The 143,228-nt window shown below is 45.2% G+C and overlaps 3 protein-coding genes and 1 long non-coding RNA gene across 6 annotated transcripts; 2 read left to right on the forward strand and 2 right to left on the reverse strand.

The window, feature by feature from the left end:
* The first annotated feature begins 9,665 nt into the window (after positions 1–9,665).
* LOC148112303 (uncharacterized) lies at positions 9,666–15,834 on the forward strand. Its single transcript, XR_015729570.1, has 3 exons — positions 9,666–10,826; positions 13,419–13,453; positions 15,160–15,834. It is a non-coding gene; the product is annotated as an uncharacterized LOC148112303 (long non-coding RNA).
* Positions 15,835–20,976: 5,142 nt separating this feature from the next.
* On the forward strand, positions 20,977–89,321 carry PHAF1 (phagophore assembly factor 1). Of its 2 annotated transcripts, none has more exons than XM_034425480.3 (17): positions 20,977–21,053; positions 23,569–23,689; positions 45,023–45,105; positions 53,501–53,584; positions 56,480–56,523; positions 60,981–61,060; positions 66,323–66,417; positions 69,207–69,304; positions 71,104–71,216; positions 73,400–73,533; positions 75,032–75,115; positions 78,311–78,393; positions 79,845–79,888; positions 82,224–82,267; positions 83,295–83,353; positions 85,737–85,809; positions 88,822–89,321. In XM_034425480.3, exons 1-17 carry the CDS (start codon positions 21,027–21,029, stop codon positions 88,909–88,911), a joined length of 1,356 nt encoding a protein of 451 aa, XP_034281371.2. In that variant the 5' UTR covers positions 20,977–21,026; the 3' UTR covers positions 88,912–89,321. The 2 variants fall into 2 exon arrangements, with proteins under 2 accessions (XP_034281371.2, XP_034281372.2); XM_034425481.3 differs by lacking the exon at positions 20,977–21,053 and adding an exon at positions 22,613–22,630 and having other exon boundaries at positions 88,822–89,205.
* Positions 89,322–96,460: 7,139 nt separating this feature from the next.
* On the reverse strand, positions 96,461–115,393 carry B3GNT9 (UDP-GlcNAc:betaGal beta-1,3-N-acetylglucosaminyltransferase 9). Its single transcript, XM_087876998.1, has 2 exons — positions 114,842–115,393; positions 96,461–98,637 (listed from the first exon to the last, which is right to left on the reverse strand). Exon 2 carries the CDS (start codon positions 98,571–98,573, stop codon positions 97,326–97,328), a length of 1,248 nt encoding a protein of 415 aa, XP_087733124.1. The 5' UTR covers positions 98,574–98,637; positions 114,842–115,393; the 3' UTR covers positions 96,461–97,325.
* A 6,592-nt stretch (positions 115,394–121,985) lies between these two features.
* TRADD (TNFRSF1A associated via death domain) lies at positions 121,986–139,675 on the reverse strand. 2 transcript variants are annotated; one of them, XM_034425483.3, is made up of 5 exons: positions 139,293–139,675; positions 134,140–134,295; positions 127,086–127,366; positions 126,120–126,333; positions 121,986–122,331 (listed from the first exon to the last, which is right to left on the reverse strand). In XM_034425483.3, the coding sequence occupies exons 2-5, from the start codon at positions 134,279–134,281 to the stop codon at positions 122,024–122,026; spliced, it is 945 nt and encodes a 314-aa protein (XP_034281374.2). In that variant the 5' UTR covers positions 134,282–134,295; positions 139,293–139,675; the 3' UTR covers positions 121,986–122,023. The 2 variants fall into 2 exon arrangements, with proteins under 2 accessions (XP_034281374.2, XP_034281375.2); XM_034425484.3 differs by having other exon boundaries at positions 139,317–139,440.
* Positions 139,676–143,228: the final 3,553 nt, after the last annotated feature.

Consider the following 143,228-nt stretch of genomic DNA (forward strand, 5'->3'; position numbering starts at 1 on the left):
AGCACAGCTGATTTTCCCCCCCCCCCTCACTATTCTACTTACCGTTGCTGACTTGAAAGGTAAGCAGCTGAACTTCTAAGTGCTCCATTTTTAGCGCTGCATGCAAGCGCCATAGGCACGCATGCACACGCTCATCGAAGCAGTTGTTAAACCGGCAGCAATCCTTCCACAGGGGGTTCAAAGGCTACCTGATGAGTACCCGGCTAAACTAACAACGATGGAACTGCAGGTAGTCCTCGACTTACTATCACGACTGAGCCCAGAATTTATGTTGCTATGTGAGACATTCGTTAAGTGAGTTTTGCCCCCATTTTACGACTTTTCGACATCCGAACGTAAATCACGTGGCCATGGGGATGCCGCAACGGTCACAAGTGTGAAAAATGGTCATGGGTCACTTTTTTCAGTGCCGTTATAACTTCGGATGGTCACTAAGTGAGCTGCTGTAAGTTGAGGACGACCAGTGTCCCACTGTCTGCTTTTGTCAAGTGTAATTGCAGCTGTGGTACACGCCAAGAGCAGCCCACAGCTACACCTGTGATTTTCTTCTGGGTTTGGGATCCAAATGCTGAGATGCGTCGGTTCTACAGCGCAGCAAAAGGTGCCAATTTTGCATTTCTTGCTTGAGATTGGGATGCTCTCAATGCCTTCAGCTTTCAAGCAGGTCCCACTGACGCCCCTTTCATCCCAAAACAGCTGGGCTAAAATCCGTGATCCATCGGGAACAATAAAACCAGGTGGGGTGGATTGCAGAAAAGAAGCAGGTGCAGAGTTTTTAAAGCTCTCGGAAAGGGTTTGAATGGGCAGAAACGTTCTTGGAGAGTTGTACACACAGCTGCCTTTTTTCCCCCCCTTATTTCCTTGCAATATAATACAGTTCTAATTCCAACATAATGTAATTCTAATGTAATATTATAATACAATATAATAGTTCTACTATTCATGTCCTCTCCTCTTCTTTTTTTTTTTTTATGGCAGTAACTGTCAAAACCAGCCGAGAGCAGGCAGGCGAGTATTTAAAAATGCATTTAGCGAGAGCAAAGGACCAAACTTTTATTAATCTGCACAGAACTGCAGGGGGAAAAAATGTTCTAGGGCCAATCCTCGAGTTACAGCCATTTGTTTACTGACCATTCAAACTTAAAACTGCACTGAAAGAAAGGTGATTTACGATCATTTTTTCACACTTGACAACCGTTGCAGCAACTGCCATGTGTTTGTGACAATTGCAGTATCCCGGGGTTAAATGATCACCTGATCATCAGATTCACTGAACAATCGAGTTACTAACTTAACTTCTGTGATTCACTTAACTCTGACAAGAAACATCATAAAATGGGGCAAAGCTCACTTAACAACTATCAGTGGAATTTTTTTTTATAAACACTTTTATTAAACTTTTATTACATTTAAAACAAAAAATTATTTCACTCAACAACAGCTAATTGTGTTTTTCTTGTGACAATTTATGCATTATTTACAAAAATTAAATTGCGCGTATTTACATTCTTATTTTATCTATTACTTGTACTTAATAACTATCTTCAATCTATCTCCGTTCTATCCAGTTATACCACTGTAAAATATCGATGTCTCTTTATCTTTTAAACTCCACGTTAATTTGTCCATTTCTGCACAATTCATGATCTTTTGTATGACCAGTTTCTCTGTGGGTGTACATGGCTGTTTCCAACATTGAGCGTAGGCAATCCTGGCAGCGGTTAATATGTGTAGTACTAGATATTTTCTGCCCTTCACACACACACAAACACACACACACACACATATATATATACATATACATACATACATAAACATATATAGACAGACAGACAGACAGATAGATAGATAGATATTTTGAAATCCCCAGTTCCGGTTCTAAGTCTAATTGTTTGTTAGTAATTTCCTGTAGCCAATCTTTAATTTTTAACCAATATTTTCGAGCCTCAGGACAGGACCACCACATATGGTAGTAGGTTCCCTCTTTCTTTTTACATTTCCAACATATGGGGCTCATTTTAGGGTACATTTTCGCTAATCTCGGAGGGGGAAAGTGCCTATCAGTGGAAATTTTAAGGGCCAATTATGGTCATAATTGTGGACTACTTGTAATGCTCGCAATGTTTCAGGGCTGACAGGAGTCACAGCTCCCTGCAACTTAATGAATTTCCCTCTTTTGTTTTAAAACATGCTTAAAAACATTAACTGGCAATCTGTAATTTATTTTCCTTCTCTCTACACATCAAAACTATTGTTTGCATCTTCTACCACCCTACTCTCTGTCAAGTCTTACTTACCAAAAAAAAAACAAAAACCCAACAACACATACAGGCTAAAAGAATATCAGCAATCTTAAGCCATTAAAAGATCATAGAAATTACGCAGAGGTAAGGGAGGCGGTGGCTCAGTGGCTGAGATGCTGAGCTTGTCAATTGAAAGGTCGGCAGTTCAGCGGTTCGAATCCTTAGTGCCGCGCAACGGAGTGAGCTCCCGTGACTTGTCCCAGCTTCCACCAACCTAGCAGTTCGAAAGCAGGTGAAAAATGCAAGTGGAAAAATAGGGACCACCTTTGGTGGGAAGGTAACAGTGTTCTGTGCGCCTTTGGCATTGAGTCATGCCAGCCACATGACCACAGAGACGTCTTCGGACAGCGCTGGCTCTTCAGCTTTGAAATGGAGATGAGCACCGCCCCCTAAAGTCAGGAACAACTAGCACATATGTGCGAGAGGAACCTTTACCTTTAGGGGAAAGATAATGGTGGCCTTCCAATATGAAGTGAATGAACTGAAAAACATCATTGGACCTGCTGTGCCATCTTCTCCTGGAAAAAGTCGGAGACAACCAAAGATTTGATGATGGGTACGGACAAAAGGGGGTGAATTGGCCACTATACAAGTCAAGATGGTCTTATAAGTAACCCAGCATGGAAAACAGCTATTCACTTCACTTCTTCCCAGTTGGAAACCCCAAGAATGCCTGGAGAGAGGAATGGTCCAATCCAAGGAACCTTCTTGTGATCATGAGTGATCCCTCTACCCAACCACCTGGCTTTAACCTGCCTCTTTTCGGGACAAAATTGAACAAAATTAGCTGTGATACTGGAAGAAGTGCCTCTGTCCTCTATTGGTGGGGATGGAAAGATTCACCTTGTGATTGTGGTGCTGATATGCAAACGGTTAAGCATTGTGCAAAATTGCCAAGGATGTGTGTTCTCTGGTTCCTTAAAGCAGTGTTTCTCAACCTTGGAAGCTTGAAGATGGGTGGACTTCAACTCCCAGAATCCCCCAGCCAGCAGCGCTGGCTGGGGGATTCTGGAAGTTGAAGTCCACCCATCTTCAAGCTTCCAAGGTTGAGAAACATTGCCTTAAAGGATCTGCATGAAGCAACTTCAGAGGTATTCACCTCGATAGCTGAACTGGACATACCACTAGGAAGCGGCTGCCTATCACCAAAGAAGTTTTGTTTTATAATTATGTGGATTGTGTGTATGTGTTTATTTCTCTTCTGTCATGTTCTCATCGTATGCCAAATAATAAAATATACAGTAGCAGCCAAAATTGTGGAAACCTTTTGGGAAAAGTGTATTTTTGAGGTTTGATGGCTAATATCACCACTTTTTTGGGAGGAGTTTCAAGATAATTCTATTCTGCTGCTGGAATGACCTGGGAATAGCTCAGACCTTCACCCAATTGAAAATCTATGGAGTCGACTAAAGAAACTTCTTAGTCAGAAGCAACCCAGCAATAAAACCCAATTAATAGAAGCCATCATTCAATCTTGGTTTCACATTAGAACTACTGCAGAACTAAAAGACTTGGTTCACTCCATGGGAAGACATTGTAAGGCCGTCATTCATACTAAAGATTACCCAACTAAATATTAACTGACATGGGGCTCATTTTTGTATATCTCGTTTCACTTTTCTTCTTTATAACTGCTATTCTAATAGCAAATCCTTCATAAAAGTGATTGCATTACATTCTTGATTAAATTATCTTTCCATTGATATATAATATTATGGTACTACTCCCCCCCAAAAAAGAAGTGGTGTTATTAGCTAGTTTTAGAAAATATACTTTCCCCAAAAGGTTTCCACAATTTTGGCCACCACTGTAAGTAGTCCTTGTTTAGCAACTGCCTTATTTAGCAACTGTTGAGAGCTCATCCCAACAACCTCTTCCAATATTTTGTAGCCACTTGCCCTTTTGTGAAGTCTCCCATGGACTCTTAATAGCAATAGCACTTAAGACTTATATACCACATCACAGTGCTTTCCAGCCCTCTCTAAGCAGTTTACAGAGTCAGCCTATCGCCCCCAATAATCTGGGTCCTCATTTTACCAACCTCAGAAAGTTAGAAGACTGAGTCAACCTTGAGCCAGTCAGACCAGTCAAAAGAGAAAACCCATATTCCCTACATTGCTTTTGGGGAGGGCTTCCACACCATCACACCCAGCTTCAAAGACATTGTTGATTCCCACCACCCTACCAAATCTGTGTAGAATTTTGAAAATACTTTTGAAAACGTTCTTGCTCTCTACAAATGCCTTTTCCTCTAACCCTGAGGTTTTTTTCCCATAAAATTTGGAAGCTTTTCCTCCAAAACTAGCAAAAGGCAAATCAAATTGTATTCCGCGAAACCAAGGCCTTCATGCTAAAAACGCCCCAAGGAGTTCCCACAAAGCTTCGTTCCTTCGACTTTAAAGTCAGGATAGCTTCGGGGGTTGGTCAGATGACCGTCTGAGGCTGGATGTGGCCCCGAGATCGTTCCAGGAATAAACGATGCTATGTGGGAAAAATGCATTCTTCACACGCAGTCCTGCAGGAGCATTTCCTGAAGGATTCCTTTGATGCCCCACAGAAGGACGCTTGCGTTTGTATTAAGCTGACGTCGTTCGCTGAGAATATCTCCAGGCAGCAGAAGACCTCAATCCTAGAAGTATTTTAGTCTGGCCATGAGCTACCAATGAGGCTGCAAACTATGTATAAGGCAAGGAACAGCCCCTGAAACCTAGGACAGTTTCAGGAATTACCATCAAATTATCAATGCATCTCAAAGACTCTTGAGTTGGAGAAAGCTGAGCTCGGAGGTGGTATTCAGCCGGCCAGTAGTGGAAATCACAGGTGGGCCCACCCACTCACCCCGGCTCTATGTCATCCTATTTAGGCACGTTTTTGAGGCCGGGCGCATGCATGCGCGTAAGACCAGGCGCATACATAGACGAGGGCGCGCGCTTACATTTGCAAACCGGTAGGGAAAGTAAGTGAATGCCATCCCTGGCCGAGCCGATGGATTTATTTTATCAAGCTGTGCCCAAATCTTTTGTAATCGGAAGTTCTCCTGTTCATCTTTTTGAAGGAAGAGAAAGCTCAAAGCCCAGTGTCAGACCTGCCCCAGTCCGATCCCTTAGGAAAGAGAGACCCTTGACTCCATTTAGTGGAAGTGATAGGTTATTTTATTGAAAGATGCTGGCTGCAGTAGAGTCAGCCCAGAACTGAATTTCCCACACGAAAGCTTACAAACGTTTCCTATCGATCCATCCCATCCCTGTTCTGTCCCTGCACCCAACCAGCCAGCCGAGGGTTAAATAAACTCTTCAAACACTCAATCGTCAGTGATAAGGAACTTGGCAGCAACTCCGTGGATGCCTGCCAAGAACTTTTTACTCCGATAACACAGACAAAAATACACACAGTTTGAATAGTCCAAGTTTGTAATTAAATCCACAGCAAACAGGGGTTGTGTCCAAAGGTGCAAAGTGACTCTCCAGAGATTAGCTTTGTCCGTCACAGAGTCCGAATGGCCACCACACTCCCTTTTATAGCCTGTGGGGTGTGGTCCAGTGACTCAGCTTAATCTCTGGCATGCCTCCTTTTCTGCTGCGCACGCTTGTCTCTCCGACGCTGGCGTGGGTCCAACCACAATGTTTCTTCGTCACTATCCGACGGCTCGGAAACACCTGGCTCCTGGCCAATCTCTTCTCCTTCGGGAGACACCTGAGGCATTACCAGAGAGGAGGGTCCTGGAGAGGGAGGCTTGGCCATCTCCTCTCCTTCATGTTCGGAGCCTTCTTCCTCCGATAAGATAGGCTCGGAGGACGGAGCCACAACACTCCCATCCCATCCCTTGTCCAGCCCAATGCCATCCAATGAGCTGGGGTCTAGGTGCCTTGGGAATGTCTAGTGTTTGGAGCAATCAACATCCCTCTCCCAGCATCTCCGGCATTTCGGTGTCCTTGAAGGCTGGCCCGAACTGGTTCAAAGCATCCCTGGTCTTCCTCAATTGTCATTTTCCCCCCTTCTTTATTTCCCATCACATACTAACACAGGTTTATTGCCCATTTATTCATCCCCCCCCCATGCTCTCTCCCCCCTCTAGTCTTTGATGGCAGGATGCCAGCAAGGCGCCAAGCCAAAGATGGCAAACCGGACACCCTGCCAGGATTAACAGAATAACAGAGTTGAAAGGAACCTTGGAGGTCTTCTAGTCCAACCCCTGCTTAAGCAGGAGACACAATACCATTCCAGACAAATGGATGTCCAACGTCTTAAAAACCTCCAGTGATGAAGCACCCACAACCTCTGAAGGCAACTTCCGTTCCACTAGTTAATTGTCCTCACTGTTAGGAAGTTTCTCCTTCATTCCATACTGCTTCTCTCCTTGTTTAGTGTCCATCCATCATTTCTTGTCCTGCCTTCTGGTGCTTTGGAGAATAAGTTCTTCCTTGTGGCAGTGTCGAGCACCAATTATTCCTCGACATAGAACCGTTATGACGAACATGAGGACATAGAACCTTACCCATAAAAGGGAGGGTCGTCCAGGCAAACATCCTGGAAGAAACCAAGTGACGGAGCACGGTGGAGGGGATTGATGCAAATAGGAAACACATTGATGGTGATAGGTGACGGGCGGTATAGGGAAAAGGGAATCGGGGGGGAAACGGGCAGTCAAGAGAGCGATGGCAACGACGGCCAATGACATCATTACCAGCGTCTTCAGCTCCCCGGGTGGGAGGGAGCAGGCGGCAAATTTAAATATGCTACAGCTGCAGCTCGTCCCCACGCCAATAAAAACGCAGAGACAGAGCAACCAGCCGACTCCGTCTTTGAGCTGAAGTCACGGCGCCAGCGTTTCCTGTAAACTGCCTCGTAAACGAGATTAAACTGGGTTGTATTAGCCGATCCATTGTATCTGTGTGTCGTGCATTACCCAGTTTCGGACAAGTGGTTCCAGAGACGCTGAGAGGCAGCCCCTCAAATATTGAAAGACTGCTATCGCGTCACCTGAATATATTTTTTGAATGCATGTAAAAAAGCAAGGTCAGGGTTTCAAACAACATCCTCTTTACTTTCTGGACCCCCTCCTTCTGCGGCAGAATCCCTGCCCCACCCTTCTCTTGCCCCAAGCAGAAAGGCAAGTATTGTGGCCCACCAGCTGCCAGTGGAGCTGGTGGCAGACTTGGATGATGAGGAGGTTGGGGAGGAACTTGGACCAGTTCTGGAGCCTGGGGAAGGCTCTGACGGATGCTCAGCATTGGAGACAGAGAGGGGGCCAGAGCCATTTCCTAACCACCAGAGAGGCAGCTGCCTTTGGAGGCTGAGATGAGTGAGGAGGAAGAACAGCTGGGGCCTGTTCCAAATGCACGTATGCGCAGAGTAGATAGGAGAGGTGAACAACAGAGGACAAGGAATCGACTCGGGAAGCAAAGCTGTTGTGACCCAGGCCCACGTAGTTGATATTAAATGCAAAACAGTTCCAAAAAACAAACAGATTTTATTAAAACAGCTGAGAATTAACTCATTCTCAGTATATTCTAAATGAAATGAAAGCAAAGTCCTCAAAACACCAGTCTTTAGTTTATCTCTGACCTTGGGATAATTAGGCAAACTGCCAAAGGCTTTTCTTGGCAACAGTTCAGGAACAGAAGAAATAACTACAGCCAAACAAGAAGCAATTCTCTCAACGGTTGTTTTCTGACAAAGAGCCCAAGAACCGTTGCTGGCCTTTTAAGCCTTATGGGAGGGGCCAATCATCTCTTGGCCCTACTCCCGAGTCGTCCTCTCTGCTTTATCTGCTCCTGCCTTCTGGCAGCTCTTCTCATGCATTCACTAGGAACAGGCTCCTTCTATTCCTCTGCCTCTCTACTGTCAGCCTCTGGAGGCTCCAAAGTCCGCACATCACTCCCCGATGGCCCTGGCCCCATCTCTGCCTCCGATGCAGAGCCCTCATCCGGGCCTTCCCCAGCCTCCAGGACTGGCCCCTGTTCTTTCTCAGCCTCATCGCTGTCCGACTCCGCTGCCAGCTCCGCAGGCTGCTGGTGGACCACAACAAAAGCAAACTTTGAAGCTGAATGGCCCCTCCTTGGCTGGGGAATAAATAGAAGGAAAGGGGAGTGGTGATCGTAGGAGACAACCGTTTGTATTTCTGAAGATTCTGCTCATGGTGTTTCGTGCCACAAAGACTGCTTGCCAGAACTTAATTTGCAGCCTTTTGGCTGGGAGCTCACGGCCTTGCAATTATTGCAAGGAACTGATAAGGTCTGTTATTGCCGTGAACTTCCGGGTGTGATTCAAGGTGTTGGTCACCACCTTTAAAGCGCTCCATGGCTTAGGACTGGGGTATATACAAGACCGCCTTCTGCCAGCAACAGCTCCCACAGAGAGGGGCTCCTCAGGGTGCCGTCGGCCAAACAGTGTCGACTGGCGACACCCAGGGGGAGAGCCTTCTCTGTGGGGGCACCTGCCTTCTGGAATGAGCTGCCCCTAGAGCTTCGCCTTAGCCCCGATCTGCGTACCTTTCACCGCGCCCTGAAGACCCTTTTGTTCCAACAAGCCGGGCTGGCCTAATACGAATTTTATAATGGGTGTATGTTTTAATCTGTGGGCCAAATTCTTATATATTCGATTTTAAATTGTTTTAAATTTTGTAAATTTATATGTGTTTTAATATGACTGTACACCGCCCTGAGTCCTCCGGGAGAAGGGCGGTATAGCAGTCCAATAAACATAAACAACTCCTTGCAGGACTCTTTCTTGGACTTTTCGGCGGGTGAATGCCATTAATTCACAAGAGGTAAATAAAGAGGGGTTTTTCGTGATCAGGAGCCTGTTTCTTGCTTCTGCTAAGGCTGGGTCAGAACAGCAAGCCCACCTCTCTTTCCTAAGGCTGAACTTCGGAGGTGAGAAGCAGCCCAGCAAAAGACTCCTTTTAGGTGTAACCCAGCCGGCCGTGGGCCTCTGATCTGACATGCAAGATGTATTATCAGTAAAGTTAGCTTGAAAAATCAGGCCATTGGGGGGGGGAGGAAAGGGGGGGCATCTGTTTCTAATGAGAGGTACAAATTTAGACCTAACTCGGCATGAATCACAGTATCTGGCACGGGCCAAGTTTTTGTACATTGATGCCATTGTAATGAGCCCGAATGGGGGTGAAGCACGTCTGGAGAATCTGGGTGTACCAATGGGGGAAGGTGGACGCTGAGAGCAACTGCTACTTTGTGGTTAACAGTCTCCCCCCCCTCTCCACTCCAGGCTTGGTGGCGGGGGGAGGGTGACCTCATGTTCTTGCCATGCATGGGAGGGGGTCCTCTCCTCTCTTTCTCATCGCAGCCACATCTGGGCAAGGCTTTGGGGGAGGAAAAAAACCCCACACCCCTCCCCGGAGGAAATGATAGGTTTGAAAGTGCCACAAACAGCCTGTCAAAGCTACTGAGCAACTAAGTGAGGGCCCCCACCCACCCACCCACCCCGGCTCCCTCAGGCTTGGCGGGTGGGAACGGGGGGCTACCCGAAATGAAAACCAGGTTGGCGAAGCTGCGGCTGAGCTTCAGCCTGCTGAAGGGCTGGTTAGTCGGATTTCTCAGCTCCGCTTCCTTTGCTCTACGCTGGGCTCTCTCCTCAAAGGGATGGCTTAAGAATAGGGAATCTATTCCGCTTTGCTCTTCGCCTTTCGTTCAGAATGGGTCGGGGAGCTAAGAGCCGTGGGGCCCAGAGCAGAGTTGGGTCTTTGGGGTGGGCTCGTCAGCAAAATGTGGGTTGTTTGCAGCAGGATTGATGGTTGGGAATATCAGAGGAATTTTGCTGGAGGAAGGAAGAAAAGAAGGAAGGAGGGAGGGAGGAAGATGCCTCAATATTTGGAACAACTGTCTTCCAACCGCAGCCCGCCAGAGGGCTCAACCCCAGGCCCCATCGTCCTCAGCTCATCTGAGTTCCTGCACGAGGATCACCAGGTCTCTGACGAATTGGCCAGATGTGGTAAAGTTTGGCCTCCAGTAGATCATGTCCTAGCTGGATAGCTGGACTTTGGAATGACGGTGCCTTCTCCTTAAAGAGGGCACGGCTTCGGAGAACCTAAGAAGAAAGCTGCAGGGAGCCCAAACTGGATGCATGGATAGGGGATGATGGGAGCTTTAGTCCTGCACCTCTGAAGGGTCAGCAAATCAGATGGGGGGGGAAACCTATGTTCCAGAGACCCCTTTTTATTTTCCCAGAACACTTTGCTTCTTTAAAATCTTCAGTCAGAATTCTGAACACGTTCTTTATTTCTCTTTGTATCACATTTCTTGTATTTGGTTATCAATTCCTCCTTACTCTATCATACTTGTCAGAAAGTCTTTTTCCCAAAGTATGTAATTTTCTTTTGTTTTTGTTTTTCTTTTCTAGCTTTCAATGAGAAGGATTTTCTGGCCAGCCAAGTTTGTTTTAAGTTCTGCTGTCCTCCTTTCTCTGTTCTTTCTCTCTTAGAAAGGCTGTCTCAAATCAACTTCCAGATTAAAAACACAAACAACTGATTTTAAGAAAAATCAAAACACGGGCAAAACCAAACAGGTAAATCATTTCAACTCAAACAATTACAAGGTTCAGAAAGAAAATGATTTTGAAAAGAGAAAATTGCCAGAAGTTGGCAGAAATGAAGAGTTATAGATGGATGGACGGAAGGAAGGAAGGAAGGAAGGAAGGAAGGAAGGAAGGAAGGAAGGAAGGAAAAGGGGAGGTGACAGAGGGGAGAAAGGAGAGAAGAAAAGAAGGAGGGAGAAGGAGGGAAGAAAGACAGATGGAAAATAAGGAGGACAGATGGAAGAGGGGAAGGAAAGAGGGAAGGAAGAAGCAGCAATGGATGGAAACTAATCAAGGAGAGAAGCAACCTGGAATAAAGGAGAAATTTCCTAACAGTGACAACAATTAATCAGTGGAGCAACTTGCCTCCAGAAGTTGTGGATGCTCCAACACTGGAAGTTTTTAAGAAGAGATTGGATAACCATATGTCTGAAATGGTATAAGGTTTCCTGTCTAAGCAGGGGGTTGGACTAGAAGACCTCTAAGGTCCCTTCCAACTCTGTTGTTCTGTTCTGTTTTGTTCTAGTCTAGACTAGATTAAACTAGTCTAGTCTAGTTGCAGCAAGTCATCCTTTCCAAATCACACCTTTATGGAGAGGCAATTGAGAGCAAGAAGTCTCATCACTTTCCTCTCTGTTTTCTTTGTAGAGGACTACAAACCTATACTTCCCCAAAATGACATCACCTTTGAAAGGGAAAGGCTAACTGGATTTCCACAAGATTCCAGGTTGCAGCCCAAAGGGGTTGGATCATTTACATGCACTACGTGGAGGAAACTCAACCAGTCTCTTAAAAGCTTTGTGAATGGAATGGAATTGGACTGGACTGGACTGGACTGGACTGGACTAGACTAGACTAGACTAGACTAGACTAGACTAGACTAGACTAGACTAGACTAGACTAGACTAGACTAGACTAGACTAGACTAGACTAGACTAGACTAGACTAGACTAGACTAGACTAGACTAGACTAGACTAGACTAGACTAGACTAGACTAGAATAGAATAGAATAGAATAGAAAAGAAAATATGGAATGGAATGGAATCGAATGGAATCGAATAGAATAGAAAATATGGAATGGAATGGAATAGGAATAGGAATAGGAATAGGAATAGGAATAGGAATAGGAGCTGGAAGGAACCTTGGAGGTCTTCTAGTCCAGCCCCCTACTCAAGCAGGAGAACCTATACCATTTCAGATAAGTGGCTGTCTGGTCTCTTCTTAAAAGCCTCCAGTGATGAAGCACCCACAACTTCTGGAGGCCAGCTGTTCCACTGGTTAATTGTCCTCACTGTTAGGAAGTTTCTCCTCAATTCCAAGTTGCTTCTCTCCTTGTTTAGTGTCCAATCATTATTTCTTCTCCTGCCCTCTGGTGGTGAGTGTGTGTGTGTAGTGTATTCCATTTCATTAATTTCCTGCAGAATACACACACCTACACATTTGGGGGGGTGGGAAAGAGATACCACTTTCTGCTTTCCATTAATATAATTATAAATGGCATTTTTAAAGGGAAGCAGAGTACCAGATGCTGTTTTGATGGCTTTCTTGACCAAGACATGGTAAGCTTGGTGTAAAAGAATGAGGTTTGCTTAGATAGTTGTAAGGTCCCAAAATACACTTGAGTCACCAGAATGCCAAAGAGAGAGACTCAAGACGAGGCTTGCAAAAAACAAACAAACAGATTTTATTTATGGCCAAAAACAAAATACTGGGTGGAACTATATCCAGAACATACAGATACAATGCATGCGAGGAGATAGCCACACCTTGGGGAAGATATGGCGTCCTTTTATACCCTCAGAGACATCAGCTTAGTATCCACTTCTGGCCTCCTAATTTAGGTTTGTGTATTCCTTGTTGCCCTGCAAGGGGGAATAGAAACTTCCCAATTAGTCATCTTGAGCATTTCTTTGTTTACTCAATTGGCCACTTTGGCCCCCTGGCCCTGGAAAGTAGGAGTCTATCCAAATCAAACATAAATTAGGGCTGAGGTGTAAATTATCCCTTTGTTGATGGCTGTAGTTTCAACTGAGATAACGGACCATGCTTTTAGATAGCACAAGAAAAACAGGAAGAAGATTGATATGGGTTCAGGTCAAATGGCAGGGACATATGTTTATTTGTTGTTGTTTTTTTAATTTGATTTATATGCCGCCCTTCTCCGGAGACTCAGGGCGGCTTACAATGCATTAAGCAATAGCCTTCATACTTTTTATATTTATACAAAGTCAGCTTATTGCCCCCACAAACTGGGTCCTCATTCTAACCTACCTTAGAAAGGATGGAAGGCTGAGTCAACCTTGAGCCTTGGAGAGATTCTAACCAGCAGTAAATTGCAGGCAGCTGTGTCAATAACAGGGTGCTTAGACCACTGTACTATCAAGGTTTGACAAATACCAGATACATTACAGGCCTAATAACAGAATATGTTTGTTACAGGAGATACAAATAGAAAGGAATAAAATGTATTACAGGAACCTAATGGTTACAGAATCTAGTATATCAGTATATCATATTCTAGTATTATTTATTATATCCTTGTTATTGTTTCCCTTCATGGTCCTTTCAACTCACCTGAACAGGAATTTTCAGGCTGCAATATCCCAAACTGCTGAAGGTAAGACCTCCAAGGTCCCTTCCAACTCTATGATTCTATGCTCTATGATGTCTCTGTCTCCTGCCCTCCCACACCACTTTCACATACTGAGGTTGGTCTTTGTTCTGTCTTCTCAAAAGTCCTGTAACTTGATTCAAAAATAGGCATTCCGAGGTGCTGCATTAAATGAAAACCATGCTACACGCCAGTGGTGGGATTCAGATTTTTTTACTACCGGTTCTGTGGGTGTGGCTTGGTGGGCATGGCTTGGTGGGTGTGGCAGGGGAAGGTTACTGCAAAATCTCCATTTCCTCCCCACTCCAGGGGAAGGTTACTGCAAAATCCCCATTTCCTCCCCACTCCAGGGGAAGGTTACTGCAAAATCCCCATTCCCTCTCCACTCCAGGGGAAGGTTACTGCAAAATCCCCATTCCCTCCCCACTCCATGAGGTTACTGCAAAATCCCCATTTCCTCCCCACTCCAGGGGAAGGTTACTGCAAAATCCCCATTCCCTCCCCACTCCAGGGGAAGGTTACTGCAAAACCCCCATTTCGTCCCCACTCCAGGGGAAGGTTACTGCAAAATCCCCATTCCCTCCCCACTCCAGGGGAAGGTTACTGCAAAATCCCCATTTCCTCCCCACTCCAGGGGAAGGTTACTGCAAAATCCCCATTCCCTCCCCACTCCAGGTGAAAGTTACTGCAAAATCCCCATTTCCTCCCGATCAGCTGGGACTTGGGAGGCAGAGAATAGATGGGGGTGGGGCCAGTCAGAATTTTTACTACCGGTTCACCGAACTACTCAAAATATCCGCTACCGGTTCTCCAGAACTGGTCAGAACCTGCTGAAACCCACCTCTGCTACACACCCACCCACAAAACAACGCCATAGAAAAACAGATGGATAAAACTATTCGTTGACCAGTTTAAGAAAACTGCCTTGACATGAACTCTACAGCCGTGTTCCACAAGTGGCTGGAATTGTCCACAAGATGGAGCCAAAGGAGGGGGGAAAAAATTAATTGTGACTTTTCTTCTAGCACAATCTCTCTCCCTCACTCTGTGTCAAACGTCTGACTAGCGCACTTAAGCAAAATAGGCGCTCTCCAGCATTTTAAAATCCTAAAAATAAAACTTTATTGGATATACCATTTCCGGTACTGAAGAATTATAAACCAGCTCTGAGGTTTTTCCCGGGCAATGCTACGTAGTTAAACATTAGTTTAAACTACATTTAGTTTCTTTCCACCCATAGAGATCACACCAGGGGTGAAATCCAGCATGTTCTGGAGAACCAATAGCGGAAATTTTGAGTAGTTTGGAGAACCAGCAAATACCACCTCTGGCTGGCCCCAGAGTGGGGTGGGAATGGAGATTTTGCAGTATCCTTCCCCTGCCACGCCCACCAAGCCACACCACATCCACCAAGCCATGCCCACAGAACCGGTGGTAAAAAAAAAATTGATTTCACTACTGGATCACACCGTCCAATAAAGAATCAGTCTTTTGTTTTGAGAACAGTTCCTTTCTTTATCGGACACCTGCAGTAGTGACCTTGGTGGGGTTCTTGGCTCACACGGTCTATTCTTGGATCGTCTTGCATTCCTTCTCGCCCTCCCTCCTCCCCCCAGTTGAATAGCGATAAAGGTTCAAACGGCTGAGAAGCCTTTCACACCTGACACTCTGCTTCTTCTCATTTCTTCCCCCGACACATGTGTTCCTTCAAGCCCAGTTTGGCCACCCAACTTTAAACCCAGACAACCTGTGGAAAAGCAGCAGAGAGGAAGAGGCCGAGAAAGGCAGAGGTCGGGACGCCGGTGCAGTTCTTCGAAAATGGGGATGATGAACTCAAACGTTGGGAATAATCAAAAGCAAATAGTTGGCCATGCCACTATGACAATGCAGCTGATTGTTACAAGGCCAGCTACATCTTCCCATGTCCTCCAGCATCTTTCAGAGGAGAGAAAAAGAACAATTAGAAGATGTATTATTATTATTATCTTTATTCATTAAACATGAAACTCAAGTCAACTGAACATTCAAAAATGCATCACAAATACCATTGACTGGTGCTAATGGTTGATATGGGTTGCTGCCAACGTCCTAGGTATCAATCAAGTACCTTCTTAAGATGTAAGATGTTCCGAGTAGTGCAGTTTTTTGCAGTTCCGCTGGTGTTATTGCAGGAAGCTGCAATTTGCTGATGTATCTTATAAAATTCTTGGACATGGTACCAAGTGCCCCGATGACAATGGGTATCACTGTGACATGTTTCATCCATAGCCGTGTAGTTTCGATGGCCAGGTCGCGATATTTCATGATTTTTTCCAGTTCTTTTTCTTCGACTCTGGCATCTCCTGGTACCACAATGTCAATAAATTGTACATTTCGGTTTTCGACAACTGTGATATCTGGCGTGTTGTGTTCCAAGTGACGATCCGTCTGTATTCGAAAGTCCCACAAGATCTTCAGCTTCTCATTTTCTATAACTTTTTCCACTTTATGACTTTTTGGATTACAGGAAAGTCGTATTTTTTTACATAATGACTGGTGGATTAATTTAGCAACTCGGTCGTGTCTAGCTTTGTAATCAGTTTGTGCGATTTTGCTGCATTCACATATTAAATGTGAAACTGTTTCGACTTTGTTGTTGCAAAGTCAGCAGTTTGGATTGTCAGTGGATTTTTGTATCTTTGCTTTCATGGCATTAGTTTGTAGTGCTTGTTCTTGAGCAGCCAGTATTAAACCTTCCGTTTCTTTCTTGATGGTTCCCATCTTAAGCCATGCCCATGTAAAGTTGTCATCACGTTTTCCTTCAATGTTTTTCAAGTGCTGTCCATGCAAAGCTTTGGTTTTCCATCTATTTAATCGGTCATCCAGCTGTTTTTCCTTATATTCTGCATTTGTTTCTGTTGTTTTTATAATGTTCTCTGTTTTATTATTATTATTATTGGTTAATCTTTAGTGAGATTCACAGCCTTTGAGGCTGGTTAATAGCTCAGCAGCTCGAGTCCTAACCAAGGACCTGGGAACTGTTAAGTTATCGTCGGAGGATGTAAGCTGTTCCGAGTAAGGTGGTTTTTTGTAGAGTCAAAATGTTCAAGTCCGGCAAATTTAGAATTTCTAAATAGCGGGGTAGCCCTTTGGGTATTGCTCCAAGGGCTCCAATTACAATCGGGACAACACACGATTTCTTTTTCCACAGTCACTCGACTTCAATTTGCAAGTCCCGGTACTTTGTGATTTTTTCTTGCTGTTTATCTTCAATCTGTGCATCACCAGGTATTGCAATGTCAATGAACCATACTTTTTTCTTTTCAACTATTGTTATGTCAGGTGTGTTGTGGACCAAGTGCCTGTCAGTCTGAATCCTAAAGTCCCACAAGATCTTGAGTTTCTCATTCTCTAAAACTTTCTCAACCTGATGTTCCCAGTGGTTTTTGCTGTACTCAAATCCAAACTTCTGGCACAATTTCCAGTGAATGATCTTAGCAACGCTGTCATGGCGTTGTAGGTAGTCAGTTTGTGAAATTTTGCTGCACCCACTGATCAGGTGGTCGATTGTCTCATCTTTCTCATTGCAGAGGCGGCATTTGCTGTTGGTGGTAACATGTTGAATTTTTGCCTTCATGCAGTTTGTGGCTAGGGCTTGTTCTTGAGCTGCCAAAATAAAGCTTTCTGTTTCTTTTTTCAGTACTCCTGATCTTAACCAGTTCCAAGTTAGTTTTTGGTCAGCTTTGCCTTCAATACTTTTCAAGTATTGGCCATGCAGAGCTTTGCTTTTCCAATTTTCAGCTCGCTGCTCAATTACTTCTTTCTTATATTCTGCTTTTGTTTTAGCTGTCTTTAAAAGGCCTCCTTTATTTACTTCCTTAATCATTGGTTCTTCACTTTTCTGGATGTAATCAATTATTATTATTATTATTATTAATATTAATAAATAGTAAATTGGTATTAGTATTAATATTAGTATTAATATACCACCAATAGCCTCCCACCAGCCAGTACGCTCCCATAGAGAGGGGCTCCTCCGGGTGCCGTCGGCCAAACAATGTCGGCTGTCAGCCCCTAGGGGGAGAGCCTTCTCTGTGTGGGCACCTACAATCTGGAATGAGCTCCCCCCAGAGATACGGAGGATCCCGGATCTGCGCACCTTCTGTCGCGCGCTTAAGACTTTCCTATTCCATCAAGCTGGCCTGCCCTAAATCTTCTCCCCTTTTTAAATGTAAATTTTTAAATGTAAATTTTAATTTGTTTTAAATTATGGGGTATTTTAAATTCAGCCAAATTATTTAATTCATTTTTAATTCATTTTAAATTTTTGTATTTATGTGTTTTATCTCGTGGCTATTCACCGCCCTGAGTCCTTCGGGAGAAGGGCGGTATAGAAATTTAATAAAATAAATAAATAAAATAAATAAGTATTAGTATTAGTATTAATACTAATATTATTAGTATTAATACTAATATTAATATTAATATTTTACCTCACCTGTATTATTTTTATAACCCAGGATGGCAAATGTACCTTATATTCCTTTCAGATTATCCCTACAACAACCCTGTGAGGTTGTTTGGTCTTGAGAGAGAAGGAGTGATCCAAAGTCACCCAGCTGGTTTTTTCGATGGCTGGCAGGAGAATTCCAGAAATTGGATTCCACAGGTCTTCAAATTGCCAAGGTTGAACATCCCTTGTACACGGTCTCCTGCCAGAGCAGGGGGTTGGACTAGAAGACCTCCAAGGTCCCTTCCAACTCTTACTCTGTTATTCAAATGCTGACTCCAAATGGCCACTAGATGGCACCAATCTTTTACTTTTCAAAATTCTAGGGCTTGCACAACACAAAACCTTGCTAACAGTTGTGTTTGCATTTCTTCTGGCCTTTGCCATCAGGGTTGATAGAATAGAATAGATTTCTTTATTGGCCAAGTGCGATTGGACACACAAGGAATTTGTCTTTGGTGCATAGGCTCTCAGAGTACATAAAAGGGGGGGAAAAAAGGGAAAAAAAAGAGAGGGAAAGAATACATTTGTCAAGAATCCTAAGATACAACACTTAATGATTGTCATAGGTTACTAATAAGCAATCAAATTGTACTAGGAAACAGAACAATATAAATTGTAAAAATACAAGCAACATGGTTATAGTCATAAGTGGGAGGAGATAGGTAATAGGAAGGATGAGAAGAAGAATAGTACTAGTCTTAGTGAATAGTTTGACAGTGTTGTGGGAATTAGTGAATGGAATGGAATGGAATGGAATGGAATAGAATAGAATAGAATAAATAGAATTTTTTATGTTTTCATTGTATATGTAACTGTAAACCACCCAGTTATCCTATGGTAAAATGGGCACTCAGTAAATTTTAGGGATGGGGAAAGGAGTGGAGTGGAGTGGAGTGGAGTGGAGTGGAGTGGAGTAGAGTAGAGTAGAGTAGAGTAGAGTAGTGTAGAATAGAATAGAATAGAATAGAATAGAATAGAATAGAATAGAATAGAATAGAATAGAATAGAATTTTTTATGTTTTCATTGTATATGTAACTGTAAACCACCCAGTTATCCTATGGTAAAATGGGCACTCAGTAAATTTTAGGGATGGGGAAAGGAGTGGAGTGGAGTGGAGTGGAGTGGAGTGGAGTGGAGTGGAGTGGAGTAGAGTAGAGTAGAGTAGAGTAGAGTAGAGTAGAGTAGAGTAGAGTAGAGTAGAGTAGAGTAGAGTAGAGTAGAGTAGAGTAGAGTAGAGTAGAGTAGAGTAGAGTAGAATAGAATAGAATAGAATAGAATAGAATAGAGTATATGGAATGGAATGGAATGGAATGGAATAATGGAATAAGAATGGAATGGAATGGAATGGAATGGAATAGAATAGAATAGAATAGAATAGAATAGAATAGAATAGAATAGAATAGAATAGAATAGAATAGAATAGAATAGAATAGAATAGAATAGAATAGAATAGAATAGAATAGAATAGAATAGAATAGAATAGAATAGAATAGAATAGAATAGAATTCTTTATTGGCCAAGTGTGATTGGACACACAAGGAATTTGTCTTCGGTGCATAGGCTCTCAGTGTACATAAAAGAAAAGATAGGTTCATCAGGAATCACCAAGTTGTTTAGCAGGGTGATGGCATTTGGGTCTAGTTGTTCTGGTGGAGGCTGCTCTATAGCTAAGCTTCAACCTGAAGTCAATTTTCTTTGGCTTCATTGCATTCTTAAGTGCACAGCAGTGTTTTTGGAACTTGGCAACTTTCCAGATGTGGGGGCTTCAACTTCCAGAATTCCTCACCTAGCATGCGGTCCGATTGAAGTCCACACCCTCTTAAAAAGTTGCCAAGGCTCTGGGGCGCCTCTGAGCATGTACAGAGGTCTTCCCCGCCCCCCAACTCCTTGAAATCTGTTAATTGCATTTAGGACTATGAGCCTCATCCCTGGAGGCTTTCAAGAAGAGACTGGCCTGCCATTTGTCAGAAATGGTGTGGGGTCTCCTGCTTGGACAGCGGCGGGGGCGGGGGTTGGACTAGATGACCTCCAAGGTCCCTTCCAACTCTTGTCAATCTGTTAAAATCGCAGGAAAAGAGCGGCTCCGTTTCCAGCGGGTAAGAATAGTAGGGCTGCCTCTGAACACGTGCAGAGGGCTTCTCCTCCCTCGAGATTGCAGGGAGGGAGGGAGGGAAGCAGAGGGGGGTTTGAAAGGCGCCTCCTTTCCACCGGGGGAGAAGAGATGGGATGGCCTCTGAGCAGGTGCAGAGTTCTCCTCCTGGAGGGAAGGAGGGGGAGGCGGAGGTGTCCCTGAGCACCTGCAGAGGGCTTCTCCTCCCTGGAGATTGGAGGGGGGGGGGAGAAAGGAAGCTTCCTTTCCACCGTAGAGAAGAGAGACCTCTGAGCATGTGCAGAGTTCTCCCGCTGGAGGGAGGAGGGGAAAGAGGTGCCCCTGAGCACGTGCAGAGGGCTTCTCCTTCCTGGAGATTGCAGGGAGGGAGGGAGGGGGTGGGGGGTGGAAAGGCGCCTCCTTTCCACCGAGGGAAGAAGAGATGGGATGGCCTCTGAGCACGTGCAGAGTTCTCCCCCAGGAGGGAGGAGGAGGCGGAGGAAGTGCCCCTGAGCACGTGCAGAGGGCTTCTCCTCCTTGGAGATTGCAGGGAGGGAGGGGGGAGAAATGAGCCTTTCCACCCTGGAGAAGAGAGAGAGAGACCTCTGAGCATGTGCAGAGTTCTCCCCTAGGAAGGAGGAGGAGGCGCAGGAAGTGCCCCTGAGCACGTGCAGAGGGCTTCTCCTCCCTCCAGATTGCAGGGAGGGAGGAAAGGAAAAAAAAAAAAAACGAACCTCTTTTCCATCGCGGAGTCGAGAGAGAGAGAGAGAGAGAGAGAGAGAGAGACCTCTGAGCATGCGCAGTTAGTTCTCCCGGGAGGGAGGGAGGCGGGACGCCCCTGAGTCCGGGCGGGGCTCTCTCCGCGGAGGGCCCCTCAGCGCGCAGGCGCGGCCCCTCCCTCCCTCCTCCTTCCCTGCCCCCTCCTCTTCCTCCTCCCCCTTCCCTCCCCCCTCCCCTCCCCTCCCCTGCTGGGCTGGCGGCGGCGGCGGCGATTTTCATGCTTTTTGCGGCAGCCGCAAGTGAGGTGAGTCGCAGCCCCGCCGCCCCCTCCCCTCCCCTGCCCCCGGCCCCCCCCCCGCCCGGACGGCAGCCACCCCCGGGGAGGGCGGGGAGGGGGTCCCGGAGCCTTCGCAGGGCTGCAAGGAGGAGACCCCCCCTCCCCCAAGGAAGGAAGGAAGGAAGGAAGGAAGGAAAGAGAGAAAGAGAGCCTTTGGGGAGGGGGGCGCCGGGAGGGGGAGGGGGAGGGGGAGGAAGAAAGGGAGGGAGGGAGGGGGGTGGGCTTCTGGGAGGGGGCAGCTGCGCCTTTCTCCCCTCCCCCAGCCTCGCACTACACCCCCCATCGTTCCCAGCCGAGCCTCCGGAGGGCGCCAGGTTGGGGAAAGGCAGCCCGGGGTGGGGTGGGGGAGGGGAGGGAGAAGGCCCCCTCCCCGCTTAATAGGGGAGGCCTGTCTTAATGCAGACTCTTATTTGGGGGGTGGGGTGGGGGGTCCGCAGGGCTGAAGCAGCCCCAGGCTTACATAAATCAAGGGGTGGGGGTGGGGGGCATTTCCTGGGCTTGGGGCGAGGGGGAGGGGGGGGGCTATTGTCCCTGCTAAGACACAGTGGGGCCAGGAGGGGATTAACCCCCACAGGTAGCATCCCCCCCCTCCCCATCCTTCTCATGGGAGAGAAGAGTGGTCCTCCAGGTGTGGGAAAACTACAATTCCCAGCATCCTCTTCTCTCTCCCTCCTCTTTCTCTCCCTCCCTCCTTCTCTTTCTCTCTCTCCCCCTCTTACTGTTTCTCTCCCTCCCTCCATCCTCCCTCTCTTTCTCCCTCTCCCTTTCTCTCTCCTCTCTTTCTCTCTCCCTCCCTCTCTCTCTCCCCCTCTCTCTCTCTCCCTCTCTTTCTCTCTCTCCCTCTCTCCCCTCTCTCTCTCCCTCCCTCCTCCCTTTATTTCTCCCTCTCCTTTTCTCCTCCTCTCTTTCTCTCCCTCTCTTTCGCTCTCCCTCTCTCCCCCTCTCTCTCTGCCCCTCTCTTACTGACTCTCTCCCTCCCTCTCTCTCTCTCCTCTCTTTCTCTCTCTCTCCCTCTCTTTGTCTCTCTCCCTCCCTCCTCCCTCTATTTCTCCCTCTCCTCCTCTCTTTCTCTCCCTCTCTTTCGCTCTCCCTCTCTCTGCCCCTCTCTCTCTGCCCCTCTTACTGTCTCCCTCCCTCTCTCTCTCCCCTCTCTTTCTCTCTCTCTCCCTCTCTTTCTCTCTCCCTCCCTCCTCCCCCTCTCTCTATCCCTTTCTCTCCCCCTCTCTTTCTCTCTCCCTTTCTCTCTCCCCCTCTCTTTCTGTCTTTCTCTCCCTCCCTTCCTCTCTCTCTCCCTCTCTCTCCACCTCTCTCTTTCTCCCTCTCCCCCTCCCTCTTCCCCTCCTCTCTCGGGCAGGCTGCTGGGACCTGTATTCCAACACTATCTTTTTTGGGGGTGGGGGTTGCCTGACTTTCTGAAGACGGTCAGGCTCCTCGCACCCCTTCAACTCTGAACATTGCCAGGTGGTGTGGAATCCGCCCCTTTCCCTGGATTTTGCACAAGACGTGGACTTGTGCATTCACACGACCAGCGAGTCGTCCGGAAGGTTGTGCGAACGTCGCCGCTAAGCCATTTAGGCCCCTTGATTGGGGTGTTTTTTTGCCGCTTGGGGAATTCCCTCTCTGGTTTCAGGGTCTGTCCATGGCTGGGAAAAAGATTATCCCAAACTTTGGCAGGCAGGCAGGCGAGGAATCGATTAGATTCACTTTTACTCCTGGCAGAGGGACAAAAGGGAGGGAGGCGGGGGGAGAGGAGAGAACAAACAAGCCAGATTATCTGCCTGTCACTTGTGAACACAATCCCTGTGTCTCAGTATCCGTGAAGGAGAGGAATATTATGGAATTCGCCTGCCCGCTGCAAGATACCGCATCTTTAAAGAGTTTGGGGATTTTTCTCCCGCACTTTAAATAGGGATAAGGGGTGGTGGTGGGAAAAAAGGGATGCGGAGGCTCAGTGGCTAAAATGCTGAACTTGTTGATCGAAAGGTCGGCAGTTCAGCGGTTCGAATCCCTAGTGCTGCGTAACGGGGTGAGCTCCCGTTCCTTGTCCCAGCTTCTGCCAACCTAGCAGTTCGAAAGCACATAAAAAATGCAAGTAGAAAAATAGGGACCACCTTTGGTGGGAAGGAAACAGTGTTCTGTGCGCCTCTGGCGTTTAATCATGTCGGCCACCTGACCACGGAGACGTCTTTGGACAGCGCTGGCTCTTCGGCTTTGAAACGGAGATGAGCACCGCCCCCTAGAGTCGGGAACGACTAGCACAGATGTGCGAGGGGAACCTTTACCTTTACCTTATTGAGAGGGGGAAAAAAAGGAAAGTTCTTGTGAAGAAAGGAGCCACAGGGTTCCCAGGACAAGAAATGAAAATTTGGGAGTGAAGGGACCCTCTCCGAGCTGGAGGGGGGGGTGGAGAGCATCCCTTGGCTTTGGGGTGAGACCTGAAAATGAGGATAACCCCCCCCCACCTTTCTCTCCATCCATCCAGGACGATCTACGGTTCACATCGGGAACCAGCGAAGGGCAGCCGGGTCTGTTTAAACCAATGCTAGATTTAGAAGTGCTTCCCGAAAGATCTCTTGGGAATGAACAATGGGAATTCAACCTGGGTAAGTACCGATCTCTGTGGGGCTTTCCTCCCAGGATTAGGGGGAAAAAAGGTTGGAAGAAGCATTCATTGGACCTGACGTTATCATGTTTCTTGACTGGGTTGGACTTCAATCCCATCATCCACGACCAACATAGCACCGACGGAGGGTGAAGGGAACCTCAGTCTCAACCAACCCATCTATTTGAAGGGGAAGATTCATTTCCAAGGCTGTTTTAGAAGCTTACGGTGAAGTAATCGATTGGGAGCTTTTAAAGCAATCTTCCTCAATTTCAGCAACTTTAAGCTGGGTGGACTTCCATTCCCAGAATTCATAGCGCGGCTGGCTGGGGGATCCTGGGAGTTGAAGTCCACCCATCTTAAAATGACTAAGCTTGAGAAAAGTTGCTTTTAAACGTGCCCATTTTTAGCGTTTTGCAAAGCGGAGATCTAACACAACAGTTTTTAAAGCTTTTGTATATGTATATATATATATATATATATATATATATATATATATATTATTTATTTATTTATTTTATTTTATTTTTATACCGCCCTTCTCCTGCGGGGCTCAGGGCGGTGTACAGCCGAGATAAAACATAGCATATAAAATTTAAAAACAGTTTAAAAAACAAATAATTTCGGCCCAATAATTTAAAACAACCCAATTAAAACCGAATTCAATTAAAACTGAGAGGATGGGATCAAACCAGCCCGGCTAGATGGAATAAGTGTGTTTTCAGGGCCCGGGTCTAGATAGACAGCTTCATCCAGGTACTGGGGAAGCTGTTGCGCCACCACACATATATACACACCGTGTTTCCCCAAAAATAAGACCCTGTCTTATATTTTTTTTGAACCCCAAAATAAGTGCTTGGCCTTATTTTCAGGGAGTCATATTATTTTGGGGCGTGTGGAGGAAACCAGAGGAAATGGCTGTGCATGCATTTAAATATTTTCAGGGGGGGGCTTATTTTCAGGGGGGCTTATTTTAGTGTGTGCGCTCAAAATTGGGCTTATATCAGGGAAGGTCTTATTTTAGGGGAAACAGGGTACATTTGAAATGAACTTTGAAATACAGGTAGTCCTCGACTTGGGACCACAATTGCATCCAACATTTTTGTTGCTGAGTGGGACATGGGTTTAAGTGAAATTTACCCCATTTTACGACCTTTCTTGCCAACCACTGCGGTTGTTAAATTAGTAACTAGGTTGTTATATAAATCTGGCTTCCCCATTGACTTGGCTCATCAGAAAGTGGCCAAAGGGGGATTCAACCGGTTTGGACCGATTCATGTGAACCAGTAGTGGCAATCCCTGGCGCTTTGCCATCCTATTTAGCCATGTTTTCTAAGCCGCACACACGCATGCAAACCACACATGTGGAAGGCATGTGCGCAAAGCAAGCCTGTGCGTGCGCGCTCTCACATTTTCGGTGCACGGCGAACCGGTGGTAAAACTATATGAAACCCACCTCTGGGGGGGTCGCATGTGAAAAAACAGCCGTAAGTCACTTTTTCGTGACTTCAAACAGTCACTAAATGAACTGTTTGTAAGTCGAGGACTACCTGTATAAAGTAATAGAAAGAAAGGAAAGCTGAGATGGAGGTATATGTTTTGGCATCTTTCCTGCCCGCCTGTAGTAAATGAGCACCTCAACGGAGAGCTTATCCTTCCAAGATAAGGCTTGGATTATTATTTTTTTTTTGTTTTGTTTAGCCTTTTTTTCCTTTTGCAAAGCTCTTGTTAAGTATTTTAAGACGGCTTCCTGCCTTCCCTTGGCGTGTCCTTAAAAGGGGTCGTGTTGTGTTTTGGTTTGGCTTCGGGACTCCCCGGCGTGTTTAGCAACATGTATCAGCCATCACATGGGTGTTGCTCAGATCACCTGGCATGTGGCCTTGTGGGAAGCTTGGGCTAAAAAGGGATGGGGTGTTTTTTTCCGCATTCTGCTCCGGGTGCCATATTTCGGACAGAAGCTGGCAAGCTGGCAGCCGGGATGCCAAGAAGGGACTGGAACGGGTGGCGAAGAAGCTGTTTTGGGTGACAGCTGTTGGGCTTGGCGCCTTCAGGAAGGGCGAGTTTTGAGTTTTACTCAGCCTTTGTCACCGACTTTCTTGATGACTCCTCAAGGGTGGAAAGGCAGAGGAAGTGATCCGATCCTGGATTCTTCGAAAAAGAATCCCCAGCCTGCAGGAAAGATCCTTTCCCTTGAACCCAAGTGGATTCAAATCCTCCTTTGGATTTATTTTATGACGCTGATCGAATTTAGAAAGAGACCCGTCTCCCTCGCAGAGAGAGAGATTCTGGGTAGTAGAAAAATTGAAATATTGAAACTTAAAAACGCTGGATGTATAATTTGAAAAAAAGGAAAAGGTACTACCATGTGTCCCCGAAAATAAGACCCGGTTTTATATTTTTTTGAACCCTGCAATAAGCGCTTGGCCTTATTGCCATGCACTCAAAAGCCCAAATGGGCTTATTATCAGGGGATGTCTTAGTTTGGGAGAAACGGGGGGGGGAGAGAGAGAAGGAGGGAGGGAAGGAAGGAGGGAGAGGGAGAGAGAAAGAGGGAGAGAGAGAGAGGGAGAGAGAGAGATGACAGATATATAGATACCATGTTTCCCTGAAAATAAGACCCGGTCTTATATTTTTTTGAACCCTGAAATAAGCGCTTGGCCTTATTGCCGTGCGCTCAAAAGCCCAAATGGGCTTATTATCAGGGGATGTCTTAGTTTGGGAGAAACGGGGGGGGGGGAGAGAGAGAAGGAGGGAGGGAAGGAAGGAGGGAGAGGGAGAGAGAAAGAGGGAGAGAGAGAGAGGGAGAGAGAGAGATGACAGATATATAGATACCATGTTTCCCTGAAAATAAGACCCGGTCTTATATTTTTTTGAACCCTGAAATAAGCGCTTGGCCTTATTGCCGTGCGCTCAAAAGCCCAAATGGGCTTATTATCAGGGGATGTCTTAGTTTGGGAGAAACGGGGGGGGGAGAGAGGGAAGGAGGGAGAGGGAGAGAGAGAGAGAGAGAGAGAGAGAGAGAGAGAGAGAGAGAGAGAGAGAGAGATGACAGATATATAGATACCATGTTTCCCTGAAAATAAGACCTGGTCTTATATTTTTTTGAACCTTGAAATAAACTCTTGGCCTTATTGCCATGTGCTCAAAAGCCTGATTGGGCTTATTATCAGAGAACGTTTTATTCTGGGGGAAACAGGGGAGAGAGAGAGAGAGAGAGAGAGAAAGAGAGAGAGAGACCATGTATCCCCGAAAATAAGACCCTGTCTTATATTTTTTTTGAACCCTGAAATAAGCGCTTGGCCTTATTGCTATGCACTCAAAAGTCCGATTCGGCTTATTATCAGGGGATGTCTTATTTTGGGGAAAACAGGTGTGTGTGTGTGTGTGTGTGTGAGAGAGAGAGAGAGAGAAGGAGGGAGGGAAGGAGGGAGGGAGAGGAAGATTAAGAGAGAGAGAGAGAAGGAGGGAGGGAAGGAGGGAGGGAGAGGAAGATTAAGAGAGAGAGAGAGAGAGAGAGATGACAGATAGATAGATAACATGTGTCCCCGAAAATAAGACCCTATCTTATATTTTTTTGAACCCTGAAATAAGCACTTGGCCTTATTGCCATGCACTCAAAAGCCCAAATGGGCTTATTATCAGGGGATGCCTTATTTTGGGGGAAACAGGGTATCCTGCGTATTCTTGGCCTGGCCAGTATCCCTATCTTCTTAGGGCTCTTTTAAAAAAGAAAATGGAATACAGGTGGTCCTCGACTTATACAACTCTTCGTTTAGTGACCAAAGTTACAACGGCACTGAAAAAAGTGACTTGTGACCATTTTTCACACTTAACAACCTTCGTAGCATCCCCATGGCCGTGTGATCAGAATTCAGACGCTTGGCAACTGGTTCATACTTAGGACCGTTGCTGTGTCCCAGGGTCATTTGAGTCAACAGGGAAGCCAGATTCACTTAACAACTGGGTTACTAACTTATCAACTGCATTGATTCACTTAACAGCTCTGGCAAAAAAAAAAAAAAAGGCTCGTAAAACTCATTTAACAAAGGTCTCAGCAATGGAAATGTTGGGCTCAATCGTGGCCGTAAATCGAGGACATAACTGTAGCCTTATGAACAGTTTCTTAGAGGGAAAAACAGGACGAAAAATAATTTTAGAAGCCCCATGACTGAAAGGTAGAATCGGATATACTTCTGTCTTGGTTTCAGTATTGAATTTGCATTACCAGAATTTCTTATTGTGTCGCTTTGAAACCTGGATTATTTTCATACCCGGAGTGTCTTCTGGGGATTTGACTGAGGTGAAGTGAAATGCTAATCCCATACATATTGTCCTCGTTTAGTGACCAACTAGAGTTACAGCAGTGATCGAAAAGCAACTTAATGACCAATCTTTGCATTTACTTTTTCTTCCCCAACTTTCTGGAGATTCAGTGAACGATAAAATATAGGTAGTCCTTAACTTACCACAACTGAGCCCAAAATTCCGTTGCTAAGCAAGACAGTTGTTAAGTGAGCCTTGCCCCATTTTAAGACCTTTCTTGCCACAGTTGATAAGTAAACCACTGCAGTTGATTGTAACACCGTTGTTAAGTGAATCCCCATTGACTTTGCCTGTAGAAGGTCACAAAAGGGGATGACACGACCCTGGGACACTGCGACCGTCATAAATATGAGTCAGTTGCCACGTGTCTGACCACGTGACCACGGGGATGCTGCAACGGTCATAAAGTGTGAAAAACGGTCATGTGACATTTTTCACTGCTGTTGTAACTTCAAACGGTCACTAAATGAACGGTTGCAAGTCGAGGACTACCGATATAAAAAGAAGAAAAAAATCAAAAGGGAAAAAAATCAGGGAGGAAGGAGTGAAAAAAAGGGAAAAGTGGGAGACAACCAAATTTGGCTAGCAGATGGGTTGAAATGGGCCCTTGGTATAAAGAGAAGATGGTCCTATAAATATAAGTAGTTCTTGTTTAGTGACTGCCTCATTTAGCGACCATTCACAAGTGGTATTGGAAACGTAGCTTTTCGACCGGTCTTCACATTTATGGCCTTCTGTCACACAAAGGAAACCTGGTGAGGTCAGAAACACAGTTGTGGTGTCATTGAGCGACCACTTCACTTAATGACCAAATCGCCAGTCCCAATTACGGTCGCTAAATGAGGACTACCTGTACTCTATCCCCACACCCTAGCTGCTTTTAAAAGTTAGTCTATGGGTTAGATGCATGGGTTAAACAGAATGCTCTCCTTGCATAGCTGCCGCGTGGGTGGTTATGGGCGCAACCCGTTGTGCCCGCGTGACACCCCTCCTGCGCGAGCTGCACTGGCTCCCAGTGGTCTTCCGGGTGCGATTCAAGGTGTTGGTTACCACCTTTAAAGCACTCCATGGCATAGGACCCGGGTACTTTCGAGACCGCCTTCTGCCACCAACAGCCTCCCACCGGCCAGTTCCCTCCCACAGAGAGGGTCTCCTCAGGGTGCCATCGGCCAAGTTATGTCGGCTGGCGACACCCAGGGGGAGGGCCTTCTCTGTGGGAGCCCCAGCCCTGTGGAATGAACTGCCCCCGGAAATACGTAAGATCTCCGACCTCCGGGTGTTTCGCTGCGCACTGAAGACCCTGTTGTTCCGCCAGGCCGGGCTATCAACATAATAATTTTAATTGGGGTATTTTAAATTTTTGGGGTTTTAATCCGGCCAAATTTATTTAATTATTTTAATTTTTAATCATTGTTGTGTCTTGTGTTTTTAAATTGGCTGTACACCGCCCTGAGTCCTTCGGGAGAAGGGCGGTATAGAAATAAAATTATTTATTTATTTATTTATTTATTTATTTATTTATTTAAATCCCTACATTTCTTCACTTTGTCAGCCAAAGGCGGAGAGGGAGTGCTACAGAGTTGAGTGAAATTCTCCCACCCAGTTCTAACTTTTGGGTTTATTCACGATGGATTGCATCAGGGCAGTGTTTCTCCATCTTGACATCTTGGCTTAGATGAAATTAACAGAGTGGGAAGGGACCTTGTAGGTCATTTAGTCCAACCCCTTGCACAAGCAGGAGACCCTACACCATTTTTGACAGATGGCAGTCCAGTCTCTTCTTGAAAGCCTCCAGTGATGAAGCTCCCACAACTTCTGAAGGCAACTTCTGTTCCATCGGTTGATTGTTCTCACTGTCAGAAAGTTCCTCCTTATTTCCAGGTTGAATCTCGCCTTGGTCAGTTTCCATCCATTATTCCTTGTCTGGCTTTTGGGTGCTTTGGAGAATAGCTTGACCCCTTTCCTCCTCTCTGGGGCAGCCCCTCAAATATTGGAATGCTGCTATCCTGTCTCCCCTGGTCCTTCTCTTCACTAGACTAGCCATGGACAGTTCCTGCAACCGTTCTTCATATGTTTTAGCCTCCAGTCCCCTCATCATCCTGGTTGCTCTTCTCTGCACTTTCTAGAGCAGTGATGGCTAGTGATGGAGTGATGCCTCATCGTCTTTGTTGCTCTTCTCTGCACTTTTTCTAGAGTCTCAACATCTTTTTTATAGTGTGGGGACCAAAACTGGATGCAATACTCTAGGTGTGGTCTTACTAAGGGTTTGTAGAGTGGTATCAGTACCTCCCTTGATCTTGATTGTATCCCTCTGTTAATGCAGTTTAGGATTGCATTGGTTTTTTTGGCTGCCGCTGGCTCATATTTAATTGGTTGCCTACTAAGACTCCAAGATCCCTCTCACAGTTATTGCTCTTAAGCCTGGTTTCACCCAGTCTATATGTGTACTTTTGGTTTTTCTTGCCTACATTTTCTTGCCTAAGATGGGTGGACTTCAACTCCCAGAATTATTAATGTTTAAGAATTATTTTATTTTATAAATATTAATAATTAATAATTATTAATATTTAATATATGAACTATTTATCTACGTTGAAGCTTTTCTACAAACGTCAGAATGGGGTAATTTTCCCCTCTTCCTACTCACTTGTGCCTTGAGCTCCAGAAAAAAGGCATTTTATTTGCTTAGCATCCTGTTTTAATTTCATACGCATTGTTCTATTTTTATCTGCATTTTAATCACTGCTTGCTCTTCCTCGCTCCTTCTGCTGTGATCAGCATTGATGATGCGCTTGTGGATAAAAGAAGCTAATTTGGGGTTTCTATCCCTTGGCAAGGCAGTTGTAAAACCTGTGGTTCTAAACTGGCCAGATTTTGGTGAATTTTTTTTCTATTTATTCTACAGCTAGTCTTCAATTTACCACCCCAAAATTTCGGTTTGCGAAGCGGAACAGTTGTTAAAGTGCATTTTGCCCCATTTTACGACCTTGTTTGCCACCATTGTTAAGTGAATCACTGCAGTTCTTAAGTTAGTAACCTGGTTGTTAAGTGAATCTGGCTTCCCCATTGACTTCGCTTGTCAGAAATTCACAAAAGATGATTCCTGGGACAACTGGGACGCCGCAACCGTCATAAATCTGAGTCCGCTATCAAGCATCTGAATCTTAAATCATATGACCATGGGGACGTTGCAATGGTCATAAATGTGAAAAATGGTCAAAAGTTACTTTTTTTCAGTTTGTTGTAACTTTGGTCACTAAATGAAGTGTTGTAAGTCGAGGATTCCCTGTACTTTTTCAAAGAGACGTGCAGAGGCCATGCATCGAAGGGCGTCTTTTAATCGTAACCTTATAACTTGATATAAACTCCCACAAATTCTAGATAAAAGTTGTACAGGCAGTCCTCAGTTTACAACCTTAGACTTAGGTGTCTAACTCGATCTCATTGAGGGCTGCAACAGGGTTGTGTTTGACCTCGGGAGGCGGGGTGGCGTGGCCAGGGTAGCGTGGCCAGCTTGATGTCACTCATGTCAGGGGCGCATGTGGCGGCCCGAGCACTCTGCTGGCGAAAACGGGCTCCCAAGCTGCATTTTTGGCTGCTTCGGCCTCCTGCAACCCAGTCTAGTTCGGATGTATACATGTACACGGCAAGAAAAACGAATCTTGCGAGTTTACTAGACGGATGGCCTAGGGCTGGGATGGCGAACCTTTGGCACAGGTGCCACAGCTGGCACACGAGTCGTCGCCCAGCTCAGCTCCACTGCACATGCACGCACGAGCCTCCCGCTGGCCAGATGATTTTTGGGATGTGCAGGGGGCGGGGTGCATGTAGGAGACAGTGTTATGTGCGGGGGTTGCGCATGCATGCGGGAAGGACTGGCACATACATTCTGGAAGTGCGGAAACGGGCCCATTTCCGGCCTCTGGAGGGCCTCCGGAGCCTGGGGAGGGCGAAAAACAGGCTTACCGGAAGCCTGGAAACAGGCCCAGTCCGCCCTCCGGAGGGTCTCCGAAGCCCAGGGGAGGCCATTTTCCTCCTCTTGGAGGCTCAAAGAAAGCCTTTGGAGCCTGGGGAGGGTGAAAACACCCTCCACCCCCGCCATGGTGCATGTTGCTAAAATATTTGAATCCCACCCCTCGTGCGCTTGCACGGGGGATGGCGCGCAAATGCGCAGGGGTTGGTGGGGTCAGGCGAGCATGCACGGATGGGCGCGCATTGCATTATGGGTGCCAGCAGGCGCATGCGCTGTTGTGCGTGTAAGCACTTTTGTCACATGAAGAGAAAAATGTTAGCCATCACTGGCCTAGGGAACAAAGCTGTTCCAGAATCTATAGAAACTTCTCATTAGTCTGTCTGGAGTGACAACAAACTGAAAAAAGAGACCCGTGACCCTTTTTCACATGACCGTTGCAGCATCCCCCTGGTCATGTGGTCCCCATACAACGGGAATGTACTTATAACAGTTGTAGTAGTATCCCAGGGTCATATGATCCCCTTTTTGCGACCGTCAGTCAACCAAGATCAACCCGGGAAGCCAGATTCACTTACTGTATTTTTCGGAGTACAAGACGCACCTTAGTTTTTGGGGAGGAAAATAAGAAAAAAGCTGATTGGTGGGTGGATTGGCTCCCAGAATACCCCCAATCAGTTGTTTCCAGAGGTGAATTTTAGCAACAGGTTCCTTGGTTGTGAGCTCTGTGCCTTGCTTTTTTTTCTGCCTCTGAAAGCCTCCGAAACAGAGCTTCAGAAAAAAAGGCTTTTTTTTCTGAAGCTCTGTTTGGAGGCTTTTTTTCTGAAGCTCTGTTTGGAGGCTTTTTTTCTGAAGCTTCTTTCGGAGGCTTTTATTCTGAAGGACTATCTGGACTCTGTTCAATCTCCTTTCTTTGGTATCAGTATGTAGATTAACCTCTTCCGATCTGTTGGTTATTGTGTCATTCTCCAGATTTGTTAGCATAGTTTGGTTAGAACCTTTACTGATTCTTCTTTTGTTGCTTGCCATGTTATTTTTAGATAAAAGCCTTTCGGAGGCTTTTTTTCTGAAGCTTCTTTCAGAGGCTTCTTTCAGTTTCTGAAATCTCCGTTTGCGAGGCTGGGCGGGGCTACATTCGGAGTATAAGACACACCCAGATTTTCACCTTCTTTTTTGGGGGGAAAAAGGTGCGTTTTATACTCTGAAGAATGCGGTAACCACCGTATTACTAACTTAACAACTGCAGTGGTTCACTTAACAACGGTGACAAGAAAGCTCGTAAAAATGGGATGAAACTCACTTAACGACCATCTCAGAAGGTTTTTAGGCTCCATTGTGGTCGTAAGTCATTGTGTTGGAGTTGTCGTTCCATCTGTGGAAGGCCTTGGATACTCTCAAGAATAGGGAAACAAGGCGTAGAAAAAATTTACTCTTGGAATCTTTTTTTTAAAATATTTCCTGTTGGGGCCTTTTTGCTAAATAATGAGAAGTTTCTCAGGAAAAGCTGTTTGAGGAACATGAGTTAAACAACAGCTAGACTTATGAAGAAAGGGAGGCTGCAACAGTCATAAAGGTGAAAACCTGGTCATAAGTCACTTTTTTCAGCACTTCTGTAACTTTGAACAGTCATTAAACAAATACCCTGTTTCCCTGAAAATAAGACCTATCCCAAAAATAAGCCCTAGCATGTTATTATGTGCGCGCCTAATATAATCCCTACCCCCAAATAAACCCTACTTAAGAGCCTGTGGAGTCAGCCGGCCGCCCATTCCATGTGATTGTTTGCAGTGCCACGGCCACGAGGCGGGGTGGTGGTGGAGCTGCCCCATGCGCCCCGCATCGGCTTACCTCAGGGCAAGGCCGGTGTCGGGACATGGATGGTCTGGCTCAGGGGGGCTGAGGTAAGTCAGTGTGGGGTGCATGGGGCAGCACCACCTGCCTCGCCCTCATGGCTGTGGCGCTGGTGCGTTGCTTGGCCTCTTGCTCCATTGTGGCCACAAGCAAGCAGAAGGAGCCACGCAGGGTCCTGCTCAGAAGTGGGTTTCAGCAGGTTCTGACCAGTTCTGGAGAACTGGTAGCGGAAAATTTAAGTAGTTCGGAGAACCGGTAAATATCACCTCTGACTGGCCCCGCCCCCCATCTATGCTCGGCCTCCTAAGTCCCAGCTGATTGGGAGGAAATGGAGATTTTACAGTATCCTTCCCCCTGAGTGAGGTGGGAATGGAGATTTTACAGTATCCTCCCCCTGCCACGCCCTCCAAGCCACGCCCACCAAGTCACATCCACAGAACCGCTAGTAAAAAATTTTTGAAACCCACCACTGGTCCTGCTAGACGTAGCCGCTGCTTCCGTGGTCGTGAGGCGCGCGGGGGCCCTGAGGTAAATCGGTGCAGTTGGTGTGAATCGGATGGAGTCAACTCCATCCCCCCTGCCTCGCGGTGGCAGCACTGGCACGCCGCGTAGCCTCATTCCCTACCGTGAGCAAGCAGAAGTAGTGGGCCTCCAGTACATAGAAAAAAAATTAGAGACACCCCCTGAAAATAAGCCTTAATGCTTATTTTGGGACCCAAAAGAAAATAAGACCCAGTTTTATTTTCGGGGAAAGACTGGTAGTTGTTAAGTCAAGGCCTACCTGTTTCAAGCCATGATATGTTTTATATATTTGGGGCAGCTTGTGAACCTAGCAAGTTCTAACTCAGTTGGCAAACTATATTCTAGCATACCATGGCTTAATGCGAAGCTGAGCCAACCGATCTAACAGATTGGAAGGGACCTTGTAAATCATCTAGTCCAACCCTCTGCCCAGCAGGAGACGCTACACCATTTCTGACAGATGGCATTCTAGTCTCTTCTTGAAAGCCTCCAGTGATGGAGCTCCCACAACTTCCGAAGGCAACTTCTGTTCCACTGGTTGATTGTTCTCACTGTCAGGAAATTCCTCCTTATTTCCAGGTTGAATCTCTCCTTGGTCAGTTTCCATCCATTATTCCTTGTCTGGCCTTCAGGTACTTTGGAAAATAGTTTGACCCCCTTCCTCTCTGTGGCAGCCCCTCAAATATTGGAAGACTGCTATCCTGTCTCCCCTGGTCCTTCTCTTCACTAGACTAGCCGTGCCCAGTTCCTGCAACCATTCTTCATATGTTTTAGTCTCCAGTCCCCTAATCATCCTGGTTTCTCTTCTCTGCACTTTCTAGAGCAGTGATGGCTAACCTTTTTGCCATCGCGTGCCAGGAGGGAGGGGCAGGGGGGTCGCGTGGGTGCATGCCCACACCCATAATTTTATGCGCCCCACCTCCACGCATGCGCGCATGCAACCCCCGCTTCCCCCGGTCCTGGCACACGATGGCCCGGTAGGCCCGTTTTTCTCTCTCACCTAGCTCCAGAGCCTCTCAGGGGAGGGCGAAAACTGCCTCCACCCCCTGGAGGCCCTCCTGAGGCTGGAAACGGCCCGTTTGCCAACATCCGGTGGGACTGGAAGTTGGGAAACAGGACATTTTCGGCCACCGGAGGACCTCTGGGGGTGGTGGGGAAGGCCATTTTCACCCTCCCCAAACTCCTAGAGAGGCTCTGGAGGCTGGGGACAGCAAAAAACGGGCTGCAAGTTGGTAAATGGGCCGTTTCTAGCCTCTGGAGGGCCTCTGGGGAAAGGCCGTTTTTGCCCTCCCCAGACTCCTAGAAAGGCTCTGGAGCCAGGTGAGAGAGAAAAACGGGCCTTCATCACCACACCCGAGGCCCTCCGGAGCCAGGAAACAACCTGTTTCCCTACTTCTGGTGGGCCCAAAAGGCCCGAAAATCAGCTGGCTGGTGCGCGCATGCACGCTGGAGCTGAGCTCACGTGCCCACTGATATGGCTACGCATGCCACAGGTTCGCCAACACGGTTCTAGAGTCTCAACATCTTTTTTATAGTGTGGTGACCAAAACTGGATGCAGTACTCTAGGTGTGGTCTTACTAAGGCTTTATAGAGTGGTATTAGTACCCCACGTGATCTTGAATGTTTGTATCCCGCTGTGAATGCAACCAGGTTGCTGTGCGTCATTGTGACAGTCGCACCTTGCAAACATCACAAACATCTTCATTGAGAAATGGGGGCAAAACACCAGGAAGTTGCAGCTGACTGAGTGACTTAGTCAACTTTGGAAAAATATTTTTCTTAACCCTTGAATTGGGTTTGGCTATTGAGGGTTGCATACAAGTTTTGTTTAAGATGCGTTGGCCAACATTTGATCTTCAAGTGTCTACAAGTCCACTGTGCAAACACTTCTTAAAAGAAATTGTTCTCCAATTTATCTGGTTCATGTTTTTGAGCATAACCTGCAGAGTTGCCTTCAAACTTTTAAAGTATTAATCCCAATAAGATACTTCAAAAACATTAACGAGAAAATGTATTAGGGTAAACTAAACCCTTAAATATCGTTGGCCAAACTAAAGCCACTTCATAATGAAGTTGACTTTAACTTAGCTAATTTTCAATAATATCCTTGGGCCTTTATTGTAATATCAATATTCTTTTAGAACAAATACTTTGACGAATGTTCCCTTCTGGAGAGAAATCCTGGCTCAAAAATAATATTGAAAGTTTCCAGCTTTGAAGTTGTCAGACGTATTTGGTCATTGACAAATAAGCAGTTGTGTTTTGATTTCAAATCACATAAGTTAGGATAACACAAATTTGAAAATAGTGGGGAAGGTGTTTTGCTGGAATGCTTGGGCCAAACAAGGAATTAATACTTTAAATCAGTTATTCTGTTAATGGTTATTTTAAAGACATTGAGAATTGAATTTTGAATTTGATTTCTATACAACATTTTGACAATATACCGTATTTTTCGGAGTATAAGACGCATCGGACTATAAGACGTACCTACCTTTTTTGGTGAGGAAAAGAAGAAAAAGAAATCTCCTCCTGCTTTTGCCTCTAAGCAATTTTGCCTCGGGCAGCAAACAGCCTGCTTTACTTTCATTTTCGTTTTCAGCATAGCTTGATTAACACAAGGAAAAAAAAATCTGCTCCAGCAATTTAGCTCTTTGCAGCAAGCAGCAGAGCCCTGCGCATAACAACTGAGAGCAAATCAGCTGAGAGTCGGGAGGCCGATCCAATCAACTTGTGCTAATTAGGTTGTGCTGAAGCTGAAAGGAGCTGTTTTTCCTTGCTGTTTGCTTGCAAGGAGGTAACTGCTGTGAGGCAGAGGCCAAAGGGTAGGGGCCAGTGGGTGTGCGGGGCTACATTCGGTGTATAAGACGCACCTAAATTTTCACCCCCTTTTAGGGTGGGGGAAAGGTGCGTCTTATACTCCGAAAAATACGGTATACAGCTGGAATATGTATTAGCTATACAGTGAAGTATGGGTGCTTTAGCAGCCTCCAAAATACCTCTATTTTGAGATCCTTAAAAGATGCCGTGCTTAAGCAATAACCAACTTTCTAATTTTATAAGGAATTAAAAGTAAAATGAAGATTTATATTAGCGAAATGTGGAATTAAGAGCCGGTATATCAAATTCTGGAGTATCAATGGCCCCAGGTATTAAGAAACGCAACATACGCTACTTACGATTTAAAAATGAAATTAACTGATTAGAAATACTCATTTGTGTTTACTGGATCAACCAAAGAACATTTTTTAAAATAAGAGTTGGATGTTTGGGATTTTTTTTATGGTATTGTAAATGTGAAAGTTCTTTCATAAATTTAATCTTGTCTACTTATAGCTTTATTTTGGTTTGAAATGATTACCCTGTTTCCCCCAAAATAAGACCCAATCGCAAAATAAGTCCTAGCATGATTTTTCAGGCTGCTCGTAAAGCCTCTCTGCCGATCAGGCAACTCAGCTGGGATCGTCAGAGATTTTTCAAAGCATTTTTTTAAACCACCTCTTCGGCCGAAGAGGTTGCAGAAAAAAATGCTTTGAAAGCCTCTGACGATCCCAGCTGAGCCGCATGATCATCAGAGGCTTTTTTTTTTTTTTACTTTTAAAAGCATTTTTTCGTCGGAAGAGGTTGTAGAAAAAATGTTTTTAAAAGTTAAAAAAAAGCCTCTGATGATTGTGCGGCTCAGCTAGGCATGGGGGGGGGGCAGAGATTTTTACTACCGGTTCTCCGAACCACCCGCCACCATCGCTACCGGATCGGGCGATCCGGTCCGAACCGGGAGCATTTCACCCCAGTACTATACCTTCATTGCTTATTACAGTGTTCATCTTTATTGTTTCATTACTTTAATACTATTACGTTTCGCCTGCTTTTCATTTCTCTGTTCTTACTTTTTACAATCTGCCCACAGTAGCCCATCTGCAAGATGGGCAGAAAATAAATTTAGCAAATAAATAAATTTCCATGAAAGGGTTTCAGGTGCTTATTTTTCTCTCTCTCCATTCTGTCCCAAAGGTGCTTTTTCAAAAGGGCAACTGGACTTCCTCTGTTTTGGCTTGAAAAACATTTCTCATCCAAGAGGCTTCTTCAGTTCTTCCATTCTTCACCATTCAGTCAGAACTGAAGAAGCTTCTTGGATGAGAAGCGAGACGTCTTCAAGCAGAAACAAAGTCCAGTAGTTGCCTTTTGAAAAAGCACCTTCAGGACAACCATGACCTGGATGACCGAGAATCTCCACAAACATTTCTATTATTATTATTTATTGTTTATTGGTTCAATTTATATGCTGCCCTTCTCCAGAGACTCAGGGCGGCTTACAATGCGTTAAGCAATAGCCTTCATACTTTTGTATATACCTGCTTAGTAGGGCTTTTGGCCCCCCCAAGCGGTGTTCTTTTTTTTATACAAAGTCATCTTATTGCCCCCACAATCCGGGTCCTCATTTTACCTACCTCGGAAGGATGGAAGGCTGAGTCAACCTTGAGCCTGGTGAGATTCGAACTCGCAGTAATTGCAGGCAGCTGGTGTTACTTAACAGCACATTAGTCTGCTGCACCACCAAGGCTCTTATTCTATCCCTGTTTTTCCTTCTTGGAAAAACGATTTGAAAATGATGGGTTTGCAAAAGCAAATTATTTCCGTGAAATCTCTGCATAGTTCTGCTTTGTGCTTGATAAGATCCTGATCTGACCTGTGCAATTTACTCAAAATGGTTTGCACAGATCGATTTTCCCCATCGAACAAGTTAATTGATTAAGAAAGAGAGAGATCAGCTTCTTGTACCGCACATTAGATGAATGACCTATTGGGAGCCTTATATTAAAACAACGTATTCCATGTGTGATCAAAATTCAAAAATTGCACCTAATGCAGCTTTTATTTCAATACAACAGTCCAATTGAGATTTGTGTATGTGGTTGTGATTGGAGAAAATAGTGTGTAGTTTTTAACATTTTAATAATTTTACTCCTTGATTTATAACTCATAAGCCACTTTATAGGGAGAAAGGTAACGTAAATATAAATAAAAATGGTTAGGCTGATACCAAAATATGATTTGCATTCTTTATACTTTTTATTTAATCTGTTTCTTTTATTCCATTTTGTAGGGTCTTAGTAATGTTCTGTGTTTTTATATTCTGTTTTTTTAAAAAAATATGGACTCATAGCTAATTAAACAATAAAGTTACCAAAGAAACAGATTTTTCCCTGTGCTTTTATTCAGTGTGGCATTTCTAAAGAAATTGTTGATTCCTGCACCGTTTATTTATTTTATTTTTTTTGCTCTGCTTCATTTATATTTCATCAGTTACCCAATAAACCTGGCAATAAATTCACAGCCTATAATCAGTTCTGCGGCTTGCATTTGTTTTTCTTCGGGTGATAAACAGTTCCGTAGGGCAATCTTGGAAGACAAAGCTATAAAACATTCAGCCTTCTGGGGGATGCTAAAATTTTCCGCTGCTTCTGTAAAATCAGGATATGGCCTTGCTCCCCTACCTATTGATGATGTGTTACTTATGCAGAGTTTGTGCTGATTTAGGATCCTGGGATACGCCCTTACCTTCCCCCCCAAAGATGGTCCCTGTTTTTCTACTTGCATTTTTTACTTGCTTTTGAACTGCTAGGTTGGCAGAAGCTGGGACAAGGAAAGGGAGCTCACCCCATTACGCGCCACTGGGGATTCAAACCGCTGAACTGCCGATCTTTCGATCGAGAAGCTCAGTGTCCTAGCCACTGAGCCACCGCGTCCCTTGGGATACTTAATGATAGACTTATGTTTGTCAACTTTGTCAACTTTAAGATGTGTGGACTTCAACTCCCAGAATTCCCCAACCAGCAATACTAACAGATTAAAAGAATGATAAGAGTTGGAAGGGACCTCGGAGGTCTTACAGTCCAACTCCCTGCTCAAGCAGGAAACCCTATACTCTTGATGACGAACCTATGGCACGCGTGCCACAGGTGGCACACGGAGTCATATCTGTGGGCACGTGAGCATTGCCCTAGCTCAGCTCCAACGTGCATGCGTATGCCGGCCATCTGATTTTTGGGCCTTCTGAGGCCACCGGAAGTTGGAAACGGGCTGTTTCCGGCTGCTGGAAAGGCTCTGGGAGAGGGGTGGGGAAGGCCGTTTTCACCCTCCTTGGGCTCCAAGAAAGCCTCTGGAGCCTGGGGAGGGCGAAAAACGGGCCCACCGGTAACCTTTTTGCTGTCGTGTGCCAAAAGCGGGGAGAGAGCAGGGGGGCCATGTGCACGGGGGGGGGGGCAGGGCGCGGGGGGGCATTAAATTATGGGTGTTGCCACATGTGCCCGCGACCCACCCCCACACTCCCCCACTTTTGGCATGCGACGGCAAAAAGGCTAGCCATCATTGCCCTATAACATTTCAGAAAAATAGTTGTCCAATCTCTTCTTAAAAATCTCTGGTGATGAAGCACCCACAACTCCTGGTGGCAAGCTGTTCCACTGGTTAATTCTTCTAACTATCAAAAAATTTCTCCTCAGTTCTAGGTTGCTTCTCTCCTTGATCAGTTTCCAACCGTTGTTTCTTGTCCTGCCCTCAGGTGCTTTGGAGAATAGGTTGACTCCCTCTTCTTTGGGGCAGCCCCTGAGATACTGGAACACTGCTATCGCGTCAGGCCTGGTCCTTCTTTTCATTAAACTTAAAAAGACCGCAGTGAGATGTTTCTCAACCTTAGCAATTTTTAGATATGTGGGCTTCTGCTTCCAAAATTGGGAGTCGGCTGGCTGGGAAATTTCTGGGAGTTGAAGTCCACATACCTTAAAGTTGCTAAGGTTGAAAAACTCTGTCCTAGACACAACCATCATTGCATTTGGCCAGCCCTGGGGAAGGGCGAATCATTAGATATATGGCACTCTTTTCAGCTGTAAGCTGTGAATAGACATGTGCATGCAACATTACAATGATATATGCTTTTTGAGCCTCTTAGCACATAATGTGCCCAAAGGCTGCTTGTACCAATGCAGTTAAACTAATCCTTCTGGGTGTCTACTATTTCTTTTCAGTTCGTATCCTGTTGATATTCTTATTTTCTGTTTATTTTTTCCCCTTGGAGGGGCTGGAAGGAGCACATTTTATTCCACAGCACGTCTGGCTTTACCTGTTACACTCAGGAACAGGCACCATGTACCTTTACAGGTTTACATCAGGGGTGAAATCCAGCAGGTTCTGACAGGTTCTGGAGAACCAGCAGTGGAAATTTTGGGAAGTTCAGAGAACCGGCAAATACTACCTCTGACGGGCCCCAGAGTGGGGTGAGAATGGAGATTTTGCAATATCTTTCCCCCAGGAGTGGAGAGGGAATGGGGATTTTGCAGTATCCTTCCCCCGGAGTGGGGAGGGGATGAAGATTTTGCAATATCCTTCTCCCAGAGAGGGGTGGGAATGGAGATTTTGCAATATCTTTTCCCCACGAGTGGGGAGGGAATGGGGATTTTGCAGTATCCTTCCCCTGGAGTAGGGTGGGAATGGAGATTTTGCAGCATCCTTCCCCTGCCACGCCCACCAAGCCACGCCCACAGAATCGGTAGTAAAATAATTTGAATTCCACCAGTGGTTTACATGCAGTAGGAATCCAAGCGCTTCAGTTCACAAGCCACGATTCGCAGCTTGGCATTGTGCATGAACCTCAAGCATTGTGGTTTTGTAAGGCGTTGATTTTGGCTTCAGGTGTTCCATGAAGAGAGCCCAGCCGTCGGAGTTTATAACCAGGATTTCTGGCTTAATTGTGTCTAATCATGGGATCGGTGAGCCGTGGCTTCTATGTGGGTTGAACCAGTTGGTTAAACAATTACTAATCTATTAAGAAAGAAGAAACAGACTCTCACTGGTGTATTTAAAGATGCTAGTTAGGGACAGTTTTAATAAAGAATTAAAAGAGCTTTCAGCTGGATGGAATAATTTGGGCATAAATTTGTTCAAAACTGAACAGAGCTGTAAATCTGAGTTTAACTTTCAGGTGGAGCCTAGGTGGAGAATGTGGGGGGGCATCCAAGCATAACAAGGATTTCCCCAAGTTGTGAACACACAAACTCTGATCAGAAGGATGGTGTGCCTGAATCTTAGGCTTGTCAGCTGCCAGCCGCAACAGATTGAAAAAGCAGAACTTTTGCAGAGTCCTAAATCCGGATCGCAGTTCAAAAGAAACGGAAAGCAGATTGTTTTTTTTTTAAGTTCCTTATTCATTATTTATTTAAAATAAGGCTGTCCAACCTTGGCAAAATGTCTGTGGAGATTCTCAGTCCACCAGGTCACGGCTGTCCCAAAACTCCTTTTTCAAAAGGCAACTGGACTTTTCTTTGCTGTCCTTGAAGACGTTTCGCTTCTCATCTAGAACTGGAGAAGCTCCTTGGATGAGAAGTGAAACGTCTTCAAGGAAAAGAAGAAAAAAAAAAAGGCCAATTGCCTTGTGAAAAATCACCTTTGGGACAACTTTAAGATGTGTGGACTTCAACTCTCAGAATTTCCCCAACTTGGCCTGTGTTGCTGGTAATAACAAATTTGTCTAGCACCGTATAGATCCGTGATGGCAAACCTATGGCACGCGTGCCACAGGTGGCACGCGGAGCCATATCTGTGGACACGCAAGCGTTGCCCTAGCTCAGCTCCAGTGTGCATGCATGTGCCGGCCAGCTGATTTTCGGGTCTTCCGGTCCCACTGGGAATCGGGAAATGAGTTGTTTCCGGCCTCCGGAGGACCTCGCCGGGGGGGGGGAGGCAGTTTTCACCCTCCCCAGCTTCAAGGAAGCCTCTGGAGCCTAGCGAGGGTGAAAAACGGGCCCACTGGTCCATTGCGTGCCAAAAGCGAGGGTTGCGAAGGAGGGCCGCGCACGCATACGCGGGGAGCGGAGCGCATTGAATTATGGGTATGGGCACACACACACATGACCCCTGCTTTTGGCACGCGACGGCAAAAAGGTTAGCCATCCCTGGTTTAGATAATCTAGTAGTTATAGAGTTGGAATTATAAAGATAACCCTGTTGAGCAATTAAAGTTTCATGGAATACAGCAGATACAAAACCACAGCATAATTTGCCAGATTTAAATATGTGTTGAAATGTTCCTAGAAGGCCTTGTGTTATGATGAAGATATCCTATTCCAGGGAAGGCTAACCTTTTCCTGACTGAGCGCCCCCAAAATGCAATGCGCCCCACCACCTGCGCATGTGCGCTTGGGCTCCTGCATGTGTCCCCCCCGCGCTGCCCCACGTATGCGCCCTGCCCTACACATGTACGAGTGACACCCCACAGGCGCATGAGCCCCCGTGCATGGCCCACACATGTGCACACGATCCCCACATGTGCCCCACCCACTGTGCATGCACGCGCAACACCCCTGCATGTGCCCCGCCCCGTGCATGTATGCGCAATCCCCTCATGTGCCTCCCCACCATGCATGCGCACGCCCCTCTGTGTGCACCCCGTCCCCCCTCGCATGCGCGGCAGAGACCCATAGACCAGCTGGCTGGTGGGAAACGCGCACGCATGCACGGCAGAGCTAAGCTGTGGCGACGGCTCGCGTGCCCACAGAGAGGGTGTTGTGTGCCACCTCTGACACACTTGCCATAGGTTTGCCATTACGATCTTATTCTGTCAAATAAATTGAATAAATTTAATTAATAAATTTGTTTAATTTTTGTTTAAAATTGTTTAATAAATGCACATTTAGGCAAAAAAACAGCTTTGACTTCAAATGCTTTAAAGCAGGTACGGAAAACTTCCCTGACTCACAGGTTTCGAGAGTATGTTGTGGGAGCTTTCACAAAATGGCTTCCCTGGGAGTGGCCATTTTCCGAGGGGCTCTAAAACAGGTAGGCCTCGACTCATGGCCACAATTGAGCCCACAATTTTCATTGCTAAGCAAGGCAGTCGTTAAGTGAGTTTTGCCCCATTTTATGACCTTTCTCTCTTCAGCTATTAAGTGAACCACTGCAGTTGTTAAGTTAGCAACGTGGTTCTTAAGTGAATCAGACCCCAGGGCACTGCAGCCGTCATTAATGTGAGTCAGTTGCCAAGGGACGGAATTTTGATCATGTGACCATGGGGATGTTGCAACGGTCGTAAGTGTGAAAAATGGTCAAAAGTCACTTTTTTCAGTGCCGTTGTAAAACTTCAAACCGTCATTAAAACAACGGTTGTAAATCAGTTGCGCCTGTACACAATTTCCAAGTACAGCCACTGGCTCAAAAAAAATTTCCAGCCTCCGGACTCACAAATCCTCTTAAGCAGACCAAAAATTAAGGCTGCCACCGAAGGGAAAAACAAAATATACACAGTGTTCTTAACTTTACTACCTCATCAATGGAAGGAATGTTTACATTGCAGTTCCTAGAGATGGCTGAAGATGTAATCTTTCTTTTTTCTTTTTTCTTTTTTAGACAATTTCAGTTCGCTGGTTTTGTCCGGCTTAAGAGAAATGTTCCTAATTTTATGGCTTGTTGCTGTTTTGAAAACACAGGTTTACTTTTTCCTGATTTGACGTGGAGCCGAGTTTACTCACCGCCTTGACATGTTTGTGTGGGTCAAATATTGCTTCACGAGTGCTCAGCTGAGCCAACACCTTTGCATCGGCCTAATTAAAATAGGAGTAATTTTCTAACTCTTGTTTTCCTTTTTTTTTTTCCTCTCCCCCCTTCCCTTCCTCCAGGAATGCCGTTGGCTCAGGCTGTAGCAATTGTTCAGAAATACTGCCGTATCATAAAAAATATCCAGGTTCTCTACAGTGAACAAGTAAGTTTGGCTTCAGCTTTCTGGCTTTGGCTTTTGGTGTTTATTGCACACTCCGCAAGCACAAGAGGAAGGCGTGTCAATGTTGCGTGATGCTATTGTGTGTGTGTGTTGGTCCATATAATGTCTAAACATTCTTGGCTGTTGCCACATCCTGAGGAATGTGGTTTTAAAAAACACGGTGGCTTTAGTTTAGTTTAGTTTATTGTCATCGCACACGGTACAACGAAATTAAATGCCGTCTTCACTGTACATTATAACTATAAAAATAAAAACGCAAACATACATCCTTTACATTCTATATCAGGGATGGCTAACCTTTATGCCGTTGCGTGCCAAAAGTGGGGGTCATGCGTGCGTGTGCCCATACCCATAATTCAATGCGTTCCGCTCCCCGCATATGCTCCCCCTGTGCGACCCTCGCTTTTGGCACGCAATTTCCCGGTGGGCCCATTTTTCATCCTCCCCAGGCTCCAGAGGCTTCCTTGGAGCCTGGGGAGGGTGAAAACTGCCTTCCCTACCCCCCCCCCCCTGGCCATCCGGAAGCCGGAAACAGCTCGTTTCCCGACTCCCGGTGGAACCAGAAGGCCGGAAAATCAGCTGGCCGGCGCACACATGGACGCTGGAGCTGAGCTAGGGCAACACTTGCGTGCCCACAGATATGGCTCCGCGTGCCACCTGTGGCACGCGTGCCATAGGTTCGCCATCACGGTTCTATATAATTGAAATTGAAAACCCGATATTGCACTGTACCGTAGAATTCAGTATGGTTACTGCCCTGGGATAGAAGCTGTTTTTCAGCCTGTTTGTCCTTGTTTTTATTATCCTGTACCGTCTTCCAGATGGTAATAGTTCAAAAAAAGGGTGCCCAAGATGAGATGGATCTTTAAGAATGTTTTAAACCTTTCACATAGTGTCAGGTGTGCATAAATGCAGATATCGTTAGTTTTAATCAAGAGTATTTACACCATGCCATGCCACTCCAAGGGACCGGTGACATATTTAGCTTTTTAAAATCAGAAAATGTATTGGATTCAGGAAGCGGAATTGAATCAGTTTCTTTGATTTGTATCCTTGATTTCATTTGGAAATAAGAGAGTCGTGCACATCTCAAAACAATTTAGTAATTCGGTTGCATCCAATCCCTGAATTTCCCAGTTAGATCTCTGGAACAGATTGTTAACCAAAAAGATGGTTAAATTTTTTGGATTGGGGGAAAAAAAAAAGACATTTAACAGCTTCAGAGAATCCCTTGTTCAAGAGATTGTAATGGATTTTCACAGATACTGTGCTCCTATCTTGTATTTAGTTTTGCATCAGGGATCGAATCTAATCAAAACCAATGAATTCTCCTGTAAAAGCAGAAGAACTAAAAGCAGAATTTAAGACATATTGACGCTTTAAAGAAACAACTGTTAATACATGATTAAAATCTCATTCTAGTTGCTGGCAGCCCTGTTTTCAGATTCACACTTCGCAGTCTAATATCACAATGCTTCCATTCATCCAGACTGAAATGTGCTTTTGTTTTGCACGCTGTTATATTTTTTGTTAAGGAAAGGAGGGGAGGATTTTAAAAAAGAAAAAAACCTAGGAATCATTGATTCCCTTGTGACATGGATTTTGCTTCCTTGGAAAGAAAGAAATGGAAAAGAGCTTATATTCTTAGCCATAAATAGTCATAATTTTTGTCAGGGCTCAGTATCTGGCTGATTTTGTCCTCAGATGCATACCGTTATTAACATGCCTTTTGTAACTTTTAATATATATTGCCCTGTTTATTCTCTCTTTATCAATATTATTTTCCTTTATTCCACTTCACACAGATAGATAGCTGTTTAATCAACAATGTCTGTCCATAGCTGTTAATGTGAAAAACTGATAAGGACGTTTATCACACATAGCCAGTTTCTTTCACGGGAGAATTCTGCAAATGGGTTCCCCGTTACTCAGCTGCCTTCCAATCTGACTGTTGCCTAGTCTATGGACAGATAAAAGTGTAGCCCTAGTGCGGGTGTCAGCAACCTGCGGCTCCAGAGCTGCATGCGGCTCTTTAGGCCCTCTGCTGCAGTGCCTGTCCCATCACTGGCTGGCTCCGCCCCTCCCCTCCCCTCCCCTCCCCTCCCAGTCACTCCTCGCCTGGCCTTGGAATACAGATATAGAGAGAGAGGGGAGAGGGGGAGAAGGAGAGAAAGAGACATAGATACAGAGAGAGAGCAGAGGAGAGAGAGATACAGAGAGGGGGGAGAGAGGGGAAGAGACACAGAGAGGGGAGAGGGGGAGAAGGAAAGAAAGCGACATAGATACAGAGAGAGGGGAGGAGAGAGAGATACAGAGAGAGGGGGGAGAGACAGAAAGATACAGAGAGAGAGGGGAGAGGGGGAGAAGGAGAGAAAAAGACATACAGAGAGAGGGGAGGAGAGAGAGAGATACAGAGAGGGAGGGGAGAGACAGAAAGAGATACCGAGAGAGAGGGAGAAAGAGAGAAAAGGATGGTTCCCGGTGTTTTTTTTTCCCTGTGGGAAACAGGTCCAAATGGCTCTTTGAGTGTTTAAGGTTGCAGACCCCTGCCCTAATGCCTCTTATTTGACTATTGCTTAGACTACGGCTCTTTGTTCTACCTCTGATTGTTATCCCTTCCTCCTTTTTCATGTTGGGACAAACGATATAACAAAGACCCTGAAATCATTGAGAGGGCAGGACAAGAATTAAGCTTAATTCTAAGACAGATCCAACACAGAACCTAAGGAGAAATTTCCAGACAGCGAGAACATGTTGTGGCTGCTCCATCACTGGAAGGTTTCAAAAAATAGCGTCAGCTCTGATTTTAATACCAGCCCTGCCCCAACTTGGCCTTCTAGGAAAGTAGGACTCTCGACTCCATGTGTAAGTGAAAAGAAATACTTTTATGAAAAGCCAAGTGGTTACAGTAGATCAAAGCCAGAACTGAGGTTTTGTGTGCGAATGCTTCCCCGTTAACTTTCCCTTTCTAATTCCACCCCTCTGCTATCTCCCGTATGTCCAGGCACATTCAAAGAAATTGTTTTGGTAACAGTCCCTGCAAAGTCAGGCTAAATCTTGAGCCCTTATATTCCATTTCCCAGGTCCGGGACCTTGAGATGTTGAGTCGATGTCTCAGGAAGGCATTAAGTTTACTTTCGGTTTCCCCACTTCCTTCCCTCTGTAGTTTATGGCGTGCTGACATGTAGCGAAGCAGGGCTGAAGGGAAGGATGACAGTTCTGACAAATACACTGGTCAACCCCTTGACCGGGATGGTATAAGATGTCCTGCTTTAAGCAGTGGGTTGGACTAGAAGACCTCCGAGGTCCCTTCCAGCCCTGTGATTCTATGTTCTAGTTTAGTTTAGTTTAGTTTTATTAAATTTGTATACCGCCCTACTCCCGAAGGACTCAGGGCGGTGAACAGGCACAAGATAAAATACAGAAATACAAAAGTTAAAAACAATTTAAAACCAAATTAAATAATTTAGCCCACGACAATTAAAATCCCAATAAATTTAAAACAAATTAAAATTTCAATTTAAAATTTAAAAGAAAGGGGAGAAAAATTAGGCCAGGCCGGCTTGCTGGAATAAGAGGGTCTTAAAGAGCACGGCGGAAAGTGCGCAGATCCAGGATCCTCCGTATCTCCGGGGGGAGCTCGTTCCAGATAGTGGGTGCCTATATCCCCCCCCAAAGGTTATTCCCCCATTCCATCACAGCCCTGATGCCATACCCAGCCCTGCCTTGATCTAAGTCTGTGTCATGGGGATTTTTGCTGAGAGAGAATTGGGTACAGACCAAGCACTAGGCAGACGGATTTTCCCGTGCAAAGGACACCCTATATCCATCATGGCGAACCTATGGCACGCGTGCCACAGGTGGCACGCGGAGCCATATCTGTGGGCACACAAATGTTGCCCTAGCTCAGCTCCAGCGTGCATGCGCATGCCAGCCAGCTGATTTTCGGGCCTTCTGGGCCCACCGGAAGTCGGGAAACAGGCCGTTTCCATCCTCCAGAGGGCCTCTGGGGGTGGGAAAGGCCGTTTTCGCCGTCCTAGAAAGCCTCTGGAGCCTGGGGAGGGTGAAAAAGGGGTCTACCTGGCCCACAGTGCCATTGCGTACCAAAAGCAGAGGGAGTGCAGGTGGGGTAGTGCGCGCATGCACAGTGGGGGTGGGGCACATAGAATTATGGGTGTGGGCACGTGCGTGTGTGACCCCCACCCCCGTGTTTCCCCCCCCCTTTTGGCACTCGATGGCAAAAAGGTTAGCCATCACTGCCCTATATAAATAATAGCAACATCTTGTTTATATAGTTTGACTAGACATTTCTATAGCTGTTCTAACAAATGCTTCCAATATTTGCGCTCCTTGGTATTCTCATATTGGCGTGTTTTTGTCCACCGGGCCAACTTTAAGATGTTTGGACATCAACTCCCAGAATTCCCCAGCCGGTACATTGGCTGAGGAATTCTGGGAATTGAAGTCTACGCATCTTAAAGTTGACTTAAGTTGAGAAACACTGGTCTTTGGGACAGCAGCTGTTCTGCTTTGCTTTTGAGAAAGGAAAAGGTTAACTCTGTTGTGATTGTGTTCCATTTTACAAGATTTGGGAGACTATAAATTAAAATAAATAAAATTAAATAATTAAATAAATAAATAAATAAATAAATAAATAAATAAATAAATAAATAAATAAATAAAAAGAAGAGTGTTTAAGGCTTGCATGGAGGCAGTTGTATTTGCAAACATCTGAAAAGCTACTGCTTTTGCACTGCTCAGGAAATTTCATTCTAAATTTTGAAATTTCCTGAGCAGCGTAAGCAGTAACTTTGAAGGTGCTGTTCAGATGTTTGCAAATCCTTCAGGGTAGGAAAGAAGAAATTTAAGTCCAAAGTCCCTGCGCGCATTTATATCCCTTGCTAATTCTTTTAAGCTTAGCTTTTCTCAGTTGAGGAGGTCAAAAGCCATTGCATTAAAAAAAACAACAATACAGTGTAAAACAGCTGGCTTCTGGAAATGAGCTTAGAAATCTGCTTGCAACCAGCTGTGCAATTCTTAACTTCTTGTGAGAAGCAGAAATTTCTTCAAAGTGACAGATGGAATGGGAAACTACAAGGTAGACAAAACCTATTATTTGCCCAAGGCAGCTTGCCCAAGAGTTGTAGGAAGTTGTTACGGAATTCGCAGAGTAACCCTTGAGTAGCAAGAGTTTGTTCATGAAAGCGATTGAGAGTCGTTACGAAGAAACGCAGTCAACACACAGATACACTGAGTTGTGTTTACTTTCAGGAAATAATAAGGCACAGTCCAATAAACAGTCTAGGTCATACACATATAAAGCAGGAGGTAGCAAAACGACAGTCCAGGGATAATCCAATAACAAAGTCTTCTTACCAGTCGTCATAGTCATTCACAATAAACAGTTCTTCTGGATTTGCAAACAGTAGTATACAGAGATATCAGAGAGCAAGAACAGCAAAGAGAAACAAACCATGTTTCTAGCTCCCTCTTAAGGAGATTGGCTACAGAGCTAACCAATCAGGACACTGTATGATGCAATACAGCAGTCTTAAAGCTATATTGAGGGTTTATATATTGCCAACCCAACAAGGTAGGTAATACTCATTTCCTAACAGAAGTGATTCCAGAAATGGGAGCTAATCTATTTTAGGAGTCATGAGTGATTGACCGTTTCTGACCATCATGTGTCTGGACTCGATCCTTTGAAGACAGGTAGGCCTTGACTCACAACCATTAATTTAGTGGCCTTTCCAAGTTATAATAGGACTGAAAAAGAGTGACTTATAGCAATAGCAACGGCATTTAGACTTACATGTGGATGGATGGATGGATAGATGGAAGGAAGGAAGGAAGGCGGGCGGGCAGGCAGGGCAGTAGCAGTAGCACTTATATACCGCTTCACAGTGCTTTACAATTCTCTCTAAGCCTGTGATGGCGAACCTGTGGCATGTGTGCCACAGGTGGCACGTGGAGCCATATTGGTGGGTACACGAACGTTGCCCTAGCTCATCTCTGGTGCGCGCATCTGATTTTTGGGCCTTCCGGGCCCACCGAAAGTCGACAAATGGGCTGTTTCCGGCTCCAGAGGGCCTCCGAGCGTGTGGGGAGGGCTGTTTTCGCCCTCCCCAGGTTCTAAGAAAGCCTCTGGAGCCTGGGAAGGGCGAAAAATGGGCCTACCAGGCCCACCATGCCATTGGGTGGCAAAAGTGGGGGTCGCACGGGTGGGGTAACGCGCACATGCGTGGGGGGATACATTGAATTATGGGTATGGGCACACGCGCACACAACACCCTCCCCCCCGGCGCTCCCCCTGCTTTTGGCACGCAACGGCAAAAAGGTTAGCCATCACTGCTCTAAGTGGTTTACAGAGTCAGCCTCTTGCCCCCAACAATCTGGGTCTTCATTTTACCCACCTCGGAAGGATGGAAGGCTGAGTCAACCTTGAACCGGTCAGGATCGAATTGCTAGCAGTGGGCAGAGTTAGCCGCAATGCTGCATTCTAACCACCATGCCACCAAGGTTCAATAAATAGACAGGCAGTTCAGCGGTTCGAATCCCTAGTGCTGCATAATGGGTGAGCTCCCATGACTTTTCCCAGCTTCCGCCAACCTAGCAGTTCGAAAGCAGGTAAAAAATGCGAGTAGGAAAATAGGGACCACCTTTGGTGGGAAGGGAACAGCGTTCCGTGCGCCTTTGGCGTTGAGTCATGCCGGCCACAGGACCACGGAGATGTCTTCGGACAGCGCTGACTCTTCGGCTTTGAAACGGAGATGAGCACCGCCCTCTAGAGTTGGGAACGACTAGCACATATGTGCGAGGGGAACTTTTACCTTTACCTTTACATTCTTGCCACCATTGCAACATCCCCAAAGTGGCGTGAACAAAACTTGGGTGCTTGGCAACCAGGATGTATTTATGACTGGTTGCAGCATGATCACATGATCACCATTTAAGACCTTCCCAGCTGGCTTCCGACTCGCAAAGTCAATGGGGGAAGCCGGTTTCGCTTAATGACCGCCTGATTCACTTAACAACTGCCCCGAATCGCGTAACAACCGTGGCGAAAAAGGGTCGTACAATGGGGTGCAACTGACCGAACGACTTCTTGCTTAGCAATGGGAATTGTGATCCCAGTTGTGCTTGCGGACTTACCTGTATCTCAGGAGGGCATCCGTTTGGGAATGGCTGCTGTAAACATTCTCTCCATTGGAAACGGCACCTTACTTTGGCAGTGACCTGACAGTTTTGTTCCTGTGACATCATTTCCCCTGCAAACCCTCTGGAACCGGTGTTCCCATTTTCATGCAATTAACATGCATGTGTCAATCCTCCATTCCTCAATCTGTTGGCCTTCGGAAGCTGAGAAGGAGTTTGATAAAATTATCCCCTCTCGTTCTAATTGGCCATGGAACACGCAAGGATGATTTATTATTAACCGTAATAATAAGAATTGGGGGGGGGGGTTTCCTTGGTGCTGTCTGAGTTTGTTCGTTTTCTTGAAGACGTTTCATGACCCAACTAGTTAACATCATCAGTGCTAGAAGAGAGGGGTGATTGCAGAGGGGAGGGGGAGGAGGAGGAAGACTATGGGGTCCTTGGTGCTCTCTGAGCTTTCTTGTTTTCTTGAAGACATTTCATGACCCAACTAGTTAACATCATCAGTGCTAGAAGAGAGGGATGATTGCAGAGGGGAGGAAGAGGAGGAGGAGGAGGAAGACTACGGGGTCCTTGGTGCTCTCTGAGCTTTCTTGTTTTCTTGAAGACGTTTCATGACCCAACTAGTTAACATCATCAGTGCTACTGCTGTTGTTAGCTAATTTGGGTCATGAAACATCCTCAATAAAACCACCAAGCTCAAGAGAATACCAAAGGACCTCTCGTGTCAACCCTGAGCTACAAATATTCTCCTTTATTAATAATAAGGGTGGATTTAAAATCTGAAACGGAATCCCACAGTTGATGCGAAGGAGCAGAATTCTAGCTTTTTATTTCTCAAAGCAATCGTTGCAGCTGGGCCGAACGGTGTCTCTCTGGTGATGTACTTCGGTTGTTCCTTTCTCAGCCAGAAACACGAGATTTGGCCGTTATTCCTGCGAAAGCAGATTTTAAACCTCATCCGAGTCTTGCCCCAGGCGCCTCTATATTTCATTGCAATCATATGAAGAAAAGAAACTTGGCAACTGCATGTTTTGGCCAACGCTGGTTTTTCTGGCGGCCTCCGGCAAACATGCAACCTTTCCTGGCGCCAACGGAGAGAAACCGTTGCCACGGTTCTTTTCTTTTGGCTTTCGAAGAAACGGGGCTCGAGAAATCCTCTGCCAGCGGCTCAAAAAAAACAAAATAAAAAATGAATTTCTTTTGATTTATTTTCCAGTCTCCTCTCAGCCATGACCTCATCCTTAACCTGACTCAGGACGGAATCAAACTGCTATTTGATGCTTTCAATCAAAGACTGAAGGTAATCTCATGCCCAGAAGTTACCGTTTCTTCTCTTTCTACGCATCTACCATGCAGGTTTGGCGGTGTAGGTTAATCGCAAAACCGACACCATTTTCGGAGCCACAACTATGCAACTAGGTCTCTATGGCTATTGCTTCTCCCCAGTATTTGCATCTTTCTTTTACTGGGCTGGCTGCTGCTGCTATGTTGATACAGATGCTTTTGTCAGTCTTGATTTAATGCCTTGATTTTAGATCCCCGTACAAGATTTGAGTGTGTCGTTTCAGCTAGAATAACTGTCGGCTTACAGATAAGCAGGGAGGTTGAATTTCAGAAGAAGACGGCCTCCCTAATTTGTAGTCCTTGACTTGCAAACCAGGGTGGATAAAAATCAATGATTTTTTTAAAAAAAAATCAAAAAAATCAGATTTTTTTTATTTAAATCGGATTTTTTTTATTTAAATCGGATTTTTTTTTATTTTTATCGAATTTATTTTAATAAAAAACTTTTGGGGTAAAAATCTATCATAAGATAGTTCTATTTAAGATACATAAATTAGTTTATTCAGCATGAAATGGAGCTTAGTTATGTAGCACAAGGCTGTATATTCTGCAATCCTGGGACTATCGGTGAGTCAACAGTGGGTCAAAGGAGTAGCAGAGATGACAGTTGCTCTTTAAAAATTATGATTTAAATCGAGTTGATCTAAATCAAGCCTTTTTACTAGTGATTTAAATCATGATTTAAATTGTGATTTAAATCAACTCAATTTAAATCAAATCCACCCTGATACGGATGCTTTTATCGTTCTTGATTTAATGCCTTGATTTTTAGATCCCTGTACGAGATTTGAGTGTGTCGTTTCAGCTAGAATAACTGTCGGCTTACGGATAAGCAGGGAGGTTGAATTTCAAAAGAAGACGGCCTCCCTAATTTGTAGTCCTTGACTTACAAACAATTTGTTTACCGGCTGCTCGACGTTAACAACAGCACTAAGATGGTGACTTACGACCGTTTTTCACGCTTAATGACCCATGGTAGCATCCCCATGGTCACGCGATTCAAAATTTGGATGCTTGTCAGCGGATTTATATTTATGACGGTTGCAGGGGTCGTGCGATCCCCTTTTGCGACCTTCTGAGAAGCCAAGTCTGTGGGGGAAAGCCAGGTTCATTTAACGACCATGTGACTCACTTAACTGTGGTGATTCACTTAACAGCTGTGGCAAAAAAGGTCGTAAAATGGGGTCAAAATTCACTTAACAGATGTCTCACTTAGCAGCAGCAATTTTGGATTCGATTGTGGCCGTAAATCGAGGACTACCTGTATAAGGAAGGCGATGGGTGAGCACCTGTTTGACTTCCCTCATCCATATTTTGGCTGGTGGAGGCTGCCCACTATCTCTTATATACCATGGACAGCTCCTTCTTTTCTCCGGCCCAATTGTGTTATTCTCGTTTAATCCTTTTCTTGTCAGTCATATCCAATTTTTCTATTTGGCAGTGCCTCTGAGAACCTGTGGGCCTCCCTTTACCTTGCTGGGACATAACAGAATAATAATAACTTTATTGTCATTGTACATGTATACACAGTATACCCATACAATGAAATTCACTTAACACCCAAAGACCAGGTCCAACACGCATAACAATCTCCAAAAACACTCCCACCCACCACAATTCCCCACCCCTAAACCACCCAAACATCCACACAACAGACCAAGTAATGCTGCCTAACAGCTCACTGATGGTGGCCCTTTAGTTCATTGTTGAGTGCAATGATAGCTCTGGGATAAAAACTATTCAGAAGGTGTGTGGTCCGAGTTTTAATTGTTCTGTATCTTCTGCCAGAAGGCAACAGTCCAAAAAGATGGTAAGCAGGCTGGGAAGAGTCTCTGAGAATGTTATGCAACTTCCTCAAACAGCGAGATTCGAAGATGTCATCCAGGGCTGGTAGCTGGAGCCCTGATGATATTCTGGGCAGTTTTAATGCTTCTCTGTAGAGCTTTTTTATCCGCTGCAGAGCTGCTCCCATACCGTGCAAGAATGCCGTATGTCAGGACACTCTCAATGGTGCTGCGATAGTAGGGCAGAAGTAGTTAGTATAGATATAGATAGAAGTAGTAGAATAATAGAGTTGGCAGGGATCTTGGAGGTCTTCTAGTCCAACCCCTAGCTCTAGCAGGAGTTCCTTTACTCCTCTCCTTTTTTCTGCCATGTGGGCAAAGGAGTGTAGAGCCTTTGGGAAGCTTTGCCTTTCTTCTCAATCATGGAAGTTTTGCAGTTTTTTGAGACTGGTAGATGATGTTTGGCTTTGGCCTTCTGCACTGACCACTTCTGTTGATCTTATATGTAAATGAAGATTCAATGATCCAGGCCAAAAGTATCAAAAAAAAAGGCTTAACTCGTGGCAACTGGACCAAAGTTTCTTCTGTTGACATTCTGCTCAGCTCTTCAGCTTTTTCTTGTGTTCCTCTACCATGGCTGTGCTTTCCTTTCTTCTCTTTTATCTCCTCCTCTGCTTCTTTGCCATTCTAGTCCATCCTCTTCTCTTACTTATTCTTGTTTCCTTCCTGCTTTCCATAACACCCTTCCTCAGGTCCATGGCTCCAGTCCGTTAAAACTGTTTTTCAGCCTTGGCCCCTTTAAGAGGCGTGGACTTCAACAAGCTGGCTGGGGAATTCTGGGAGTTGAAGTCCAGGTCTCTCCAAGGGACTAATGTGTTAAAGAAGCACATTCAAACTAAAAATAGAAGCCAATATCCTCTTCCTTTGTTTTATTCGCATGTAATTGTGAGTTTTTAAGTTTTTCTTCGACTAACACCCTTACAGAAGTCAAATATGCCCTACAATTCCAGGAGATTAATTGATTAATTTTTCATAGTGTTTACAGTTTTTGTTTCTTTTTTTTTTAGGTGATTGAAGTTTATGACTTGACTAAAGTGAAGTTAAAGTACTGGTAAGTAGCTAGATTGTCTCTGCAATGGCCATAAAAAAAGACTTACTAAGATATTTTTCAATTCTGCAGCAGCTGAGCTGTCAATAGGAGGAGCGTGTCAGAAGAGATAGGATGATGGATGCAACCAAATTCCTTTTTTTATGTACATAGGAATCTTCAAACTTGGCCAACTTTAAGGCTTGCGGACGAATTCTGGGAGTTGAAGTCCGCAAGCCTTGAAATTGCCAAGTTTGGAAACTCCTGATGTACACCATAAAACTTCAGTCAGGTGGTTGTGACTACCGAGATGACATTTTGGACTCTCCCCGAGGACATCAACTTTCTTAAGATACTTCTTGAAGGAAACTGGTTAAAACTGGTTTGTTTCAAAAAAGCCATGTCTTGTCTAAGGTGAAGGTAAAGGTAAAGGTTCCCCTTGCACATATGTGCTAGTCGTTCCTGACTCTAGGGGGCGGTGCTCATTTCCGTTTCAAAGCCGAAGAGCCAGCGCTGTCCGAAGACGTCTCCGTGGTCATGTGGTCGGCATGACTCAACGCCAAAGGCGCACGGAACTCTGTTGCCTTCCCACCAAAGGTGGTCCCTATTTTTCTACTTGCATTTTTTACGTGCTTTCGAACTGCTAGGTTGGCGGAAGCTGGGACAAGTAACGGGAACTCACCCCATTACGCGGCACTAGGGATTCGAACCACTGAACTGCCGACCTTTCAATCGACAAGCTCAGCGTCTTAGCCACTGAGCCGCCGCATCCCGTTTGTGTCTTGTCGAAGCATGTTTAAAAGGAATAAAAGATCGAAAAAGAGAGATTGGAGTTTACGGATCGTATCCTCTCTGATTCAGCACGGTGCAGATGAATTTTGAGTTGCCTCAGATGAGGAAGCCAAAAAGTTCTATTTAATGACAGTTTCTCATTTGCACATTTGCTGGAGAATGATGGTTATTTTCAGGATGAAACGTGGCCTATTTGAAACGGCCTTCAGAACAAATTGGGATCTTCAGCATTGGGTATCCTGAGTGATTCCTAAGCAGGTTACCATAAATTTATTGTTAAATTCTGTGTCACGAAATTCCCTCCCGGGTGTCTTAGAGCAGCCCTTATCTTTCGATTGATCTTAATCCGCTAAATTGTTGGGCTAGGATTGTGTTTACCGCACTGATCTTCTGAGGTAAATTCTGCCACATAGTTATCGCATCCTCCACGCCTCATTGTGTCAATCTTGCTGGAGGGGTGTGACTGTGCGTGTGGGGGAGTGTGTGGGGGAGGGACACACGTGAGCGACAACCCAAACCAAGATCGTTGTTGGGAAGACAATGCAGCAAAAGAAACTAGGTTTGTGGAGGAAACAAATGGGCTTGCTCTAATTCAGTGGTGGCGAAACTTTTCCTCATGGACTGCCGAACAGGTACACGCTTTACATGCACACATGCTGTCCGCACTAATGCCTGGCTCCTCCTCCATGTGCTGCACGCGCAACCACACCATCTGCACATGCACATGGCTTTCACGTGTCTCCCCCCTGCACTGCGCATGCAATCGCACCATCTGCGCTTGCATGCGGTTTTTACATGCGCAATGCACACACATGAATGCCATTTATGCATGCACGCACTGCACACAAGTACTCTTGTGCGCATGCACAAACATGCATGCGCAGGAGAGCTGCAAAGACCAGCTGGGTCCCCTGAATTGCGCACATGTGCACCGGAGGCCCGAACACCAGCTGGGGCACATGCACAGCTGCAAGTGAGTTGGGCGACAGCTCATGTGCCCGGAAAGATGGCTCTGCGTGCCATGTCGGGCACGCATGCCATAGGTTCGCCATCACGGGTCTAATTCAGTGGCTCCTAATCTTTGGGGCACCAGAAACCGGTTCCACGGAGAGAGGTTTTTCCAAGGACCGGGTTTTGTGTGTGGTTTTGCATGCTGACTGCATCCTGTGAATGGGGCTTCACTTGTTTGCGAGGCCCGGGTTCTGGCATGCCACGGACTGGTGCCGATCCATGGACAGTGGTGGGTTCCAACCGGTGTTACCACCAGTTCTCTTTGCGCATACACTTTGCGCACGATTGCCGCGTGCATGCTCACTTCACGCGCATGTCACCAAACTTGCGCTCTGCGCAAGCGCATTAGGCTTCTGCCCAGCTGAGGTGCAGCAATCCACTCTCCCGCGCCAATCAGCTGGGCTAAAAACCAAGAAATAAAGGTAGGAATAAAGCGGGGGTGGGTGGGAGGGCCCAGCACCCAGTCACAGAGAACCGGTTCGATGACGTCACATCGTCACCACTACCAGATCGGCCGAACCGGGCCGAACCGGGAGCAACCCACCACTGATTGGGGACCCCTGTTCTGAGTGGAACATGTTTCTCACTGAACTTCTCGAACCAAATGTACAGGTAGTCCTCCTTTAATGACCATGATTAGAACTGGGCAACATAGTCATTAAGTGATACTCTCGCTAAGTAAAACCACAGGTGTGCTTGTGATCTTCCTTCAGATTTCCTTGGGTTTCACAGCAGTGTTTCCCAAACTCAACAACTTTCAGATGGATGGGGTTCATGGGGAATTCTGGAAGTTGAGGCCCACCCATCTTAAAAACGGCTGAGAGAGACGGCTAGACAGACCTGCGAAGGCTGTAAATGCGAGGATTGGTCGCAAAGTTGCATTTTCATCACTGTTGTCATTGCAAGCCATCACTAAAAGAGGCAGTCATTAAAAGAGGACTACCTGTACTACAGTTTCCCCAGCATTGCATTATGTGGATACCACAGGGAGGCATCCAAGCAGCCCTTCCCTGCTCACATACAGCTGCGCAGGCAGACAAATTCAGTAGATTTCTTACTACACCTTTGCCAAATTTCTATCTGTCAGTTCAGTTATTATACGGGTGGTCCTCGCCTTACGTCCGCAATTGAGCCCAAGATTCCTGTTAATTGAGACATTTGTTAAGTGAATTTTTGCCCCATTTTACAATCTTCCTTGCTACTGTTGTTAAGTGAATAATTGCAGTTCTTCACTTAGTAACCCGGTTGTTAAGTGAATCTGGCTTCCCCTTTGATCTGAATCCTACTCTGCCCTCCTCATCTTAAAACCTGGTCAAAATACTGAGTACAGGCAGTCCTTGACTTACAACAGTTCATTTAGTGACTGTTCAAAGGCACAACAACTCTGAAGAAAGTGACTTATGACCATTTTTTACACTTACAACTGTTGCAACATCCACACACGATCAGAATTTAGACGCTTGGCAATTGCTTCATGTTTATGACGGTTTCAGTGTCCTGAGATCAGATGATCCCCTTCGGACGAGCAAAGTCACTGGGGAAGCCAGATTCACTTAACAACTGTATGACTAAGTTAACAACTGTAGGGTTTCACTTAACAAGAAAAGTCATAAAATGGGGCAGAAGTCACTTTAACATACGTCTTGCTTAGCAACAGAAATGTTGGGCTCAATTATGGTCCTAAGTTGAGGTCTACCTGTATTATTTCTTGAAAGATACTTGGTGTGATGGAGCGAAAAATGGTTCTGAAATCTGTGATGAGAAACTAGCAGAGATGCACGTTAATTCTTTGGACTTTCTCTTCTAAACCCTTTTTTTAAAAAAACAAAACAAATTTAGCAGAAGATCTGATGAAAATAAAAAAATCATGGACTTGGCTTGAAAGAGCATTTTGCTTCTCACCCCATTAAACCAGTAGTTGCAACAAAAGCATTTTGTATGTGGTGGTGAAAGTGCGTTAAATATACTTTTGAGCCTTTCACAAAAGACCTCTGCCTTAGAATTTCACGTCTGAGCAGATTCAGTTAGAAGCAGAGATAGAATAGGGCAGTGACGGCTAACCTTTCTGCCATCACGTGCCAGGAAGGGGGGGGGAACATGGGAGGTTTACGTGCATGTGTGCCCACACCCATAATTCTATGCGCCCCGCCCTGCACATGCGCGCGCAACTTTCCTTCCTCGCCCCCCATTCCTGGCACGTGATGGCTCGGTAGCCTTGTTTTTCTTTCTCACCTGGCTCCAGATCCTCTCCATGCATCTGGGGAGGGCGAAAACAGCCTTCCCCACCCCCCAAGCCCTCCTGAGGCAGGAAACAGCCTGTTTCCCTACTTCTGGTGGGCCCAGAAGGCCCGAAAACCAGCTGGCCGGCATGCGCATGCGCCCCAGAACTGATATGGCTACACGTGCCACCTGTGGCATGCATGCCATCGGTTTGCCATCACGGGAATAGGGTATTTAACCTGAAGCCCCAGATCACAAATAGCTTGGTCTCGGTTGCAAGTTTTCAGGCTGCAAAAAAAAAAAATGGGAACATTCTAATTTGTTGTGTTGTGGAAATCAGGAAAAAAAAGAAACAGTGAAAATAAAAAGATTTTGAAGCTGTTTGTGAATGTGTGGGTAGCTTTGCATTTGACTGGTCGGTTTTAATTCATCTTTTTTTTCTTTTTTGTTTCCCCTAGTGGTGTTCATTTTAACTCTCACGCTATTCCTCCTACCATTGAACAAATTGATCAGTCTTTTGGAGCCACCCATCCAGGAGGTGAGTTTTGGACATTAAAAAAGATGCAAATCTTGCTTGGCAGCTCATAGAATAGAATAGAATAACTACAGTTGGAAGGGACCTTGGAGGTCTTCTAGTCCAACCCCCTACCCAGGCAGGAAACCCTACACCACTTCAGACAAATGGTTATCCAACATCTTCTTTAAAACCTCCAGTGTTGGAGCATTCACAACTTCTGCAGGCAAGTCGTTCCACTGATGAATTGTTCTAACTGTCAGGAAATTTCTCCTTAGTTCTAAATTGCTTCTCTCCTTGATTAGTTTCCACCCATTGCTTCTTGTTCTACCCTCAGGTGCTTTGGAGAGTAGATTGACCTCCTCTTCTTTGTGGCAGCCCCTGAGATATTGGAAGACTGCTATCATGTCTCCCCTGGTCCTTCTTTTCATTAAACTAGACAGACCCAGGTCCTGCAACCGTTCTTCATATGTTTTAGCCTCCAGTCCCCTCATCATCTTTGGTGCTCTTCTCTGCACTCTTTCCAGAGTTTCAACATCTTTTTTACATTGTGGTGACCAAAACTGAATGCAATATTCCAAGTGTGGCCTTACCAAGGCATTATAAAGTGGCATTAACACTTCGCGTGATCTTGATTCTATCCCTCTGTTTATGTTCATGTCTGTGTTCATGTCCAGAAAAATCCTTTCGCCAGATTAGATTAGATTAGATTAGATTAGATTAGATTAGATTAGATTAACAGAGTTGGAAGGGACCCGGTAGGTCATCTAGTCCAACCTCCCCACCCAAGCAGGAGACCCTGCCTACACCATTTCCAACAAATGGAAGTCCAATTCAGATTCAGGTTGATAGGTTTACACAGGTAGTCCTTGACTTACAACAGTTCATTGCGTGACCTTTCGAAGATACAGTGGCACTGAAACGAAGTGACATGATTTTTCCCTTCCCCCCACATTTATGATTGTGACTTACAACCGTTTTTCACGCCTACGACTGTTGCAGCATCTCCACGATGACCAGATCAAAATTCCGACCCTTGGCAACTGACTCATATTTAGGATGGTTGCAATGTGATTCCCTTTTTGTGATTTTCTGACAAGCAAATTCCATGGGAAAACCACATTCACATAAGAACCATGTTACCGATTTAACAATTTCAGTGATTCACTTAACAGCTGTGGCAAGAAAAGTCATAATAATGGGGCAAAACTCACTCAGGGATTGTCCCTCTTAGCAACAAAAATTTAGGGCTCAGTTATGGTGCTAAGTCAAAGACTACCTGTATAGCTCATCATTTGGAGAGTCCCTTGGTTTCTGTATAGGATGACTTTAGACAGGAGAAAAACATGCATAAAGGAACACAGAGATTACTTGGAGAAGGCACGTGACAATTTAGTAAAATTTGAATTCAGGACAATAAAACTGGAAAGGGTGAGAAAGAGACAACCTGTTCCTTCTAACGGTAGAAGTGGTCTTTTGCTTAGTGACTTTTGAGTGGACCAGATTCTTTGAAGAAACGAATGGTTTTACAAACCCCAGCGTCTGCATTCATGCCTCTTGCTAAACCAAAAACCAAATCAAAAGATATGATGGCTTAGTGCCACCTTCTCCAATTTGGTGGCGCTCCAGAATTGCCCAACCAATGTCGGTTGAGAAAATCCCAGGAAGACATCAGACTGAAGAAGATCGTGAACTAGAACAAAGAAGATATTTTGTGACTATGAGGACAATTAATCGCTGGAACGACTCACCTCCGGAAGGTGTGGGTGCTCCATCACTTATCAAGGAGAGGTCCAACCTAAAACTAAGGAGAAATTTCCTGACAGCGAGAACAACTAATCCGTGGGAAACGGCTTAGCAATGGGAATAAATTCGTCCCATGATCAAGAGAGGCCATGTCAAGACATCGGCATGACAGGGGACCCTAAGATTAGCTCCTTTATTGTTCTAGGGTCCACAGAATTTTGAGTGAGAACAATTAACCAGTGGAACAAATTGCCTTCAGAAATTGTGGGTGCTCCATCACTTCTTGTGGCCCGTCAGCGGCCTGTGCAGCTAGTAGCTGATTCCGACAGCGAGGAGGCTGGTGTGGTGATTCGCCAGTAGCCTGTGCAGCTGGCACTCGAGTCAGACAGTGAGGAGGCTGGAGAAGATGTGGTGCCAGAGACAGGGATTCAGCCAGGGCCTTCAGAACCTCCAGAAGCTCCCATACGTGAAGAGGACGAAGAGGAGGAGCCTCTTCTCGACCAGCAATAGACATACAATAAATTAAAAATAATACTGACATTAATTGTGAATAATAACATCCCTGTTTTGAAAATACATGATCTCAAACCGTTAGGGTCGCTCCCTAATTTACATGAGTAGAGAGCCGACAAGTATGTGAATAAACGTATTTTTCCAATAATTGTTATAGATATCTCCAAAAAATTGGCACCAGTTGACATCTATTATTCTGTAACCAATTTTTTTTCTTGTGGACATTGCAGCAACACAGAATTTTGCCACTGCACACCGTGGTAGCCGGGTTTGAGTCTTGGAGGAGAATCTCTCCTTGATTAGTTTCCATCCATTGTTTCTGTTCTGCCCTCTTGTGCTTTGGAGAATAATTTGACTCCCTCTTCTTTGTGGCGGCCCCTCCAATACTGGAATGCTGCAATCGTGTCCCCCCCCCAATTCTTCTTTTCTTTAGACTAGCCAAACCCAAATCCTGCAGCCGTTTATTTTAAACTTTTATTATACGCCTCAAAATAGTGTAAATAATTCAAACCAGGAAAGCACCAAGTTGCTTGGAAGGGAATTTGCATTGTGGCTCTTTTGTTACAGGGTTTTCTTTTTCCTTGTCAGTAACATTTAATTGCTTAATTGCTTAGTCATCAAGTTGAAGCTTCTCCTAAAAAGGTGAACCATCCAAATTACGCAGCTACTAAATTTGGATGCTTTTCTTTGCAATAGCAACAGTGTAAATATCAAACTGAAAATGCAAATGTTAAAAAAAGCTCTAAATATTTGCCATTCTCAATTATAATGAGATATAACGGATCAAGCTGATCCACAAAAAGAGGATCTAAAAGCCAGGATGAAACGAAACATACCCAAATAGTATTTTTCTTCCAAGAATTCAGCTTTTCTAAGAGGCAGGAAGTCAAGACAAATGTTTGAGTTCAGATCAGAAACTTATACAGGTAATCCTCGACTTACAAGCACTCATTTAGTGACCGTTTGAAGTTACAATGGCACTAAAAAGAAGTGATTTATGACTGATTTTCACACATACGACCGTTGCAGCATCCCTGTGGTTACATGATCCAAATTCAGACCCTTGGCAACTGACTCATAGTTATGACTGTTAGGAAATGAGTATTACCTACTTTGTTGGGTTGGCAATATATAAACCCTCAATATAGCTTTAAGACTGCTGTATTGCATCATACTGTGTCCTGATTGGTTAGCTCTGTAGCCAATCTCCTTAAGAGGGAGCTAGAAACATGGTTTGTTTCTTTTTGCTGTTCTTGCTGTCTGATACCTCTGTATGCTACTGTTTGCAAATCCAGAAGAACTGTTTATTGTGAATGACTATGACGACTGGTAAGAAGACTTTGTTATTGGATTATTCCTGGACTGTCGTTTTGCTATCTCCTGCTTTATATGTGTATGACCTGGACTGTTTATTGGACTGTGCCTTACTATTTCCTGAAAGTAAACACAACTCAGTGTATCTGTGTGTTGACTGTGTTTATTCGTATCTACTCTCAATCGCTTTCATGTACACACCCTTGCTATTCAAGGGTTACTCTGCGAATTCTTTAACAATGACGCTTGCAGTATCCCGGGGTGGTGGGGGGTGTCACATGATCCCCTCTTGTGACCTTTTGACAAGCGAAGGCAATGGGGAAATCCAGAGTCACTTAATAACCATGTGACTAGCTTAACAACGGCAGTGCTTCACTTTACAACTGTGGCAAGAAAGCTTGCAAAAATGGGGCAAAACTCCCTTAACAGATGTCTCGCTTAGTGACATAAATTTTGGCCTCTGTGGTGGTCAAAAGTCAAAGGACTGTCTTCACCCCTTTATTCCTCCTATCTCGTTTCTTAACTGTGATGCCCCTTGATATTTGATCGCATGCTTCCTTGTGTCTCTTCCTTCTTTTCTTATTATTATTTAGCCCCATTATAACATCTAGCCAAACAGGTTAGGTAGGTTGTATTGCAACTGTAGAAACTTGCAGGTCCTGTTTGAGCTGTGTAGCACAGGAAAAAAATGTCCCAAGAATGCAGGAATAGGGACATCTAATTTTTCACCCGATTAAAAATACCAACTGCGATCCCATGAAAAACTTCATTTCTTGAACCCTCCCTCTTGGGTTTTTCTCTGGGTATTAACCAGTGGAACCACTTGCCTCCAGAAGTTGTGAATGCTCCAACACTGGAAGTTTTTAAGAAGCAATTGGATAGCCATTTGTCTGAAATGAAATAGGGTTTCCTGCCTGATCAAGGGGTTGGACTAGAAGACCTCCAGGCTCCCTTCCCGCTCTGTTATTCTGTATTTTTAATTTTCCTAGAATATCTTAAAACCCCTACTGTTTACCAGATGATTGGAAAAAACCTGAGACATGTTATAATGAAGAGCTCAAGTTCGGAAGAAAAATGTTTAGATTATTATACAGTTAATCCTGAACGACTATAATTGAACCCCACAATTTCAGTTGTGACAGGCATAAAGCGGATCGCCATGTAACCACGCCTGATTTTATGACCTTTTTAGCAGCGGTCGTTCAGCAAACCCGTTGTTTGCTATGCGGCATTTACCAGAAATGGGAAATAAATGTTGGTTTATGGAAATTACTGTAGTCACATAATTACAGGATGCTATAGTTCAGTGTTTCTCAACCTTGGTAGCTTGAAGATGGGTGGACTTCAACTCCCAGAATCCCCCAGCCAGCAGCGCTGGCTGGGGGATTCTGGGAGTTGAAGTCCACCCATCTTCAAGCTTCCAAGGTTGAGAAACACTGCTACAGTTGGTTGCCAAACACCCAAAATATGATGATGTAACTGGGAAGGGGAGCAGATATTGGAACTTCAAATCCGGTGCATAGGTCAGTTTTTCAGGATCTGTTGTAACTTTGAGCCGTCACTAAAGTGATCTGTCATAAGTCGAGGTTTATCTGTATGGGAGTGTTATGAATGCAATGTTTGGCTGTTTATCAATATTTGTGCCGAGTTCGGGTTTAAAAAAAAGTTACTGTTTTTACATGCTGCTGTGTGTTTTGTTTTTTTTCCCACCAGTTTACAACTCTGCCGAGCAACTTTTCCATCTCAACTTCAGGGGCCTGTCCTTCTCCTTTCAGTTGGACTCATGGACTGAAACTCCAAAGTATGAGGTCAGCTATCTTAATTTAAAAAAAAATAAAAAATGCAAAAGGAAAATAATGTATTTGTTTTTTCCCTCTGTACCCTTTCCTTGATTGTAAAAATGTGTGGTTTAGACCAGGAGGTCTCCAACCTTGGCAACTTCACGACTTGTGGGCCAGAGGTCACCAACCTTTCGGACCTCAGGGACCACTAAATTCATAATTTTAAACCCCGCGGACCACTAATATGATCTGCCTAATAACCGGCTGGGTGGTCATGTGACTGGGTGGGTGTGGTCACTCACATTGAGCGGTCCCTTGCTGACTTCTACTCACCCCTCCCCTCCCAGCCACTCCTCGCCTGCCCGCCCGGGCTCCTTAGGACCCCAACAGGAAGCAGTTGTTGGAGCTAAGTAGTCACCATGAGAAAGAGTTGGCAAAACAGCTGGCTCAGTTCAAATTGGATCTGACTGAGAAGGAGGCTCAGCAGAAGCACTCACTGAGGACTAGGAGCATAGGCTTTCCAAGCAGAGGGAAAACCTGTGGAAGTGCAAGGCCAGGTACCGACACCTTGAGGCTCAGCGGGCTGAGATGGTCAGCCAGTTCCAGGCCATGATGCAGTCCCATTGGAAAGAGGCCCTCTAGCTCTTGGCCACCAGCGGCGCTTCCCTCCAGCCTTCGCCCAAAGCCCCACACCAGGAGGCTGAAGCAGACCCCAAGTCGGAATTTCTGCCTCCCTCCGACCCACACAAGAAGACCCCAAAGGGGGAGACTCTCTGCAGCAACACAAACGTTCATTGCACGTATCTGTCCCAGGGGCCGTAGTTTGAGGACCCCTGATTTAGTGCAATATAAAAAATGCAAATAATTTTTCTGCGGACCACCAAAACTTTCTCGCACACACACCAGTTGTTCACGGACCACCAGTTGGTGACTGCTGTTGTGGGCTTCAACTCCCAGAATTCCTCAGCCAGCTTTGCTCTGGGAGCTGAAGTCCACAAGTTCCAACTCTGGAGGCCGAAGTCCACAAATCATAAAGTTGCCAAGGTTGGAGACCTCGTGTGGTTTAGACTACACGGCAGGGATGAATCCAGAGAAAGGTCAAAACAACACCCAGCTTGGAGGCCTGAATGGGAGACCGTGCATCTTTTCATACGAATTCAGGACACGTGTAAAACTAGCTGGGCTGGTGGACATCATGAACTACACGCATACATGCACGCATGGATGGACACACCATTCCAGCAAATGCCTCTGATCAGGAGGCTTGAAACCCCCTCCAAGCTATAACTGTAGCCATCATGTCAAGCTATAGTATGTTTACCCATGTTTTGTTGAATAAACCACCATCGGCCAGGTTAACGCTATTGTTGTGGCCTTCGGCCGCCGGCCCCTTCAGCAGCCAAAACGGAGGAGGAGGAGGAGGATGCGTGGGAGTCAGAGTCAGCATCAAGGCAACCTGAGAACACCGAGGGGGAAGAAGCAGGGGTGAAATCTACTTACCTTCCCTACCGGTTCGGAAGTGCATGCGCCGCGCACGCACCGACCCTCTGCCCATGCGCAAACACTTCTGCGCATATGCAGAGGGTAAAAAACAGGAAGTTGAAACCAGGAAGTAACGACGACCGGGCAGCTGGGTGGAGCCTCAAGCTGCCATCGCTACCGGTTCTCCGAACCACCGGCCATCATCGCTACGAGTTCGGCCGAACTGGGAGCATTTCACCCCTGGTAAGAGGGCAGGGAGCTGTCAGAGAGAGAGACAGAGGTGGAGCCTTGGCCATCCGTCAGCCCTCAGATGGAGAGTCAACAGCCCCCAGGTCTGGAGGTGGCTGATGAGGAAGAGGAGGAACAGCTGGGTCCAGTGCCTGACGCACGGATGTGCAGAAGGCAGAGGAGAGGAGAGCAGTGGAAATCTATGGGCTGGTCCTTGGGACAGAGGAGCTGCTAGTGAAGCCCCACCCTAGCTCGAGGGATAAAAGGCAGGGGGCGGAGATAAATAGACGTGGCAGACAACTATTCATCTTCCGGACAGACGGACTTGTTAGCCTGAGGTGAGAGAGAAACTGTTTGCCAGGGTTGCTGGCGCTCCTAATAACAGAATCTTTGAGTTGACTTCAGAGGGTTTGTCGGGTTTGGGGAGCTGGGTCAGAGCCGTTATCCACTAAACCAGTGATGGCTAACCTTTTTGCCATCGCGTGGCAAAAGTTGGGGGAGTGCGAGGGGGGGTCGTGTGCGTGCGTGCCCACACCCATAATTCTATGTGCCCTGCCCACTGTGTGTGACCCCCCCGAGCTCCCCCCACTTTTGGCACATGATGGCATGGTGGGCCCGGTAGGCCCGTTTTTTGCCCTCCCCAGGCTCCAGAGGCTTTCTAGGAGCCTGGGGAGGGTTAAAACGGCCTTCCCTAACCCCCCGGGGCCCTTCAAAGACCAGAAACAGCCTGTTTCCCAACTTCCAGTGGGCCCAGAAGACCTGAAAAGCATCTGGCCAGCACGTGCATGCCCGCTGGGGCTGACCTTGCGTGCCCACCGATATGGCTCCGCGTGCCACCTATGGCACGCGTGCCACAGGTTCGCCATCACAGCACTAAACCATAAACCTTGATTTTAGAGGCATGGTTTGCTACATTCTCTGGCCGAAACCCAAACAAATCCCCTTACGAGTCACCGAGATATGTGAAGCAGCTTTTGCAAGAGAGGGATTAAATTTTCCGCTAAACTCTTTATAAGAGATGAAGGTGCGGCTTTGGGAGCGTAAAGAAAGAAGTGTCGGTGGTGTGTTCAGTTATTCACAATGCCTTTTCATTTTGATTTCCACAGCCAAACTTTGCCCACGGCTTAGCCTCTCTGCAAATCCCACACGGTGCAACTGTGAAACGCATGTACATCTACAGCGGGAACAGTCTACAGGATACAAAGTACGTTCGCTCTGATGTTGTGGAATCACAGAGGTGGAAGGGCCCCTGGAGGTCTTCTAGCCCAACCCCCTGCTCAAGCAGGAGACCCTATGGTCAATAATTAATCCGATTGCTAATCAATTGATTAACAATCAACTAGACTAATAATTTATTAATCTAGGGATATAAAATTAAAGATTTAAAAGGTAAAGATTTTAATTGGGTTTTTAAAAATGGGATTTTAAATTTGGGGTTTTAAATTGAGCCTATCATTTAATCATTTAAATTATTTTTAAATTTTGTCTGTCTTTGTGCTTTTAATTAGGCTGTACACCACCCTGTGTCCTTCGGGAGAAGGGCGGTATAGAAATAAAATTAATTAATAAAATTAATAAATGCAAATATTTTATGCGGGCTATCTTATTGAAAAAATGAAAATAATGTATTCATTTTTTTCCCCCTGTGCCTTTCCTCGATTATAAATTATGCGGTTTAGACTACACATTTATATGCATAGCTATATAAACTGTTGCTTTTTCACGAATATAATCAATATACTTGTGCAAGTAGTGCTCATTTCGTGACTAATAACGGTTCAAAGTTATGATCCTACAATTGGGCGTAATTCACTTCATCACCCTTTTGGTTAGCAACATAAATTCTGGTCCCAATTGTGGTCATAAGTTAAGGACCACCTGTACTGAGAGCCAATATTTTGCGTTAGTCTTTCACTGAGATATATTTCATCTTCTGTTTTGCGCGTAAAAGTCTTTTTTTTTTCTCTCTCTGTTCAGTTCAGGAAACGCTTTCATTTTCCAGGCTGAGAAATTTGTTTTTCTTTTCTTATTTGAGTTTTATTGGGTTTTAACAATTAAACAATTCTTATTCAACTTTTGTGCATGACTGTGACCATTTACATATCATCACACTAATGTTCTCCTATACTCTATATAATTTTACAAAATCTACTATCTGTTATTTCCCTTTGTTTTCTATCTTCAATCCAATTATACCATTTCTCCCATATTACGTAAAAGTCCGAATCCATCAGTCATATATTATTCATATTATTAACAACGTATATTATTCTACATATGACAATGGCGGCAAGATTGGCATTTGCGCAATGTTGGAGAAGTTCAAACATACCCTCCAAAGATTTAATAATTAGAAAGATATTAGATTGCGCCGAGATGGAGAAATTTGTTTTTTTTTTGCATATTGATTTCTTGACATGCAAACCATCTCTCGAAATTTCTATGGAGATTCTCCATCATCCAGGTCACGGTTCTCCCAAAGGCAACTGGACTTTCTGGTTTTTCTTTGAAGACATTTCGCTTCTCATCCAAGAAGCTTCTTCAGCTCTGACTGGATTTCCATTCTTCCATTCCCCACCATTCTGTCGGAACTGAAGAAGCTTCTTGGATGAGAAGCGAAACGTCTTCAAGGAAAAAGTCCAGTTTGCCTCCTGAAAAAAACACCTTTGGGATATCTCTCAAAATTCTGCCTTTTTTCTCTAAATGGATGGCCTCTGGGGATACAGTGAATATCCAGAATAAAATAATTTGGCATCTGGCTTTTATTGGCTGACAAGCTTCAAAGTGTGATTTTTTTCAATCTAGCCATTCTTCATCAGAGGCTTCCCTTTTTTTCTCTGTTGGACTACAGTTCCCATCATCCTCCAATCAGCTTCCGGAGTTGGACTTGCCCTTCCATTCTAATGTCTATTATAAGTTAGGAAGTTTGGAATATAGAAACCTTCAGGATTGGTAAAGGAACGTATCCTGTTTTAAATTATTTACGTTGTTTTATGCTTTTAGGGCACCTACGATGCCACTCAGCTGTTTCCTCGGAAATGTGTATGCAGAATACGTTGATGTTCTCCGAGATGCAGCTGGACCCTCAGGTTTACGACTGCGATTACTCACTGCAGGTATAATAGTATGTCCAATTCTGGTCACCACGTTATAAAAAAGTTGTTGAGACCCTAGAAAGAGTGCAGAGAAGAGCAACAAAGATGATTAGGGGGGCCTAGAGCAGGGGTGAAATCTACTTACCTTCCCTACCAGTTCGGAAGTACACGAGCCCAGCGCGCTGAGCCACTGTACACGCGCAAACCCTTCTGCTCATGCACAGAGGGTAAAAAACAGGTTACTTCCTGGTTAAAACCAGGAAGTAATGACGACTGGGTGAGTAGGCGGAGCCTTGCGCTGCCATCGCTACCGGTTCTCTGAACTGGTCCGAACTGGTAGCATTTCACCCCTGGCCTAGAGGCAAAACCGTACCATGAACATTTGAGGGGATCTAGGTACGTCTAATCTAATGAGAAGAAGAACCAGGGATGACTTGATAGCAGTCTTCCAATATCCGAGGGGCTGTCATAGAGAAGAGGGGGGGTGACTTTTTCTCCAAAGCATCTGAAGGCAGGACAGATGGATCTCTCATCCAAGAGAGATCTAACCAGTGGTGAAATGTAAAATTTGTTCTGTGGGCGTGGCTTGGTGGGAGGGGGTAATGGGTGGGCGTAGCCAACTTTTTTTTTTTAACTTTTAAAAGCATTTTTTCTACAACCTCTGAAGAGATTGTAAAAAAATGCTTTTAAAAGCCTCTGACGATCCCAGCTGAGCCGTGCGATCATCAGAGGCTTTTTTTTTTTTACTTTTAAAAACATTTTTTCAGCCGAAGAGGCTGTAAAAAAAATGCTTTTAAAAGTAAAAAAAAAAAAAGCCTCTGATGATCGCGCGGCTCAGCTGGGCATGGGGGGTGGGGGGTTTGCAGGGATTTTTGCTACCCGTTCTCCGAACCACCCACCACCATCGCTCCCTAATCGGTAGATCCGGTCCGAACCGGGGAGCATTTCACCCCTGGATCCAACGTAGAATGAAGGAGAAACTTTCTTGATCGTGAGAACAGTTAAATCAGTGGGACGGCTTGCTTTCAGAAGTTGTGGGTGCTCCATCACTGGAGGTTTTCAAGAAGAGATTGGACAGCCATTTGTCTGGAATTGTGTAGGGTCTCCTGCTTGAGCAGGAGGTTGGACTGGAAGACCTCCAAGGTCCCTTCCAACTCTTGTTATTCTATGCTCTAATTCCAAGTTAAAATATTTGTGCTTGACTTTCCCCTTAAAAACAGGAAAGGGAACGTGGTCCAGCTGGTGAGGTTGATCCCGTCCAGCTTTTTTAGCCCAGTGGTGGGATTCAAATAATTCAACAACCCTAATCTCTGCCCTAATGACCGGCTGGGTGGGCGTGGCCATGGAGGGCGTGGCCAGAGTGTGTGACAGACAGCACTTGGCCTCCTGCACTCTCCTGGGAGAAAAAGCAGGCCGATAGGGGACGCCCCACCCCCCACTCTCCATTTTGGGCCTAGTAAGCCTCCCTGCACTTACCTGGGAGCCAAAATGGAGTGTGTGGGGACTCCATTTTGGCTCCCAGGAAGGGGCAGGGAAGGGAGGGGTGGGGCCAGCCAGCAATTTAACTACCAGTTTGCTCAAACCATCTGAAACCACCCAACTCTAGATCAGACTGTGACAAAAACAACAACTCTGTATACAACGAAAACTCTCATGTCTGTCTGTAACTTTCAACGGGGTGCGTTTTAGGCAACAATTTTTAAATCAATGTACCTCAAAAAGGCTCTTTTTTAAAAAAATTTGATTTATATGCCGCCCTTCTCCGGAGACTCAGGGCGGCTTACAATGCGTTAAGCAATAGCCTTCATACTTTTGTATATTTTATACAAAGTCAGCTTATTGCCCCCACAAACTGGGTCCTCAATTTACCTACCTTAGAAAGGATGGAAGGCTGAGTCAACCTTGAGCCTTGGAGAGATTCAAACTTACTAATTGCAGACAGCTGGAGTTAAATTACAATGCATTAGTCTGCTGAGCTATCCAGGCTCAGTTTTAAAGAATGAATAAATCATAATTTCATTTCTTTCTTTCCGCATAAAGTTTACATGAGCATTCTAGTTTTTTTTTTTTTAAGTTTTTTTTTTCCTCTGACCACTCACGTTCACATAATTTTATTTTCTAAGACTATTGGGATTAGGGCAGGTGTTTCAGAATTATTCCCTAGTGCTCATATCTTCCCTCTCTCCTTTATTTCTCCTTTATAGGTTGCGGTCCTGGTGTGTTAGCCGATGCCAAAATACGGGTATCTGAGCGTTGTGTGTATTTCGGTGATTCGTGCCAAGATGTTCTGAGCACTTTGGGGTCCCCTCACAAGGTTTTCTACAAATCTGAAGATAAGGTTAGGCAAAATCCTTGCAGGTCATTTGTATAAGTAGCCTGCAAAGACCTTCACTTCCTCACTGAGTGTTAGATAAATTATAGGCAGTCCTCCCCTTACGACCATAACTGAGCCCAAACTCTGTGGCAAAGCGAAGTAATTGTTAAGTGAGTTTTGCCCCATTTTACGTTTTTCTCGCCAAGTTGTTAAGTGAATCCCTGCCGTTGTTAAATTAGTAACACCGTTCTTAAGTGAATCTGGCTTCCCCATTGACTTTGCTTGTCAGAAGGTCGTAAAATGGGATCACGTGACCCCCGGGACTCTGCAACCGTCATAAATATGGGTCAGATGCCAAGTGTCTGGATTTTGATCACATGACCATGGGGACGCTGCAACGGTCATAAGTGTGAAAAACGGTCGCGAGTCACCTTTTTCAGTGCTGTTGTAACTTCAAATGGTCACTAAATGAATTGTTAATTAATTGTTATTAATTTTTCCTGCTTGTATTTTTAAGTGAGATATTTTTAATGTCATTTTAATTTATTGAGTGTTGTGGGGTTTTTAATGGTATGCAGAAAGTGGCATATTTATTTATTTATTTATTTATTTATTTATTTATTTATTTATTTATTTATTTATTTATTTATTTATTTATTAATTATATTTCTATACCGCCTTTCTCCCGTAGGACTCAAGGCGGTGTACAGTCAAGACAAATATAGACACACAAACATAATTAAAATTATTATTATAACATAATTTGACCCAATTAAATAGAACCTAAAATTAGATAACATTTTAAAAACATTCACATGTTCATATGGATGGTTGGTTTTTTTCCCCACTCAGTACAGGGAAGTAGTCCTTGATTTATAATCCCAATTGACTACAATATTTCTGTGGCTAAGCAAGGCAGCTGTTAAGGGGAGTTTTGCCCCATTTTGTGAGAGCAAGGGAGTTTCGCCCTCTTTTTGCCTGCCATTATGTCAGTGTTTCTCAACCTTGGTAGCTTGAAGATGGGTGGACTTCAACTCCCAGAATCCCCCAGCCAGCGCTGCTGGCTGGGGTATTCTGGGAGTTGAAGTCCACCCATCTTCAAGCTTCCAAGGTTGAGAAACACTGTGTTGGGTGAATTACTGCAGGCAGTGGTGGGATTCAGCCGGTTCGCACCATTTTGAGATAACCGGTTGTTAACATTCTGAGTAGTTTGGCAAACTGGTTTTTGGAAGAAATCATTAGGGCAGAAAACTGGTTGTTAAATTACTTGAATCCCACCACTGACTACAGGTGTTGTTAATATGGCTGGCTGAGGAATTCTGGGAATTGAAGTCCACAAGTCATAAAGTTGCCACAGTTGGAGATCCCTGCTGTACAGGGTTGAATCAATTCCTGATTTCTCTCGTGGATGTCATTTAATCCATTCAAAGCTTAGGGGGGGGGGCTCCCTTTTCCCAATAAACACCAGCCATTGTTAAGTTTGAAAATAAAGCTGTTTCTTGCTCTTTTTTTTTGCAAACAGATGAAAATCCATTCACCTTCGCCTCACAAGCAAGTCCCTTCGAAGTGCAACGATTTTTTCTTCAACTACTTCACGCTTGGAGTGGTGAGTTAAAGATGGGGTTAGTTACACGCCACTAAACCATGTTTGTTTAATCATAAACACAAGCAGCCAGGGTCACCCAATATGCTGAAGCACGTCAACCTGAGCAGTTGTGGGTTCCAAAAATTTTTACTACTGGTTCTGTGGATGTGGCTTGGTGGGCGTGGCAGGGGAAGGATACTGTAAAATCTCCATTCCTACCCCACTCCAGGGGAAGGATACTGTAAAATCCCCATTTCCTCCTGATCAGCTGGGTCTCGGGAAGCAGAGAATAGATAGGGGCAGGGCCGATCAGAATTTTTATTACCGGTTCTCTGAACTACTCAAAATTTTTGCTACCGGTTCTCCAGAACTGGTCAGAACCTGCTGAAACCCACCTCTGAACCTGAGCTTCTAGCATTACCTGAGCTTGTCTGGTCAACATCCCAGGGCCAAAAGGCAGCTCCTGGATCTGCAAGGCCACTAGATGGCACTTGAAGGCCTCCATAAACTCAGTAAATGAATGAGGGAAGTCAGACTTTCCATCACGGACTAAAAGCTCGTAAGATCTTCATAGTTTTCGCTTAAAAAGAAAAGATCCGGAAGTGCCACACATGACATTATATGAAATTGTATGCCAGCTGTTGAAAAAAAATAGCAGATATTTTGCTGCTCATTTTTGAATTAATTATTTTTTTCAAATTGCTCGCACATAAGAACAGTCCCAAAGGTGCTTTTTCAAGAGGCCACTGGACTTTCTGGTTTTTCTTTGAAAGACGTTTTGCTTCTCATCCAAGAAGCTTCCTCAGCTTCTGTCCTCCTTGGATGAGAAGCAAAACGTCTTCAAGAAAAAAACCAAGGAAGTCCAGTGGCCTCTTGAAAAAGCACCTTTGGGACAACCATGACCTGGATGGCTGAGAAGGAGCCTTGGTGGAGCAGCGGACTAAAGTGCTGTTAAAGTAGCACTTAGCTGACAGCTGCCTGCAATTACTGCGAGTTCAAATCTCACCAGGCTCAAGGTTGACTCAGCCTTCCATCCTTTCAAGGTGGGTAAAATGAGGACCCGGATTGTGGGGGCAATAAGCTGACTTTGTATAAAAAAGAACACCGCTTGGGGGGGGGGCGAAAGCCCCACTAAGCAGGTATATACAAAAGTATGAAGGCTATTGCTTAACGCATTGTAAACCGCCCTGAGTCTCCGGAGAAGGGCGGCATATAAATCGAACCAATAAATAAATAAATAAATAAATAAATCTCCGTAGAATAAACAAGGTTGGAAAGGACCTTGGAGATCTTCTAGTCCAACCCAGCTCAAGGCATGAGACCTTATGCCATCCAGACAAACGGCGGACCATTCTCATCTGAAAAACCTCTAGTGATGGAGCACCCACGACTTCTGGAGGAAAGCTATTCCCCCCCGATTACAGTAATTGTTCTCACTGTCAAGAAATTTCTCCTTTGTTCCAGTTTAAAGTAGACAGACCTAGTTCCCTTAGCCCTTCATCCTATGTTTTAGCCTCCAGTCCCCTAATCATCCTGGTTGCTCTTCTCTGCACTCTTTCTAGAGTCTCAACATATGTTTTATAATGTGGTGACCAAAACTGGATACAGGATTCCAAGTGTGGCCCGACTAATGCAATATAAAGCAGTATTATGACTTTACATAATCTTGAAACTATCCCTCTGTTGTGTTCTGTCCCCGTCTTACACACGCACACAAACAGACAGCCAGGGGTTAAATAAACTGGCAGACAACCAATTCTTCCGATAAGACGCTTGGCAGCAACCCAGTAGCTGCTTACCAAGAACTTTTACTCAACAAACAAAATACACACAGTCAAGAATTGTCCATTTCGTAAAATAAATCCAAGGCCGATAATGTTGTTTCCAAAGATGCAATGTGACTCGATAGTAGTTAGTTTTGTCCGTCACAGAGTCTGAATGGCCACCTCACCCCCCCTTTATACCCTGTGGGGTATGATCCAATGACTCAGCCTGATCTCTGGCACGCCTTTTCTTCTGTTGCCCGCACTTACCTGTGCGATGCTGCCGAGGATCCAGCCAAGACTCATTACCCTCATCACTGTCCACCTGTGGCTGCATGGACGTGCTTGGCCTCGGCCCTATCTCTTGCCCTTTGGCGGACACCGAAGGCATTGCCAGAGAGGAGGGTCCTGGAGAGGGAGGCCTTGCTAACTCCTCTCCTTCACTCTCGGAGTCCTCTCCTGCCGATAACACAGGCTCAGGTAACGGAGCCACAACATGTTGATGTAGCCTAGGACTGCATTGGCTTTTTTTGGCAGCTGCAGTACAGCTCATATTGAAGTGGTTGTCTACTAGGACAGCTAGATCCCTCCCACAGTGAATACTATTGAGCCAGGTACATGTTGATTGACATGTAGGGTGTTAAAAACAATTACTACCAACCTGCCTCCCATTGAGGACCTGTATACTGCACGAGTCAAAACGAGGGATGTGAAAATATTTACAGATCCCTCGCACCCTGGACATAAATTGGTTCAACTCCTACCCTCAAAACGAAGCTATAGGACACTGCACACCAGAACAACTAGACACAAGGACAGTTTTTTCCCAAACACCATCACTCTGCTAAACAAATAATTCGCTCAACACTGTCAAACTATTCACTAAGTCTGCATTACTATTAATCTTCTCATCGTTCCTATCACCCATCTCCTCCCATTTATGACTGTATGACTGTAACCTTGTTGCTTGTATCCTTACGATTTATATTGACTGTTTCCTAATATGATTTGATTGCTTATTTGTACCCTATGACTATCATTAAGTGTTGTACCTTATGATTCTTGTTGAACGTATCTTTTCTTTTATGTACACTGAGAGCATATGTACCAAATTCCTTGTGTGTCCAATCACACTTGGCCAATAAAATTCTATTCTATTCTATTCTATTCTATTCTATTCTATTCTATTCTATTCTATTCTATTCTATTCTATTCTATTCTACCCTACCCTACCCTACCCTACCCTACCCTACACTACACTACACTACACTACACTACACTACACTACCCTAATTTATTCTTTATTCCATTATTCTGTCCTATCCTATCCTATCTATCCTATCCTATTCTATTCTATTCTACAATAACTTAAACAGGTCAATTGATTGACAATGATGGCTTGTTTCATCACTTAAGTATAGTAATTTTTCTCTGTTCTGGTTTTCTCCCTCAGGATATCCTTTTTGATGCAAATACTCATAGAGTAAAGAAATTTGTTTTGCATACCAATTATCCTGGTCATTATAACTTTAACATGTGAGTAAAAAAGCTCGAATATACCCCATTTTCCATTTCAGCTTGAAACGTTATGAGCTAGTAGTAGATGGATATGCAAGAGCCCGGAAACTTTGTGCTTTTTCCTGAATTTCCACCAGTGGAAACACATAACCCCTAATTTATCGTTTCTATCTTCATCAAACATTTGGGGAATGATTCTAACCTTTCTCAAAAAATTTCTCAGACAGTCAAAAGCGTTTAACTTCTTAATTCCATGAAATAGAGGCCGTCCTCCCTTAAGGGCCACAATGGAACCCGGAATTTTGGGTGTAAGTTGTTCTGGTCTTTTAGCTTTTAGTTACCATGTCACTTAATTCAATTTGACACCATTTTTATGACAGTCGTAAAGCAAGCCACTGCAGTCGTTCAACAAATCAGGTGGTCGCTAAGCAAATCCATTTTTTTCCAAATGGGCGTTACTGCCAGAAACGTCAAAAATCACAGTCACATGACTGTCGATGCCGATATTCATAGAGAATATTCTTATGAGACCCGTGCAAGACTGCAGAATATAGAATGTGCATAACATTTCGCCTTTGAATTCTTTTGAATTTGAAATACATTTCAAGTGTCAGACCACACACACACAAATACAAACAGGCTTTCAAACCCGAAACAGCCATTTGGAGTGTGAAACGGGCTGTTTTGACCATTTTGGAAGGAGCGTAGAAACCACGTTTTGAATTCAAAACAAGATGCTATGAATTCAGAACAGTTCAACTTAAACATACCGTATTTTTCGGAGTATAAGACGCACCGGACTATAAGACGCACCTACCTTTTTTGGTGAGGAAAAAGAAGAAAAAGAAATCTCCCTCTGCCTCTGAGCAATTTTGCCTCTTTGCAGCAAACAGCCTGCTTTACTTTCATTTTCGTTTTCAGCATAGCTTGATTAGCACAAGGGGAAAAAAAAAATCTGCTCCAGCAATTTACCTCTTTGCAGCAAGCAGCAGAGCCCTGTGCAAAACAGCTGAGAGCAAATCAGCTGAGAGTTGGGAGGCCGATCCAATCAACTTGTGCTAATTAGGCTGTGCTGACGCTGAAAGGAGCTGTTTTTTCTTGCTGTTTGCTTGCAAGGAGATAACTGCTGGGGGGCAGAGGCCAAAGGGTGGGGGCCAGTGGGTGGGCGGGACTATATTCAGTGTATAAGACGCACCTAAATTTTCACCCCCTTTTAGGGGGGAAAAAGGTGCATCTTAGTAATTTATTTAGAGCAGGAGTGTCCAACCTCAGCAACTTTTAAGACCTATGGACTTCAACTCCCATAATTCCCTAGCCAGCCCATGCTGGCTGGGGAATTCTGGGAGTTGGTCCATAGGTCTTAAAGTTGCCAAGGTTGGACAGCCCTGATTTAGAATCAAGTATTTTTTTGAAATAAAACTCTTGTTTATGATTGTACTTTCTTCTAACTACTGATTCCATTCTTGCAGTTATCACCGTTGTGAATTTAAGATCCCGCTCGTTATTAAACGAGGTAAGAAAGAAGAATATTTGCCAAAAGATATATATGAATGGGAACATCGACCGTGAATGAATGATGGGCTTCTTATGATTCTAGGACATTTTTTTTTTAATGTGCTCTAAAAAAAAGTTTTAACAAAGCAAAGTTGTGGGGAAACCCAAAGTGACAGCATGTGAAGCTAAGACTTTTAGGTTCAATATGGCCAACAACATGGGTGAATTTACAAAAGATTAAGGAAACAAAACAGAAAGACAAAAACTAGTGCTCGCATCCTAATATATCCCCTTGGTGTATGAGGTAGTCCTCAACTTACGACCACAGTTGAGCCAAAAAGCGAGACAATTTGTTAAGGAATTCGCAGAGCAACCCTAGAGTAGCGAGGGTGTGCACATGAAAACGATTGAGAACAATTGCGAATAAACAGCCAACACAGAGATACACTGAGTTGTGTTTTACTTTTAGGAAATAGTAATAAGGCACAGTCCAATAAACAGTCCAGGTCATACACAGATAAAGCAGTAGATCGTAAAACAATAGTCCAGGGATAATCTAATAACAAAGTCTTCTTACCAGTCGTCGTAGTCATACACAAAAAACAGTTGCAAACAGTAGCAAACACAGCAAAGAGCAATAATGATCAGCAAAGAGAAATAAACCATGTTTCAAGCTCCCTCTTAAGGCCATTGGCTACAGAGCTAACCAATCAGGACACAGTATGATGCAATACAGCAATACAGTCTTAAAGCTATATTGAGGTTTTATATATTGCCAACCCAACAAGTTAGGTAATTATCATTTCCTAACACAGTTGTTAAGGGAATGTTGCCCCATTTTACGGCCTTTCTTGCCACAGTTGTTGAGTGAATGGCTGCAGTTGTTACGTTAGTAACATTTAAATGAATCTGGTTCCCCCATGGACTTTGCTTCTCAGGTGGATCTCAAAAAGTAATCATGGGACACTACAACCGTCATAACTATGAGTCAGTTGGTAAGCATCTGATTTTGATCACATGATCGTGGGAATGCTGCTCTTGTCAGCCCTTGGAAGCCATCAATTTCTTCAGAGCTTCGGGGCTGCCACATTTTGGTTGACAGCCGTTGGTGGTTGACAGCAGTGGTTGTTAAGCGTGAAAAGCGTTCAACATCCACACTCACACTTCAGGAAATACTCATTTAAAGAAACCTTGATGAACTTTCTTGAAAATGTCTTCCTTTTCTGCTGTCCCAAATGGTTTTTTTTTTTTTCAAAAGGCAACTGGGCTTCGTTTTTCCTTGAAGACATTTCGCTTCTCATCCAAGAAGCTTCTTCGGTTCTGATTGGATGATGGAGAATCCCGATTACGACCCCACCTCTCTTATGTTTACAACACAAGTCCTTTCAGCTCAGTGGTGGGTTGCTTCCGGTTCGCAAGAACCAGTAGTAAAAATTTGTAGTAGTTCGGAGAACCGGTAACAACATTGGCTGGCCACGCCCCCGAACTGGTCCCCGGCCCAGTTGCCGCTCGCTTACCCCGCCCACCTCATCAGAGGCTTTTTTTTTTACTTTTAAAAGCATTTTTTCTACAACCTCTTCTGCCGAAAAAATGCTTTTAAAAGTTTTTTTTTTTAAAAAAAAAGCCTCTGATGATCCCACAGCTCAGTTGGGATCATCAGAGGCTTTTCAAAGCATTTTTTTCTACAACCTTTTCGGCCGAAGCGGCTGTAGAAAAAAAAATGCTTTGAAAAGCCTCTGACGATCCCAGCTGAGTTGCCTGATCGTCAGAGGCTTCTAAAAGCATTTTTTTCTGCACGTTGTAGAAAAAATGCTTTTAAAAGTAAAAAAAAAAAAAAAGTTGGCCACACCCACCCAGTCACATTACCCACCCACCCCAAGCCACACCCACAAAATAAGCCACACCCACAGAACCGGTAGTAAACAAATTTAGAACCCACTCCTGATTCAGCCGCTCCAAGAAGGTTCCACACTCATTTGCACGATTCAGTGACCCTGAGGGTACTTGGGAAAAACCTCCCAAGTGGCCTCAACAACTCTCAGAGAGATTACTAATGACCAGATGACTGCAAGGAATATAGATCCTTCCATTCTCCACCATTCAGTCCGAATTGAAGAAGCTTCTTGGGTGAGAAGTGAAAGGTCTTCAAGGAAAAACAAAGGAAGTCCATTTGCCTTTTGAAAAAAAGCACCTTTGGGACAACTGTGACCTGGATGACTGAGAATCCCCATAGATGTTCCTTTTTTACTCGAGGCCAAACCTACCTTATTGTTGATTTACTAAGCATTCACTAGGAGGAATGTACCTCTGACATGTAAACTTACTTTTTAAAAAAATTTTCTCCCCCCAATTAGAAAGCACCGAGTCACAGACGGAAACCTGCACAACGTATAGCAAGGTAAATCACAAAGAGGAGATTCTTTGAACAGCCCTCACCTTTAGAGGTGTTTTACCTGTTTTTTTGTCCAGGTTTAATAGGAAGGGTGCTGAAAAAGACCGTTTTTCCATGGGGTCTCAGAAGAATCTGGGGTTGATTGATGCAGGGGTGAAATCCAGCAGGTTCTGACAGGTTCTGGAGAACCGGTAGCGGAAAATTTGAGTAGTTCGGAGAACCGGCAAATACCATCTCTGGCTGGATTTTGCAGTATCCTTCCCCCAGGAGTGGAGAGGGAATGGGGATTTTGCAATATCCGTCACCTGGAGTGGGGAGGGAATGGGGATTTTACAATATCCTTCCCCCAGGAGTGGAGAGGGAATGGGGATTTTGCAGTATCCGTCACCTGGAGTGGGGAGGGAATGGGGATTTTACAATATCCTTCCCCCAGGAGTGGAGAGGGAATGGGGATTTTGCAGTATCCGTCACCTGGAGTGGGGAGGAAATGGGGATTTTGCAGTATCCTTCCACCTGGAGTGGGGTGGGAAGGGAGATTTTGCAGTATCCTTCCCTGAGGAGTGGGGAGGGAATGGGAATTTTGCAGTATCCGTCACTTGGAGTGGGGGAGGAAATGGGGATTTTGCAGTATCCTTCCTCTGGAGTGGGGAGGGAATGGGGATTTTGCAGTATCCTTCCCCTGCCACGCCCACCAAGCCACACCACACCCACCAAGCCACGCCCACAGATCCGGTAGTTAAACATTTTGAATTTCACCACTGGGTTGATGGATTCATACCAGAACACAGCTTACTTTGAGATATTTGTAGTTTTAAGTTTCCAGGAAGGTCCAAGAAAGAGCAGGCTTAGCCAGAAACGAGGCCCCTGCAATAAAGACAGCTCTTGGGTCACCACTGAGGGATGTTAGCAGTTCTTCCAAAATGGTCCCTGAATTCTGAAAATGTGATGCACCGCAGAACCTTTTTTGCTCTTTGTTTTTAAATAAGGATATTCACGGTGGGCTTCCTTCTTTTAATTTTCTTTTTTCTTGTAGTGGGATAATATTCAAGAGCTTCTTGGGCATCCTGTGGAAAAACCTGTAGTTCTTCACAGGTAAAAAAAAAATAATTAAAAAATGATTTCCTTTGGGAAGAAATAGCATGCTTTGCTAGCCAGATTTGAATTAGGAGTAGAAATATAAGAACAAATGGGAAGAAACAAAAATTGTGGAAAGGAAATTGGGTACACGTTTATGTCTAATGTAAACGAAACAATTAGAATAATATAATACATTATAGTGGTATATACTGTATATGATATATTAGAAATATATGCATAAAAGATATACTAGGCTAAGAGAAAGAAAATGTATAAGTATGGATTACCGACGCAAAACTGTTGAAAAGAAGAAACTATTAATATTTCTTTTTGGGGTTTTTTAAAAAACTGTTTAATAAAAATATTTTAAAAATAAAAAATAAAAAAAATAAAACGCAGCTCCAAAAATGATTTTGATGAGCTGAGAGGGGATAGATTCCAGATTAGATTAGAACTGTTGTAGAATTCTGCTCAGTACTCATTTGTGTCATGCAAAACTCGCTGTCAGAATAGAATGCAGAATAGAGCTGGAGAGGACTTGAAGTCTTCTAGTCCAACTCCCTGTTCAAGCAGGAGACCTTATACTATTCCAGACAAATGGCTGCCCAGTCTCTTCTTAAAAGCCTCCAGTGATCGAGCATCCAGAACTTCTGAAGGCAAGCCGTCCTACTGATTAACTGTCAGGAAATTTCTCCTTAGTTCTAGGTTGCTTCTCTCCTTGATTAGTTTCCATCCATTGCTTCTTGTCCTGCCCTCGGGCTTTGGAGAATAGGTGGACCCCCTCTTCTTTGTGGCAGCCCCTCAAAACTGGAACACTGCTATCATGTCACCCCTAGTCCTTCTTTTCTCTAGACTAACCATACCTAATTCCTGCAACTGTTCTTCAACCGTTCTACAACCATTGTTGGTTGGTTATAGAGAGAAGTACACGTAGTCCTCAAATTCTGATTATAATGGAACCTGCCCACCACAGTCATAACTAGCCATAGCAATAGCACTTAGACTTATATACCGCTTCACAGTGCTTTACACTTCTCTCTGGGTCAGCTGGTTAGGATTGAACTGTTGACAGTCGGCAGAGTCAGCCTGCAATACTGCATTCTAACCACTGCCAACGATGGATGGATGGAAAGATGGAAGGAAGGAAGGAAGGAAGGAAGGAAGGAAGGAAGGAAGGAAGGAAGGAAGGAAGGAAGGAAGGAAGGAAGGAAGGAAGGAAGGAAGGAAGGAAGGAAGGAAGGGCAATAACAGTAACACTTAGACTTATATACCGCTTCACAGTGCTTTACAGCCCTCTCTAAGCGGTATACAGAGTCAGTCTCTTGCCCTCAACAATCTGGGTTCTCATTTTACCCACCTCAGAAGGATGGAAGGCTGAGTCAATCTTGAGCTGGTCAAGATCAAACTGCTGGCAGTGGGCAGAGTTAGCTTGCAATACTGCATTCTAACCACTGTGCATCATGGATGGATGGATGGATGGATGGATGGATGGAAGGAAGGAAGGAAGGAAGGAAGGAAGGAAGGAAGGAAGGAAGGAAGGAAGGAAGGAAGGGCAATAGCACTTAGACTTATATACCGCTTCACAGTGCGTTACAGCCCTCTCTAAGCGGTTTACAGAATCAGCATCTTGCTCCCAATAATCTGGGTCCTTATTTTACCCACCTCAGAAGGATGGAAGGCTGAGTCAATCTTGAGCTGGTCAAGATCAAACTGCTGACAGTGGACAGAGTTTGCCTGCAATACTGCATTCTAACCACTGTGCATCATGGATGGATGGATGGATGGATGGATGGATGGATGGATGGAAGGAAGGAAGGAAGGAAGGAAGGAAGGAAGGAAGGAAGGAAGGAAGGAAGGAAGGGCAATAGCACTTAGACTTATATACTGCTTCACAGTGTGTTACAGCCCTCTCTAAGCGGTTTATAGAATAAGCATCTTGCTCCCAACAATCCGGGTCCTCATTTTACCCACCTCAGAAGGATGGAGGGCTGAGTAAACCTTCAGCCAGTCAGGATCGAAGCCCTGGAAGTCGGTAGAATTAACCTGTAAGACTGCATTCTAACCACTTTAACTTCAAATGGGCCACTAAAGGAATGGTTATAATAATTGCCTGTACTTTTGGAAATCCATCTTCACCATTATTTTGCTTGTTGAATAATGTGCTTCACGACAGAATTTTACGTCTTCCTGGATAATCTGTAGCATAGCAAAGAATGTGAAGCATTCGCATTTTGGGCGAGTTCATAACTTCAGTTCGAGGCCGGCAAAGTATACATTGCGAAATAGCACCTCATGTTGGAAAATTCGACTTTCCCTACAAGGGCGGTTTTTAATTCTAGCTGAGGTTTTGCTTTCATAAAACCGGCAAACGTATCATCTTCTTCTTTCGTTTTTACAGGTCGTCCTCTCCAAACAACACAAATCCATTTGGGTCAACCTTTTGTTTCGGATTACAACGGATGATCTTTGAGGTGAGGAAAGCAACCGTCAGTTGGAGTTGGGTTGGGTTGAAATATGGCTCTACCTTCTTTAAAAACAGATTTATTTATTTATTTATTTATTTATTTATTTATTCATTCATTCATTCATTCATTCATTCATTCATTCATTCATTCATTCATTCATTTATTTAGGTAGGTAGGTAGGTAGGTAGGTAGGTAGGTAGGTAGGTAGGTAGTCCCCCGATGCATATTGGGTATATTTCCAAGTCTGTTGGTTTGTTTTGCTTGCTTAATTCCATGGAGAGACTTCCCAATTCCACAACCATTTACCGTATTTTTCGGAGTATAAGACGCTCCGGACTATAAGACGTACCTACCTTTTTTAGTGAGGAAAACAAGAAAAAGAAATCTGCCTCTGCCTCCCAGCAATTTTGCTTCGTTGCAGCAAACAGCCTGCTTTACTTTCATTTTCGTTTTCAACATAGCTTGATTAGAACAAGAAAAAAGAATCTCAACAATTTACCTCCTTGCAGCAAGCAGCAGAGGCCCGCGCAGCAATAGGCAATGGCAATCCCTGCAGCCTGAAACAACTGAGAGTTGGGAATCAACTTGTGCTAATTAGGTTGTGCTGAAGCTGAAATGGGCTGTTTCTTCTTACTGCTTGCTGCAAGGAGGTAAATTGCTGGGAGGCAGAGGCCAAAGGGTGGGGGCCGGCGGGTGGGCAGGGCTACATTTGGTGTATAAGACGCACCTAAATTTTCACCCCCTTTTAGGGGGGAAAGAGGTGCGTCTTATACTTTGAAAAATACGGTAATATGCTATTATTGTATTGAAATATTTTGCCTTCTTATCCCACCCCTTCCCCAGGGTTAAAGTTGTTCTAAGATGACTTGTTCTATGATGGTATGTGTGAATGGTCAGATAAGAGGCAGCTGAACCCTCAGAAGTAATGTGGGTGGATAAATATCTCAGGAACGACCCTCCCTAGTTTCCTTGTCTGTAAAGGCAACAGGGGGGGAAACTTACTCTCAGACTTGCAAGAGTTTGTTAATATAATGTTGCAATAAAGTAGAATTACAGGTAGTCTTGTGGGACGCCGGTGGCTAAGACGCTGAGCTTGTCGATCAAAAGGTCGTAAATTCAGGAGGACCTGTAGTCTATCAGTATACGCCACCAATCCTATTAATGGTTTCAGTTATTACCTTACCCTATTCTCAAAGGGACGTGGTGGCTCAGTGGCTAAGACGCTGAGCTTGTCGATCAGAAAGGTCGGCAGTTCAGCGGTTCGAATCCCTAGTGCCGTGTAACGGGGTGAGCTCCCGTTACTTGTCCCAGCTTCTGCCAACCTAGCAGTTCGTTAAAACAAGGATCATTGAGAAAGTCCCAGGTCATACGAATGTTCATTTGCAGCCTTCCCTGCCATCTTCTCACAAGCGTCTCACAAGCTTGGAAGCAGCTCAGCAGGCAAGTGAGCGTCTGCTGTTGGGTGGGAGAGGGTGTGAGTGGGTGGCCCAAGAGGGGCAGTTTGAGTGTGGTGGGGCCGAGGGTCGCCACTGCTGACGGGTGAAGACCTGGAGCAATTTAGCCGATCCATTTGCAACCTTCCTGGATGTGTTTCCTTTTGAGTGGCTTGTGAGAAGACGGCAGGGAATGTCAGGGCGTTGATTAATCCCATTCTGCCTCTGGGAAATTGCATCTTGATTAAGAGGAGCGAATCGTGGCCTTTCCTTGCAAGCATACTTTAAGAAAACAAACCCGAAGAAATATCTTCTAAGAAAACTCATTTATTTGTTATAAAGAAAATAAAACATCTCACTAGCTAAATTAATTACATTTTGGCAAACGTTCCTGCTGGATCTCCTGGCAGGAGAACCTCTTGGCAGGAGAACAAAGAAAGTTAGAAGAAGGAGTGTAGGAATGTGTGATGTGTGGACAAGCGCAGTTAGCTTAGAGATAAGAATTCTTGGCAAGCTACGGAAAGTCTTATAGTTCAAAAATAATAGAGCTCATCTGGTAAATAAAAAAACGCAGTGGCAGGGAAGGCTGCAAATAACGTTCCCAAGAAAACAAGCAAGCTCAGAGAGCACCAAGGAGCCCTCATTCTAACCCTGAGCTACAAATATTCTCCTTTATTGGAACATTCATGTGACCATGAGACCCTGGAACCATTATGAGCTGGTTGTCAAAAGGCCAGATTGCAATCATGTGGCCTCAGGGATGCTGAGACAGCCAGAACTTCAAGGATCTGATATAAGTGCCACTTCGTTGTGGCCTGTCGGCCGCCAGCACCTCCAGCACCGGAATCAGAGGAGGAGGAGGCATATGGGAGTCAGGGCCCGCATCAAGACAACCTGAGAGCTCCGAGTGGGGAGAGGGCATGGAGTTGGCAGAGAGAGAGAGACAGAGGCGGAGCCTGGGCCGTCCATCAGCCCTCAGATGGAGAGTCAACAGCCCCCAGGTCTGGAGGTAGCTGATGAGGAAGAGGAGGAACAGCTGGGTCCAGTGCCTGACGCGCAGATGCATAGAAAGCAGAGGAGAGGAGAGCAGTGGAAATCCATGGGCCGGTCCTCAGGACAGAAGAGCTGCTAGCGAAGCCCCATCCTAGCTCTGGGAATAAAAGGCAGGGGGCGGAAATGAATAGGTGTGACAGACAAACTATTCATCTCCCTGACAGACAGAGTTGTTAGCCTGCGTTGAGTGAGAAACTTTTTGCTGGGGCTGCTGGTGCTCCTAGTAAAGGAACCATTAATTTAACTTCAGAGGGGTTGCCGTGTTTGGGGAGCTGAGTCAGAACACACTTGTTCAGCCCCATCGCAACTTCAAACAGTCCCTGAACGAATGAACGTTAATTGAGGACTGCCTGTAGTTCATCCGGGCAAACTTCCTGTCTGGATGAGCTCACATGACTGACGTCCCTTTCCGTGGGATGAGCTGAGCCAGCCCTTCCCTGAGCCTCCTGGGCTGACCTTCAGGTAATGCATCCTCTTGCTCCCCATCGCTTGGGCTGCCGTTCTGAATCTGTTGGCCATTTCTTATCCGCAGGTGATGCAGAATAATCACATTGCGTCCGTCACGCTCTACGGCCCGGCCCGGCCCACCATCCAGACCAAGATTTTGGACCTTCCCCAGTGAGCAATACCCCGATTGAACATAACGCTACACGGTTTAGTTCAGCGTGCCTTGAGTTGCTGCCGCTTATCATACGGAAAAGCACGGAACGGTGGAGAGAGCATGTGTGGGTGTGGGTGTTTATGGTTGTGACACACACACAGAGAGAGAGAGAGTGTGTGTGTGTGTACAAGAAAGCTTGGCCCTCGTCATGTGTGGATGGCACAGGCTGGAAATCCTCTGGAGCTGAACCTTGCAGGACTTGGAGCCAGTGGCAGAGGCACACCACACACACACAGACACACACACACACAACTAGCTGGCACTACCATTAATCCTCTCTTCTCGCTTGGCCCTTGGAAGATACGGTCTAAATGCAAAAGAGTTTGTCTTTGTAGAGCTTGGACAGAGGAGGAGCTTTCAGAAAGAGCTCAGCAAGGAACTGCACATCTTAGAAGCACAAGTTTCTCATTCTTGAGAAAGCAGGTCTCTTTCTATATATATATACATATATACATATATATATATATATATATATATATATATATATATATATATATATATATATATATATATATATATATATATATATATATATATATATATATATATATGTTTTCTTTCCTTTTCGTAGGCTTTATGTGTATTTCTCTTTAGCCAGGTTCTTCCTACGTAACCCAAGATTTTTATGCAGCCCTAGTTCAGTGAAATCCCAATCCACTCGTTTCTAAGCTTTTTTTTCTGGCAGCCAGCAAACACTCTGCTACCCATTGGGAGGATACATGGGATGAGGGTGTGGCTAACTGATGAGGACTTATAAGTCCGAAATAGATCTATCTTAGTCTCCTTAGTCTCCCAATGGGCAGCAGAGTGTTTGCTGGCTGCCAGAAAAGAAAAAAAAGCCTAGAAACGAGTGGATTGTGATTTCACTGAACTAGGGCTGCATAAAAATCTTGGTTTATGTAGGAAGAACCTGGCTAAAGATATATATATATATATATTTGTTTTCTGAGGTTTTCGCGGGTGTTTGTATGTAGGCCTTTGGTCATTCGGGTTTTCTCCCACATAAAATTACGCGGGAGAAAACCCGAATAACCAAAGACCATATATATGTATGTATGTATACGTATTTTTCCCCTTTCTTTCCCAGCTGTGTTTGCGTTCCGCGTATTGAGAGTCACGTTTCTGTGTTTTATTTTGCTTCTGGAAGTGGGGGGGAAGAGGAATAAGACAAGGATATGGGTGGAGACAGACTCACACAGAGCTCATGTATAGGTGTATATATGAAATTAAGTATATGGGTTTTTCGGTAGCTTGGGATATCCCACCAGGCTCAACATGTCCATAATTTCAGACATCCGATGTTGGAGACAAGGCACAAAGCAACCTAAAGACTCAGTGGTCATATATATGTGTACATATATATATATATATTTGCACTACATACACTTTAATTACTTGATAAGACCTTTTGAATTTTACAGAGTGCTGGGCGTGAGTGGAGACTGGGTTAAGTGTGATTTTGGGTTTTTTGGGGGTTTTTTTTGCCACCCCTAAAACAGTGCGGGGGGGGGGGGGGAATATCCGATGCAATTTTTCTGCACTAACGTTTACTTGATGCAAATGAAACAATTTTGTCTCCTGCCACATTCGGTGAACTAAACCCCAGTTTCTTCCGGGGGGGGGGGGGAGTTTAGAGAAGGAGGAGCAAAAACTCGAGTTAGGTGATTCCTACGAATTATGATGCTTTTTAGGAAGAGTTTGGATATGTCATTTTGTTTTTTCTCCTTCGTATGCAAAACAGATAACTTAATATGCATTCTCTCGGGAAGAGTGAGGCGGCTACCTTAACTGTCCGCAGGGTGACATGTGTCTGATTTAGACCGTCTTGAATTCCTCTTCCTTGTCCTGTAAACAAGGTTAGCGGGAGGGAGGGGGGCGGGGAATTGGGATGATTCGAACCAGGTTTCCTTTTTTTCCTCACATATATCCTGCTGAGATGAAATGGAAAACATGTCGCCTTAAGGAATTTTCCCCGAGAACTTTTTGAAGTGCATCAACCCTGGAGAAGAAAATTCTGAGTTGTCTTATTTGGAGCACAGCAGAATGAGAGAGAACTGCTTCTTTCTCTCTCTTTTTAGTTTAATGCCAAAATTTTAGCCAAAGAGATCCTTAATCTAGTTTCAACATTTCTACGTGTATAGATAGAAATAGATAGGAACAGAGATAAAGTGTTGGGCAGGTCCACCTCCTCCATCCGTAGCAGGGAAAAAATAATAATAATAATTCAGTGACTTCTAGGTAAAGAAAAGTTATTTAAAAAGCTTGTTATTTCAAGAAGATTTTAAGGGACGCATGTGATTCTTTTGCTGCTTTTTATCTAAAAGAAAAAAAAATGATAAATGGTCTCGCTTTTCTTTCGATCGTAACCCTTTTTACAACAGCGGAGAGAATTTTTTTAAAAAAGACTGCATAGAGAGAAGTTTATAATTTTATCCCATTTTTTTAATATTTTGGTGTAGCAACTGGTGATATAAATTATAGATGATTTTTGTGAGAGTTTTAAAACTGTGTGTAAATACAGATCTTTGTAAATACCAAAAACAAAAAAAAACATTTTGTAATTTTAATTCTGTGTACAGAATTAAAGCATGTGTATAAATTTATCCACAAATGAGGAATAGGGAGTTTCAGAGTGTTAAAAAAAGTTACGAATCCTGGACCGGTAGCAGGATAAATGTTGTGTGAGTTTGCTGTAAATTTGTATGTGTGCGTGTGTGTTTGTGTCCCTCCTTTTTGTCATTCAGTCCTCTATACACTGTTGGACTAATAAATAAATCAATAAATCAAGGAAGCCCCCATTGGGCTAACGGGAAGAAATGGTTTAGGATTTACCTTTATTCTTAAATGTTTCTCCAAATCCTGTTTTTCCTTGGACAGTTGCTTGCTGAGAAATTTTCTTTTCTTATCCCGTGAATTTGTGTTTTCATAATTCTCCTGTAAATTCTCTGAAATGCGTTAACATCTAAGCATGTACCTTAAAAGGACAAATAAACAAGACTCAGTTGCTGGGTTTAGCTACGGTGGCTGAATATATATATGTACTTTGCAATAAAATGAGTCGGTCTTGGATTTATCTTCTCATCCAGATCTTGCAGAAGGTGGTGAAACCTTTCAGAGTTACCTTGCAAAGTAGATTACCATATTTTTCGGACTATAAGACGCACCGGAGTATAAGACACACCAAGATTTCGAAGAGGTAAACAAGGAAAACATGGGGCCTGCAGGGGGTTTGGTCGGCCTGCAGAGTGCTCCTGGGGGCTGGGGAGGGCAAAAACGCCCCCATTTTCCCAAAAAACGGGCCCGTTTTTGGCCTCCCAAACTCCCCACGTGTTGCATTTTTGCCCTCCCCAACCCCCAGGAATACTCTGCAGGCCTCCCAAATCCTCTGCAGGCCCCGTTTGTGTGAAAAACGGGCCTGTTTTTGTTGAAAACGGGACGCGCGGGGCAGGGTTTTGGGAGGCCAGAAATGGCTCTATTCAGTGTATAAGACGCACCAACATTTCCACCCTCTTTTGGGGAGGTGGGGAAAGTGCGTCTTATACTCCGAAAAGTAAGTTGTAAGAGATTTTGGGTGAGTAATCTTTGTGCAGTGCTTAAAGGTAAGTTTCTTTAAGGCCAGGAATCCATTCTGTAAGCTCGTGTGTGTGCTCTACAGGTAGTCCTTGATTCACAACTTTTCATTTAGCCTACCAAGTAAATCACAATTCCAGTATGTCCAATCTCCCTCCCTGCCTCTCTCCCTCTGTGTCTCTCTCTGTCTCTTTCTCCATCTCTGCCTCTCTCTCTCTTGTCTCTCCCTCTCCCTCCCTCTGTGTGTCTCTCTCTGTCTCTTTCTCCATCTCTCTGTCTCTTTCTCTCTCTCTGTCTCTCCTTCTCTCTCTCTCTCTCCTTCTCCCTCTGTCTCTCTCTCTGTCTCTTTCTGCCCCCCCTCTCTCTCTGTCTCTTTCTCCCTCTCTGCCTCTCTCTCTCTGTGTCTCTCTCTGTCTCTTTCTCCCTCTCTGCCTCTCTCTCTCTCTCTGTCTCTTTTTCCCTCTCTGCCTCTCTCTCTGTCTGTCTCTTTCTCCCTCTCTGCCTCTCTCTCTCTCTCTCTCTGTCTCTTTCTCCCTCTCTGCCTCTCTCTCTCTCTGTCTCTTTCTCCCTCTCTGCCTCTCTCTCTCTGTCTCTTTCTCCCTCTCTGCCTCTCTCTCTCTCTGTCTTTCTCCCTCTCTGCCTCTCTCTCTCTGTCTCTTTCTCCCTCTCTGCCTCTCTCTCTCTCTGTCTCTTTCTCCCTCTCTGCCTCTCTCTCTCTCTGTCTCTTTCTCCCTCTCTGCCTCTCTCTCTCTGTCTCTTTCTCCCTCTCTGCCTCTCTGCCTCTCTCTCTGTCTCTTTCTCCCTCTCTGCCTCTCTCTCTGTCTGTCTCTGTCTCTGTCTCTTTCTCCCTCTCTGCCTCTCTCTCTCTGTGCCTCTCTCTCTCTCTCTATCTCTTTCTTCCTTTCTGCCTCTCTCTCTATATATATATGTCTCTGTCTCTCTCTCACACACACACACATGGTGAGCTCCAAGTTCCCTTCCAGCCCTATGATTCTGTATTCTCACCGTACCTTCCTAAGTTACCACCGTATACTGAATCCTAACCATAGCTTGTTTGTTTTGGTGCACAGATTCATAGCAACCAGGTTGTGTGAACTGGATATAAGTATTTACAGTCATAAAGATTATAAAATTATTGCTTTCTTGCACATACTGCCATTTTTCTCCCTCCTTAAGTACAGTAGTTGGTTAGGCTAGCCGTGAAAAGAGTAAAATGTTTTTCTCTTTCTCTAATATTTATTTCTCTGGACAAATGTTCTCTATCAGCACAACATAATAATAATCTTGTCTGTTCTTTCTTAATTTGAAACAGATTCCCCCCCCCCCCCGACCCTGCGGTAAAATCATCAAATGATGTGATCTGACTTGCAAATGTTGATTTTAACTTTCAGACTTCTTTCCCCACAAAATACTGGTGAAATCAGGTTTTCCAAGGCTAACTTGGAAACTTCTTTTAAAGTTTTTTCCCCTTTTTGTTATGTGCAAATCAAAGCAAAAAATCATATTCCTTAAAGGAATCTGATCAGAGGGATCTGGAAAATAAACGGAGCGTGATGATTTTTTCCACTGTAATTTAATTTTCCAAAGTTTTTTTTTTTCTGACTCACAAACACAGAAACAGTAAATTTGAACAGTGTCTATTAGATCATTTAAAAAAAAAGCTCCCGTCTTCAGGAGCAGATTCAGGAAGGAAAAAAGATAATTAGTTTTCTTCAGTTGTATGCTGCCAACCAACAACTTCATCATAAATTTAAAATAATCTATAAAAAAAAGAAGAAAAGGAAACCACAATATATTAAAATGCCAATTAAAAAAATTAAATCAGTTTGGCTAGTCTAAGGAAAGGAAGAATTAGGGGTGACAGGATAGCAGGATTCCAGTATTTGAGGGGCTGCCACAAAGAAGAGGGGGTCAAATTATTCTCCAAAGCACCAGAAGGCAAGAGAAGAAGCAACGGATGGAAACTAATCAAGGAGAGAAGCAACCTGGAATTAAGGAGAAACTTCCTAACAGTGAGAATAATTCAATCAGTGGAACAGCTTGCCACCAGAAATTGGGGGTGCTCCATCACTGGAGGCTTTTAAGAAGAGACTGGACAGCCACTTATCTGAAATAGCATAGGTTCTCCTGCTTAGGCAAGACCTTAGAAGACCTCCAAGGTCCCTCCCAGCTCTATTCTATTCAAAGGAGCCTTGGTAGTACAGTGGTCTAAAGCATCCTGTTATTAAGAACAGCTGCCTGCAATTAGTAAGTTCGAATCTCGCCAGGCTCAAGGTTGACTCAGCCTTCCATCCTTTCTAAGGTAGGTAAATTGAGGACCCAGTTTGTGGGGGCAATGAGCTGACTTTGTATAAAATATATACAAAAGTATGAAGACTATTGCTTAGCACAATGTAAGCCTCTCTGAGTCTCCGGAGAAAGGCGGCATATAAATCAAATTTAAAAAAAAGAAAAAAGTAAGATAGTGAACATCTTTTTCTGGCTGGGCAAAACAAATGGGCCTTAATGGCTTTTCCAAATCCTAAGAGGGCCAGTTTGGTGTAGTGGTTACGACACCAGGCTAGAGACCCGGAGTTCGAATCCCACCTGAGCCACAAAGCCAAGTTGATGCCAATTTCTCCCAAGCCTAGGAAGGGAAGGCAATGGCAAACCACTTCTGAAACCTTGCCAAGAACACTGCAAGGACTAATCCAGGCAGTTGTCAGGAGTCGTGGCTGTTGAAAACTCCTGCAAAGTGATGACTGTAAAACTTTGGTTAAAGTTTTGTTCCATCTGCTGTGCACCATTACCCAGGGGGTGGGGGGGTGGCTCCCCTCAATATGATAAATAACCTCCATTGAAAATGTTGCCCTTGCTGGTGAAATAAATAAGTTCTTGGGGAATTTTGTCTTGCTTTTGCAGCATGCAGAACTGCCCAAGGAAGAACTAGAACTGATCTAGAGCTGGATCTAGAATTGACCACTCTCTTGAAAGCTCAAGGTGCTCAGTTAAAGTAAGGGCTTAGACCATCACCATCGTAAGTGCATAGAGGGCAGTTGTAGGAAGCAAGCTGTCCCTTCCTTCCTTCCTTCCTTCCTTCCTTCCTTCCTTCCTTCCTTCCTTCCTTCCTTCCTTCCTTCCCCCCCTCCCAAGTTTTCCTTCCCTCCCCCCTCCTTCCTTCCTTCAATCCCTCCGTCCCAAGTTTTCCTTCCTCCTTCCCTCCTCCTTCCTTCCTTCACTCCCTCCCAAGTTTTCCTTCCTCCTTCCCTCCCTCCCACCCATGTTTTCCTTCCTTCCCAAGTTTTCCTTCCTTCCCCCCTCCTTCCTTCCTTCAATCCCTCCCTCCCAAGTTTTCCTTCCTCCTTCCTTCCTTCACTCCCTCCCAAGTTTTCCTTCCTCCTTCCTTCCCTCCCTCCCACCCATGTTTTTCTTCTTCCCTCCCCTCCTTCCTTCACTCCCCCCTCCCAAGTTTTCCTTCCTCCTTCCCTCCTCCTTCCTTCACTCCCTCCCTCTTAAATTTTCCTTCCTTCCTTCACTCCCTCCCAAGTTTTCTTTCCTCCTTCCCTCCCACCCACCCATGTTTTCCTTCCTTCCTTCCTTCCTTCCCAAGTTTTCTTTCCTTCCCCCCTCCTTCCTTCCTTCACTCCCTCCCAAGTTTTCCTTCCTCCTTCCTTCCTTCACTCCCTCCCAAGTTTTCCTTCCTCCTTCCCTCCTTCCTTCCCTCCCTCCCACCCATGTTTTCCTTCTTCCCTCCCCTCCTTCCTTCACTCCCCCCTCCCAAGTTTTCCTTCCTCCTTCCCTCCTCCTTCCTTCACTCACTCACTCACTTCCAAGTTTTTTTTCCTCCTTCCCTCCCTGCGGCAAAAGATGCCTGTTTAACCCTGGGTCTTTTCCCCAAGCACAGCATTGCAAGCTTACGAAATAAGTTACGTTGGACACTATAAAGTACTACAGATAGTCCTTGACTTACAACAGTTCGTTTAATGACCGTTCAAAGTTATAATGGCATTGAAAAAAATTGACCTATGACCATTTTTCACACAACCACGGCAGAATCAAATTTCAGATGCTTTGACAGTTTGACTCACATTTATGACGGTTGCAGTGTCCCAGGGTCATGTGATCACTTTTTGTGACCCTCTGGCAAGCCAAGTCCATGGGGAAGAAGCCAGGTTCTCTTAACAGCCGTGGTACTAACTTCCCAATTGCAGTGATTCATTTAACAGCCGTGGCAAGGAAAGTCGTGAAATGGGGCAAAACTCACTCAACGATCTCACTTAGCAACACAAACATTGGACTCAATTGTGGCCATATGTCTAGGACTACCTCTACAGTAGCAGCAGGCTCATTGAAAAACAAACCAGCTAGTGTGATAGGTGAAAAAATGTCATCAAACAAGTGCATTTTCCAGATATCCAATTCTGGGCATTTTCTGACGATGGTCTTGCCTTTAAAAGTGTCACCAGAAGGACATCCTATGAAGAAAACTAGTTGGGGAAGAATAGCTTCGAGGAGTTCGAATTACTAGGTGACTTCATGTCTGGCATTGTCTATAAAAGATGAATTAAGATGGTTGCATTTAAATATCTCACCCTAAAAAAAGCCACACTAGATAACCCTCAAGAACATCTTCAACAGAACTGAACCAGATCAGTTGAAGACCTAACATCTGCCTTCACGCAACCTGGTAAGCTTGATTAGAGTTAACCTTGGTTTATTGGTTTGTGGGTTAGAACATGGTTTCTGCTGGAGTGTACCAGGTGGACTCCGAAAAAACGAATAATTCAACATCCTTGTGTAAACCCAGCTATAGTGTCCACCAGCCCTTAGGCACCATAATTTTTGGCAGTGTCTTTAATCGCCTTCTTCCATCGGAAAGCTTTCCTGATTTGCTTGTTCTGGGTGCAAGAGAGCCGTGGGTTGTGGAGGAGATTCCACATTAGCCAGATTTCAGCTATCTTCAGACCATGGACCACCATGAGATCTTTGTAGAAACAAGGATCAAAAGTCTGCAGGTTGGGAGCTGCAGAAGGTTTGATTATTCCGAAAGTCTTGAACCCTTCATGCAAGACGGGCTTCAGGTTGATCCGTTGCAAGCACATGCCCAAGAAGACGTCATCAATTGGGAAGAGTTCCACTTGGGTGCAAGCTTGGGCAAGTTTCTTCAAGGTGCTGATGGATAACAAGAACCCACCACCCCCGGCATAGGATGGATACATACCTAGCCCATACATTGTGTTTGGAATGTAGTACTTGCTTTTTCGGATTCGGATCGGTTGTGCATTGTAGATGATGTCCCCGACGAAGAGGTCCTCGGAAGGATTGCAGCTTTCCAGGAAGTTGACAATGTTCTCCATGTTGACGAAAACATCAGCATCTCCTTTGAATATGAACTTGGTCCTGGAACAAAACTCATCGGCCCAGCTTAGGAAATGTATCTCTTTCAAGGTCAAGTTGAAGAAAGTATCCAGAAAGTCCCACAATAAAATGTCCCGGTACAATTGGCTCTCTTGACGGATCAGAATTTCCCAAGTTGGCAGCGTCGTCTTGTTCTTTGGAACTCCTAGGAGGAAAACTCTTTGGACCTGCATCCCATTCACCAGACCTTCTCTCCCCCATGTTTTGCGTACAATCTCACGGTGGTCGAACTCCTCGACCAGCGATTTTACGGCGACGAGCAAAAAAGGCCTCTCTGAGCTTCTCATGCACTTCTTCGGCTGATTAATGAGAAGGTTGAATTTCCTGTTGTCCTTGTTCCTTAGGTAAAGTCTAAAATCAAAGGTGGAGTGAGTCGGGAGGGCCGGATGGGTGACTTGGTCTTCCTGGCTTTCCAACGTGGCATCTTTCATAGGTGAGATAATTCTAGGCTCCGATGTGTGAATCTCGACATTTGACTCTTTCTGGAAAACAGGAACTTGGAAAACCCTGTGAGTTGCGGTTGATGTCTTCTTCACACCTTCTGCTTTTTCTTCTCTGTGGGACGTGTGGCCCAGCTGGGAATAGAACATGGTGAAAAGAGCTACCACCAGGCAAAGTGTGCAGATAGCATCGCTCCTGAGTTGAACTCTCATCATTTCCAGGAATTTCAAAGAAATATCCAATGTAGCACTAGGGGAAATGTTTGCTGGCGAGGTCCATCTGCAAATACAGACACTGTAGGTTAGTACAAGCTTTGCCACATCATTCAGAATCTCAAAAATGTCCTCTACTCAGGACAGGGATATTAATCATAACTTCATAATAATTCATTAAATGGACTATATATCAGTGGTGGGTGCACGCGCAGCCCCGTTGCAAACTGGTAGTAAAGGTAGATAGAACTCACCCCTGCTTTATATACCCAGAGACTTTGAGCTAAATTAGCAACAATTTTCTATATATATATAAAAATGGCTGTATGTGTGTATGTTCCAGCATAACTCTGAAACGCCTTGAGCAATTTCAACCAAATTTGCTACACAGATGACTTACTCTCTGGAAAAAAATACTGGGGGGGAGGGGTAAGACACCCCTAACGCCACTTGGGGTGTGTGTCCTGTTAAGATACAACCTGTTGTGCCTTAAAATGGCTTCTACTGTACTGCCTTAAAGTGGCTTCTACTGTGCAGCATAGTGGAGTTGCCATAGTAACGGCTTCATAGTACTCCACAAGGGGGCTCCCTTTGGTGTGGGGGAAAATCCAACATTAGAAATTACGTTTGGTCAAACGTTTTTAACTAATTTAATTCTCGGCGAAATCAGGGCTCAGGGTGAAGTTGCTCTTCCTGTCTAATACAGGATTGGGATAAATAAATACCCAGGCAACGCCGGGTTATCAGCTAGTAACTTAATAAAGCCTGTTTCATTTTTTAATCACAGTTCAAGTTCATGTTTCAGTTAGAGTTAGACAGTTCATATATCCTCATTTACCTCTCTGAGCATTCAGTGGATAGTAGAGAAAAAAAGCCAGACCAAACTCATCCAATGGTTACTACCACTGTCTGATCATTGGGAAGCAGAACAATACTACTGTTTGCAATTACTGTTTGCAATACTAGCTGCCTGCAATTACTGCGAGTTCAGTTCTCACCAGGCTCAAGGTTGACTCAGCCTTCCATCCTTCCGAGGTGGGTAAAATGAGGACCCGGATTGTGGGGGCAATAAGCTGACTTTGTATAAAATAGAACACCGCTTGGGGGGGCCAAAAGCCCTACTAAGCAGGTATATACAAAAGTATGAAGGTTATTGCTTAAAAGCATTGTAAGCCTCCCTGAGTCTCCGGAGAAGGGCGGCATATAAATTGAACCAATAAATAAATAATAAATAAATAAATAAATTATCCACAGCACTAAATACATGACACCAAAGTGATGTAGAAAACAGTCTTGAGGAACAGGAAGAATAGCCACAACAACACAACAGTCAGATACAGGAAATTCTTGAACTACAACAGTAATGAAGCAGGGGTGAAATGCTCCCGGTTTGGACCGGATCGCCCGATCCGGTAGCGATGGCGGGTGGTTCGGAGAACCGGTAGCAAAAATCCCTGCGCCCCCCCACCACCACCATGCCCAGCTAAGCCGCACAATCATCAGAGACTTTTTTTTTTTTTTACTTTTAAAAGCATTTTTTCTACAACCTCTTCCGACGAAAAAATGCTTTTAAAAGTAAAAAAAAAAGTTCTGATGATCGCGCAGTTCAGCTGGGATCCTCAGAGGCTTTTCAAAGCATTTTTTTCTGCAACCTCTTGGCCGAAGAGGTGGTAAAAAAAAAATGCTTTGAAAAGTCTCTGACGATCCCAGCTGAGTTGCCTGATCGGCAGAGAGGCTTTTCAAAGCATTAGAAAAAAATGCTTTGAAAAATTAAAAAAAAAAAAAGTTGGCCACGCCCACCCCAGTCACATTACCCAACCACCACCAAGCCACGCCCACAGAACCGGTAGTAACAAATTTTACATTTCACCCCTGTAATGAAGCCTGTCTTAACACATGAGCAAGTCATTAAGCAAGTGTGGTACTGACAAGTGTGAACGTGTCATAAATGCAAACACTGCAGTAGTTAAGCAAACCCATTGCATCCTGTGAGTAGCGTGATGCAAAGGGCAAAGACATTTTATGAGGTCCCTTGCCAAGCAAGAGAGCAAGTGCCTTGATTAAAGACAGCTGGCTGCAGCCTGATATAAAAAAATGGCCCTGACCCATGGATCCTTCGTTGGGATCAACTGTCTGATTCCTGCTTCTTGCAAGATGTTCATGAGGATTCGGCTTGGGAAATTTTGACCGCTGGGCTGTCCTGACAGTCCCTGATCTGGATCTTGAAATCTTGGATTAAATTTGGACTGTTCTTCTGCGCACTCCTGTCAAAAGCAAGTCATTCAGGCAAGCTTCTTCCGGAGACTCTCTTTTGGCTAGCATTCCTTCTCTGCAGTGATTTCCTTGACCTTGAGTGAACTGCTAATTTCCATAGCAATTTTGTGTGTGAGTGTGTAATTGAAACCAAAAAGAGTACAGAGCCACTTCTGTACCTTAATGTCTACATCCCATTGGCCTCTCTGGTTGCTTTTAAGAACAATCTTCAAGAGAGGAGCAGCTTTCACTCCTCAGAATTGGATCTGAGGAGGTTACAGATTAACAGAGTTGGAAGGGAACTTGGAGGTCATCTAGTCCAACCCCCCACCCAAGCAGGAGACCCTACACCATTTCTGACAGATGGCAGTCCAGTCTCTTCTTGCAAGCTTCCAGGGATGAAGCTCCCACAACTTCTGAAGGCAACTTCTGTTCCATGGGTTGATTGTTCTCACTGTCAGAAAGTTCCCCCTTATTTCTAGGTTGAATCTCTCCTTGTTCAGTTTCCACCCATTGTTCCTGATTCTAGGTTCCTGACTCCAAAAGGTTTTTTGGCAGAAAGATGGCGCTGAGTTCCTGGTTGATGCTATCACCATCCCATGACTCAGAAGCCAAAAAAGGAAAGTCAGAATCTGCTTTGTCTGAACTGGATTGAGAAGTTATCGTTCCTCAAGCCTCATTTATCTCTGAATGTCTTGGTGGACTTCTTCTTCTGAGAGTTGAAGTCCCCACATCTTTTTTTTTTCGGGGTAAAGTTTTTTTTTTTTTTTTTTTAAACATACATCAATATCATCAATATCCTTGCATGGACAGTGTGGCATCTTGAGTGTCATTCATTTTGATACAAAACCAATATTAATACAAGTAGTACTTAGCTGCCAGCTGCCTGCAATTACTGCGAGTTCAAATCTCACCAGGCTCAAGGTTGACTCAGCCTTCCATCCTTTCGAGGTAGGTAAAATGAGGACCCGGTTTGTGGGGGCAATAAGCTGACTATGTATAAAAAAAAGAACACCGTTTGGGGGGGCCCCGAAAGCCCTACTAAGCAGGTATATACAAAAGTATGAAGGCTATTGCTTAATACATTGTAAGCCGCCCTGAGTCTCTGGAAAAGGGTGGCATATAAATCGAACCAATAAATAAATAAGTAAGTAAGTAAGTAAGTAAGTAAGTAAGTAAGTAAGTAAGTAAATAAAAATTACTACATTGGTCAAACTTACTTGATCTAATATTATACATATTCATATCAGCACATATTCCTTCGTTTTTCAATTATTCAATATTCGCTACATCCTTCTAATAGTCATAACATTATTCTTGAGCATATCTGATAACACCATTTTTCAAAATCTAATCTTAGTCTCTAACATTCACTTTAAATGTGTTATGCAAAAATGCGTGTAACAATATTCCCCCTGTTTCTAATTTCTTAATCTTGGGCTGCCTGCATATTAGGCAGTTGTATTAACCTCTGAGCCACAAGTTCTCCTCCCTTTATCAGCTTGAGCCAGGGGAGAGATTAAGTGTTTTTCTGTCGAAGCACCTGGTCTATCCCAATATGGAAGGGAGCATACTGCTTCCCTTCCGCCTTTCAGCTCCAGCCCAGTAGCCCTCAAACAGTCACATTCATGACAAACCATTTTATACCAAATATATACTGCTCAAAAAAATAAAGGGAACACAAGCAGAAGACATCCGAGATCTGAATGAATGAAATAGCCTTATTAAATACTTTGTTCGTTACATAACAGTAGTTTTGTGTTCCCTTTAGTTGTTTGAGCAGTGTATAAACTACTTATGTAACGAACAAAGTATTTAATAAGGCTATTTCATTCATTCAGATCTCGGATGTCTTCTGCTTGTGTTCCCTTTATTTTTTTTGAGCAGTGTATATTTGCTGATAAAAAAATAAAGGGAGACCAGTATAGATCTATTTCAAGCTATTTAGCTCTCACCAGCTAGCCAAATCCTTACTCGGATACAAACTTGGGTTTGAATCCAAGTAGGGGTATGGCTAGGTGATGAGAGCTAAATAGCTTGAAATAGATCTATACTAGTCTCCCTTTATTTCTTTATCAGCAAATATAAATTTGGTATAAAATGGTTTGTCGTGAATGTGACTGCTTGAAGGCTCCTGGATTGGAGCTGAAAGGCGAAAGGGAAGCAGGATGCTCTCTCCCACATGTTGGGGTAGACAAGGAGCTTTGACTCTTGGAAGTTTCACGGCTTCTCTTTTTAACTTGCCTCTCATACTCCTCCCTTGGGTCTTTATCTACATCCTTTGTTTTCAACCCAACCATTATTTCCATTTCCACTATTTTTTGCTGCCAATCCACCCACATCTTAAAGTTGCAAGTTTGAGGAACGCTGGCCCTGAAGGATTTCACATTCCCATTTCAAGAAAGCATTTCTTTGGATTGACTGGGATTTCCATATAGTGGTCGTGGGAATTAAAGATGGAGACTAGGACTGTACAGTTGGAAGTCCTGTTCTTTCTAAAATATATCACAAGGGCGTAAAAAAGCTGCATAGATTTAATCATGGAGTTGCAGCTGCCATCTTGATTTTTTTTTTACCTGCTCATAGTAGATGTTCCTACTACCGTGCTTTTTTATTTCAAAACCAGTGTTTGTTTTTAAGGTGTGTAGCAATATAAAAAAAATTGATACAGGCTAGAAGTGGTTTTTCACCCTGCATAGATTTTAATTCTGGATCCTGTAGGGCTGATCACTATCCTGTGCCAAATTGTAATTTTTAATGTGACAGAAGAGGGAGAAATAATGACTCACTAGCTGTTGAATAATCGTGTCAATTTACCAAAATAAATATAATTTAAATTTGGTCAAGGTTTTGCTTAGGCTTTTAGAAACTGGAAACACTTTAGGAAAACAAAGAATAAATTGTATTCTGGCCTTGCTTCTTTTCTTTTCCTTTGTTGTTTCTGGCATACTCAACAGAACTCAATTTTAATCTTCATTTTAAATTGCTAATTCAGGGCTGCCAGATGCTGAATCGCCACAAGGTGGCAGCAAAGGATTGCAGATTTGGTCTCTCTTTGCCGCCCCCTGTTATTTGGCTAAATTTCTGCAATCTAACCCTAACCTCTCTTAAGTACCCACATACTACACTTCCTAGCAAAAGCTGTGTATCTGTTCTTTCTACGTCCCATTCTGGTAAAATAAATTGCATGTTCCCAGGAAGGTGGCAGCAGGGAGCAGATCTGAAAAGCTAAGTAAGTTTAGACCTGGTTAGGATTTGGAGGGCAGCCACCAAAAATTCTCAGAGCTGTAGAGTCAGATGGAAGTCACAGAACATCCTACCGAAATGCAAATTAATTACTGATGTCAAGAAAATGACATGGATGAATAAAAGAATAACAGAGTGCAAAGTCTGTTGGAGGTCTTCTACTCCCAACACTCTGCTCAAGCAGGAAACCCTATACCCGTGATGGCAAACCTATGGCACACGAAGAGCCCTCTGTGGGCACGTGCACCGTCGTCAGCTGCTGTTTTGGTTTCCGGCACGCAGAGCGCCAGAAAATGGCCAAAAAATGGCCTGAAAATGGCCCAGAAAACGGCCCCAAAAATGCCCCCAAAACGGCCTGGTTTTTGAAAGGTTTTTGGGCCATTTTGGGGCTGTTTTCCGGTGCTCTGGCGCCTGCGAAGACCAGATGGCCAGCGCACGCGTGTTCCAGTTTGGGCACTCAGTGCCAAAAAGGTTCACCATCACTGCCCTATACCATTTTTTTTATTTATTTGTCAAGCAAAAGTTACCAATTCAGACGAACGAAATGAAAAAAAAAACTAAAATGTGACAGGGACAATACACACGTTAGTGCACTTATGCATGCCCTTTTAGGAACCTCTTAAATATGAGATGAAATCCACAGAAGTTAAGTAGGAGTTAAAATTGCAAAAGTTAAAATCAGCCATCCCAGACAAGTGATTGTCCCGTCTCCTCTTAAAGGCCTGACCCACAACTTCCGGAGGGGAGCTGTTCCACTGGTTAATTGTTCTCACTGTTAGGAAATTTCTCCTTGGTTCTAGGTTGTTTCTCCCCTTGATTAGTTTCCATCCATTGTTTCTTGTCCTGCCCTCAGCTGATTTTGAGAATAAATTGACTCCCTCTTCTTTGTGGCAGCCCCTCAAATATTGGGACCCTGCTATCATGTAACCCCTGGTCCTTCTTTTCACCAAACTAGACATACCCAGTTCCTGCAATTGTTATTCATATGTTTTAGTCTCCAGTCCCCTAATCATCCTGGTTGCTCTTCTCTGCACTCTTTCCAGAGTCTCCACATCTTTTTTATAGTGTGGTGACCAAATACAGCATTCCAAGTGTGGCTTTGAATTTGAAGTTACCAAAGTCAAGCATAACATTTTTGGAGGACGTGTAAAAACTTTACTTGTTCATTTCTTCAGTATCTTCTAAGTCCATCCAACAAATCGAGTCCCACCCTTTGGACTCACCCGCTCAGTCTTGACTTATACAAGCTGTGCTGCTTTATGAAAGAGAAATATTCAGAATAAAACTTTTTCCAGTTCAGGCAGAGAATTTAATGCACGATACAAAAGATTTGTTCAGCTGATAGAAAGGCCCAGTGATGCTGAATCCTGGATTAAAGAGGATTTTCGTGTGGAGCTGGCTTGACTTTAAGATTCAGGATACAAATGACAACTTTGGATGTGATTCTTGGCCTTCTTCACGGCGTAAGTCAATAAACTCGGGCCTTGGAACCCACTCTTGTGAGAAGACAGGCCAACGTTTCCATGATTGAACGGATTTTGCTGGCCAATATCTCGGAGACTGTAGAAAGCAGGCCAACCTCTTGTGCTTTCAGCAACAGCGGTCTCTCCCACGGCCAGGACCACCTTTAAAATATCAGAGCAAAGGCCAACAAAGAGAAAGATAAGACGTTTCTAACTGGAAATCTTGCTAGGAAAGCACGGTAGGGACCATTTTCTTGATTTGTCGTAGATTCGGTTGAAAGCAGATCCGAAGCTACAGTGTGCTTTAATCACCATTAGAAGAAAATACCAATAACAGAATAAGAGAGTTGGGAGGGACCTTGGAGGCCTTCTAGTCCAACCCTCTGCACATGGTAGAAGACTCTACACCATTCCAGACAAATGACTTTCCAGTCTCTTCTTGAAAGCCTCCAATGTTGGAACACCCACAACTTCTGGAGGCAGGCTGTTCCACTGGTTAATTGTTCTCGCTGTCGGGAAATTCCTCCTTAGTTCTAGGTTGCTTCTCTCCTTGATCAGTTTCCATCCGTTGCTTCTTGTCCTGCCTTCAGGTGCTTTGAATAATAGCTTCACTCCCTCTTCTTTGTGGCAGCCCCTGAGATATTGGAATTCTGTTATCATGTCCCCCCTAGTCAGGGATGAAATCCAGCAGGTTCTGACAGGTTCCGGAGAACTGGTAGCGGAAATGTTGAGCAGTTCAGAGAACTGGCAAATACCACCTCTGGCTGGCCTCAGAGTGGGATGGGAATGGAGCTTTTGCAATATCCTTCTCCAACCACACCCACCAAACCACACAATTCCCATGATCTTGACTCTGTCCCACTGTTTAGGCAACCAAGGATTGTATTCGCTTTTTTGGCTGCTGCTGCACACTGCTGGCTCATATTTAAGTGATTGTCCATTAGGACCAGGGGTCGGACTGGTTTGGGAAATGTGTTCTCCAACACATTTTGCAACTGCCCCTTCCCCAAAAGGCCTCCCCCACTTTTTTTAAAAAAAGGACAAGAATGAGCAAAGGGAGGTTAACCTTTCCTATCGCATATTAAAATAGTCAAGGAATGTTCAGAAGCTAGAGTCTAATGGAACAGAATTAAGATTTGGTTAGAGGAAATGACCTAACAACATATTGATTTAAAACCGGAGCTGTTCCTGCTGGGTATCCTACCAGAGAAAATTAGTAAAGAAAATGTATATTTGATTATTCATATAATAACTGCAGTGAGGATTTGCACAAAGATGGAAAGTAGAGAAAATCCCGTTGGAAGGGGAAGCAATTAAAAAAAATTTAGACTGTGCAGAAATGAATAAATTAACCTTGATGATTAAAGAGAGAGAAGATACAGAATATTTTAAGATATGGGGGAAATTTTACGATTGGTTAGAAAAGAGAAATAGATAAAGATTTTGATAATGAAATAGGAGAATATTATATTAAATGTATTGTACTTGGGGGAAAATTTGTAATAGAGAAAGGGAAATTATAAGGGAAGAAACGAAGATAGGAGGAGTAATCAAAAAGAGGAAGAAGTTACTGAAGAAACACCGAGATGACACACGGAAGGATTGGTGCATTATGTGTGTGTTTGTGTAAAAAAAAAAAAAAAATTAAAAAAAATCATATAAAAAAAAAAAAAGGAAGGGCCAGCCCATCTAGCATATGGCAGACTGGATTTGCCGAGCATCTGACGCAACTTTTAAAATGATCTGGATCTGGGCTGATTATGCAAAACAGGAAACCAAGTTCATGCAGAGTTTGAAAAACAATCTCTGCCCATTTCCCCCATTTTCTGACTGTTTTCAATCAAAGCTGATTAATGAAGGGATCATCGAGAAGAGAGCCAGGGCTGGTTCCGAAGGTTGGAATTCTGCCTTGAGTTTCCAAACACGAATAGTTTCCAAAATGATATCCACAAGCAGCAAAAAGACAAAAAAAAAAACACAACAAAACCCCACCCCTGCATAAAACTAGAGCTGAACCACAAAGACCCAATCTGGATCCGTCCCTGGGACCAGAGGTTTAGTCTTCCGAGCTTTCGGACTCATGCTGGAACCCATGGTCAAGGAACTTCTCTGGGTGCTTTGGACTGTTCGTGTGTGGTATTTATATGGTGCCTGTTGTGTGTATTAAGTCCTAGCCTCCTAAGTGCTTGATAAGCTGGGGGTAAATCAGCACTCCTGTTGACTGACAAAGAGTCTGTTTCCCAGGCTTCAATCACTTCCCTGGTGTTTCTGACTAGGCTTCCCAAGAGCATGAAGCAGACTCCTTATCCTGACAAAACCCCCTTTTTATTAAGTTGCTGTGAATTTCTCTCATTAACACTCAGCAGTCTTTCAAGGGAGGATTTACAGTCACAGACCTTATCTGGCTTGGAGAGCTGCCAGGCCGATATCTTCAAAACTTGGCAAGGAGAGTCACCAACCAATTAAGCAAACTAATTGTCTCCTGCAAACTCCACTCCCCTTTTCCCTCCTCTTTTATTCCCTCTGGGAGGGGCCATTCATCGTCCACCTGTGGCCTTACTCCCGAGTCGACCCTTGTCCCTTAGCTGTTCCCTTCGTCTGGCACCTCTGCGCATGCGCACACTGGGAACAGGCTCCAGCAATTCTTCTGCCTCACTGATGTCTCACTCTGAAGGCAGCTGATAACTGGCATCCGGCCCTGGCCCCCTCTCTGCCTCCGACGCAGAGCCCTCGTCAGAGCCTTTCCCAGACTCCAGGACTGGCCCAGGTTCCTCCCCAACCTCCTCACTGTCCAAATCTGCTGCCAGCTTCGCTGGCCGCTGGCAGGCCACAATACCTGGCTATTTTTTTGCCTGCTCGTCCAACAATCTTAGTAGCTGCAAAACTGAACATATGTCTTTGTTCATCGCAATGTGAGGCTACCAATGAGTTGGGTTTCCTTTGCCTGACCACTCGCTTGCGTTCTTGCAATCTGATGGTTACCTTCCTCCCTGTTTAATCCTACCGGGGCAATCCATACAAGTGATCCAGTAGATCACTGCTTCCCAACTTTTTAGGCACCAGGGACTGGTTCCATGGAGAAAGGTTTTGTTTCCATGGACCAGAAGGGGCGTGCTTTCATGTACTGCCTGTTTCCTGTGGACAACGCTTCGTGTGTGTTTGTGCGGACCTGTTTCTGGCATGCTGTGGACCGATGCCAGTCCACTGATCAGGGATTGGGGGCCCCTGTGGTAGATTACATTGGAAGTATCTCCCACCTCCAAGCAATCTTTACAATGCATAATTTGTCTTTGTTTGGCAGCCTCTGGGTGTTGTGCGATGCCCACTTGCAAATCTTGGAAGATGCATTCTGCTGCTTCTGAAATGCTTTTGATGTATGAATGGTTGCAGGAACTGGGCATGGCTAGTCTAGTGAAGGACGCAGGGAGACATGATAGCCGTCTTCCAATATTTGAGGGGCTGCCACAAAGAGGAGGAGGGGGGTCAAGCTATTTTCCAAAGCACCTGAAGGCAGGACAAGGAATAAGGGATGGAACCTGAACAAGGAGAGATTTAACCTGGAAATAAGGAGGAACTTTCTGACAGTGAGAACAATCAACCCATGGAACAGAAGTTGCCTTCGGAAGTTGTGGGAGCTTCATCACTGGAGGCTTTCAAGAAGAGACCGAACTGCCATCTGTCAGAAATGGTGTAGGATCTCCTGCGTGGGTGGGGGGTTGGACTAGATGACCTACAAGGTCCCTTCCAACTCTGTTAATCCGTATAATCTGTAATGTACCTTGTTAGTTCCTTTCTCTCCCCACCGTGTTGAGCAGTCATCTTGCAACAAATAATTGTGGGTACCCGCTTTTGAAATCCCAAAGCTCGCTGCCATCTGCTCCAAGGGTTACCCACCGCTAAGCCGAGGCAACCTTGCCATGTAGGCTTGTCCTCTGTAACCAGGGCTTGGTGGCCACGACCGTAATGGAGATGCTTCCCTCAAGCTGGAGATTCATATCAGAGGTTCTTGGCTCTAAGGCCGGAGTCTATTGTTTGTTTCTCCGCGTTTAGCCATACGAAGCAAATTCCTTCTGATGTTTTCCTTGGGAGGGGACCAGATTCTGCTTTAATATGCCTGTTTAGGAGATGCCAGTTTGTTTGCTGCCTCCGTGGGAAAGAAACAAAGTGCAAAGAAAACCACTTCAGACACAGACTGATTTACTGTCTCTCCCTGTTTACCAGCCAAAAAATAAAAAAAGTAAGAAAATAAATCTCTAGCCATATAAGGGTCTGTCTATTTTCTTTTTCACATTTCCTGAAATGCTATGCCAGGCCTGTGTTCTCTGCAGCATCTCTATATATTACAAAAAGGTGGAGGGACAGTTGTTGTAAATTCTGCACCACAAGGGTTTTGATACTTGAAGCAGTGGTATTCATCCCGGGAAAAGTGAAAATGTGCACATTCTCTTCTAAGAGACCTTCTAACAATATCCCCTTGTTTCATATTCCTTGAAGGATTGGAACTTATTCAGCGGCTCTGTTGGCATATAACACACTCAAACCCAGTTAGTTAAAGACCTAGTGAGTTGCATTCGCATCGTAGTTTGTTTACTGTTCTATCATGACTTAGTGCGTTGGCAAATCTAGAAGGCTGAATTGGTAAATTACAAGTGGTGGCCAAAATTGTGGAAATCTTTTGGGAAAAGTTCATTTTTGAGGTTTGATGGCTAAAAACACCACTTTTTGGGGGGGAGTTTGAAGATAATCCTATTCTGCTGCTGGAATGGCCTGGGAATAGCCCAGATCTTAACCCAATGGAAAATCTATGGAGCTGACTAAAGAAACTTGTTAGTCAGAAGCGATCCAGTAATAAAACTCAGTTAATAGAAGCCACCATTCAATCTTGGTTTCACATTAGAACAGTTGCAGAACTAAAAGGCTTGGTTCACTCCATGGGAAAACATTGTAAGGCCGTCATTCATGCTAAAGGTTACCCAACAAAGTATTAACTGACAGGGTGATAATTTTTGTATATCTCGTTTTTCTATGGAGATAGGTTTTGTATGTCTCCTTTCTTCTACGTGTTTCACTTTTCTTCTTTATACCGTAACTGCTATTCTAATAGCAAACCCTTCATAAAAGTTATTGCATTACATTCTTGGTTCAATTATCTTTCCATTGATATATCATTTTATGGTACCACTCCACAAAAAAGTGGTGCTATTAGCTAAGTTTTAAAAAATACACTTTTCCCAAAAGGTTTCCACAATTTTGACCACTACTGTATGGTTCAATTATTGCACAAACCCAGAAAATAAGTCAAATATAGGCAATCCTAAACTTACAACTATTTGTTTAGTGACCGTTTGAAGTTACAACAGCACTGGAAAAAAATGACTTATGATTATTTTTCACATTTACGACCATTGCAACATGGTCCAGTGGTGGGTTCCTCCCAGTTCGGCCCGGTTCCACCGAGCCGGTAGCGGTGACGATATACCGTGAAGTCAATTTAAGAACCCGATTAAGAGCGTGAGAGGAACACGAGAAATATATTCAGCACATGCCTCCAGAAGACTCTGCTTAGCCTGCTGAGGAGGCAAGCAAAGAATTCAGCAGAGATTCCAGAATAAGGAGTTTGCACGCTATTGAATGTGACTCACATCCACATGGCCTTTGCACATCTACTTTTGCTCAAGTTCAGTGGAGGTGAAGACAGGGGTATGTTGGGCTGCACTCTGAAAAGCTTGATCGGATGGAGCCATGTTTAAAAATGATAGACTTGGCATCATCTGCAGAATAAATCACGATGTATGATAGATACAATTTATATACTTATTTATATATTATAATTGATATCAGAATTATAATGGATTTTTTAAATGCCACGACGGCTCACTATTTTCATGCTTCTCGCATTCTGTCCATGATTTGATGGGAAGCAAAAATACATTTAGAAATATTAGCACGTCTTTATTAAAAATTTCTGGTAGGGGACCTGGATATTGATATTGTTGCCCTTTAATCACTTTGAATTAAAACAATGTTATAGCTCTGATTAAAAAGAACAGTGAAATATCACAAAAATGAATATGATTCTAGAAGTTAACAGTCATTTAAAAAAAATCAAATTTCTAACTTGTAAAAAATTGAATTTGAATAAAATACGACAGTCCGATACAAAATACCCGAGATTCATCTTGTTTCAAGGAAATATGCTGACAAACTTCCAAAATCACAGTAAATGTTTAGAACAGGGTTCCTCAATCTTGATCCCTTTTAAGAGGTTTGGAGCTCAACTCCCAGAATTCCCCAACCAGCCTGCCTTTTATTTATTTATATATTATCATTTATATCCGGTTAAGCAAGCTATAGATCAGTGTTTCTCAACCTTGGTAGCTTGAAGATGGGTGGACTTCAACTCCCAGAATCCCCCAGCCAGCAGCGCTGGCTGGGGGATTCTGGGAGTTGAAGTCCACCCATCTTCAAGCTACCAAGGTTGAGAAACACTACTATAGACAGTGGTGGGATTCAGCCAGTTCGCACCAATTCGGGAGAACCAGTTGTTAACTTTCTGAGCAGTTGGCAAACTGGTTGTTGGAAGAAATCATTAGGGCAGAGAACCGGTTGTTAAATTACTTGAATCCCACCACTGGCTATAAGATAGTCCTTGACCTATGACCAAAATCAGGACCAGAATTTCCACTGCTAAGCAAGTTGATCGTTAAGTGAGTTAAGTGCCCCATGTTATGACATTTCCGCCATTGTAGTTAAGAAAAATCACTGCAGCTGCTAAGTGAATCACAGTTGTTAAGCAAATCTGGCTCCTGCCATTGACGTTGCTTGACGGACATTGGCTGGGAAGGTCTCAAATGACGATTACGTGACCCGGGGACACTGCAGATATGTACTGATTGCCAAGTGCCCAAAATTTGATCATGTGACCATGAGGATGCTGCAATGGTCATAAATGCAAGGACAGGTCATAAGTCGCTTTTGCTCCGTGCTGCTGTAACATTGACTAGTCGCTAAAGGAATGGTTGTAAGTCAGGAACTACCTTATTGCATATCACAATTGTTTCACTCTGTTGCCTTCACTTTACAGATCTAATCACTATATCCGGTACCTTTTAATAGCAATAGCACTTAGACTTATATACCGCTTCACAGTGCTTTGCAGCCTTTTCTAAGCGGTTTACAGAGTCAGCAGAATCCTCCCCCAACAATTTGGGTCCTCATTTTACCCACCTCGGAAAGATGGAAGGCTGAGTCAACCTTGAGCCTGCTGAGATTCGAACTGCTGAATTGCAGGCAGTCAGCAGAAGCAGCCTGCAGTACTGCACTCTAACCACTGCGCCACCGTGGCTCATAATAGCTGCTAAAGGAAGGTTGTTAAGTCAAGGACTGCCTGTATTTTCAATTAAAACGTGCCTGCCTAACTCTATTCTCCCTGGCAGCAGCTCAACCCAGAGTTGGCTTACTTCAAAATTTAACAGAATAGCAGAGTTGGAAGGGACTTTAGAGGTCTTCTAGTCCAACTCCGTGCTCAAGCAAAAAACCCTGAACCATTTCAGACAAACGGCTCTTCTTAAAAAACTCCAGTGATGGAGCATCCACAACTTCTGGAGACAAGCAGTTCCACTGTTTAATTGTTCTCACTGTTAGGAAATTTCTCCTCAGTTCTAGGTTGAATCTAGAACTCTTTGATGAGCTTCCATCCGTTACTTCTTGTCTTACCTTCCGGTACTTAGGAAAATAAGTCAACCCGGTCCTCCCCATCACAAGCCCCTCAAGTATTGGAAGACAGCTATCATGCATGTCACCCTTAATCATTTTTTTTTTCATTAGACTTTCACTGGTTAATTGTCCTCATTGTTAGGAAATTGCTCCTTAATTCTAGGTTGCTTCTCTCCTTGATCTAAGGTGGCAACATCTGCTATCTTTCGTAAATCAAAGACACTATCTCATTGCTCTCCTGCGGAGACCAGAAAAAGGGTGTGGGGGGAGAGATAATGTGGGAGAAAATATTGCTCATGAAAACCCCAACTGCATTTTTGGTCTTTTTTTCAGCTTCCCTATTGCATGCATTATGCAGGCATCAATTACCAGGAATATTAGCTTGGCTGAAGTTAAAGAGTGAATTGCAAAATAGCTTCTTCTGCTTTTTTGCTGTTTGGAATGCGAAGTCCTTTAAAAAAAAAAAATCATAGATTTAAATGTTAAATTTAATTGACTGCTTTTTCCTCTCTTTTTTAAAAAATAATTTTTTATTAAACAGTTTTTGTTTAAACAAATTTTTTTTTTACAATTTTCTTCTTTTCAATAGTTTTGCATCAGTAAACATGTCTTATATATCCATTTTTCTCCCTTACTTCAATTCACCATTTATACATATGATTTTAATATTTATATACATAGAGATAACAATGCACTCAATTTCAATCATGCATTCTGCATCCGTTCCATTTCCCCTTGTTTGTTACTACATTTCAACTCCTATATCTTCCCTCTCTTTTTTTTGTATGCTATTTTTTGCTTTTTGTTGTTGTTCTTATTATTAGGGCTGAATGTATGTTTTTGTTTCATTTTGTTTCTTTTACTTTTTGTGTTTTATTCCTTAGGGATGCGAAGTTCTTAAATCTGTGATGCACGGGAGATGGGCTTCTTATTTGGGATGTGTGGCAGTGGTGGGTTTCAAATTTTTTTACTACCGGTTCTGTGGGTGTGGCTTGGTGGACGTGGCATGGCTTAGTGGACGTGGCAGGGAAAGGATACCGTAAAATCTCCATTCCCACCCTACTCCAGGGGAAGGATACTGTAAAATCACCATTCCCTCCCCAATCCAGGGGAAGGATACTGCAAAATCACCATTTCCTCCCAATCAGCTGGGACTCGGGAGGCAGAGAATAGATGGGAGCGGAACCAGTCAGGAAATTTACTACCGGTTCTCCGAACTACTCAAAATTTCCGCTACCGGTTCTCCAGGACTTGTCAGAACCTGCTGAAACCCACCTCTGGTGTGTGGCCTTTTGGACAGACGTGTCCTTAAAATTTGGAAAAGCTTGGAAAATAAACCCTTTTTTTCCTTGACTCGCTGGGAGATTGGCTCAGTCCTGCCCCCCATCCCCACTTCAAGAGAAGTGGGGAAGGCGATTTTGGGGCGGTAGAGTTCTTTAGGCCTCTTTGCTGATGGTGGGGAGGTGAGGGGGAAATACCCCGCCCTGAAATATTACAGCGAGTCAAGAAAAGAGGTACCTCTCCTTTCCAAATGTGTCAGTCACCTCAGCCCGAGCAAATCCTCCCAATCCTTAGCATAGCCTCAATTCTTACCTCTACAGCATTCCCAGCGTCCGCCTCTGTTCCGTAAGGCTCTTCCGTCCCACGGTTGCCAAGTTGGCACATCTGGATCGTGTTAGTTCTGGCATTCCTCTCGACGTATAGCTTGGGAAACGTAGCCGAGCTGTAGCAAAGGAGCTGCTTCTTCCTTCTGGTGCATTTCACCGAGGATCCTACTTTCTCTCAACGGGATTACATGGGAACAGGGCTCGCTGGCCTCCTCTTCCTCCTCCACCCCCTCTCTTCCCCAACTCCTGCCCAAAGCTCCTCGCGCTCGCCCGATGAGAGAAAAATCTCAGCTCTGCCTAACGCCAGGCAGCTGAGCTGGCCTCGGGTCCTGCTCACGTGTCATCTGAGCAGATGTTTCGGGTCAAAAAGGCTTGTCTATGTACTTGGTAGCCTGCCCTGTACAGATGTTTGCCAGCAGCAGCAGCAAAAATAAATAAATAAATAAATTGGCAGGATCCGTGTGCCGATGGGGATTGTTCGGTACACAGAACCTCTGCTGGATGGCCTTGCCAGAACTGGATGGACAATTCGGCTATTTTTTTTCCCCTTTTTTAAAAAAAATATCATAGTCATAGTACACTTCTGGCAGAATTTCCACCTTGGAACTCCCCCAAGTTCAAGGCTTAGAGTGCTTTCTAAGACAGAATAGAAACAGACACACAAACACATATATATTCACACACACACCAGAGGTGGGTTGCAGCAGGTTCTGACCAGTTCTGGAGAACCGGTAGCGGAAATTTTGAGTAGTTCGGAGAACCGATAGTAAAAATTCTGACTGGCCCCACCCCCATCTATTCTCTGCCTCCCGAGTCCCAGCTGATCGGGAGGAAGTGGGGATTTTGCAGTAACCTTTCCCTGGAGTGGGGTGGGAATGGAGATTTTATAGTATCCTTCCCCTGCCACATCCACCAAGCCACACCCACCAAGCCACACCCACAGAACCGCTAGTAACAATTTTTGAAACCCACCACTGACACACACATAGCAGGTGGTTAAAGAATATAAATGCTTTTGTTTCCACATGGAAACAGTTTCTGAACTTTGTGCTTGTGGAAAAGAACGAAACTTTGATTTTGGGTTTTTTACCAGTGAGACTGATAGATCTTTATAGAAATGACTTGTTCATCTATATATATAAAAGAGAAATACCACTCGTGCATTAATCACAAAATCTCCAGAACCGTAAAGCCTACAAACGTGAAATTTGCCACGTATGTTCCTCTTGGCTTCTAGGTGCTCATTAAGAAAGGATTTTTTGAAATGACCATCAGAGCATTAATATTTCCTATATTATGATTCATACTCTCTGATGCTAAGGAGTTCTACTCCCCCTCCCCACCTCAAAAGAAATGTTCCAAATGCAAAACACAAGCAGAGGAGAGGAGTTTCACTTTCAGTTTTACTTTCACAGCAGCAAGCAGCTTTACTACAGAACAGTTGAGCTAAGCCACGCCCAGCCTCCTTCCTGTGTCCTTCTTGCTCACACAGCAAATACTGTTTGAGTTTCCAAACACCCCTCAACTCTCTCACACACTGACAGGATGCTAGCCAGATGAATACCGATGATTCTACTCCCCCTCTCTCTCTGTTCCAACTGCCAGTTGCATTATATTAACACACTCTGATGCTACGGAGTTATACATTCTACATTAAGTTTTAGGCTGCAAGTGTCAATTGATCAAGCCCGAGCACATAGTTTCGTAGCGAAGCACAGGCGTCCAGCTAGTATTATGAAAAAACAAAAAGCTGTGATTTGATGCTAATGCCTTATTTTACTGCAAAAGAGAGTTGGAAGTCAATGCTATTTTTTTTTCTTATCCTCCCTCACTTCTTTTCCCCCTCTTCCTCCCCACCGTTTTCCTATTTTGTATCTTATTTTATAACACAATAAAAATGTTAAAACTTCTTCAGAACTAATGGCAGACTCAGATAGTGAGGTTGGGGAGGGAAATGGGCCAGTCTTGGAGTCTGGGGAAGGCTCTGATGAGTGCTTTGCATCGATGGGGCCAGGGCCATCCTACCTTCGGAGTCAGACATCAGTGGGGCTGAAGAACAGCTGGAGCCTGTTCCCCATGTGCGCATGCGCAGAGCTGCCAGGAGAAGGGAACAGCTAAGGGACAAGGGTCGAATTGGGAATAAGGCCACAGGTGGACGATGAATGGCCTCTCCCAGATGGAATAAAAGAGGAGCGAAAGGGGAGAGGAGTTTTTAGGAGACAATTAGTTCACCTAATTGGTTCGTGACTCTCAAGAGATTTCTTGCCAAGTTTTGAAGGTATCGGCCTGGCAACTCTCCAGGCCAGATAAGGTCTGTGACTGTAAATTCTCCCTTGAAAGACTGCTGAGTGTGAATGAGAGGAATTCACAATAACTTAATAAAAAGGGGTTTTTGTCGGCTCAAGGAGTCTGCTTCATGGTCTTAGGAAGTCTAAATCAGAACAAAACTTAAAAAAATATCATAGTAGATGCAGCTCTTTGTCCAAAGGGAAATGATTAAGCAGCAGAGCTTCAGTGGAGAGATTGACACAACCTATTATGGAATATAGGTTGGTGAAACTGACAGATTTCTATATAATCTGCAATAACTATAATCTGATTATAATCTCCTGATTATAATGCAGTTCAATCCTTTTTAATGCTGAACAGAGCATGGGTTTGATTATTTTGATTTAAAAACCAACAATGATTCCACATTGAAGGCTAAAAAGAAAACAAATCCAATTATATCCACTAGCTAGGTGCATTATGAGAAGCTCTGGGACATACAGCAAAATAGTTTAAAGAATGAAAATTAAAAATCAGTACAAAATTAGTAAGTCTTTTGACGATTTATTTACGATAATTGAGCCCAAATTTTCTCTTCCTAAGCGAGATATTTAAGTTAGTTTTGCCTCATTTTATGACCCTTCCTGCCGCCGTTGTTAAGTGAATCATTGCAGTTGTTAAATTAGTAACCCGGTTGTTAAGTGAATCTGGCTTCCCTGCAGACTTGGCTTGTCAGAAGGTCGCAAAAGGGGATCATGTGATCCTGGAATACAGCAACCGTCATAAGTATGAATCAATTGCCAAGCATCTGAATTTTGTTCTTGTGATCAGGAGGATGCTACAGTGGTCGCAAGTGTGAAACACAGATCATAAGCCACTTTTTTCAGTGATGTTGTAACTTTGAATGGTGACTAAATGAATGTAAGTCAGGATTACCTGTAGTAGCTGGGAAAAATACCCATATTTTTCAGACTATACGACGCACCTAAATTTACAGGAGGAAAACAAGAAAAAAATAGTTTTTGGCCTCCGCGCGTCCATTTTGGCCTGCAGAGTGCTTCTGGGGGCCAGGAATGGCGAAAACGTCCGTATTCGGTCTATAAGATACACCTAAATTTTCACCCACTTTTAGGGGGAAAAAAGGTGCGTCTTATACTCCAAAAACTACGGTAAGTTTAAGCAATAGTTTTCCCGCTGTTCAGCTATGAGCAGAATTATTACTTTTTTTTTTTAATGCCATGACGGCTTACTATTTTCATGCTCTTCCTTCTCGTATTCTATCCATGATTTGATGGGAAACAAAAATATATTTTGAATATTAGCACATCTTTATTAAAATCTCTGGTAGGCAACTGGGATATTGATATTGTTCCCTTTTAATCACTTTGAATTAAAACAAATGTACAGGTCTGATTAAAAAGAACAGTGAAATATTAGTGAAATTCCCTGTTTCCCCGAAAATAAGATATCCCCTAATAATAAGCCCAATTGGGCTCTTGAGCGCATGCATTAAAATAAGCCTTCCCCTGAAAATAAGCCCTCCCCGAAAACATTTAAACGCAGAGCTGGAAATCAGGTAAGACGACAAGAGAAGCCCCATCTTGCTCCAAGCACCCCAAAATAATAAGACCTCCCCAAAAATAAGGCCAAGCACTTATTCCGGGGTTCAAAAAAATATAAGACAGGGTCTTATTTTAGGGAAAACAAGGTATCAGCAAAATGCATACAATTCTAGAAGTTAACAGTCATTTACAATAAGACTTTAAAAGCCTTCATCAAAACAGAAAGTTTCTTCCTAGAGTTAAAAAAAAAATAGTACTATAGCATTATATGCTCTTGGAATTTTTTTTTTAAACATAAAAGAGATGAGGTTTTAATCATTGTCAAATTATAACCGTTAGTATTTGATTTAACATTAGAGCATTATAGTGCTAATACGTTAAACGTTGCTCCATGTTTTAGCACTAATTAAAAGACTAAGAGAAGCAAGCAATTAAGGACAGCAACTATAAAGATTAAAGTGAACATGTGCTCAATTTCCCTGCTCAACTTTTAAAAAAAATAGTCAAATCATTCTCAGGCAGACCAAGCTTTTTTGTTTCGAGCAAAATAAAAATAAAAATAAAATTTCTACTTTTAAAAAATCGAATTTGAATAAAATACAACCGTTTTATACAAAATACCTGAGACTCATCTTATTTTAATGAAATATGCTGACAAGTTTCCATGGTCACAGAAACTGTATTAGAACATTAATCTTGGTAACTTTTAAGAGGTTTGGACTTCAATTCCCAGAATTCCCCAGCCAGCATGCTGGGGAATTCTGGGAGTTGAAGTCCAAACCTCTTAAAATTGCTGAGAAACACTGGTATAAAAGTATCCTCTTGGATAACTCAAGAGATTGAAAATGCCAGTGTAGAAAAATCTGTTAGTGTAAATAATGCCCTGGTTGGGCGGCGGGTTGGACTAGATGACCTACAAGGTCCCTTCCAACTCTGTTACCCAGGAATGGGTCAGACTTTCATTCTCAACCCGTTATTGTGTTTATGAATGAATGATTCATTTTTATCAGTCTTCGCTTAGAAGCATCAGTTGGGACTTTCAATGTAAACATCTAAGCACTTTAAGACTGGTGGACTTCAACTCCCAGAATTCCCCAGTCAGCTCTACAAGGCTGGGGAATTCTGGGAGTTGAAGTCCACCAGTCTTAAAAATTGCCAGATTGGACATCCCCGATTTAAGTCCTTCAACAGCAAATAGACTTAAGCTCGTATCAATCAGGAACTCGTAGCTCAAGGTCTCCTTGAAATGGTTCCCCTGAGGTAATTTATGAGAGTCTGTAATAACATAACAAATCTATTTAGGAAACGGAGAACATCTCATCAACCTGGAGGATCATAAATTTCCCAACGTTGACGGAGATGCCTGATCTGTAGTTGATTGAATCACACACATACGAAGACCATGAATGGATTCTCATGAGTTGAAAATGAAAATATATCTGGGCTATTCTTTATTTCACCAATGGTCTCCTCAGTTACTCAGAAGGCCTCTTGAAGACTAGGAGAACATCAAAGTTAAATCTGCCATTTGATCACGATAGGGGGGAAGAGAGAATCATAGGGCTGGAAGGGACTTTGGAGGTCTTTTGGTCAAACTAGTCCGAGGCCAGGAGACCACGTATCATCCAGGACAGATGACTCTCCAATCTTTTCTTGGAAACCTTCGATGATGGAGTACCCACAACTCTAGAAAGCAAGCTGTTCAGGGGGTTCAGGAGAAGCTCTAGCTAAGATTCTGTGCAGTTCGGAGAACCCCAAATCCCACTCCTGGCTGGCCTCGCCCACCCTGCCCCTCCCAGGAGTCCTCATGCGGCCCGTTTTGGATGCAGGTAAGTGGAGAGTGAGCGCGAAGGCTCGGGGAGGGCGAAAAACGGGCCTAACGGAAGTTTGGAAAAAAAACGGGCCTAACGGAAGTTCGGGCCCGTTTCCAGCCTCCAGAGGGCCTCCGGAGCCTGGGGAGGTTGTTTTTGCTGTCCCGGAGGCTTGAGAAAAGCCTCTGGAACCCGGGGAGGGCAAAAACGCCTCCCCCACCATGGTGCAGGCTGACTAGGCCACACCCACCCAGAGAATCCCTTGCTAAAATTTTTGAAGCCCACCCCAGCAGCTGTTCTATTATTAATTGTTCTGTCAGGAAATTCCTCCTTATTTCCAGGTTGGGGGTCTCCCTCTGATAAGGACCCATCCCTTCTCATTCTACCCACCCTCTCCTGTGCTTACAGGTATCTCCTGAATCTGAGAGTGTCTGGTGAAGTGATCTTTTCCATTTCCAATTAGAAGGACCTCTGCTCTTTCAGAGCAGGCTTGCAAGTTCTTGTTGAAACCCTACTTGATCTTCCAGTTTGACTTCAGGATTTTGGACTTGATTCTTGATAGGAAGAAGCCGTAGCTGATCAGGGACTGAATAAGATGCACAAGAAAGTCCAGTGGGAGGATCAATCCAGGGGTGAAATCCAGCAGGTTCTGACAGGTTCTGGTAGCGGAAATTTTGAGTAGTTCGGAGAACCGGCAAATAGCATCTCTGGCTGGTCCCAGAGTGGGGTGGGAATGGAGATTTTGCAATATCCTTCCCCCAGGAGTGGGGAAGGAATGGGGATTTTGCAGTATCCTTCCCCCAGGAATGGGGATTTTGCAATATCCTTCCCCCAGGAATAGGGTGGGAATGGGGATTTTGCAGTATCCTTCCCCCAGGAATGGGGAGGGAATGGAGATTTTGCAATATCCTTCCCCCAGGAATGGGGTGGGAATGGAGATTTTATTTATTTATTTATTTATTTATGTATTTATTTATGTATTTATTTATTTATTTATTTATTTATTTATTTATTTATTTATTTATTTATTTATTTATTTATTTATTTATTTATTTATTATTCGTATTTCTATGCCGCCCACTCTCCGAGGACTCTGGGTGGCTTACACCAAAGACAGTATACTAAATAGCATATTGCCCCCCAACAATCTGGGTCCTCATTTTACCCACCTCGGAAGGATGGAAGGGTGAGTCAACCTTCAGCCGGTGAGATTTGATCCGCTGATCTGCTGAACTAGCAGTCAGCTGAAGTAGCTGCAGTACAGCACTCTAACCACTGCGCCACCTCGGCTCTTACAGTATCCTTCCCCCAGGAATGGGGAGGGAATGGGGATTTTGCAGTATCCTTCCTCCAGGAGTGGGGAGGGAATGGGGATTTTGCAGTATCCTTCCCCTGCCACGGCCACCAAGCCACACCAAGCCACGCCCACAGAACCGGTAGTAAAAAAAATTGGATCTCACCGCTGGATCAACACAGAGGCACAAAGCAGTCTCTAAAAAAACACTTTTTTTTCCTTCTTCTTCTTCTTCACAAGTCACTTTGGTGGAGACCCAAAAGTTCTTCGGCTAAGTTGATGAGGCCGTTGTCTTCCAAGGCAGCCACCAGGCACCGAATGGTGGCCTTTTTGCCTTCCGAGTCAATATACCTGCGTAGCAACTGGTACGCTTGTTCGTAGAGGCCTTCGCGCTCGTATTCGACGGCGAGGTTATCGATGAAGGGATCCCGCAGGGCTCGGCATTTGGTCTGCAGGTAGAGGGACCGGCCCACCTGCTTCCATTTCTTGGATACCAGTTTGGCGAACTTCTGGTGGTCATCGGGGGCGATTTTTCTGTTGGCTGCACGAGGGAGCCAGAAAATAAAAATTATTGTAACCTCTTGCATACCTCTCGTTGACAAAGGTTATGTTTAGGCTGCAGTTCTGTGCACGGCCTCTCCCACCTCTCTCCCATGCTGCACAGGCAGTCCTCGACTTCCTGTCTTTCAGGGACCATTTGAAGTTAACAACAGCACCCAAAAATGACCATTCTTCACACTTACGACCGTTGTAGCTTCCTGTAACCATTATTCGTTATGTTTTTGCCTCCAGCCCCCTAATCCTCTTTGTTGCTCTTCTCTGCACTCATTCACCCTGGAATACATTTTTTAAAAGCTCCATGGGAGGAAAGGGTACACATTCTTGGGGGGGGGGCGTTTCAAGGTTGCACAAGGGCTGCCTGCCACCCCACAAGCTGAATTTCCGGCAAAATTTCTCTAGGGAAAAGTTTTGTTCAACACGAACTTTTATACTGTGCAAAGAAACTGTTTTCAGTGCGCCCTCTAGGGGGAGGCTGAAGAAATACACCGTTATTTAAAGCTTTTACTATCATTGGTGGCACAGTGGTTAGAATGCTTTTCTGTTGACTGCCGGCTGCCAGCAGTTCAATTCTCAGCGGCTCAGGGCTGACTCAGCCTTCTGTCCTTCCGAGGCGGGTAAAATGACCCAAGTTGTTGGGGACAATATGCTGACTCTGTAAATCGCTCAGAGAAGGCTGGAAAATACTGTGAAGCGGTATATGAGTCTAAGACGGTGCTATTGATATTTCTATTGTAGTTCTCCACTTACAACCAGTGGTGGGGTTCAAATAATTTAACAACAGGTTCTCTGGGCGTGGCCAGATGGTTGTGGCTGGGTGCTCATGTGACTTGGTGGGTATGGCCAAGTGGCCATGTGATTGGGTGGACGTGGCCAGGCATCATGTGACTGGTAGGCGTGGCCATGTGGCTGGGTGCATGGTCAGGTGGTCATGTTACTCGGTGGGTGTGGCCAAGTGGTCATGTGACAGGAGTGTGGCCAAGTGACTGGGTGGGCATGGCCATGTGACTGGGTGGGTGTGGCCATGTGACTGGGTGGGAGTGGCTGGGTGCCATGTGACTGGGGGGTGGCAGGTGGTCATATAACTTGGTGGGTGTGCCCATGTGACTTGGTGGGCGCGCCCAGGTGACCATGACTTGGTGGGCATGGCCAGGAGGTCATGTGACTGGGGGGGCGTGGCCAGGCACCTGGTGGCCATGTGACTGGGTGGGTGTGACCATGTGACTGGGTGGGCATGACCATGTGACTGGGGGCATGGACAGGTGGCCATGTGACTGGATGGGTGTGTCCAAGTGACCATGTGACTGGTGGGCATTGCAGGGCGGGCATGTTACTGGATGGGTGTGGCCAAGTGCCAGGTAGAATATGATTAGTCTGTGGGTGTTCCAGCAGATTTGACAATAGGAAATATTTCTATTTCCATCTCTGTTCAATCTCTGTTTTATTCTATTAAAAAATTGATAGTAGATGAATAAGACATGGATGCCATTTTCTATTTGAACTTCAGGAAGCCTCTCATTTGATTTCTGCACTAGCACTGATACAAATAAACCCCAGCTTTGTTTCTAATATTTCACCCAGATGTTTAACCTATTCTTTAAACTCTTAGTTGAACCATACTGACAAGGAATTAAGCTTAATCTGAATCCAGATTAAGGTGCAGGAATTTAATCCATGTCCTCTGATTTTATAGAACCATTTGTTCCAACAAACAAATCACATTCAAACAGTTTAGAAAATTTATTTGATTGCTATACCAAAATATAAGTAGAAAGAATGACATAACACAAACTCCACCCAAAGGAACTTGCAACATCATAACTCATAGTGGGTACTCCATCACTAGATGCTTTCACTAGTACTCACTCCAGATTTTCTCCCAAGCATAACGCTGGCACCATCGGAGCAAAATCCTATTAATTTTTTTTTTTCTAGGTGGTTCTTAGTAAGCCCAACATTATTTAAACTTTCCATAACTGAAGAATGTATTGTCTGTGCATCTTGTTTTTCCAATTCAACTAGCTCAGGGAAAATTGTTGGTGAGGTAACCGAATCCTCAACTTTTAAGAAAAGTAGAACAATTGGTTTGCAAGATATCGCTGAGGCTTCATCAATAATCTAACATATTTCCAGATTATTTTCAATAATTTTAGTAAATAAGTTTTGTTTATTTCTTTTGCAATGAAATCAACCATTTTCACTGCAGTTTTACATGAATGTAATACCATTCCCATATCTAATCCATTTATCGTTTGCATGTCTATGTCATCTCCTATGACTGAAAATGGTTTTACATCTTTGTGCCAGGTTCTAAACTGTAATAAATTCTCTACGACTAGTACCTACATGTTTTTCAGTCATCTTATCTAATCTTTCCTAATTAAGATTACTTTACATGAGCCAAGGTCTTAGAGAAGTGAGGGAAACGCGCAGACAGCATGGATGGATGGATAGATGGATGGAAGGAAGGGCAATAGCAATAGCACTTAGACTTATATACTGCTTCACAGTGCTTTCCAGCCCTCTCTAAGCGGTTTACAGAGTCAGCCTCTTGCCCCCAACCATCTGGGTCCTCATTTTACTCACCTTGGAAGGATGGAAGGCTGAGTCAACCTTGAGCTGGTCAAGATTGAACTGCTGACAGTGGACGGAGTTTGCCTGCAATACTGTATTCTAACCACTGTGCATCATGGATGGATGGATGGATGGATGGATGGATGGATGGAAGGAAGGAAGGAAAGAAGGAAGGAAGGAAGGAAGGAAGGAAGGAAGGAAGGAAGGAAGGAAGGAAGGAAGATAGCAATAGCACTTAGATTTATATACCGCTTTACAGTGCTTTCCAGCCTTCTCTAAGCGGTTTTACAGAGTCAGCCTTTTGCCCCCAACAATCTGGGTTCTCATTTTACCAACCTCGGAAGGATGGAAGGCTGAGTCAGCCTTAAGCCGGTCAGGATCGAACTGTTGGCATTGGGTAGAGTTAGCCTTCAATACTGCATTCCAACCCCTGCGTCACCAAGGAAAGGAGGAAGGCAGGAAGGGAGGGAGGGAAGAACGAAAGAAGGGCAATAGCAATAGCACTTAGACTTATATACTGCTTCACAGTGCTTTCCAGCCCTCTCTAAGCAGTTTACAGAGTCAGCCTCTTACCCCCAACCATCTGGGTCCTCATTTTACTCACCTTGGAAGGACGGAAGGCTGAGTCAACCTTGAGTTGGTCAAGATCGAACTGCTGACAGTGGACGGAGTTTGCCTGCAATACTGCATTCTAACCACTGTGCATCATGGATGGATGGATATGGATGGATGGAAGGAAGGAAGGAAGGGCAATAGCCATAGCCCTTAGACTTATACCCTGCTTCACAGTGCTTTCCAGCCCTCTCTAAGCGGTTTACAGATTCAGCCTCTTGCCCCCAACAATCTGGGTCCTCATTTTACCCACCTCGGAAGGCTGGAAGGCTGAGCCAACCTAACAACCATCCAAAGGATGATCACATGACCCTGGGACACTGCAACTGTTATAAAAAACATGCCAGTTGCCAAAGCATGTGAACACTGGGATGCTGCCACAGTCACAAGTGGGAAAAACGATCTTGTCACTTTTTTCGGTGCCTCTGTAAGTTGGAACGGTCACTAAACGAATGGCTTTTAAATTGAGAATTACCTGTACAATCCTTGTGGAGAACCTACTGAATATGTCTGTACCCGCTTCGGCCTTCCATGCGTTACCTCTCCCCAGCATTTTCGTCTCAAGTCCTTGCCTGAAACACTCACCAAATTGCTGGTTCTGGAAAAAGAAGATATCTTCTTCAACCGAAGTCTTTGAAATCTCCGGAGGGCCAGAAGACGGAGGGGAGGAATTTAAAGAGGGGAGGGAAGAATCTGACGAGAGCTGCCATTTCGGGGATGGAGAGACGCTTTGTTGAAATGAAAGGTTCACGAGACAGGCTTCCAGCTCTGCTACAGCTTCATCTATAAGATGATCCGGCTTCAAAAAAAGAAAGACAGTGAGAGACATGGCGGGAGGGAGGGGCGAAGTTTCTGTAAATTCTTTTCTTTCTTTGCTGCATGCGTTAGTTAGCATTTCTCTAATCTGAATAGCAATAGCACTTAGACTTATACACTGCTTCATAGTGCTTTTACAACCCTCTCTAAGTGATTTACAAACTCAGCCGCTTGCCCCCAACAATCTGGGTCCTCGTTTTACCCACCTTGGAAGGATGGAAGGCTGAGTCAACTTTGAGCCGGTCAAGATCGAACTGCTGGCAGTGGGCAGAGTCAGCCTGCAATACTGGATGGATGGATGGATGGAAGGAAGGGCAATAGCACTTAGACTTATATACCGCTTTACAGTGCTTTACAGCCCTCTCTAAGTGTTTTACGGAGTCAGCCTATTTCCCCCAACAATCTGGGTCCTCGTTTTACCCACCTCGGAAGGATGGAAGGCTGACTCAATCTCTTGAGCCAGTGACATTTGAACTGCTGAATTGCAGCTAGCAGTCAGATGAAGTAGCCTGCAGTACTGCACTCTAACCACTGCGCCATCTCGGCTCTTATAACAGAATAACAGAGTTGGAAGGGAACTCAAGAGGTCTTCTAGTCCACCAATGGAACAGAAGTTGCCTTCGGAAGTTGTGGGAGCTTCATCAATGGAGGCTCTCAAGAAGGCACTGGACCTTTGTTTATGTGGACACAGGGCCTGCATTTAAGCAGCTGCTTATTTCAGATTCTGACACTTACCTTCTCGCCAGAGATGCTTTCCAGACAACGTTGTTCTTCTTGGATGATGGAATCCAACTTTTCAGCACCAGCCCTCAGCTCCGTCTTGAGGAGCTCCAGGCTGGGCAAGGACAAGTAGATCTTGAGGCACTTCTGGAGAGCTTCTTGAACTTCTCCTTGCTGGTAGCTTTGCAGGAACTTTCTGCAGTTCTCTTGCTTGTTGAATTTCAGCTGGATGATCAAATCGGGATCACTACAATGGACCTTCAGAATATCCACCCTGCTGAAGTCCCCTATGGATTCTGTGGTGGAAAGAAGGGAAAAATGGAAGATGAGTCAGATGGTTTACTGCTGGTTGCTGCAGCAGAAGATCGAAGCCACTGTCTTTCAAACTCGGCAATGTTAAGACATGTGGACTTCAACTTCCAGAAGACCAGCTGGGGAATTCTGGGATTTGAAGCCCATATCTTTTAAAGTTGCCAGGTTTCAAAAATGCTGCTACAGGCAACGGTTATATCCTTGAATAAGTCCTCTCTGGAGGAGGAGCTTGTGGGGAGGTCAGCTGGGACTGCGTCTAAGGAGGAGGAAGAAGAAAAGCAGAAGTCTCTTCTGCAAGGCAACTTGCATCAACAGTACACCAGGTTCTTGGAACCATTTCTGAGTGCTCCTGAACTCTGCCTTCCTGTAATGTCGGCACCGTGAAACTGTGGACAGTGGCAGGTCAAAAATGAGACAAAACTCATTTTGATTGTTTGGAAGAGTTCCTTGGGAGTAGCGATCTATTCTGGAACAAGTGCTCCACTTAGGTGTAGATTGTTATTCTTTTTTTTTTTTAATTTTAATTTTTAAATAACATACATAAAAACCATCTTACATTGCAAACAGTGTGTCGGTTGGTTACAAGTCTTTTGTGCCTCTACACCAAATTCATAGTTTACAATTTACAGTTTACCTAAATTCTCATATCATCGACCTAATATATATCTATATATTATTATCTTCATTTATTTATTTATTTATTTATTTATTAAATTTCTATACCGCCCTTCTCCAATAGGACTCAGGGCGGTGCACAGCCAAGATAAAAACAAAGCATACAAAATTTAAGAACAGTATTAAAATAATTAAATATTTTGGCCGAAATTAAGATAACCCAATTTAAAATCAATTTAAAATTTAACTCAGGCCAGCCCAGCTTGTTGAAATAAATAGGTTTTCAGGGCCCGACGAAAAATCCGGAGGTCTGTTATTATACGTAACTCTGGGGGAAGGTTGTTCCAGAGGGTGGGCGCCGTCACAGAGAAGGCTCTCCCCCTGGGGGTCGCCAGCCGACATTGTCTGGCGGACGGCACCCTGAGGAGGCCCACTCTGTGCGAGCGTACTGGCCGGTGGGAGGCTATTGGTGGCAGAAGGTGGTCTCGTAAATACCCCGGCCCTAAGCCATGGAGCGCTTTAAAGGTGGTCACCAACACCTTGAAGCGCACCCGGAAGACCACTGGGAGCCAGTGCAGCTCGCGCAGGAGAGGTGTCACATGGGAGCGCCTCGTCGCCCCCATAATCCCCCGCGCGGCCGCGTTCTGGACCAGCTGCAGCCTCCGGGTGCACCCCAGGGGGAGCCCCATGTAGAGAGCGTTGCAGTAGTCCAGGCGGGAAATGACTAGTGCCTGAGTGACTGTGCGTAGAGAGTCCCGATCTAGAAAGGGGCGCAGCTGGCGTATCAGGCGAACCTGATAAAAAGCCCCCCTGGCCACGGCCGTCAAATGATCTTCTAAAGACAGCCGTGCGTCCAGGAGGACGCCCAAGTTGCGAGCCCTCTCCGTGGGGGCGAGTGATTCGCCCCCAATAGCCAGCGATGGCGTCAGCTGGCTATATCGGGACGCTGGAAGCCACAGCCACTCGGTTTTGGAGGGGTTGAGTCGGAGCCTGTTTCTCCCCATCCAGGCCCGCACGGCCTCCAGACACTGGGACATCACTTCAAGGGCATCGTTGGGGTGGCCTGGGGTGGAGATGTACAGCTGGGTGTCATCAGCGTACTGATGGAACTCCACCCCAAAGCCACGGATGATCTCACCCAGCGGCTTTACATAAATGTTGAACAGAAGGGGCGAGAGGACCGACCCTTGTGGCACCCCACAAGCAAGGTGCCTCGGGGTCGACCGCTGCCCCCCCGTCAACACAGATTGCGACCGGTCAGAGAGGTAGGAGGAGAACCACCGCAGAACGGTGCCCCCCACCCCTAACCCCGCCAACCGGTGCAACATGATACCATGGTCGATGGTATCAAAAGCCGCTGAGAGGTCTAACAGGACCAGGATAGAGGAGCAACCCCTATCCCGAGCCCTCCAGAGATCATCCACCAACGCGACCAATGCCGTTTCCGTGCTGTGCCCAGGCCGGAAGCCGGACTGGAGCGGGTCTAGATAGACAGCTTCATCCAGGTACCGGGGAAGCTGTTGCGCCACCACACTCTCAACAACCTTCGCAACAAAGCGAAGGTTGGAGACTGGACGATAGTTAGCCAAAACAGCCGGATCCAGAGAGGGCTTCTTGAGGAGGGGCCTCACAACCGCTTCTTTCAAAGCGGCCGGCAGGACCCCCTCACTCAAAGAAGCGTTAACAATCTTCTGGAGCCAGCCTCGTGTCACCTCCCGGGAAGCCAGTACCAACCAGGAGGGACACGGGTCCAATAAACATGTGGTCGTGTTCAGCCGTCCCAGGACCCTGTCCATGTCCTCGGGAGCCACAGGATCGAACTCCCCCCAGATAACACTCTCAAGACCTGCCTCAGTCATCCCGTCCGGACATACCCAGTCAGAGGCCAGTCCTTCCCGAATCTGAGCGATTTTGTCATACAGATACTGCACAAAGTCCTCGGCTCGGCCCTGCAAGGGGTCATCCCGCGCTTCCAGATGGAGGAGGGAGCGGGTCACCCTAAACAGGGCGGCCGGGCGATTATCTGATGACGCGATAAGAGCGGCAAAATAACTAGATTTCGCTGCTTTTATCGCCACTAGGTAGGTCTTAATATGAGACCTCACCAGTGTTCGGTCGGATTCGGAGCGACTGGTCCTCCAACTACTCTCCAGGCGTCTTTTCCGGCGCTTCATCTCCCTGAGCTCCTCGGAGAACCAAGGAGCTAGGTGAGTTCGGTGCCGGGTCAGAGGCCGCAAAGGCACGACACGGTCCAAGGCCCCGGCAGCCGCACTATCCCAGGCGGCCACCAGGTCCTCAGTCGAGTCATGAGCCAGAGTCTCAGGAAATGGCCCAAGCTCCATCTGGAACCTATCAGGGTCCATCAGGCGCCTGGGGCGGAACCACCTGGTCGGTCCCGCCTCCCTGCGGCGGGGTGTAGCGGTTAGAAAGTCCAGTCGAAGGAGCGAGTGGTCAGACCATGACAAGGGTTCGATGACTATATCCCCTGTATCAAGGCCACTCAACCACTGACCAGAGACAAAAACTAAGTCCAGAGTGTGTCCACCCGTGTGAGTGGGGTCATGAATTAACTGAGTAAGGTCCATGGCCGTCATGGAAGCCATGAACTCTCGAGCCACCTCAGACGTTTCGCCGACAGATGGCAGGTTGAAATCCCCCATGACTAGAAGTCTGGGGGTACCAACCGCCACCTCAGCTATGACGTTGAGCAGCTCGAGCAGGGCCGTTGCCACGCGGCAGGGAGCCAGGTACGTGATCAACAAGCCCATCTGTACTCCACGACCCCACCTCACAAAAAGGGACTCACATCCGGCTATCTGTGGAACAGTGGTCTCTCTCGGATCAAGACTTTCCTTTATAATAACCGCCACCCCCCCGCCCCTGCCCTGAGCTCTCGGCTGATGGAATGCTCGGAAACCTGGTGGGCACATATCCACGAGGGGAACCCCCCCCTCATGGCCCAACCAGGTCTCCGTAATACCTGCCAGGTCCGCTCCCCCCTCCTGAATAAGATCGCAAATGAGGGGGGCTTTATTTACCACGGACCTGGCATTGCACGACAGCAGCCGAAGGCTCGGGCCCTGAGAGTCTGAACAGCCTGGGATACGAGAAGGGCTATGGGGACCGGGGCGTGCCACCGCTCGAAGATAGCGAGTGCGCGCCCCCACTACATTAATCAATCATTTAATTATGACAACTTCTTCCCTCGTTATTATTCAAAATATTCTTAAATTTGAGTTAATTTTTATTATAACATTCATTTCATCCTCCCAAATCTGTCTACTAATACATCTTTATATTTTATTTCACATAGTTCTACAATTCTTGTATTGTGAAGATCTCTACCATATTTCATTTCCATATTTTTTTGTCTAACCATTGATAAAATAAGTCCCATATCTTATAATATTGTTTATCTTCTTGTTCTCTAATTTCAAATGTCAATTTACTCATTTCAGCACATTCCATTATTTTCTTAATAACTTCATCCTGCATTGGCATTTTCTCATTTTTCCAATTTTTAGCAAACACAATTCTAGCCGCTGTTAATACATTAACATGGATTGTTATTCTTGAATACCCTTTCTGGATTCTGTCCTAATCAATGCTGGCTGCACTTGGAAGGAAGTATAAACCTCTCCAGAAGAACAGAATGGTATAGTCAACCTGAGCAGACAGTTGGACTAAAATACTTCCAAGGTCCCTTCTGACTCGTTATTCTACATTCCGTATTTTTCCTTGTTACCATCTGGGTTTGCCATCTCTGTCTTCTTTGTTCCTTTGTGTATAGCCTTCTTTTAACAATTTGTACACTACCCAGAGTTGCTTGGAGTCAGGTGGCACAACATTATTATTTGAGGTTGGTCAATTATTTTATTTATTTTTATTTATTTCCAATTTATATACCACCCTTCTCCCTGAGGACTCAGGGCGGTGTACAGCCAGAATTAAGAACATGAAATACAAATATTAAAAAACAATTAAAATATATATAAATTTGGCCAAAAAATTAAAAATCACAAACCAATTTAAAACTTTTAAAAATTTCTTCTTAAGCCAGCCCGCTTGCTGGAAAAAGTGGGTTTTAAGGGCACGGCGGAAGGCACTGAGGTCTTGGATTCTCCTTATCTCTGGGGGCAACTGATTCCAGAGGGTGGGAGCCCCCACAGAGAAGGCCCTCCCCCTGGGGGTCACCAGCCTACATTGTTTGGCTGATGGCACTCTGAGGAGGCCCTCTCTGTGGGAGCGCACGGGTCGATGGGAGGTCGTCGGTAATTATGGTAATAACCATAATTATTATTATGGTTGGTCACAGCCAACCAGATGTTATTATATATTGCTGCTATTCTTCTTCCTCTTCTTCTTTTAACGACCCCATAATCCTGTTGTGACTCAGGCCCACGTAGTTAATATTAAATGCAAAACAGTTCCAAAAAGCGAAGAGATTTTATTAAAACAGCTGAGAATGAACTCATTCTCAGCGTAGTCCAAACTAAGTGAAAGCAAATTCTTCAAAACACCATTCCTCAGTTTATCTCTGACCTTGGGATAATTAGGCAAACTGCCAAAGGCTTTTCTTGGCAACAATTCAGGAACAGAAGACGCTGACAAGAAAGAAATGCATCCAAACACGAAGCAAATCTCTCAACGGTTGTTTTCCGGCAAAGAGGCCAAGAGCTGTTGCTGGTTTTTTAAGCCTTATGGGAGGGGCCAATCATCTCTTGGCCTTACTCCCGAGTCGTCCTCTCTGCTTTAGCTGCTTCTGCCTTCTGGCAGCTCTTCTCATACGTGCACTAGGAACAGGCTCCTCGTGTTCCTCTGCCTCTCTACTGTCAGCCTCTGGAGGCTCCGAAGTCCACGCATGGCCCTGGCCCCATCTCTGCCTCCGACGCAGAGCCCTCATACGGGCCTTGCCCAGCCTCCAGGACTGGCCCATGTTCTTCCTCAGCCTCATCGCTGTCCGACTCGGCTGCCAGCTCCGCAGGCTGCTGGCGGACCACAACAAATCCCTTGCGGGGTGGAGTCTGGGCAACTGAATGGAGCTGAGTATTTACTGCCCAGATGCCTTTCCTGTCGCCAATGCGGAGTTATATTCAGCAGATATATTCTCATCGAGCCCAGAAAGAGAAATATCTGCCTCTACCTAGGATCGAACTCACATTGTGAGGCGAGAGCTCCACCTCTAGGCCCCCGCACCACTTATATATTGTTTTTGCATTATTATGAATTCAGATGTCTAACTTTTCTTGTTCTCTTCTTCTAAAGGAAACAGATACCTAAATCTAAGCGTTGTTCCTTCCAATGCCATTATGTACATAATGCATTTGTACAAGATTGCCCTCGGTTTTCCAAACATTATTTCCACTCCAGTAGCAAAAAGTAGCTCCCACTCTTAAAATAATTCCCCATTCCTGCCCCAGATTTTTCCTTCCAGGAGTTAAAAGCTCAAAGGTAAGTAGATGGTGACTCATCTACTCTTAACTTTATGGCTACGGTGACTGGAGAATGGATTGAACTTATCACCCTAGAAATTATTCAGAAAACAAAAGCACTTTGGGCGTGAACTCTTTCTGCAAACATGACTCAGAAGATCGAAGGCAGGAAAGGATGAGGATGATGATGATGATGATTTACACAGAGTAGTGGTGGAAAGGGGTAGAGGGACGCGGCGGCTCAGTGGCTAAGACACTGAGCTTGTCAATAAAAAGGTCGGCAGTTCAGCAGTTCGAATCCCTAGTGCCGCGTATAACGGGGTGAGCTCCCCTTACTTGTCCCAGCTTCTGCCAACCTAGCAGTTCGAAAGCACATAAAAAATGCAAGTAGGAAAATAGGTACCACCTTTGGTGGGAAGGTAACAGCATTCCATGCGCCTTTGCCGTTGAGTCATGCCGGCCACATGACCATGGAGACGTCTTCGGACAGCGCTGGCTTTTCGGCTTTGAAATGGAGATGAGCACCGCCCCCTAGAGTCAGGAATGACTAACACATATGTGCAATAGGAACCTTTACTTTAGTGGTGGAAAGCATTTTGAACTCAGAAGAAAAAAAAATCTGAGCTGTTTAGCCAAGAACTGGGTAAACGGATTCCCTCTGATCATAAACGTGTGGGGTAGCTGGATCAGGGTGAATGCTATCGACGTACCTGCAAATGCCACCTTCAACGCTTTGTACACGGAGGGCCTCTGCTCTGGGCTTTTGTAGAAGGTAGGTAGAAAGATCTTTTCCGCCGTTGCTTGGAGAAAGAGGTAAGCACAGCCCACCCACTCATCTATGCTGGCCGCCATCTTGGAAGCCCCTCCTGAAATGGAACACAAATCAGCCATCACCCGAGACCCCTTAAAACATCCTCATCGTCAACTACAGGCAGTCCTCGACTTACAACAATTCATTTAGTGACCAAAGCGACTCACAATCGTTTTCACCCTTACGGCCATTGCAGCATCCCCATGATCACGCGATGAAAATTTGGACGCTTGGCGGCTGAGACCGTTGTAGCGTTAAATGAGTAACACCTGCAATGGGATGTGGGAACAACCTTGGGAGATTCAGAAGAGACACTCCCTAGTTTCTTGGGTTGTAAAGGAGATAGGGGGGGGGGGAAATTGTACTTTGGATGCTTGCAAGATTGATGTCAACCTTGAGGGCTGAGGCAGATAACAATAGCAAGTAGCAATCTCACTTAGACTCAGGGGTGGGTTCTACTTACCTTTACTACCAGTTTGCAACGGGGCCGTGCCCGTACCAAGTGCCCAAATTTTGATCACCTGACCACGGGGATGCTGCAATGGTTGTAAGTGTGAAAAAGGGTCATAAATCACTTTTTTTCAGTGCCGTTGTAACATTGGTCCCTAAATGAACTGTTGTAAGTTGAGGACTACCTATACCCATGATGGTGAACCTGTGGCATGTGTAGCCATATCAGTGGGCACGCCAGCTCAGCTCTGGCGCGCATGTGCGTGCCAGCCACCTGATTTTCAGGCCTTTTGGGCCCACCAGAAGTAGGGAAACAGGCTGTTTTCTGCCTCGGAAGGGCCTGGGGGTAGGTGGGGAAGGCTGTTTTTGCCCTCCCCAGATGCATAGAGAGGATCTGGAGCCAGGTGACAAAGAAAAACGGGCCAGCAAGGGAGGAGGGAGGGTTGGGCGCGCATGCGCAGGGCGCATAGAATTATGGGTGTAGGCACGCATGTGTGCAAACCTCCCCCACAACTCCCCCCTTACTGGCACGCGATGGCAAAAAGGTTAGCCATCACTGACCTATACACTAACCAAAACCAAATTACAACTTAGCACATTTAGCAATCCAAGTCCAGATAGATACATGTGAATTCTAGCCATCCCCAGTTAGGCGCCGTCTGAATGTGACAGGACTCACAACCCTTAGATTTCCACCTGCATGGCTTAGGGCCGGGGTATTTACGAGACCGCCTTCTGCCACCAATAGCCTCCCACCAGTACGCTCGCACAGAGAGGGGCTCCTCAGGGTGCCCTCTGCCAGACAGTGCCGGCTGGCGACCCCCAGGGGGAGAGCCTTCTCTGTGGCGGCGCCCACCCTCTGGAACAACCTCCCCCCAGAGATATGTACAATACCAGACCTCCGGACTTTTCGTCAGGCCCTGAAAACTTATTTATTTCACCTAGCCGGGCTGGCTACACAGTTTTGGGTAAATTTAATTGATTTTAATCGGGGTGGTTTTAAATTGCGGCCAAAAATATTTAATTATTTTTAACCTGTTTTTAAATTTTGTATGTTCTGTTTTATTCTGGCTGTTCACCACCCTGAGTCCTGTTGGAGAAGGGCGGTATACAAATTAAAACAAACAAATAAATAAATAAATTTCTGGGGGGGGGGGGCTCACTCAGAATGACCCAATCCAGTTTAGTCAAAGTCTGATCATTTATTAGTTTCCCCATAATTTCCAGTTGCAAACAACTCAGCACGTTAGAAGATGTTACTGCAGGTAGTTCTCAACTTATGACCATTCGTTTAGTGACCATCTGAAGTGACAAGGGCACTGGAAACAGGAACTTGCAACCAGTCCTTGGACTGACGACCATCACAGTGTCCTTGTGGATCACATGATTTGATTTAGGAGCTTGGCAACAGAGATGTAACACATAATCCTCAAATTAGAATAGATTAGAGCTGGAAGGGACCGTGGAGGTCTTCTAGTCCAGCCCCCTGCTCAGGCAAGAGAACCTATACCCGTGATGACGAACTTATGGCATGGGTGCCACAGGGGGCACGTGGAGCCATATTGGTGGGCACGCGAGCTCAGCTCCGAAACGCATGTATACGCCGGTCAGTTGATTTTTGGGCCTTCTGGGCCCACCAGAAGTCAGGAAACACGCTGTTTCCGGCCTCCGGAGGGCCTCTAGGGGAGGTGAGGAAGGCTGTTTTTGCCCTCCCCAGGCTCCTAGAAAGGCTCTGGAGCCTGGGGAGAGCGAAAAATGGGCCTACTGGGCCCACCGTGCCATCACGTGACAAAAGAGCGGGAGAATGAGGGGGACGGGGTGCATAGAATTATGGATGTCGGCACACGTGCGTGTGTCCCCCTCCCTGCTTTTGGCATGCGATGGCAAAAAGGTTAGCTGTCACTGGTCTAAGCGGGGAGGGGGGGTCATGCGCATGCATGCCCACACTCATAATGCAATGCCCCCCCATGCCCTGCTCCCTGCACATGTGCGTGTGAACCCCCCCATGCTCCGCGTGCGCACGCAACCCCCCAAGATCCCCCACCCCCCACATATGCGCACATGACCCCCCCCGGCCCATTTTTTTTTAAATTTGATTTATATGCCACCCTTCTCCGGAGACTCAGGGCGGCTTACAAGGCGTTAAGCAATAGCCTTCATCCTTTTGTATATTTATACAAAGTCAGCTTATTGCCCCCACAAACTGGGTCCTCAATTTACCTACCTTAGAAAGGATGGAAGGCTGAGTCAACCTTGAGCCTGGTGAGATTCGAACTTACAGTAATTGCAGACAGCTGGTGTTAATCACAATGCATTAGTCTGCTGAGCTATCCAGGATTCCTGGATTTTGGGCCTGGCAAGCCTCCCTGAAGCTTCTTGGGGCCAAAAACAGGCTATGGGGGGGGGGCACCACACCCCTCCCTGGCCCATTATGGCATGGGAGCGCACACCGCTCTCCCCGCGATCCCACCTCCCGTGCATGAGCGCGAGACCTCCTCCCGCCCCCGTGCATGCACACAAACTCGAGGTGCATGCATGCATATCTCCTCCATGTGCCCGTGCCAGAGACCCAAAAATCAACTTGCCGGTGGGAGGCGCACACACATGCGCAGTGGAGCTGAGCTGGGCGACAACTCGCGTGCCCTCAAGACACACGAGCATCTGAGCAAGTGCCATAGATTCACCATCACGGTTATAGGTAGTCCCTGATTTACAACAGTTCAGTGAGTGGCCACTCAAAGTTACAACGTCGCTGAAAAAAGTGCGTTATGACCGTTTTTCACAGTTTATTTATTCATTTATTTATCTATTTATTTATTAGTTTGATTTATATGCCGCCCTTCTCCGGAGACTCAGGGCGGCTTACAATGCGTTAAGCAATAGCCTTCATCCTTTTTGTATATACCTGCTTAGTAGGGCTTTTTACGACCTTTTTGCATCATCCCCATGATCCTGCGATCAAAATCCAGAAGTTTGCCAACCGGTTCACACTTACGACGGTCGCAATTGTCCCAAGGTCACTTGATCCCCTTTTGCGACCTTCCCCAGAGTCGACGGGGAAGCCAGATTCGCTTAACCACTGCAATGATTCGCTTAACCACTGCGGCAAGGAAAGTCATCAAACGGGGGCAAAACTCCACTTAAGGATGGTTTTGCTTAGCAAGAGAAATGTGGGGACCCGTAAGTGTGACCCGTAAGTCGAGGACTACCTTTTCCTAGGGGACAGAGCTGTTAAGGATAGAAACCACATTACCACCAAAAAGCACAATTCGGATTTCAATGGTTTTATTCCAGAATAACCACCTCGCCCACAAAAGCGGGAATCCCTGCAGCCCTCCCTCTCCTCGCCCTTACGGCGGACCAAGGACCCCCACCCCACCCGTTCCCTTCCCCAGGGCCGAATCGGAGCGCTGCTTGGAAAGGAATCGCCACCGCTGCCTCTTCCAGGAAAGGCCGAGATCTCCGCTTCCATTCTCACGATCGTGCTAGGAATCGGGGCTCTTCCCGTTAACCCTCCCCAGCTCCAAAAGAAAGGGAAAGTCAGCAGCCCCCTCCCCCCCCCCTTTTTTTTTTTGCCCCCTGCAGGTTAGAACCGCGGCCCACTTTCACTTTCCTCTGCATCCCTAACTCCAGTCTCAGGGACTGTAACTGGTGGCTAAAGCGAAAGTGCTTTTTTTCACCCCCAAGCCCAACACGTGGGGGAACCGCGGCAGCTCCAATGAGCCCCTTCCCCCCCTCGCTTCTTTCCTCCACCCCCCCCACCCCCACCAGGAGGGGGGGTTAAGTAGTAAAAAAATTTAAAAAAAATTTACAATTAAATTATATATTTTCTTACAAACATTTTAACAGGTGTTAAAATAATCACTTCAAAACTTTACTTAAAATTCAAAACATCAGCTATATTATAATACGTAAAAGATTGAATTACATTTTAATTTCATCATAAAGCTTTTGAATAAAAAAAAAAAGTCCACTATTTTGTGGAAAAAAAAAATAGTGAACATAATGTGAAAAAAGTGGACTGTCCGCTCAAATAGTGGACACCTGGCAAACACTAAGTCCAGGAGGCCACATCTGGAAACAGCTGCGGGGGGGGGTGGGGGAAATCAAAGGGAATCCCCGCATCCCCCCCCCACACACTTCTCCGCGGGGAGAGGGCAGCGCTTCGCGGGGAAAGCCCACGGGGCTGGGTTCGCGAACCCGCGTGGTGGTGGTGGGTTAGGGTTAGCGAAGGGAGGAATCGCGGGGAGGGAACGAGCCAACTTTCGCGCGATCCTGGACAGATCGCAGGGATTCCCCCCCCAACTCCGGATCTCTCTCTCACCCCCTCCCCCTATTTTTTTTTTTCGCATAAAGGTCAGGCAAGGGCGCTCCGGCCGCATTCCCACGACACGCGAGACCCGATCCGTGTCCGTCACCTGGGTTTTGTTTTTTTTCCCCCGGAGGAGGTCGACGGAGAGGCCGAGATGGGGAGTTCGAATCCCCCCAGCCAGGGAGTTGCCCCCGACCCCGCGATCGGCCACCCGGGTTAATCCCAGCCGACCCACCCCCGCGCCCCACGGAGCGCCGAGACGGCCCCCGCTTCCCCTCCCCGATGCCTACCCGCGTCCACCGGCGCTCCCCTACTAGCCGAGCCCCGCCGGCTGCCTTCCGCCTTCCGCCTTTGCGCGTCAGCAGCTCCCGGGCGGAGAAGCCAGCCGGGCACGTGCGCGCTTCGCCTCCCCGGGATTAGGATCGGGCGCAGATTCCTGATCGGCTACGGAGCCGGGAAGTCGCGCGCCGGGAGGCGGTGGGGTGGGGGGGGTGTCTTTTTTTTCCCGCCACTGGCTGGTGAATGGAAGCGGCCCATTCAGAAAAAAAAAAAAAGTTCGGAAGCGCCGCGCCAGTTACTTTGTAGCGAGCGAGCGAATTCCCGAGTCTCCCTTGGGCGCCCATTGGCCGGAGGGAGCTGTCAATCCGACCCGCGCGGCTCGCTTTCATTGGCCGAGCCATGACGGGAGGCAGAGAGAGAGAGAGAAAGAGAGAGACAAATTCCTTCGAGTGACTCCTCGGCCAATCAGAGGAGGGCCAGTGACGTCATTCTCCCATACCTTATTAGGAAGCGGTGGCCTTGCAAAAAAGGAAATGTTTTGCCTGCGGGAGTATTGCAAGAAATTCTCCCTTGGCTTTTTTTGTCCTGCTGTTAGGTAGGTAAACAGTTAACAGTAACTGAGTTGGAAGGGACCTTGGAGGTCATCTAGTCCAACCCCCTGCTCACGCAGGAGACCTCTGCTAGGGATTTGAACTGCAGAACTGCCGTCCTTTCTGATCGACAAGCTCTAGGTGTGTGGGGGGGGGGTTTGATTTGGGAAGGAAAGAAAAATACAGGGGGCAAAGAAAAGAGTGCCTCTGCGCATGCCCAGCGTGACCGACCCTTGTCTCTGCAAAAGCCTTGCTCGTTATCATAATCCAGGCGCAGGGGTCTCCAACCTCGGCAGCTTTAAGCCTGGAGGACTTCAATTCCCAGAATTCCCCAGCTTTAAGCCTGGAGGACTTCAACTCCCAGAATTCCCAAGCTTTAAGCCTGGAGGACTTCAACTCCCAGAATTCCCAAGCTGTAAGCCTAGAGGACTTCAACTCCCAGAATTCCCAAGCTGTAAGCCTGGAGGACTTCAACTCCCAGCATTCCCCAGCTTTAAACCTGGAGGACTTCAACTCCCAGAATTCCCCAGTTTTAAGCCTGGAGGACTTCAACTCCCAGAATTCCCCAGTTTTAAGCCTGGAGGACTTCAACTCCCAGAATTCCCCAGCTTTAAACCTGGAGGACTTCAACCCCCAGAATTCCCCAGCTTTAAACCTGGAGGACTTCAACTCCCAGCTTTGCTGGCTGGGGAATTCTGGGAGTTGAAGTCCTCCAGGCTTAAAGCTGCCAAGGTTGGAGACCCCCTAACCAGGGGACTGTGTCGTACAGAGGCCAACCAGGTGGGGCACGGATCTCTCCCTCTCCTGCTGGCATTCAGGAGGCAGCATCCAGCCCTGAGGAGGAAGCAACCTGACACTGATCTTGACAAGCCCCGCCCCCACTGAGTTTCCTAACCTTTTAGATATGTGGACTTAGAATCATAGAACGATAAGGTTGGGAGGGACCTTTCTAGCCCAACCCCAAGCTCAAGCCGAAGACCTTATATACCAGTGATGGCTAACCTTTTTGCCATCGCGTGCCAGGAGCGGGTGGGTGGGGGGTCACGCGTGTGCGTGCCCACACCCATAATTCTTTGCGCCCTGTCCCTGCGCATGTGTGCATGGTCCCCCCTACTTCCCCTGCTCCTGCACACGATGGCACAGTAGGGCCATTTTTTGCTGTCCCCAGCCTCCAGAGCCTTTCTAGGAGTCTGGGGAGGGCGAAAACAGCCTTCCCCACCCCCGGAGGCCCTCCAGAGGCCACAAACGGGCTGTTTCTGGCCTCCGGAGGGCCTGGGGGGGGGCGGGTGAGGAAGGCCGTTTTCACCCTCCCCAGACTCCTAGAAAGGCTCTGGAGGCTGGAGTGAGAGAAAAATGGGCCTTCCCCACCACCTCCTGAAGTCCTCCAGAGGCAGGCCTGTTTCCCTACTTCTGGTGGGCCCAGAACGCCCGAAAATCTGCTGGCAGGTGCGCGCATGTGCACCGGAGCTGAGCTTGCGTGCCCACTGATATGGCTACGCGTCACGGCTGTATACCATCCTGGACAAATGGGTACTGGGTTCTAACCTAGAGCAATATATTGATTCTATAACCCTGATGGCGAACCTATGGCACGGGTGCCACAGGTGGCACACGAAGCCATATCTGTGGGCACACGAGCATTGCCCTACCTCAGTCCAGTACGCATGTGCGCGCTGGCCAACTGATTTTCGGGCCTTCCGGGCCCACCGGAAGTCGGGAAACGGGCTGTTTCCGGGCCTCCGGGGGAGTGGGGAAGACTGTTTTCACCGTCCCCAGGCTCCTAGAAAGGCTCTGGAGCCTGGGGAGGGCAAACAAATGGGCCTACCGGCCGACCGTGCCATCGCGTGGCAAAAGCGGGGGGAGAATGGGGGGGTCATGCATGCATGCGTGGGGGGACGGGGTGCATTGAATTATGAGTGTGGGCACGCGCGCGCGCAATCCCCCCCATTACCCCCGCTTTTGGCACACGATGGCAAAAAGGTTAGCCATCACTGTTCTATAAGATTCGCTGCCCTGGTGGCTGACTTGGGTATTGCTGGCTCAGTGTGAAAAATAAGGAAGTGGGGTTTAATGTATTGTAGAGGGTATAGATCAGGGGTGTTAAACTCGATTTCATTGAGGGCCGCGTCAGGGTTGTGTTAGACCTGGGGGTGGTGGCTGGGGGGAGGGCATGATCAGCTCGATATCACTCGTGTTGGGGTGCCTGTGGTGGCGTGAGCGCTCTTGTCAGTGAAAACGGGCTCCCGAGCTCCATTTTTGGCTGCAGTGGCATCCTGCAACTCTCTGCCAATAAAAACGGAGCTCAGGAGGGCTGCCTGTGGTCCTTCCGAGCTCCGTTTTCTCTGACAGAGGCACCATGGCTGGTCCTTCATTGTTTCCAGAACAGCCCTGCGGGCCCACGGCCAGATCCAGGCCCCAGGCCTTTTTTTTTTTAATTTGATTTATATGCCGCCCTTCTCCGGAGACTCAGGGCGGCTTATAATGCGTTAAGCAAGAACCTTCATACTTTTGTATATTTATACAAAGTCAGCTTATTGCCCCCACAAACCGGGTCCTCATTTTACCCACCTTAGAAAGGATGGAAGGCTGAGTCGAACTTGAGCCTGGGGAGAATTGAACTCGCAGTAATTGCAGGCAGCTGGATGTTAAATGCTGCCTTAGGAGGCATTAGCCTCCTACGCCACTCAGGCTCCTTGAGTTTGACACCCTGATAGAATATTCTGCCCTGGGTGGTTGGGTGGGGTATTGCAGCCTCAATGGAGAAAATAGTGCAATGTTTTAAGCCTATAAGACATACCCTGGTGGCTGACATAGGTACTGCAAGCTTTATAAATAAGATCTGTATGGTCATTACTGCGTCTAGGATTTACTGCAGCGGCTCAGTGGCTAAGACGCTGAGCTTGTCGATCAAGATTATGGGAGCGACACGGCGCACCCATGTAACACCTCTCCTGCGCGAGCTGCAGTGGCTCCCGGTGGTCTTCCGGGTGCGATTCAAGGTGCTGGTTACCATCTTTAAAGCGCTCCATGGCTTAGGACCCGGGTACTTACGAGATCGCCTTCTGCCACCGATAGCCTTCCACCGGCCACTACGCTCCCACAGAGAGGGACTCCTCAGGGTGCCGTCGGCCAAACAATGTCGACTGGCGACCCCCAGGGGGAGAGCCTTCTCTGTGGAGGCACCTGCCCTCTGGAATGAATTGCCCCCGAAGATACGTATGATCCCTGACCTACATACCTTTCGCCGTGCCCTTAAGACTTTACTGTTTCAACAGGCTGGGCTGGCTTAAATAACGAATTTTAATGGGTGTTTTAGTTTTTTAATATAAGGGCCAAATTATTTAATATGTTTTAAAC

This window comes from Pantherophis guttatus, chromosome 11, assembly GCF_059756535.1.
Source record: "Pantherophis guttatus breed Tessera chromosome 11, ASM5975653v1, whole genome shotgun sequence".
In the NCBI taxonomy this organism is placed as follows: domain Eukaryota; kingdom Metazoa; phylum Chordata; class Lepidosauria; order Squamata; family Colubridae; genus Pantherophis; species Pantherophis guttatus.

Excerpts from the sequence above, each read along its gene's own strand:
- B3GNT9 (XM_087876998.1), bottom strand. The coding sequence starts at position 98,573 with ATGATGAGAGTTCAACTCAGGAGCGATGCTATCTGCACACTTTGCCTG.
- PHAF1 (XM_034425480.3), top strand. The coding sequence starts at position 21,027 with ATGCTTTTTGCGGCAGCCGCAAGTGAG. Across the intron at positions 61,061-66,322 it reads TGGAGCCACCCATCCAGGAG|TTTACAACTCTGCCGAGCAA; the intron begins GTGAGTTTTGGA and ends TTTTCCCACCAG. Across the intron at positions 69,305-71,103 it reads AACAGTCTACAGGATACAAA|GGCACCTACGATGCCACTCA; the intron begins GTACGTTCGCTC and ends TTATGCTTTTAG.
- TRADD (XM_034425483.3), bottom strand. The coding sequence starts at position 134,281 with ATGGCGGCCAGCATAGATGAGTGGGTGGGCTGTGCTTACCTCTTTCTC. Across the intron at positions 127,367-134,139 it reads GTTGAAGGTGGCATTTGCAG|AATCCATAGGGGACTTCAGC; the intron begins GTACGTCGATAG and ends TTTCCACCACAG. Across the intron at positions 126,334-127,085 it reads AAAGCATCTCTGGCGAGAAG|CCGGATCATCTTATAGATGA; the intron begins GTAAGTGTCAGA and ends CTTTTTTTGAAG.